Below are 144,179 nucleotides of genomic sequence, written 5' to 3'. Positions count from 1 at the left end.
TAGGTTTAGGTATGTTTGAGTCTATTTCTTTTCCCCAAGTGAAAAGTCTCTCCATCAGATTTTCATCTTCCTCCTTCTCCCGCATTACATAACCGGGTGGGTTTCCCCTTGTTGTCATGAGTTTTGTGGGTAAACTAAGATTCTTTTCAATGGAGATTCTTAGTTTGTATCACGGTCTGCATAAAATCATTTCCAAGAATAAACCTTCTCGCGACTTATTATAGTTTGCACATAAAGAAAATGAAGTCGGCGGAAAACCTAGCATCAGCTTCTCCTTAGCAGAATTTGGAACTGTGAGAGTGATTTTTCGCAGAGGTCAACAAAAGAGGAATACAAGCTAGAACAAGGAGGAAATGAGTTGTTTTATGGATGGATTGTTCCTACGTTGCAATATTCTACCTTGAGAATGACTCAGAAGTCATCATAATGATCAAAATAGCATCTGGCGGAAAAATCTAAAGCAACTTCTCCACTGCGGGTTTTCGACCCAGGAAGTCAGTTTTCTGACAAAGGCGTTTGTAAAAGAGAGAAACAAGTAAGGGGTTTCCTCTTTTCTTCATTTTCATAGCTCTTTTGAGACTTTCCAAAGTCTAGAGACATATTAACTTAAAAGGTTAAGTGAAAATAAAAACAAGGGCAGAAAAACAAAAATTGCCTTCTCTGCAGTGGGTTTTCAACCCTTTGAAACGATTTTCCGCATCCATTGAAAAATCCTTCTGCAAGCATATTGAGCTCATAGATCAATTGCAGGATGCTTAAAAAGGATAATGGAAGCTAGTTGATCACATTCAGGAAGGAATCTTGAGTAAAATCTGGCTGGGCGGATTGTTCCCCATGGAGTACTCCGTTCTTAATTCTTCGCAACTTGGTGAAAAATGGGAAAGTAAGTCTGTAATAAAGGAAAGTAACCGTTGGGTCAACGGGAACAGTGAAATGACATGTAAAAATCTGTTAGAAACACCCGCATTTACTGATCTAATGGATTTATCCTTTAATTCACTCGTGTGGAGCGGATAAGATTAACAGGTGGATTGAGATTTCTATATAGAGATGAACATAACTAATTTTTAAACTACCACTTTCTTATTTGAACTGTTATGCTGTTGAATCGGAAAGTGATTTCAAAATTCTCACAGTTACAAGGCCCTACTCTCTGTACTATTTTCAATTTTAAGATTTACAGTTCATCTCTATCTCAATTAAGATGGCAACAAGATTCGTTGGTTTCGATGGACTGAGTGGGATTAAGTCGACATTGCAAAATGTTACAGATACTTCACTCTGCTTCTTCGACATGCAAGATTTCCAAAGAAGGTTGAAGAAAGAGCCAATCCACCCAATAATACAAAAACTCCAAGGAAGCGGGCTCGTGGAAGCAGTCGGGTTTCCAATAGCAATTCAAGCCTCCGAGCTGATTGTTGAATTCATTAACCATTACAATCCAGATACTAAACAAATTCTGTTGTCGGATCATATAATTTTAATCTCAATTGACCGGCAAACTGTAGTCAATTGCCTCTAGATCCCAGAACAGGAAGAGTTTTCCAAATTGACCATGGGAGGAGCCATGTTTGAGTTCTCCTTGAAGAAGATGGTGTGGCAGAAGGAAATCATGAGGTCTTGGTTCCAAAAACCACGAGGACCTAAGAGTAAGGTTCCTAAAACTCTTTCCAGCACTGATCTTAAGCCCAAAATTGTGGACATCCTGGTTCTTTTACATCGGTTGAACGGTGAAGTAGAAGCACTCAATTTCGTAGAACAATATTTCTTTTTAGTGCAAATCATCTGTTTAGACACACATTATGTTGATTGGGCGTATGAGGTGAGTGAACATCTGTCTAGAGCTTTGAGTGTTGCAAAGTTCTAAAATACCTTCTACATGTCATCTTTCCTAATTTATATGTTGGCTTCTTTACAATTGTGGCCAGGCCTTCCCAAAATAGAGGATTTTTCAGATGATGTAAAAAGTTATGAATTTTATCCGTGTTTGCAGTTACAGAATAGTTATGCAGAGTACGTCAAGGTTAATGACTCTTTTACAATGAGGATTTGCAGGGAGCTGCAGGGATGCCCGGAGAGGAGGTTTAGCCCAGAAGTGATGGCAGCCATCAGCCAGTTTGGTAGCTATTTCATTCAATTCTCATCCTTCTCATATTTGCGTATTGCAGCTTTCAACAGATTTCTTCTGAAGCTGCCTAGATACCCAAGCAACATGATCGTGCTCATAGAGATCATAAGACAAGCTATCCAACTGAACGTGCTAAGCGCCAGTCTACTGAAGAAGGGATATGAGTTCCCCATGAAAGTTGGGGCCTACAGTAGTGATTCTCGATCTGATGCTAAAAACATGCTCAAGGCATTCGAGAGTAAGTACAAATTGGAGGAATATGAAGTTATGAGGCCCATGTTCGACCCAAATGGATATGCAAGGGAGGTGCTTCAAATTGGGAGTGTGATCAAACATGTCACCACTCTGGAGGATTATTGGGCAGATTGCAGAGATGAGTTGGAGAGCCGTGATCGTGCATTTGCCAGACTCACGGTGGAATAAATAAAGACATATGGCATTCATCTCAACTTAGAGGGATTAGAGGATGATAGTCAAAATATGTATAGCAATACATATCTTACTAAATTAAGAGTAATTCCTATCAATTCTGAGCCGTATGTGGATGTAGAGGAGAGTCTCAATATTATGATGGCAAGGATAATCAAAAGAACTGGGAAGTGGGTTGAGTGGACAGCCAGAAAGAGCCGGAGTAAGGGTGCAACCACTTAAGCCTCTCCAGCAACTACAACACCTACTTCATCTCAGAGTGTTACAACAAGAGCGAAGGGAGAGAATGGATAACATTTGGTCGTGCTACTGGTGTGACCATAGCTTCCACCCAAGGACCAGCTCAACTTGTGGGCAGAGATGATCAAACTCTAGACAAGAATGTTCCTATAGCCCCAACATGTCATGATGGATCCTTGCCAGTTATAGGAACCCAAACTGGCACTGAAGAGAAGAAAGCAAAAGAACCAAAGGGTAGTGCTCCTTCCCCAATACCTTCCCCACATACTACTCTCATTCCATCTCCTCAGACTACCCCTGTTCCTTCTCTACGTACCACTCCAATCTCATCCCCTCATCATAGCCCCATGCCATCAACAAGTGCTTCCCTGTTGAGACCAGGTGGCTCTCCCATACAGATAGTAGACTTAAGGGATGGAAAAAGTAGCACCAGTGAGTCAACTGAATCAGATGAAGAAACAAGGAAGACTTTGGAGATGGAGAAGGGCTAGGCTTCTTCCAGACTCATCTCCAAGGACTCAAAGAATCCTTTCTCTTCAACCATTGTAGCTATGACTCCAGTGAAAAAGAAGATGTTCAGCATCGAATCACTCGAAACAACTTCCAAGGTGATAGGAATTGAACAACTTCCAAGGCGATAGGAACTAATTCTTGGCTAGAAGATACTTTGGAAAGGAAAAGAAAGAGAAAAGATGAGGGTGTTTCTACAAAAGACATTGTATCCCTCGCAATTCGTTCTGGGACTGCATTGACAAAGGTCAAGAAGCAGAAGACTCTGTCCATACTTGGACACGATCCAGAAACAGGGCACCTGAAAATGGAGATAGCAAAGCCGAACAAAGGACAGAGAATTGAGGATATGACTCCTGATGATTTTACTTTGCATTCAATTGACCTTGGGGAAGCCAGGCATGACACAAAGGTTGGCTTGTGGAGATTGAGCAATGAAGTGATAGGATAATTAGAGAGTCTCAAATTGTCCAAGATCAAGATGAAGGCAGAAATAGAAGAGTTGAATAAGTTTATTAGATAGCTAGTCACTCCACTAGCAACTATTTTTGGTATGTCTGTGACTCAAACTCCTAGTGCAGCCGAAGTGCAAGCTCTCATTTCCCAGCTCCAGGAAGATAGGCACTATGGCCAGATCAGTAGAGAGTGGATTGAGAGGCTCAAATCAAAAGGATTTTCTCTCATAGATCAAATTGGAAATGTTATCCTCAGATTGGAAACAGAAAAGGATAACATATTATCTAGCAGTAACACTCTAGCCAGAGAAAGAATTAGGTGTGATGAATGCCTCTCCCTTTTAAAGATCATCATGTAGATGAAAGCCAAAGAAGCAGTCGAAGCTAAGATTCTAAAGAAAGGGAATGTACCTTTGTTTCAATGGTTCCAAAGTATGGAGTTCAAACTAGAGATGATCCAAGAAGTTGAGAAAGGGCTCGAGGAGACAGAGGGAAAAATAAAGAAGACTACAGATAGAGGATTTGAGCTGATGAGAGGGTTACACACTGACTCTCAAACTAGTGGCCAAGGAAAAGACCTCATTAGAATAGAAGTGATGAAAAGTAATTTCTCTACTTTTTTAGATAATTTGTCTGCAATAGCTTCCAGTAGCCAGAACAGAACTGAAGAACTCCAAGCGCTCAGTGGATGGATACATGTGGCCGAAGAAGAGTTGTCAGATCAGTTGAATATCGTAAAAGAGTTGGCAAGGGAACACACAGAATGGCTTTTGAGATTCACCAATATACACGTGCCCAATCATGAAGAGCTGATCCCAACAATGGTTGTTGCCAAGTCGCATAGAGCGAAAATAGAAAAGGGGAAGAAATCTAAATGATTCTTATTATACCCTCTTTTTGTTTTCTTTTGTAATTTTGTAATATGACAAACTGGCACCTTGCCATTTGTCACTCTCAGAAGATGAACCGATTAAACTTCCTTTGTAACGGTCATCTCAAAACTCTATATGTATGAATTGAAAAGATTAATAAAAGGTTGGCAAAAAATTTTGGTGTGAAGTATTGTTTGTTGCAGAGACAATTGAATGGTATTTTATGTCAATCATTTTCTGTTCCAATTACTATTATATTTAGTTTACGTTTTCTCTTTCATCTTGAATTGGAATAAGGGAACAATAGAGTTTTACCTCCCCTGTTTCGAGACAACAGATGAATGTGATAAGTATTGTTATAGTTCATTCGACGAAGAGATTCCGTTAGTATTTCCAATTTATTAGTTATAGTTTAGGTTTGAATTTGCTTATTTCAGCATCAGTTAATTATGTGGATGAGATTTATGGATTCAAAAGATGTGTGGGTACATGAATCTATTCCAGTGTTGAGAAGTTTTTTTCCGCCTGAGTTGGATTTTATTTAGGTCTAGCTTGGTTATCCCTCTACTATTCTCGGGTTAAGAACATACCCCAAAGTAGTTTAGGAAGAAAACAAAATTCATTACAAATTTATTTCAGGGAGCTGTATCTATTAATTTAGAGGGAAGCTAATACATCTACAAAGAGCTTTCCAATTGTTTATGACCAGATATTGTTCTGAATTGGGCATTAAAGAGTAATAATCTGAAAGAACAAATCTGTTTACCAACACAAAGCAATTAAGGATGGGCCATACCTAAAAACGTGACAGAAGTTAGAAGTTTTATGGGATTGGCAGGGTTTTATAGAAAATATGTCAATAATTTCTCCAGAATAGCTTACCCGATTACATCACTTCAGAGAAAGGGAAAGAAATTTGTGTGGACAGAAAAATGTCAATTAGCTTTTGAATACTTGAAGGAAAAGTTAACCACACACCCATATTAATAGTACCTGACCCATAAAAGGAATTCGTAGTTATAACAGATGCATTAGGAGAAGTAGGAGGTGTGCTAATGTAGGATGAACAAGTAATTGCATATGAATCTAGAAATTGAAAAATTATAAGCAGAATTACGCAACTCATGATCTGGAATTAGCAGCTATTGTACATGCTCTTCAAATGTGGAGACATTATTTGATTGGAAAACCTTTTGAACTACGATCTGACCATCATGGCCTATAATATATATTCACTCAACCAAATCTAAAAGCTAGACAAAGAAGATGGCTAGAATTTTAAGCCGACTATGAATTCGACATAAGTTATATTAAAGGCAAGAAAAACAAAGTGGCAAATGCCCTAAGTGGGAGAAAACGCATTTCTGCAATGGCTACTATAAACTTCGGATTAAAAGACAAGATCTTACAACATCCAGAGCATGATGAATTTTATGCAGAGATCAGCCTAGCTCTTATTAGGGACCCATAGGATTCTCAGTATTCAGAATTTAGTCTAGAAGAGGATGGACTGTTAAGATATCATAACAGGATTTATGTACCCAAAAAATCTAAACTCCAAAGAATGATTCTAGAAGAATCTCATTCAGCTCCATATTAAGGACACCCTGGGGTAAAAAAAATGTTGTTTGATATAAAACCTCTATATTTTTGGAAAGGAATGAAAAGGGAGATAAAAAAATTTGTGGCAGGATGTTTAGAATGCCAAAGAGTAAAGGCAAAACATCAATACCCAACAACCCTTTTGCACCCTAATGAAGTACCAGAATGGAAATGGTAAATAAATAATTTTCATGGATTTTGCACACGGATTACCTATGACACGAAACCAACACAATACCATTCTGGTAGTAGTTGATAGATTGACAAAAGTTGCTCATTTTATACCAAGAAATCTAATTGATGGAGCACCAAAAATTGCTCATAAATTCATGAAAGAAATTTTTAGATTGCATTGAATCCCAGAGAAAATTATTTCAAACAAAGATGCTAGGATAACTTCCAGATTTTGACAAACATTAGTTTCAACACTAGGTACTAAACTAAACACCAATTCAGCCTATCATCCTAAGACAAATGGTCAAACAGAAAGAGTAAAACAGGTATTAGAAGATCTTTTGAGAGTTTACTGTATGGATCAAAAATACTAGTGGGAAACATATTTACCTTTGGTGGAATTTGCGTATAACAATTCCTATCAATCCACCATTAAAATGGCCCCCTTTGAAGCTCTATATGGCCACAAATGTAGAACTCCTATGACTTGGAATCACTTGGAAGACAGAGTTATTATTGGACCTGAAATGCTTAAGGACATGGAAGAACAGATAATCTAGATTCATCAAAGATTGAAGGAAGCTAATGACAGACAAAAGTTATGTAGACACAAAAAGAACACCTACAGAGTTTTCAGTGGGAGAAAAATTACTATTAAGGGTAAAGCCTCAGAAGAGTACTATGAAGTTTGGTAAGAATTCCAATTTAGCCCCAAGGTATGTGGTCCCTTTGAAATATTGGAAATTGTAAACCCAGTAGCTTATAGAATTGCTTTACCACCAGCCCTTGCCAGAATGCATGACGTCTTCCATATGTCATACTTTAAGAAATACATTACTCATCATGATCATATAATTGATTGGAACCTATTACAAGTGTGAGAACCAAGGGTGGTAGAAATATAACCACTCAGAATACTCGAGGTGCGTAAGCTATGCTTACGAAATCGGGAGGTGACATAATGCAAGGTCCAGTGGGATCAGTATGTAGAGGATAATGCCACTTGGGAGGATTATCACAAAAAATTTCAAAGATACCCTCATCTTTTCTCCAAGGCAGGAACCTGAACATTTCCTTTCTTTTCTTAAATTAAACTGATTAGGTATTGTTTAAAGTTTTGTTGTGATATTCATCAAAGATGATGAAAAATTTAAGGGGGAGGGTATGTTACATCCCAAAATTTGAGCTAATTTTAAATCTTGTTCATAACTGTTGGATTTAACAGATTATTCTTTCATGATCATATGAAATAGATAGTTATTTATATACGTTGAATTAACTGTTAATGAAGATGGTCGTTAATCATTAACTATTATTTAATGTTAGCCGCTGCTAGATTTTGAAATTATGATTAATAATTTAAAGTCTTTTAAATGTTTATATGAAATTATTATGAATTGTTATTATGGCGCAAGTGTTTTCATGAGTGATTGCAAGAGAAGATGAAGGGGGGGAAGCATTGCTAAATGGTATCATCAAAATTGGATGCTCGCTTAGTTCAGTCATCAGGATTGGCAGGTATTACCTTAAACTTCTTTGGTAAAGACCCGACGACTTGAACACAGGATACATTTGTGGGACCCACATGAGCTATTAAGAAAATAATCTAAGAAAACATAAAATAATCTAATTAAAATATAAAATGTACCTCAAGGGATTTTAATTGATCTTTCATCATATTATTATAATATATATACCTACATATAAATATAAAAATGAAATGGCACCATTATATTATAATAACTTACTAAAATGATGTCACCCCATTGATATATTCACACGTACGTACGTACGTACATATTATAAAAACAAATCGAATTATAATTTTTTCAACTCTTTCTTCCAACCTTTTTATTTTTCCTTTATTTTCCAATTGATTTAACACTTGGCAAATTTGAAATGACAAATAATCTTTTAAACCGGCGGAAGCCAAGAAGTCTCAATCACTCTCCATATATGGAAGCCGAGAGAGAGAGATGGATATCATATATTACATACACCTGATTAGAGAGAGAGAGAGAGAGAGATGGATATCATATATTACATACACCCAATTATCAATCCACAACTACATTTTCAGAAAATCTCTTTGCCTCCATAACACTGATTTTATTCTCTGCAGTAATTTACATATTACCAATAATTACTTTTGCCTTCAATCCACCGATTTCTTAACTTCTAGTTGTAATCGATTACCTGCAATATCAATTGTTTAGCCCTAATCAAGCAGTACGTTTTCTACTCCTTGTCGTGCAAGTATCCTACCCAAGAATTAGATATTTTATGCACTGAAGTGACGTCTCAAACAACTGGAGAAAGCTGATCTATTTTGCAAGTTCTTCAAAACAATACCGAATTCTTATCAAGTCATGAATCATCATCCCAATGTTTTAAATACAATTTCTACAGCAGTCAGCTAGGCATAGGAACTTCTTTTTATTATCTATGATCACATTATTTAGCTTGCTAAATAATCCCTGTCTTTTATAATGAAATTTCTTCTTACTTTCATAACTTCCAAAATCATCATGAAGAGAGTTGAATAGTATCTCTTGAAGAAGAATTTCTAAGTGTAATAAGAACCTAGATGAATGGTACTGATCTTAAGAACATGCTTTATTTTGCCACAATTTATGATAAAAGATATAAACTATGATCAAGAGTAGAATGTTCATAACTCTCCAAACACCTGGGATTCACCGGTAGTATAGCCATGAAATGGTGAAGAGATGTAAAGGGTAGAATGCTCATAAACTTCCAAAACACTTGGGAATCACCGGCTGCATAGCCATAAATGGTGAAGAGATGGAACAAATCTGCAAGAAAGCAAAAGAGAAATTAGACATGAATAACTTAAATGAAATATACTTAATAGCTCATGCTCATCCCTACAATGAAACCTATTGTCAAGTCGAGCGGTGGTGATCGGGCCATTGAGCCCATCAGAAATCCTTGGCCAAAGTAGTTTACAAGCATGTTTGTCATCTAATGATCACTTGATGTCAGTGGCGCCAATTATGCAAGCATGACCGTTTCATAACTAGCAGACATTTTAAACACCAGGATGCTCAAGTGGTTGGACTGAGAACATCCCAAGCCTGATTTCGAGGTAGCGAGGGCGTTTCTAAATTAATATATTGTGTGGGGATAAGTATGGTCCGAGGTTGGGAGGTTAAGCCTATGTCAATGCTTCTCCTCTCACCAAAGCCGAGGCTTGCGCAACCAACTAAGATCCCTCAGAATGATACTTGTATGTTTCTTCCCTTCTTCCTTGTTAATCATTTACTTACTTGTACGAAGAAATGGATAGTTGATCGTTAAATTAGTTGTTTCAGTTGATCATGAATATAGTTATATCATAAATACAATTATCTTCAATTAATCGTTAAACTAGTTATTTTCAGATGAACATTCATAAGGTTATGGTTATTTCAGTTAATAATTAAAAGTAGTTAATGTCGTGTGAAGAGGATTTCAGTTGTGTATTTATGAATGTTGGAAGTTCTTTATTTAAACGATCTTTGCAGTCAATATGAAAAATCGTTTGTTACAAATTGGGTCCTCTACCAACCATGGGGGTGGCTCTCTAATGGGGGAACTAGAGCATAAAGGGGCTCATTGAAGAGTGTTAACCAAGTGATAACATTAACCATAATAAATAAAAGGGTTTACTAACTAAAAAAGATGGATATAAACTTTGTTAGCCTAGAGGATGTCGGCCTAGAGAGCATCAACCTTAGATACCTCCTACCTACCTTGTATGGCTTCGGTGTGTCGGCGACAGGAGTAGAAGAGAAGTGCCAAGATGTTCTGACACATCAAGGACCTCATCCCCACAAGAGGGTTGCTTAGCTCCACATGGACCAAATGGACATGCAATGACACTCTCATGTTTGGACTTATTATCCACTTAGATTTTTATGTGAGCCAATTGTCATGTGATGTTGTACCTATGTTAATTTGAATGATGTAACTTATTTGTTGGGATTGTGCCTTACCTAGATGTGTGAACCTATTAGGTTTGGATATCAATGTGATTATGGCTTGTGAAGCACATTGTGTTTTGTATCACATGTGAAAGCATGCTTGTGTGTAAACCATGTATATGTGTGCGAGCTTCATGGTCATCTTTGTGAGCACGATGGGAGTGAGCCTAAAAGTTCCTTATGGTCAAGAGGCATGACCAACCATCGTTAGGGACTAATCTACAAGTATCAAGTGGTTTGAGTTGATAGTGAAAACCACTTTTGGATTCGAGACATATGGCATTGTATTCTTAAATGTTCTTGTGTTGTATCATTAGTTTCATTTATGAACTCGTCGGTCTCATTTCTTCTTCTTTGTATAAGATGTTATTGTGTAAGAGGTTTTAATAAGAAAGTAGTGTTTATGATTCTACTCATGTTAATCAATTCCTTATCACATAGCAATAACGTTATTGTTCATAATTACTTCATTTATATATTTCATTTATAATGATAACTTGGTAAATTGAATATGTAGACATGTTTTTGAATGGTAAATGCAATGACTCTAGATGGATGTTAGTGTAATTATGCTTTTGTATCCTTAATTGAAGTGAATTAGCTCGTGTGTAAGCCTTTGAATCCTTCCATATGTTAATATTTTTCCCAAAGGGAAAGATAAACAACAATAAACAAAATAAAGAACAGTAAGACACAGAAAGACACAACAATTTATCCTACGAAAACCCTCCAACTTGAAGAGGAAAACCCGAATACACCAAAAATATATCTCTTTTATTAAATAATAGAGGTTTGAGTACAATGCTTCTAACTAAAAACAATACTCATCACACAAAGAAATCATATATATCTTGAATTGAGAGGCTCTTCATATCAAAACCAAAAGTCTCTTCATTTTCCAAATGCGAGTCTTTTCATATTTCCAAATGCATGCATCCTTGCATGTTGCATGTCTTTTCATATTTCCAAACATGTGGATCTTTGCATGTTGCATGTTTCTTCATATAAAGAACAATAGATGAATCTCAAGAAACCATGACATATCTCAGGTAGATATTTTCTCTCATACCTTTAAAACTTCAACACTTCCTCCTAACAAGATAGAGAATATTCATGTCTTGTCATCTCTAACATGACAAACATAAGAAGCTGCAAAAAAAAATCAGTAACAAAATCTCTTAATAGATTTTCTCTACATAAAATTGTCATCTCTACATGACATTCACATGACTTCTCCCAAAGGGTGAAATACATAAGAGCTAAGTCATGGAGTCACACATCAATTCCACTATGACTACTCCCTGAGGGTAAAACAAGAGATTTGACCTCGGACTTCTTTCGCAAAGAAAAACTCCTTAACAAGGTATTGCACCTCGAACTTCGCCAATAGAGAAGAACTCATTAACAAGGGATTTCAACTCGAACTTCGCTCGTAGAGAAGAACTCATTAACAAGAGACTTCGCCTCAAACTTCTCTCACAAAGAACTCATTAATACGGGATTGCACATCAAATTTCTCTCTCACGGAGAACTCATTAAAAAAAACATGATGATAAGGCTCACTATGATACAAATATCAACATTTTGGCTTCCCAAATCAAACTCCCTCTAAATCTGATATCAACCTTCTGATCTCCTCATCCAAGGTTGCCTATGACGAATAGATGGACTCCTAAATGGAGACTCCCTCTCAATCAGGGCAGCATACTGCTTTGATTATCATAACATATAGATTTGATTCCAATGTTGACCAAACAAGAAGCTTTAGTAGTCATACACATCTACACGAGCTTGTTGATCCTACGCAAAAGGATTTGACAATCCTCTATTGCCACAGTAGCTCCCTATGAATCGCATTTCTTCCTCTTCAAAGAAAGAAATCAAAATGACAAACTGAATAGGATCCTCCTCTATAATGAAGTTATGTGACACAAATTCAGCCTTACTGCTTCAAGCAACATCTCCATGTAAATTTTTATAGCCTACATGACTTTGTGTGTAATCTCTCATCATCCCATTGCTTTTTATCTATCTTGGAAGCATTTTGGGAGAGATTAGTAGTAGTTCAAAGAATCAAACTAATATGAAGAGAAATATGTAGATCAATGCTAAAGATATACATGATTCACTATTCTCGATATTATAGCATGAATTAACTACATAAATTTCATAGACAATATTCAAAGGTAAAATAATAACTCCTCATCTTTTAATTGCAATTAAAGAATATCACCTCCAAGCAATACTTGAACCCCTTGAGCAACGAAGTCTTCAGTTGAGTGACCTAAGTCTCTAGTTCCATAGTGAATGCCACAAAAAAGAGCCACAGTAACGATGAAGAAGCCAATACAAAACCTTCACTTTAATAAATGTCTACCCACACACTGTATAACTAACATGATCACTATTACAATAATAAAAGCATCCATAGAATGCCACTAGTTGATCATGATTCTCCATATGCGCTCACGATAGCAGCAAAGAAACTTCATCCAAGAAGGCCAAACAAATAAAGAAACAACACAAACCATTATTGACAATGAACGAAAGGCAGATACGGAGATGTCACCATGCAGCCATAGCGCTCAAGACACAAATAGTCTAAGCATAACAAAATACGACAAGACCATAATGAAGGTTAACAACAAAAGATCTCTGATGGACAATGAACAGTTGCAACTCAAATAAAATACAACTCCAAACTGAAACTCCAACCAAACACAAGAGATAAATGCAGAGACTCAAATAGAACGGTGTAGAGAATATCTAGATTGTTGAAGAAGTAGCACATAAATAGGATGAATAAACAAGAACAAAAAATATTAACCCACCTTGATTATTACAGTCTAGCATAGTAGATGAATCTCAAAGAACTCTTGGTAATCATGTCAAGTAAATATGATCTCTATTGAAGCTACCATTTGAACACATTTAGATTGCCTACAAAATACTCATTGCAATCTACAACAGATACACAAACTAATGAACAAAAAAGGCTCCCTTAATTGCTTGTTATCTAACCTTCTCTGATTCCATGTTAATGTTTTTCCCAGATATAAAGATAAATAGCAGTAAACAAAATAAGAACACTAAGACACAACAATTTATCATCCAAAGACCTCCAACTTGGGGGAAAAAATATCCAACCACACCAAAAATATGTCTCTTTTATTAAATAACAAAGGTCTGAGTACAATGCTTCTAACTAAATACCACACTTGTCACCTAAACACATCCCATATATCTTGAATTGAGAAACTTTTCACATCATAACTGAAAGTTTCTTCATTTTCCAAATGTGTCTTTTCATATTTCCAAATGCATGTCTCTTCGCATGTTGCATGTCTTCTCATATTTCCAAACACGTGTCTCTTTGCATGCCACATGTCTCTTCATATAAAGCACAACAAATGACTCTCAAGAAACCATGACATATCATCTTAGGTAGATATTTTCTCTCATAGTTATAAAAATTCAACATTGGAGAGTTAAATGGCCCTTAATTGATCTTATTTAGGAGTTAGTACCTCAAAAACACCCTTTTTAGTGAGTTTCTATAAACAGAAGCAGTTTAACGCATATGAAGCTTCTTTTAGCGCATATGCAATGTAGAATAGTTCATATGCAATGTCTTTTAGTGCATATGCAATGCAAAATAGTGTGTATGCAATTAATTTTAGCGCATATACAATTTAGATTGATGCATTTGTTAAATTTTGTAGTGCATCCATGGCTTAATCAGAATAGCACATACGTTCAAGCAAATTTTAAACAAAAAGATGTTTCCATATGTCTAGGTGATAAATAATTATAGATTTGGATACCCTTTATCCTTCCAAGCATTTTGATGATGTTACAGTCTTACAAGAGTACCTTATGATCTGCTCTGTAGTTACTTACGGTAGCATTCATGTTAGTAATGCAGTTAATTGTGCTTGTAACATAAATAAAATTTGTTGTGTTTCTATTGTACATTGTTTTATCATAAGAATTTATTAATTTTGTTCATATTTTCCATATAACAAACTTAACACAAGTGTTCCCATGTTTTGGAAGGAAGTGAAGGAGGAGGGTGTTCAAAGAACAACATCATGTGCAAGGAAGATGTTCAAGGTTAGGAGGGAGTCATCGCAATGTGGAGAAAAGAAGGTTCTTACCACTTCAAGATGAAAGCAAAGGAAGAGTTGACATTACAAAGTTCAAGTCACAACTACAAGAGGATTCCAAGATCAACACAAAGGAGATCCCATGTCAAAATGAAAGATGATTGCAAGATCAAGAACCAACATGAAATCTCAAGACCAAGGGCAATTTCAAGTGAGATGCCAAACAAAAGGAAAAGGTCCAAAGTTGGAAACAAAAATGAAGAAAGAAATACAAGTGCAAGAACTTATGTCAACTATGCTTAAGGAACAAGCCATGACAACATCAAGGATACTTTGATGAGGAACATCGAGATGCAAATCAAGTTCAAAGTCATGAAGAAAGATGAAAAAAGATCAAGGCAAAGATACCAAAGCAAGAACATGTTAACAAGAAGATTTCCAAGGTAAGGAAGGTGGAAAAGTGGAGTTGAAACAAAGATTGTAAGATAAGTGTGTCGTGTTGGCACCCACTCACATTTACCAAACAGATGATTCTAATCTCACGTGTCCAAGATCATTCAATCAAGTTATTCCTGTACATGTGGATTGCATCTAATGCTTTACCACAATGAATTTTCTCATTGGTCCATAGATAAGATGGAAATGCATTCAAAAGAAATGTCATTTTCTTACTGGATCACAGATTGGTGCCTTGTAGTCATCATATAGCATTTAATGCATGTAGTTGGTAGTTACATTAGAGTTGTATTGGAACAATATGAGTTGTTGATCTTGCATCAATCAAAGCCATTCATTGTACATGGAGCCTCTATATAAGGGATGCTCAAATCATTTGTAAGGGAGAATTAGTGAACAAATTTGTCCTTAGAATATAAAAATGAAAAATGACTCCAAATGCCCAACATGAAGAACAATCAGCACTAACAGTTGAGACACTTGCAATGGTTAGGTGCAAGCACTCTCTAAATTTTGATCTGAAGGTATGGCTCCCTCCTTTGGATCTACAAGGAATCAAATAAAGATTATGCCTCTAACCAGAAGCCGTAAAAGGCACACCAACATTTATCCATAAACTTGACATAAATGTGATTATTAGATTAGAAGATAGAGATGAAAACAAACAGTTAACCAGCAGATCACCTATTCAATCTTCTCAATACAGAGAAACAAGAAAGAAATTTAATATCTCAATTTGCACATATATATGCACAACAGATCTGGAAATATCTCAATTTAATACAGAGAAACAAGAAAGAAATGAGACGAGGACCTATCTGGAAATGTAAATGAGGTCACCAAAAGATTAACTTCATTCAGAAGACTACATCTTCAGACCAACAGATCTGAAGAATGCATCTCTTTATTTTCAAATATGCTGCAAAAATAACCAACAGATTACTTTATCTCCTTTCTAAAAACAAGTTACAAAATCAAAACAGTATTCCTTTCCTTTTCCTCCCTGTTACAATCACAGAAAATAACCTCTTTCCTATAGCCCCACAACTGTTGGAGAAAGCCAAACCCCTTCTCTTTGAAAAGATCTCCAATAAATAATCTTCTGTAGCTCCATTCTTGGCATAACTGATTCTTGAAAGCATATCTATTTCTTTTATTCTTGATAAGTCCAGAGCTTGTATAATAAGCCAAAGATTTATATAAAGAGATCCCCTTTCCTCTTTATAACATTATAATTAATACTTTAGAATGATAAGTTTGGAGACAACTGTCGTTCAAAACTATAACACGTGTCATCAAGATCCTTCCAGCATATCTCCAAGTGAGTCCCAAAATTCATACTACAATGATCTTTGGTTTAATTGAATGGATATGATGTGTACTTTCTGCAAGTGTGTGCTTAAGAATGAATTGTCCCTGGGTGTGCTGTTTATGACAGCAAGATTATGAATTTTGACCTCTTTATTGCATTGATTTGAAATCTTGTCCATTTCGTGTCTGCAACTCTGATCCATTTCCTGAAAGTTACCTATGGGTTTCAAAATGTTCCACATGCTTTCATCCCTACATAAGGATCCTCCTTTGATCGTGTATGAAAGCTGCAGCAATGAATGCTTTCATATTAGCATTTTCATGAGGCTCCCAACTCATGCTCTGGGTTTGTTTCTCCCACTTGTAGCTCGAACTACTACCACACAAGAGGATGATGGACACCATATAGCATTGGCAAATTAAAGGTCTTTCAAACAATTGAATCATAATATCCAGGCCCGCAAACAGTCATGGAGCTTTTCGAGCTTTATGATAACTGCCACGAACAAAAAATGAGATTCCGGTCTTTCTCCATCTCGTGGTGTAGCAAGAGCTTCATTTCCATTTGATTGGTGAGCTAGCAATGCATATGCCAAGGATTATATGGACCCGATTCTCCTAGCAAATTGACTTCAAGGCCCCACTTGTTGAGTTCGAACCTCATCAGGTTCTTAAAACACTTGTGACACCCACCATTATATGTCTTCGGTTGCTAGATTTTTGAAGAGAGATAATGTGCATGGGGCATTCTATCAAACACTTTGTTGCTGTCCCCTGAAATTATGTCCATATCTGCTCGTTCTGGAGTCGCAAATTTCAAAACCTTGAACTTAAGGCCTGGCATCCCAGCTCTAAGAAACTTCAAAACTTGTCAAAGTTCCTCGTCTTCCAGTTTTGTATCATCATCCGTCAGACAGTTTGTTTGCTTCTTCCACACGTCCATGATTTGTGCACATTTCTAAATGCAATGTGTGAGACCCTTAATTAATTAAGAGTTGTATATGATGGTGGATTTTGTAATATGTTTGGCGGCCTTCATTTTTGTCAATTTATTTGAATAACCCAACTGGAACTATGAACTTTGGCGCCATCCCTGAGATGTCCCAATTCAGTTATTTCGCTAGATTATAATCAACAACATGTTCAATCACCATTACATTAATAGCTAGTACTTTCACATGTTTGCCCGACATTGAATTCTTTTCCATAGTGCGGGTGAATGAATGGATGTTCACATAGCCACACGGGCATGGAGGCTTCACCATCAAGCAGAACTGCCTCATCTCATTTTCTCTAGTTATCCTGATGTGGTTCCATTTAAACTCTGTCAAAGACTATAGACTCGTACAAATTTGTCAACATCTTGGACAATTTCAAAGCTTCATAAAAGTGTTGTCATCGTGTTTATACACTGATTCAAACACTTCGGAGATATTTGGAAGTCTTTATGAGACCCGATCTGTCATATAGAGTTTTTTAATCTTATACTCCACTTATGAAGAACATGGAAATTCCCATTAAATCACTAAGTAGGAACCACCTCTCCTCTTTCTATCTGATCATATCTAAACCCGAATGCTATGGTCTACATGTTCATGGCTCTTTACTGTATTCTAATCAAATTAGGACTATATTCTTTAGATATGATCCCGTGCTTGGAACTATACTTTTTAGGGTGAAGGTCTTCTTCATTTTAATAATGAGGACACATTACGCAATCCTTATATCTTTTTTTATTTGATTATAATAGCCCTAAGCCATTATCACAATGAATTTGGGGCTTTCGAACCTTTAAATTTGTACTCTCTGAATCACTAAACCTGTGCTTCTGAATCTTGAAATTGAACCGTTTCTACCTACATATTGAAATTTGAACCTTCAAACTGTAAATTTCCAGAATTCTATTGGTGGAGACAAGTATGTAATTTGATGTTAATATTTGATGATCCTTGAGTGAAGATTTTTATATAAATCTGAATTACTGAAGTAGAACTCTGAGACTTTATTCCCGTTTTTATTGATATTGTCTGCAGAGACTCTACATCTATAAATAAGGACAGGTTATCCCTTCAACCGTTGTCTCTAAAAGGCGTGTCTCATAGATGAGACTATCCAATGATAAATCGCATTCAAAAGAAATTAATCACCTATCGATGATTACTACAAACGGTGTAGTTTAACATTAATATTCAAACAGCGATTTAATTTGCTTGTAATATTATGTATCGCTGATGTCCTGATAGTGTATTATGAAGGAAGACTAACATATATAACCCGCAATCAATATAATTGCCCAACAAGGATATAACTTGTTTCAACATTTAAAATATGAAACCAAGATATGTCATCGGTGAGTAAAGCATTCACAAATGCTTTAAAACATAATTAAAAATGCCGATACATATAAACGGGTAATCAAGCTGATTAAGATTAATAAACCCGATTACTATATATATATATATATATATATATATATATATATATATATATATATATATATATATATATATATACAAATGATTTCAATGTTATATATAAATGAAAATTAGATTAAAGCATGTAAATGTAAGTCTTGTGTCAGCAATGATTTCACATACATTATTGCTAACATTCTTAACACGAACTTGTAAATCATCTTTGAACCATTGTGGACTGGTCTGAACCAGTTTGAACTAAAATGTCCCTGCCTGAACTGGTTTGAACCAATCTGAACCTATATAAACTGGTTCAAAAGGGTTCAAATGATGTACTCTTTATTATCAATAACATGCATATTTAGAGACAAAAGATTCATTAACTAGGTATGTATGCATGGGAGAATTTGGCATTTATGCATGGGAGAATTTGGCTCAGAAAAGTTTTGAAATCGGGGTGTGTGTGTGGGCTAACAGGGAGACTTGAATCAATAGTTATCAAAATTATTCCTAATTCATTGTTGTTTTCGTGGCAAAGTTTGCTTATTTCTCACTTAAGTTTAATGTTGTCCAATTGAGTTGAAATTAAAAGTAGTTTAAGTTATTTATGTTAAAAAGGTAACAAAAGAGATTGTTGTCGAATCATGGTGACACTTCTCTTCATACATTTTGGTAGTCGTTGGTTGCAAGTGATCTAGATTATACAGAAGATCAAATGTTTGAAACTATTTTTTTCATATTTTTTAAAAGATTTTCTAAGTCTTTTTAATTGGCCTTTTCGGAGGTCTTCTGCTCAAAATTACAAGTTGAAAATTTCATTGGTCCCTAAAACTAGGTAGCCAAAGGCTCGAGTTTTAGGGACAAAAATTAGATTTTTAGTTCTTCTTTCCAACGGTGTAAGCAATTTCGAATTTCGAGCTCTAGGTCAAAAGTTATGACCCCGACAAACTAAGGTAATTAAACACCTAATTTTAAATAGTTTTAGTTAAATATTGTTATTTTTACTATAGCCACATAAATTTTGAATTCATGGCTATGGTGACTTTTGATGTTCCATCATTGTATATATGCTTACACTTTCGATTATTATGATGGCTTTTGGTTTGCATATAACTCTTTCGTGTTTTTGCAAGTTTTTCCAAAAATTGAACATTGATATAGTAGGTATTTGATTTCACCAGATATTGTGTTTTCAGCCCATTTCTTAAAATCAGATCAGTGCTATCAGAACGGGAAAGCTCATATATGCCAACTAACACAAGAACTTCCTATCAAAGATTAGGATTGGCCACGCAAGATTTGTCTGAATACCTTCCTTTTCGAGACACAAAACCAAAGATGTTGGATAATTCAGCAAACTCTATGAAGAACATGGTGGAAGAGGCTTTGGCAAGGCAACGAGAAGAGATGATGAATCAATTTTCACAAATTTTGAAGACCCAACAACTGCCCAGTTCAGTAGCACCGTTCAATGGGAATAGCCCTTTTAAAGTACAGGTGAATTTTGATATCCTAAACTTTGAAGGAAAAGTTGATGCCGATGTTGTTAATAATTGGTTATCAAAGTTAGATCGATACTTTTTTGTGAATCATTTCTTTGATGCGGAAAAAATAACATTTTCCTTTTTGAAAGTTGAAACTCATGTGAAACTAGCATGGAAAAGTAAAATATTGAACAAAGAAAGTGAAGCTGGAGAAGGGTTGGGAATACTCTCTGATAACAAGCCCAATTGGGGAGAAATTGTGGAAACTTAAAAGAAGCATACTTTCCTGAAGATATATATGAACAGATATATATAGAGTGACAGTTGCTTCGACAAAAGAGGGACCAATTTGTACAAGATTACACCAACACATTCCATGCACTCTCTGCAAAACTTGGTATAGAAGATTCGGAGAAGCATTGAATTTTGAACTATCATAGTGGGCTTCATAGATATATTCAAAATGAAATAGAATTCTTGAATATTGAAACATTGGCAATTGCCTTCAAATATGCTACAAAAATTGAAGAAAAATTCAAACAAAAAGGAAGAAGAGAATACTTTTCAAATATTAAGCCAAGGGGTGAAGGCAGTAATGAATTTGGAGAAAAACCAGTGGGAAAGGACCCTCTCTCAAATCCACCAGAGAATACGTGGCGGGCTACTAAAAAGACACAAACAGATACAAGCATGTGGTGTGAGATACATAAGAGCCCAACCCATAACACAAAAGAGTGTCGAAGCATTAAGAACTTGATGATAGAAATACGAGGAGATGAAGTTGGGCTTGAATCCACACCAACAACAAATTCTAACAAACAAGAGAATGATTCGATGATAGAAGCAGACCCGTATGCCATAGTTGCAATAGTGAAAATAATTCTACATGAAGATGAAGAGAGATTGTTCCATTCACAAATGTGGGTTGATGGAAAGCCTCTACATTTTATTGTTGATAGTGGTAGCCAAAAGAACTTAATTTCTATGGAGATGACCAAGAGATTCAGTTTTAAAATGACAAGACACCCACAACCATACTCTATGGGATGGGCTAATAAAGGGAAAGACATTCAGATAAATCAGCAGTATCGCCTATCATACTCAATCAAACCATTCAAGGATGAAGTAATTTGTGATGTAACACCTTTTGATGTATGTGATTTTTGTTGGGGCAGCCATACATCTATCAAAGGTATGGGGTGTATGAATCCAGACCACCCAACGTCACAATCAAGCTTGGTGAAAAGAGATATTGAATACCAAAAGTATGCCCAACTCAAGCTGCTTCTTTAATTGGTGCTAAACAATGTAAACGTTTAATTGCTAAAACTAGAACTTTTGTCCTCCTCATGATTCGTTCTAAGAAAAGAAAGTCAGTTGTCCCTAACACACACGCCAAGGTGGCCACAACACTAGACCAGCAAAAGGATATGGATAAAATCTTGAAAGAATACTATAGTGTGTTTAAATCACCAGCAGGGGTCCCAACACACTGTCAAGTCAAGCATTCTATTGATTTAGTCCCAGGAACACCATTACCACACGAGCCAATATATAGGTCAGTTTTGGAAAATGATGAAATTAAGAGACAGATTCAAGAACTGATTGAAAAGGGACACATCCAGCCAAGTGCTTCACCTTGTGGCAGCCCTATTGTTTTGGCAAGAAAGAAAGATGGGACATGGAGACTTTGTATTGATTACAAAGAACTTAACAAAATTACTGTAAAAAATAGATATCCAATTCCTCGAATTGATGATCTTTTGGATCAACTTAAGGGGGGCTAAGTTCTTTACAAAAATTGACTTGAAATTTGGATATCTCCAAGTAACAATTGATCCAGTGGATGTATGGAAGGCTACATTCAAGTCCAAGGAAGGTTTGTTTGAATGGTTGGTTATGTCTTTTAGCCTTACAAATGCTCCTGCTACATTTATGAGGTTGATGAATGATGTGCTTAGACCATTCATTGATTCTTTTGTAGTTATTTATTTGGATGATATCCTCATTTTTAGCAAAACTTGGTCTAAACACTTGCAACATGTTGAACAAGTACTTTTGAGTGTGCAGAAACATAAACTCTATCCCAACATAGAAAAGTGCTCCTTTTGTATACAAAGCATCTAGTACTTAGGGTACATCATTCATTGTGAGGGTGTTCATGTAGATCCTACAAAGATACGGATAATCAAAGATTGGCCACCTCCTTAAAACTTAATAGAACTTAGTAGTTTCTTGGGTCTAGCTAGCTTCTATCACAGATTTATATTTGGTTTTTCACATTTATCATGACCTCTTAATCAGTCACTCAAAGGTGGAGCACAAGCAAAATTTCGGTGGACAGAGGAAAAACAAAAAGCATTTGAGGAATCAAAACTAAGATTATGTTCAGCTCCAGTATTGGTCCTTCCAGATTTGCAACAGTCATTCGAAATAGAAATAGATGCATTAGATTATGCTCTTGGCATTGTACTCATGCAACATGGGCACCCCTTTGCATATCATAGTGAGACATTTTCTGATACAGTTCGAAGGTACCCCACCTATGACAAGGAGTTGTATGCCATTGTTCAAGCCTATAAACAGTGGAAGCACTATATTTTGGGAAAGGAAACTGTGATACATACAGATCATAAACCTCTTCAATTCTTGCAAACACAAGGGAAGCTATTGAATGATAGGCATCAGAGGTGGTCAGCTTATTTGCAACAATTTCACCTCAACATTCGTCATAGAAAGGGCAGTAGTAATAAAGTAGCACACTATTTGAGTAGGCCTCGAATCATAGACTTGACAATGGTGTTGGATTCCTGTGGTCATCAAAAAGAAACTTGGGCTCAACTATATGGTAATAATCCTGATTTTTGTGACATTTACATAATTGGTCACATATGTGTCCCCAGTGAAGAAAGAAAGAAACTAATATGGGAAGCACACTATAGTCAGGTGGCAAGACATTTTGGTATTGGTAAGACTACTGCAATTCTCCAAAAGTATTTCTATTAGCCAAAAATGAAACATGATAACATTTTATATATAAGATCTTGTGTTGCTTGTGCAATTGCAAGGCCTTCAAACCGTAAATTGGGGCTCTATCTACCATTACCTATCCCTGATAAACCATGGCATTTTGTTTCAATGGATTTTATGTCTAGGCTTCCAAGTAGAAGGGGAAATGATTGTATATATGTGATGGTAGATAGATTTTCTAAAATGGCTATCACGGTGACCCATAAAAAAATGATTCCAGCAAAGAAGACCACCAAGCTATTTTTTTGAACATGTTTGGGTTCACTTTGGGTTGCCAAAAAGCATTATTTCTGACAGGGATAGTAGGTTCCCCGATAATTTTTGGTCTTCGCTATGGGCTAGAATGGACACAAAGTTGACAAAGTCTACAGCATTCCATCCTCAAACAGATGGCCAAACACAGGTAGTCAATAAAATGATTATCCATATCCTTTGAATGTACCACTCCAAACACCCACATACATGGGATGAGAGCTTGTCTTATGTGCAACATAGCTACAACCATGCACTCCACACTACTATAGGACACAATCCATTTGAGGTTTGCCTTGGGTATCAACCATTGGCACCTATAGATGTAGCGCTACCCATCTTGCAATCTAGTCAACCACTAAATATTGAAAAGGAAGCAGATAAAGGAGAAAAATTTATTGAAAAGATCAAACAGTTATAGCAATAAATTCATGATATTTTAGAGCAGAGCAATAAGAAATATAAGGAAAGACATGATCAGCATAGAACTCCCCATCATTTCCAGATTGGTGACAAGGTATGGCTACATCTTCAGAAGAAGCACCTCTAAGGGCCTAATAGAAAGCTTCGTCCTATTTGGTATGGCCCATATACCATTAAGAAACAAGTTGGTGAGAATGCTTTTGAACTTGATTTGCCACAATTTTTGGGATTACATCCAATTTTTAATATGGAATTGTTGCGACCCTATTTTCCTCCATTATTGGACATCTCTCAAGCTATTGAACATATTCATGCTACAGAATTGAATCCATCCACTACTACTCCATTATAGTGTGATCATGTCACTGAAGTCATGCTGAAATCTTTGAGAAATCAGAAAATTCCTCTATCTAGGGTGGTTCAAGCTGGTCAATTCTCTCATAAGGGCAAATGGTTAACCAAGGAACAGACTGGAGCACAATTCCCTCGTCTATTGCGGAAGATTGATGCAATGGAGCCCATTGCCTCTTAAGGGGGAAAGAATGATCCAAATTATATAGAAGATCAAATCTTTGAAACTATTTTTTTCATATTTTTTAAAAGTTTTTCTAGGTCTTTTTAATTGGCCTTTTCAGAGATCTTATGCTCAAAAGTTCAAGTCGAAACATCCATCAATCCTTAAAACTGGGTAGCCGAATGCTCCCTGTTTTTGAGACTGAAATTAGATTTTGAGCTCTTCTTTCCAATGGTGTAAGTGGTTTTGAATTCTGAGCTCTAGGTCAAAAGTTATGACCCCGACAAGCTAGGGTAAAAAACACCTAGTTTTGAATAGTTTTAGTTAAATATTGTTGTTTTTATTATAGCCACATATACATTTTGAATTCATGGCTATGATGACTTTTAATGTTCCATCATTGTATATATTCTTATACTTTTGATTAATATGATGGCTTTTGGTTTGCATACAACTCTTTTGAGTTTTTGCAAGTTTTTCCAGAAATTGAACATTGATATCACAGGTATTTGATTTCACCAGATATTGTGTTTTCGGCCCATTTCTTAAAATCAGATCAGCAAGTGACAGTGCAAGGTTAGTCTAAACCCCATTACAAGCACTGCACTTTAATTACTTAATGTTTATTGATTTGAATATCTATGGTTTTAATCAGCATAAGTATTATATAAATCATACCTGCACCCTTAGAAAATTGCATCCTCCTCAGCATAGTTGCTTTGGCAAAGCTAGGACTGGTTTAGTCTCACCACACTTTCAATAGTGTCATTGAATACTAGAGTTAGAAGCAGATGTAATTTAGATCTTTAAATCTTCATCCCATTTGCACTTTATTTCAAATCATCATTAGAAGCAATTGATGCACTCTAATTGCTATACCGTTCACATTTAGAAAGTTAATATATCCTCCACAAAAGGCTAAGACAAATCTGTAAATGACTTAAACATTGTGCGTGTGTGTGTGTGTGTGTGAGGATCTGATAAGTACCTTTTCTCTTGCAGGTATAGATTCAATAATGACCTGAATGCAATTATAATCTGCAATGCAAATACTCATCTTCTGATATAAATGGTCGATCTCTTTTTATAGAGATTTCAATCTGATGATAGATCATCTATATATTGATTTTCACTGGCAATGTCTTGTTTGATATGAGTTGCCTTTCTGCAATAATGGAGAACGATCTGGTATGCAAGTAATATATCTCAGTGACTATGTAAGCAATATATCTGCTGTCGCAAATGATAACAAACTGTAAGTAAATTCAATCTACAAGAGAAGTAAACACATTTATTGATTTCAATGATTTACTTTCCTTCATCGAGCTTGCATATATAATATATTCAAGGGTTGCAATGTGATCAGTTATGATCTTTCAACTCTAAGAGGCACGATTTGTAATAGTTAGTATTCACTACCTAATCCAATCCTTATGAACTTGATTAGTTAGTGAATACTAACTATCTTTGCCATCAGCGATTAGGATGAATATGATGCCTGATCCGAATATGTATACGGATGCAAGAAATTCATCTTAGTTAAATGATCGTAAAAGTTCAAGATCAGTGAAATGCTTTTCAATTTTTCTATGATATGTATATGTATGTGAATATAAGTGAAACATGCATTCACATAAATGTGCAGGTGCAGTTCTCAGAGATCTGATCGACACTACTCATCAACACTCCCTCTTAACTATGGAAGATAACTAAGAATTAATGAGTTTAGATATCACCTTACTCCTGACATCAAGGTATATATGAACATCAAGTCACATAACATTCTTATATCCTGAATATGGCATGTGTACTGACATCACGTCGCATGATGTCTAAGATAACATATCATGGCGTCTCACTATGATTATCTCATAAAGAACATAATGATTTGAAAGACATCACGTCTCATGATGTCCATCAAAATACTCAAGAGATACTAATATCACGACCTATATTAGAATATCACATCGCATGATATCCATCATGATAGCAAACATTCTAAAGTCCTCACCTCACAATGTTTTAGTACAAGTGTATATTATTAGAAAGATTGTCACCTTATTGTAATGTACACAAGAAGAGGGCTCATAAAGTTAGTCACACATATGAAAATAAGAGTTTACACATAAAACATCATAATATATAATTCTATAAATGAAATAATTTAGAGATTTGGGTCTCGATTACATTTCAACCATACCAAGTTTCTTTCTAAAGTGCTCCACTTATACTCTAGAAAGAGGCTTGGTGAGAATATTTGTAGTTTGATCACCAGTGTTAATATACTCTAACTAGATGGCTTCCCTCTTTACCATATCTCTCACATAGTGAAAAGGGATGCTTGGATCGAACATGGAACACTGGATTTTCTAATAACTTGATACAGCTTTGATTATCACAAAGAATAGTAGTGGACTTTAGAGGTTTTCCAAGCAGTCCCACAACCAACTTCCTAAACCATATAATAGCTTGTCTGGCTCCCATAGCAACTGCAATACATTATACTTTTGTAGAGCTTTGTGCTACTGAGGATTGTTTTCTGTTGGTCCAGGAGATCATAGCGGATCTTAGACTGAAACAATACCCGGATGTGCTCTTCCAATTTGTCACACTGCCAACCCAATTTGAATCTGTGAATCCGTGTAGATCAAGATCAATCTTATATTTTAGGCCATGTAAAATAGCACACTGAAGGTATCTCAAAACATGTTTAACAGCAACAAGATGAATTTCACGAGGCTCACACATGAATTGGATTAAGGCATTCACTGCATACCATATGTCAGGTCTAGTGTTAACCAAGTACATAAGTGACTCAATAATTTGTCTGTAGAGTGGAGGATCTACAAATTTGGATTTTGATGTAGCTTCTTTTAACTTGTGCAAGTTTCTCTTCATGGGAGTGGACATAGGTCTACAGTTTAACATTCCAAATCTCTTAAGTATATCAACGGTGTGTTCTCCCTAGTTTAGAAAGATACCATCAGGTTTATGCCATACTTCCAATATTAGAAAATGGTGTAGGATACCCAAATCTTTCATTTCAAATTCTGAAGTTAAATCTCTTTTGCATTGAGCAATAAGATGATCTTCTCCTATGAGTAATAGGTTATCAACATGAAGAATTAGAATTAACATGTCACCATTAATCATTTTAAAATTGAGATTTGGATAAGCAACATTCTTTGAGAATCCTTATTTCATGAGGTATCTGCCAATTCTTTCATGGAGCCTATTTTTGTCCGTATAGAGCCTTCTTTAGCTTGCATACATGAGTTGTTGCATTATGAACTATAAATCCTTCAAGTTGTTCCAGGTAGACTTCTCCTTCTATAGATCCTTTTAGGAATGCAATCTTAACATCCATTTGGTTATCTTCCAACCTTTAGCTGCTGCAACGGCTAACACAGCTCGAACAGAGGTATATCGAGCTACAGGTGCAAAAGCTTCCTCGTAGTCAATGCCTTCCTTCAAAGAGAATCCTCTAGAAACAAAATGTGCCTTGTGTTTTTCTATGCTACCATCTGCAACATGATTAATTTTGAACAACCACTTGGAGGAAACAACTAATTTTCCATTTGGTCTAGGAACTATGTCCCAAACATCATTCTTTAAGATGGAATGGTACCCTTCTGCCATAGCATCCTTCCAGGTTGGTTGATTGAGGGCTTCATTAACATTGGCAGGTTCAAAGTCAAGGATTTCACTCATCATTGCATCATATATTAGTTTATGGGGCCTTTTTCTTTCTCTGAATGTACCATCAGGTGCCGCAAATTTTTCAGCTTCCTTCACAATTTTCCTAGCCCAAAGTGGTTGTTTTCTTTTGTTGACATTCTGATTTTCATCAAGATACTCCCTATGGGTCTCAAAGTTAGGTGAATTTTCATATAAGGTAACTTGAGGATGTTCTAATTGGATCTCAGGAGTAGAACACATATCCTTGTTTAAGGAGGAATTTTGATTTTCTAGCTCATAATTTGTTGCCCTTTTGAAGGCAATATCTACCACAAATATTACATCTCGACTAAGCTCTATTTGCTTTTGTATAGGAATGAATATTCTATATGCCTTTGAAGTTTCACTATATCCTACAAAGATTCCTTTTCTTCCAGAGAGTTCTAGTTTCGTTGTCTTTTCTTTAAGTACATGAATATACACTAGACAGTCAAAGAACCTTAGATGGCTTATATCTAATTTCTGCCTGTTAAACATCTCTTTAGGAGTTTTGCTATCAAGATGAGAATGTGGACATTTGTCTTGAATATAAACAGTTGCTTTAGAAACTTCTACCCAAAAGGAGGAATCTAGATTTTGATCAAGCACCATGGATTTTGTTGCCTCTACAATCGTTTTGTTTTTCCTTTGAGCTACTCTATTTTGTTGAGGACTGTAGGGTACAGTGAACTCCCTCTTAATACCTGAACTAACACAATATTCTTTGAATAATTCTGAAGTGTACTCTGTCCCATTGTCAGTTCTCAAGGTCTTAATTTTCTTCCCAGAGAAATTTTCAATTAAAGCTTTGAATTCTTTGAATCTATTTAGGATTTCCTCACATCTACATTTTAGGAAATACAACCATGTTTTCCTTGAGAAATCATCTCTAAAGATTACATAGTATAGGGCCCCTCCCTTGGAGGGTGTTGACATAGGTCCACATAGGTCAGAGTGGACTAGTTCCAATATATTTTTTATTTTGCTCGAACTGTTTGGGAATGATCATTTGGTGTTTTTCCCTAAAGCACATCCTTTGCATATTCCATAATGTGAGAAGTTTAGTTTGGGTAGTCCAGTTGCCAATTTATTCATGGAATTTAAGGCTCGAAAATGTAAGTGCCCTAATCTTTTGTGTCAAATTTCATTGATGTTGGGAGTTTAATAAATGAAAGCTTGTTTAGGTTCGGTACGTAGTTTATATAGACAGCCTTGCCTCATTCCTATAGGTTTGGCTTTCTTAAATGCGGTGGATTTATGCCATGCTAAGACTCTCCCATCCATGAATGTGATCATGTATCCATTATCTTCAAGAGCGGATATAGATACTAAGATAGTAGATTATTTAGGTGAAATTATGATGCCTGATTCTAGCTTGATAGTATAGGTCCCTACATCTTTTACAAGATGTGTGGAATCATCTCTAATGGTCACTTCTTCTTCAGTTTCTTCTACCTTTCTTCTTGGAACAATTCAAATCATTTTGGTAATAAGAAATTTGATCTGTTCTACTGAGAAGGTCTACGGTTTGAGCCCGTATAGCCCTATACAATTAGAAAACTCTTCTATGTTTTCTCGCTCATATTGTCCCTACGATCCGATGCTAGTTTTAAATGAAAGAAAAAAGCATCCAATTTATTTGCTATTTAAAGGAACTGACGACTTACACAAAAGATCATTAAAGAAAAAATAAAGAGGAAATACGAAAAATAAAAAAATTGGGAATTATTCATAATAGAATAAATAGTCTTTCGACTGCGATCCAGAGCAAACTCTTATACTTCAATATCTCTGTTATAAAAAAGAACAGATCGGACATTGCGTCGAACTAAATATGGGCACATACATAATCCTTTTATTTTGTTTATGATAGATTTTATATATTCCACAAGTGTATATTAGAATCAATATTCTAATTGAACTCGATTATTTTTTTTTATTTTTTAGCACATCTCACATCATTAGAAACAACGACCCTCAAAGCTCCCTTATTTCAATAGATAAAATTTTCTTACATTAAACCATATTAACACACTACAACACGAACCAACGTGAAGTTTGCCAAATTGCATGGGTTCGAACCATTTCCTAATTTTTTTGTATTAAATACAAAATATTCTTTTATTCATTTCCATGTTAAGTCACAAACAAAACATTGAATTAATATACAAAAATGACAATGAATCATTCAGGAGGGGAGAGAAGCAATTAATAAATGGACAATACAATAAATAAAGGAATTTGATTTATTTAAACAAAACAAGCATCATCTATTTATGTTTCTATTTTCTGCATATGATACTTTTTGGATATATTTATCCATATCGAGTCTTATTCCGATTCTGGCATTCTCAATTTCAAGAAGTTTAGCTCTCCAATAAATAAAGGGCCGGTGAAAGCCACTAGTTACAAATTAGGTATAGAACCAATGGGAGATACGTGGATCCAATTTAGAATTCGCTATTATATGTTTGCTTTAGTTTTCATTGTTTTTGATGTGGAAACAGTCTTTCTCTATCTGTGGGCTATGAGTTTGGATATTTTGGGTCTATTTACATTTATAGAAGCTTTTATTTTCATGATCATCTTAATTGTTGGTTTAGTTTATGCATGGAGAAAAGGAGCATTGGAATGGTCTTAACCCCCAAATTTTGGAATGATAAAAGACGAGTAGAAAATTATCTTAATCTAAAGCTAGTGATAAATCCTATAGAATCATCTTTACTTATCAAGCAACTCCAAATTCAGTGATTTCCACTACTCTAAACGATCTGTCCAAATGGGCGAGACTTTCTAGTCTGTGGCCACTCGTTTATGGTACTAGTTGTTTTATCGAATTTGCTTCATTAATAGGTTCGCAATTCGACTCTAATTGTTACAGTTTGGTGCCAAGATCCAATCCTAGGCAAGCCGACCTACTTATAACAATCGGAACTGTTACCAGGAAAATGGCTCCTTCTTTAGTGAGATTATATGACCAAATGCTAGAATCAAAATATGTAATTACTATGGGAGCCTATACTATTACAGGAGGCATGTTTAGTACAGATTCTTATAGTACCGTTCGCGGAGTAGATAAGTTAATTCCTGTGGGTATCCATTTGCTGGGTTGTCCTCTTAAACCAAAAGCTATTATAGATGCTATAATAAAACTTTGTCAAAAAATAGCTCAAGAAATATCTGAAGATAGATATGAGTTTCAACAAAGAAAGAGGTATTTCAATAGAAAGCATAGGTTTCATATTGGATCTAGTATTATTATTAAAAATAAGGAGGATAAGTTTTTTCATCAATCTTATGAATCTCGTAAATCAACTTTACAGATCACTTCTAAAACATCAGAATCGAGTTCAAAGATATCATACCCTTTGAAACAATTGAAAATACAAGAGTTTGTTGGCGAATGAATAATCGTTACTAAAAAGTAACGAGCAAGAAATAAATTTTGAAAATTCCATGAAAAATGTCAAATCCTTATGCAGATACTTTCACAATAAATAGTAATCAAATGCAAGGTCGGTTATCTGCTTGGCTAGCCAAGCATAAGTTAGCTCATAGACCTTTGCGTTTTCATTACCAAGGTACAGAAACATTACAAATCAAATATGAAGATTGGGTCTCTGTAGCCGTTGCTTTATATGTTTATGGTTTTAATTATCTTTGTTCTCAATGCGCTTATGATGTAGCACCAAGAGGTTCCTTAGCTAGTGTATATCATCTTACGAGAATAAACAATAATGCAGATGAACCCGAAGAGGTGTGTATAAAAGTATTTGTCCCAAGGGAAGATCCCAGAATCCCATTTGTTCTATGTACTTGGAAAGGTGCTAATTTCTAGGAATGGGAATCTTATGATATGTTGGGAATATTTTATGAAAGTCATCCATGTCTAAAATGTATATTGATCCCAGAAAGTTGGATTAGGTGGCCTTTGCGCAAAGACTATATTGCACCTGATTTTTATGAAATACAAGATTCTCATTGAGTGCAAAAGAAAAAGAAAAAAAGAATGAAACATACTTTTTTTTAAAGAGTTTATCCACGTAAACATAGATCTATATGTATTGATCTATGTATATCCCATCTAAATAGATTAAAACATTAAATAAATAGCAGTATTCTATATATTATATTTATATATTCTAAATTATATTTATATATTCTAAAACAATAAAAATTATCAATTTCAATTCCATTTTATTAATAAATGTATAGAAAAATAGAGTTTTGATATCAATTTTTCTAATATCGTGCTTTATACGTACCTCTACACTACATTTGTATAAGTTTATCTCAAAAAATAAAATAAAGAATGTTAGAGAAATGACTTTAATACAAAAGTCATATAATTACAAAAGTCATTCAAATCTCCCATTATTATAATAATAAGAATTAAAATCAAATTAGATGGATTTAATTATCTTAAATTTAAACTTATTCTTTTCTGACCAAAGTGGTTCGACCCAAGTGCTCTAAATTTTTCTGACAACGTAGAGATCGGGTAACCAATTCAAGTACATCTCTTGCATTGGCAAACCCATGAATCTAGGCAAAAGTAAATTCACTGACCATTTAGTACTAATTACTCTTGCTTCTAGCGAGTTAGCATGAGTCATTCCCGTGATAGCTAAATCAGGTTGTAATTCGCATATACGTCGTATTTGATTCAAATTATCCGGTTTCTCCATAATTTGTGGTATCAGTACACACATCTTTATACATGTATCTTGTAAAAGTGATAATTCAGCAATTTGATATCGTTTATCCATATATGGAACGCCAATTTCATGAATAATCATTCCACATCTGATTAAGAATCTTGCTAGAGATACTTCTAGCAGATTATCTCCCATGAAAAAGATAGACTTACCATCTAGCAAATCAAGATAATCTTTTAAACTTTCTCATATTCGTTCCTCCCTTTTTGGAGATTCCTAATGAGATTATTGTCTGTCCTAGCTACCTTTTACGGCAGTGGTCTCATGCCCTACACATCTCTTTAGGTTCTTTCAGAGTTGGTTCTCACCTTCTTCTGGCTCAGATTGATCATCATATTGATATTGGGGAATGGATCTACAAACTATATACTTTAGGGGAGGTGGAGACTAAGATTCATGTTCTTTTTTGATACCCTATATATTACAAGATCAGAGGCAGATATTTCTGTTTGTTCCAGGAGTGCTTCTCTCTCTATTACTATGATCAGCGATGTCTTGCACTTTATCTTCGTGAGGCCACTATGCTCGATGACAGCACAATCTTGTCACTGCTTCCACACCGACACTTGTCTACTCAGCTCATTTCTACATTCTTTACACAATTGTCTCCATCGCATGGGGTGAAAAGGCCTTCTAGCTCCACTAGATCTACCGGGTCTTCTAGATGTGTCAAACCCGATTACGATTATTTACACTAACGACACTCCTCTGCGAGTGGCCAGAGACAGTATAGTGCCTCTACACATTGGCAAGCGTATCATTTTGTGATTGATTATTTTTCGCCTAAGAAAGATTCCTAGTCTCTCTTGGCATTCTTTCTGTCTCTTTCTTTCTTTGTTGTTGTTTTGTTTTTGTCATTTATTTTCAGACACCTTTGTGTGTTCCTACTAGTGTTAGCCTTACTTTTGTAATCTCTCAGTCCCATAGACCTCATTTTTGATCTTTTGTTGGACATTAATATCATTATCTTATCTTATCTTATCTACCATAATTTCTATATTTTCTCGGAATCCAATAATATGTTTGGATAATCCACTATCAATTACCCAGGTGTTTGATTTGTTTGATACTTGATTCGATAGTGCTGAATAAAATACAAACTTCTCAGATTCTTCTTGTGAGTTTATTTTTCCAACGTGGGCATAAGATGCTTGTTTCTTTTATCTATCAAGGCAATTTACAGCATAGTGCCCATATTGATCACATCTAAAGCATTGGACTTGTGAAGCATCTTTTCTCTTTTTTCCTTTCCGATGAAAAATTTTCTTTCTTTTGAAGTTCTTCTTTCCTTTCTTCTTAGTATTATTATTAAGAGCTTGTATGTCTTCATCTAAGGATTTTTGTTTGATTCCTTTTGGTAACAACCTAGCTTCTTCTTGTAGACAATCAAATCTTAGTCAGTCTAGCTTTGGGAGTTTTGATCTTGCATTAATGCCTTGTTTGAATGGTTCCCATGAGCTTGAAAGGCCACTTAAGGCTGTTAGGGATAATTCCTTGTTGTATATTTCATACCCAACGTTAGACAATTGATCCCTAAATTCTATAATTCTCATAAAGTAGGCATTTACAGATTCACCTTTGTTCGTGCTTATGTGGTTCAGTTGTGGTTTTAGTTCAAGACTTCTTCTAGTATTATTTATCTCAAATGTGTTTTCTAAGGACTTGAGCATGAGGTATGCAATTGTTTGTTTTGCTAGAATAGGTACAATGTGATTCCTTATGGAGTCCACTATTAATTTCATAGCTTTCTTATTGTTTTCAATCCATTGTGATTTTTCTGGTTCATTCTCAGGCTCAGTTCTTTTATCTTAACAAATGAATCAACTATGTTTTCATCTAATATCATCATTATTCGTAGTTTCCATGCTGTGAAGTTATTGGCTCCCTCAAGGCGATCCTCTAAGGTTATTGCCCTTGACATTTTGAAGGACGGATTATGAATAATGGATTATGAATATGCAATCTGATTTCTCAAGTTTAATACTAGGTCTTTTATAACTGTGGCCCTGATACCATGTAAATGATTTGAACTTCTATCAGTGTGCGTGTTTGTGTATTTATCTATGTGTGTGTGTGTGTGTGTGTGGATCTGATATGTATCTTTTCTCCTGCAGGTATAGATTCAATAATGATTTGAATGCAATTATAATATGCAATTCAAATACTCGACCTCCTGATATAAATGTTTGATCTCTTCTTATAGAGATTCTGATCTGATGATAGATCTATATATTGATTTTCACTATCAATGTCTTGTTTGATATGACTCACCTTCCTACAATAATGGAGAACAATCTGGTATGTAAGTAATATATCTCAGTGACTATGTAAGCAATATATCTGCTGTGTCAGATGATAACAACTGTAAGTAAATTCGATCTGCAGGAGAAGTAAATACATTTATCGATTTTGATCATTTACTTTCCTTCATCGATCCTGCATACATAATATATTCAAGGGTTGCAATGTGATCGGTTATGATCTTTCAACTCTAAGAGGCACGATTTGTAATAGTTAGTATTCAATAACTAATCCAATCATTATGAACTTGATTAGTTAGTGAATAGTAACAATCTTTGCCATCAGCAATTAGGATAAATATGATACCCGACGTGAATATGTATAAGGACGCAAGAAATTCTTCTTAGTTAAATGATCATACTGGTTCAAAATCAGTGAAATACTTTTCAATTTTGCTATGATATACATATGTATGTGAATATAAGTGAAACATACATTCAAATACATGTGCACTTGCAGTTCTCAGAGATCTGACCGACACTACTCATCAACAAAATCCCAAAGCGGTTATTAGCAAACCACACTATAAAAATTGAGTTGTGCCCAACTGAGAGTTGCACGTGTGCAATGTAAACCTTGGGGCTGCTTTACTTGATCATATAATCATTCACAGTGTTTAGCATTTAGAGCTTCCTTGTTCAAGAGAGGATTGGATATTTGGTGTTTCATCTTGGAATACTTATTGTTTTATCCCGCACATTGAGGTGGTCACAAAACTCACATCAACAGACCCCAATGTTGCCACTGCAAAAAAATTGATTATAGATGTCAAGAAAAACCAGTGCATTGTATGGATTGAGAAACTCAAAAGGAAACAAACAGTTGTACAAAAAAACATTGGAGAACAAGGAAAATTGTTAAAGGAGGCTAATCAGGTGGTAGGATATATGGTGCTAGAGTTTATGGACCTCAGTTGTCAAATCAAGAGGAGGGACAACTTCAGGGATACCACAGTGGAGGAGTCAAAGGCTGAATTTGAGAATGTTTTTGATATCTTGTCTGATCCTAAAACATTCAACAAAGAAGCACAGAACAAATTAGCTCAGATTGATTCTTCTTCAACTTGATGTGCCAACCATGCCAAGACTTTCACTGCAATAAGTGATTATATTATATCCGGGAGAGTCCTATGGGGGTTAACGTCCAGCTGAGTCACTATCATGTGCAGACAGGAAATATAAACCATCATAAAGGCCCTGCAAGATTACAAGGAGAACTAAATGTAACAGCCTCCGACTCAGCAAGTGGACAAATTCGCTCAATCAAAGTGTTATCTCATTTTTATTTCATCTGCCGCATGGACATTTAAATATTTTAAAAGACTCTTAATTTTCAGTGTTTTAATTTTTATGTTTTATACAATTCTTGAAAAGAAACGGCTTCAAAGACTTCGATAGTTACATACTGAAACGTTTAAATAAGTAATTGATGGACTGTAGAAAGCTTGGCATTTCTTATCCCTCCTTATGCTTTGATATGCGAGTGAGGCTCAATCAAATCTGAAGAGCAAATAGATTTTTGTTTGGTTTTCTGAATTTTTTGTCTGTGAACAATTGGAAATGAATCTCACTTATGTATTGTTGTGAATTTATGAGTTCATGCAATCTGGATTTTATACTCTTTGACACACTGGCATCTGCATGAGTGATTTTTCATCTTGTCAAAAAATTAGTACCTTAAGTTCATCAATTTTTGTGTCCACGCATCAGTGATCAATCTTTGAAGCTTATGTTGGAATTATTATTATGCATTCATAAGAAACTGTGAGTTATAAATTGCAATCCTAAAAGTTATTATTGCTTTTAAGTTCCTCATTTCACATTTGTTGGTGACAAGTTAATGTTAGTGCCTTTACTACTTTCTAGTCAAATGTATACCTGCATTAATGATAACCTATTAGTCATAAATTGCAATCCTAGAAGTAATTATTTCCTATTAAGTTCCTCATTTTCACATTCATTGTATGGTGACAAGCAAATGTTAGCACCTTTACTTCTTTCTAGGTAAAAGTATACCCTCATATATATATGAAAAAGATTTTGATTATACAAAGGGAGCTGTACCTTTATAAAATTCAAAGGATAAACTACTTCATAGCTTATCTAACTATTGATTGATAGGTTAGTCTTGCTTTTGGGCAAAAGAGTCTTATTATGTTGACTGTTAGAGAAAGACCAATATGTTAACCAACACCAAGGAACTCAAAAGTCATCTTTTACACCTGTGCATGTGCTTGTGGTTCATCTCCAGCCATCAGGGGATATCAAAATCATGTTAAGATGTCAATACTCAAACTATGTAGGTTAAGCAACCTTATCTCTCGTGAAATGATATCCTAGGCATTGTTTTGCTTCAATTAGATGTCTATAGCTCCACCAAAGCTACCTCTAATTCCTCCTGAGCATAGTTTTATTGTTGCTTGGGCATCAATAGCCCTAGTAGAGACTACTTGAATCATCCCCCAGGATTGATTCACTTTTAATTTATCTTTCATTATTTTCGCATATTTGGATCTTTCCTATTTCAAGTTTTCCAAAATACCATCTCCATTTCAATCTTTTTAAGTAGTAAAATTTTGTTGGTGGATTAGAAACCACAACCAATGATCTTAAGAGGTGTATGGTTTTGGATTTTTCACTTGAGCATAAGAAATAAGATCGTAAGTTCTAACAACAAGACCTACTATTGGTAGTCTTAGTCTTTAAATTTTGCTAGGTTTTCAAAGATTACTTTAAATCCTTAGATAACCATATTGCATCCATTGCCTCTTTAAATTCAACTCTAGATGAAAGTGGGTCAAACTATGAAAGACCACAAATTACTCAGGGTTTGGACCTAATGCAATAGGGACTCCATGAAGCGTCACCAAAGAAATCAAGCACATCAAGGGAAATGAAAATAGAAAGGACAAAAAGAAAACAACATTAAGGGAAATAAAGCAACTAGACCACACTAATATAGAGAGTGGATTAAACATTCACGAGCTAAAGTAATGTTTGAGAAACTAACCATGATTAAGAAAATGGAATAGGTTATCATGTTAGTGAGCTAAGCCAAAATATGTTTTAACCAAAAAAATCTCAACAATCAAGTACGGTCAAAGCCATAATCTATCTTTTTTTGTGATCACCTTTCTTCTCTTTAACTTTGTTCGACAAAAGGACCAGGTATGATATCCTAAAGGCTTTGATCTTGGCTCTATCGTCCAACCAGTGTTTGACAACTGCTTGTTATTCAGCAAAATGTTGCAAAAGTTGTCTCTCTATTCATAAAATTTTAAGGTTCAACAAAAGGACTTTATATTTTTTTCTTGAATCTCAAATTCCTTCATGAACTAAAGGATGGGAATTTGCAAGTTAATAGGGAAGACAAGGTCCTAAACATATACAAGGTAATGCAGGTATGTTCCTACAGCAGCTTTTAACTTGATTTTTATCCGCCCATAAGCCATACTTATGTTTATTATACCAATCCGCATGATTCCTCTCTGGCAAAATTTTAATAACCTCTAACAAATACTTATTGGTCGCTTTAGCAACCCTATTCTGTTGAGGGTGGTAATTTGATGAAAATTTTAAATTAATCCTACAGTCACAAGAACATTGCATTAGTTGCAAACAAGTAAAACCACAACCAATATCCCAAACCTCGTTGTTGTTTGTTCCTGGAGGAGTTTAATCACTAACTCCATCGTGCGGTTTTTGAAAGCTTAAGTCTTTGTCCATCATGTAGATAAGATAAGATTATTAATGTCCAATAAAAGACCACAAAGAGTCTATGGGACTGAGAGTTACAACCATAAAGCTAACAACAGCAAGAGCACCAAACGGTGTCTGAGAAAGGCTAAACAGAAACAAGAAAAGAGAGAGGCCAAGGTAAAGACTAGGAGTCCTTCCTTGGTAAGAAGAAATCAGTCACAGAAGGATTAGACTGTGAATAGATAGGAGCCCTGGACTGTCGCAATGAACTCGTGGAAGAATGTCGCTAACATAAATAACCGCTGCGGGGCCTAACGGATCTAAAATGGCCACTAGAACTAGTAGAACTAGATGGCCTTTTCACACCCCATAGAGGAGATAAGGGTGTGAAAAATGCAGTAATAAGCTGATCAGAGGTATACCTATGAGGAAGTAGTGACTGTAAAGTACTAGCACGGAGCAAAGTTGCCTCCTGAAGATAAAGAGCAAGACATCGCTGATCACAATAATGGAAGAAGGCTGAGAGAGAACAACAGTCACGAAAAAAACAATAAAATCTCCCTCTAATCTCATAAAAGATAGGACACTGGAAGATAAAGTGAGTCTCTATCTCAATCTCCTTAAGAGTACACAACTTACAGACACATTCCCCTCTGTCAATATGATGATCAATCTAAGCACAAAGAAGGTGAGAACCAACTCTGAATGACCCCAGAGAGATACGCAAGGCATGGCTCCACCATCAAGAAAGATAATTAGGACGAATAATAATCCCATCACTAACCTCCAGAAAATGCTTTGCATAGAAGGCCATCCTTGGATGTAAACCACCATGAGGGTTAGTCCAGGTAGTGGTAATATACTGTCTGTAAATATTGAGTCTAACTTGCTCGTTCAACTCTTGTCGAGATGGGAGGAGATGAGCAGGAGCATTCAATGAGAACTGATAAGAAGGAAGGTGATCAATATCAATTCCAATCGAGCTCAACAAAGAAGATGCCTAAGCATACCAGCAACGAGCCCGAGAGCTAGTATCAAAACTCATGGTAGCAAACTTATGGAGAGGAGATTGTCAAATTCAGCACAAACTTATGGCTAGAAAAGTTGTTCGGGTTGACAACACCAAAAAAATCTAGTGCCGATCATGTGAATGTTCTAATCTCATATACAAGTCGTAAGGGCATTGTGTGATTACGCTCTCAAAGAGTTGTCTAACAGACATGACAATGCTTGATGTGTCAGTGTACATCTTTAAATGCTTATGTCAAAAGAGTTTTCAAATATTTACATGAAACTTCGAACAATTGCATTTACTATCACGGCTCCTATGAATGATTTGCAGGGCTCTGTTGATTCAGATTTTATTGGTGATCCATATTGTAGAAGGACCACGAATGGCAACCTTTACTTTGTTAGGAGGAGCAATTAGTTGGATGAGCAAAATACAACCTGCAATTGCATTATCCCCTACAGAGGTAGAGTACATGGTTGTGTCACATGCTTTTAAGGAGGCAGTGTGGTTAGAGAAATTGTGTTCAAGTATTGCCTTTCAATGTGAACAAATAAGAATTAGATGTGATAGTCAAGGTGCCATTTGTTTGGCTAAAAACCCAATGAATCATGCCCTCATAGAAGCACATAGATTTTCATTGCCATTTTGTTTGGAAAATGGTTAAGGGTGGTAGAGTTATTTTACAGAAAGTAGACACTTCAAAGAATGCTGCAGATTCTCTATCTTAACCAATAAGCACATAAAAGTTTAGTTGGTGTAGAGAGGTCACGGACATTCCTTCTTCTCATGATTGATTTATTTAATTTCTCTTTTCTTTTTGTGATGCATTCGACAATTGGGAGAACGTTGAGACTATATATGAACCTTGATTTGACCATATCTGTATTTAACTATTAAGTGACAGTTTGTAAAAATCTTTTAGTTATCATGGAAATTGTTGAATGCAACTCTGACAATTTTAAAGGTGTTTTATAGTTGTCAAAATAGAAAAAGTGTAAAAAGGTATAGTTAAATATTAGCTTTGAGAAGATAAAGAATATTTTTAGCTTGCATGAGCACATTACGGAAAGGCAGATAAGATCACAGGTTGGAAGAGGGTTTTTTTAATAATTGGATTTTGGCATAATTGGTTTTAGAAACCATTTGTGATTTGTGCTATCTCTCATGCCTATATATTTAGTGCTTGAGTTGAAGAAAAATCAAGTTAATTAACAGGTATTTGAAGCAATGAAGTATTGCAGTACTTACGAGAGATAACTATATTTGATGTAACTTATTTGATGGAATAATACAGGTAATAGTTGTAACCTATTTTCCTCTATGATAAATTGTTATCTATCTATTTGGATCAAAGTAACGTGAATCGGAATCGTATCGGAATTGGCACAGCCGAATCGAATCGTGAATCGGGAGTGAATCGCCGATGAATCGGCGATGAATCGGCAAATTTGAAAAAACCTTTTAAATGTAAAGATTTTAACAATTTAAGACTTATTTCATGCACCCTTTATTGAATATAACTTAAAAACACTATAACATCATCAAATAGAATCTAACATACATAAAAATGAAACATAAAATCTATCACATACATAACTATGTTATCATGATGTACTAAAATGTAAATTGTATGCTAGCTTAAGTAAATAAAAATCAAATGATCATAATGATTCAAATCATAGAATCAGTAAGATGAAATCATGAAGATCTATAAGACATCAAATCATAAATGTATGTATAAATCTAAGATGAAGATCCATGAAAGTTTGAAACATATGTCTATCAGTATCGGTGATTCAATATCACTATCAATATCTATACAGTGTAAACAAAATATAAAAACAAGGCTCCAGCTCAAGCCTCGTCATCCTCTAGCTCTGCTGCAGCCTCAACCTCAGCCTCTGATTATCCAGTTTGCCTATGAGAAAGGTGTGTAAGGTAGGTCCTAGAGGACCACCGAGCCATGTCCCCTGCATGGGCAATGGGCTCATGAATAACGTCGCTAGGGCCTGCGTCTGTGCGTGCACGTGTAAATCTACCAATGCCTGAACATGCTCTAGCTGCCTCCTCTACCCTAGCCACAGCCTCAGCCTCTACATCCACCTGGTCAACCCACGCGTGGTCTTCCTCAATGAAGACTGGGTCCACGGTCTCTGTGATCCACTCTGATTCTGGATCAATCTCCTCCAGAATGATCGAAGAAGAGTCAGCGCCCAAAATCTATCTGATCCTAAGACGAAGGTTGTAATGAACAAAGACAAGATCATTCAACCTCTGCACTGTCAACCTGTTTCTCCTCTTCGAGTGGATGTGCTCGAGCATGGACCAACTGCGCTCACATCCAGAAGCGCTGCTCGGCTGACTCAGAATGCGGATGGCAATTTTTTGAAGGTTTGGGGTTGTGGCCCCAAACATTTGCCACCATCTATCTGAAATAAGGAAAAAACAAAAACAATTAGTCTCATTTACAAATTATAACTCTAAAATTAATGCATTATATAATCAACTTTAAGTTTAGAATCTAGATTCATGAACATTGAATATATTATTTTATTTTTACCTGGCTGTAGTGTTGTCTGAGCATTTATGGCCATCCTGCCAAAGAAAAGTGGCCCCTCCTTATTGTTGAACTGGTCTAGCTCAACAATCGCAGCTGCACTATTTTCATCGCTACTCAATCTCTGAATCACTGTGTATAAGCCAGTGAGAACCTCCGCATCTGCCTTGAACTCAGGACGGAAACGAAATGCCGAATTCAGATAGGCTGCTGCGTGGATGGGTCGATAGAGCTGATTCTGCCATCTCCTATCGATGATGTCCCAAATAGGGCCATACCTCTCCTGCACTCCTACATATTGGGCTCTGATGGCCTCCTTGGCCCTATCCATGCCCTCATAAATGTAGCCCATAGAGGGCTTCTCCCCATCAGCAATTCGTAGCAAAGCTACAAGGGGCTCAGTGACCTACATATAAAGTAAAACAAAAAAATTGAGTCAAAACTTAAATATAAAATAATATAACTTAAAGTAAAAGCAAACTACTAAATGTTAAATTGCAATAAATTTACCTTAAGGATTTCTCTAGCGGGTTTCCAAAAACCATCCTCATCAAATATGCAATCCGCCACATCTAACCCTACAGTGGTCATAGCATAGGAAGAGCAAATCCACTCCTGCCCAACAAACATGCTCCTCATCCATCCCTTGATGTCGACAAGGACTGCAAGGTGATGAAATTCGAGGCAAACCTCGTGATCCCTGGGTGAGCTAACTCCTTCCCTTTTGTGTACTTCCTCATTGTGCTAAGGACAAATGCATGATTATAAATGAATTTGCATATTTTTTTGCCCTTTCCACACATGACTTGACAAACTCAAGTTTGCCAATTTCCTCCAACATGAGGTCAATGTAGTGTGCCGCACAAGGGGACCAAAATATGGTGGGGTGCCTCTCCATCAAAAGTTTACCTACAACAATTTTAAGTCAATTAGAAACTCAAATTTCAAAATTCAAATAAATTTATTTTCAAAACTTGCAAAGTTAAAAGTTTACCTGCTACAACATAATTTGCTACATTATCCGTCACCACCTGGATCACATTTTGTTCCCCCACCTCTGCTATAACTTCCTCAATAGCCTCACATAAATATGTGGCATTTTCCACATGTGTGGAAGCATCAATGGATTTTATGAACATGGTATATCCTACAAGTAACAAAACAACGAATTATAATATTAAATGAATCATTAATGAATTAGCATTCAACAAATCAAAATTTACAATGTATGTAGGAAAGTAGAATGATCAATCACCTCCGCAAGATACAAGAAAATTGAGGAGTGTTCTATTCCTCCTATCGGTCCAACCATCAGTCATGATGGTGCAACCCTTTGCAATCCATTCCTTTCGGTTCTCCTCGAGGTCAACCCTCATGTCCTCTACCATCTCATCCAGGAGGTATCCGCTCAACTCAGCCTTAGTTGGGGCTTTAAACCTCGGACCACAAATAGCAACCGCATCTATCATATTCTGCCAATAAGAAGCCTTGTCAGAAATAAAAGTTTAGATGTCAAAGACTCAAATTATAAAACAAGTAGATATAATTAAAGTTTTACTTTTACTTTTAATTTTAACTTTAAAGAAAACAAAGAAAAAACAATCAATTACCTGGCTGCAATAAATGGAATGTTGCAAAAGTACCAAAATTTGCATATCTCCTTTCTGGCAGCATCGTGAATCTCCTTGTTCAAACCCATGCCCTCAAGCGTGGGTTGGGAACCAAGAGTAGTGCGGGGCACAAAGTAACTATCCATTCTGTTTTTCCGCACTCTAGGCTGCAATAGGTTGGTGTGGGACTGTGTCTCAGTATGTGATCGACTAGCACTAGCACTAGCACGAGCAGAAGAACTAGGATAAAAAGGAGGCCTAGAAGAACCCTCTCTAACACAACCTACGGATGCGGAAGCTGATGCAGATGCAGATGTGGAGCGGCTGCGGATGCGGGAACATGGGAGCCAATACCCCTTAACCCTTCAACTTACATTTTCCTATTTGCTTTGTCTTTTTCAATTTTTTCTAATGCCATTAAGCAAGTGCGTTTTGCCTCAGGAGTTTGGTGAGTGCAAACTGTAACATCGTGTCCAGGTATAGCAGCAATGTGGAATTTCAATCTATAAATACCCCCGGAAGTTATTTTTTCTTTACAAAATATGCATTTTGTTTATAATTTGGTTCTTCCAGGAAACTCTTCATTATATTTCCAACATTCATCTTTTTTACCCATTGGAATTTGCGAAAAATGAGAGCAAAGGCTGCTGCAATAAAAAAATTTATGTAAAATATCAAAGTTTGAAGCTAATAAAAATTAGAAAACAACAAACCCTAGCTTGCAACTTAGTAAAAATAAATAACATTCAAGATTTACACTAAAATTCTTGAAAACTATAGAAATTTAACAAAAAACGCATAATACACTAAAAATTTAACAAAAATGCATAATACACTAACATGCAAGAAAAAAATAAGCACTTACCTCTTGCAAATGAGTTGAGGAGTGTTGATATTGGCTCCTTAATGCTCCCAAAGCAATTGATGGGCTCCCCAAATGGCCTGCTGATCTCTTTGGTGCTCCTCCTTCTTGCCGGTTGGAAACCTATGGCTTTTCTTTTCTCTTCTTCTCTCTCACTTTTCCTCTCTTCTACTCATGCTTAACAAATAGAAGGCCCTTTAGGGTTATAACAAAGAGAATAGGTCAAAAACAAAGTGAAAAAAAAAGTGATTCTTTTAAAAATTTCAAGTTCCCTTTTTACATGCCACGGGCGATTCATGGCTGATTTTTCAAGGCGATTTTGGCGATTTTTACATGAATCGGCGATTCAGGCGATTCATGGCCCAGAAATCGGCGATACCGATTCATGATGCAAAAAAAATCGCCCTGCATGAATCTGGTTGCGGATTCGCCGATTCAGGCGATTTTTGGGCGATTCTCGTTACTATGATTTGGATGCATAAAATTATCTACATATTTTCACTATGAAGTTCTGTCCTATTTTTTTATAGCCATTAGCAGGACTTCAGAAAGTGGATATTCCTACTATGGATATTATAAGGGATTACAGCCCAGAAAATACAGACAGGTTTTCAAGGTATATCATAGCACAACTCAATAAATATGACAGGTGAATATTTGCTTGTCAACAATGTCATATTAGAAGGTAAGCCAAATCTAGGAAGTACATCAAGCATGTGGAACTAATGAAAAACATTACTCCTTGTAAAGAATTTTCTAAACTTCAGACAAAAATATTAATGAAGAGTGCAGAATTTTTTTGATATCATGTGCTAGTGGAATTTTCAAGTTCACGAAAGATGGGTTCGTGTGAACTAGTACTCACAAAATATAGATCAATGAGTTTGACTCAAAAGATATGCAATTGACTCCCAATAAAATATCACAATTTGACACACTGAAAATCCCACCTAGTTGTTTATTTCTATACAGTTTAGTTCAGCAGGGCTACAAGTCTGCAAATTTAAGAGGAATTTATGGAACTGCATTTCCATACCTCAATTTTCATTTCGACATCTGCAGACTATAGCAGCTAGCCTATGTATGGAAGTTTTACACATTGAACTTCAGTCATATCAAGTAATTGTACTGACATTTTAACAAGCAAATAGACTTTACAGACAATTTTGAATACATCTATGATCTACGTAATATACATTACAGCTGATTTGAAAAGATTGAAAGCTAGAGGCTTATCATTTATACAGATGAAATGGTGCTCAGTTATGAGCAGTTGACAATGAAATATTGAATTTCTGAGACCATTAATAAATCACATGATTAACAATGCTCATCTGGGCACACAATCCCCTGGACAGCATGCCTGCAATGGAACCTGCCAAATAAAACAAATACAATCTGTTTTTGCATGAGCAGAACCTTGTAAAATACTCCAGATAGTGAAAACTTTAGCTCTGGAATATAGAACCTTAAATCTGCCTACCAAAATTCAGTTCCACAATCCATATACATATGTTTCTTCTGTCAGCTTTTACTTTTTAGTTTAGTAATGGAAAGGAACACAGTCAACTAGATAAGTTGATCTTATGTTCAAAGCTTGGGAATAAAGGAAAAGTATCAAGGCAAACCCTACCATATAAAATCATTTGAATGGGGATTAACATTTTGTGGATCCACATTGATTGGCATGTCAACCTGACAAAACGAATTTGATCCCTCATAATTTTCATTTCCATAGCAAGATGTGATATGCACTCTGAAAGGTTTCACCTATTTAAACAGCACATCATTTGCAAATACATAAATAAGCAAACTCCATATATATGAGGACTCAAAAGGCTTTGAAAATTTTACTGGATGAGAGAAGAGATACAGAGCAACAGATTTATAAAAAAAAACTTGCAATGCATTCATGCACCTTTTTACTGTAGGCATAATCACGCTTTGGGAGGAAAGCTTCTGGTAGATTGATGCTTGCTGGAGCCTTAATCAGTAGAAACAATTTTGTAGGTCCTGCATACCAGTTGCATGTTCAGTTGATATTAACAGAGGGTACCTGATGATGCGAGTTGTATTTATCTACAAAAGAAATGTAGAATAAGAAGTCAAGGCATTTGATTTTTCTGCATAATTCACCTGAATAACCCCCTCCCCCTGCACACCCTGCACCATTTGATATCAATTCCCGAATTATCTACAGAGTAAAAAGTGCTGTGATTAGCATCTCCAAACCCAATTACATAAAATTTTCTGAAACAAAATAAAGTTGACTGTTTACATTGAAAAAGAGAACGTAGGCTCTATTTCTGATAGAAAGGATTTCTGCAAGCAGATGTTATGAGATGTTCTTCAAAATTGACAACTATTTTAATTTTTAAATTTCTCTATTAGTTAGTGCACAGAAACCCACAAAATGTAAACCTTTCTGGACAGAATATCTGCTCTAGCTTCCTTTCCTCCTGAAGGCTTTTGGACACCCATCAGAACTGATTCCTTATTAGTAAAATGTATTTCATACACATGCCGAGGGTGTGTTGGGCTTGCTCCAAGAGCCAAAAGCACAACCTGAATCTCTGGAACTTCACAAACCATAGTTTTCACTGCCATAAGTAGATTAGAAATGGTGGTAATCAGCTTTTCAAGCTTTCTGATTCCCCTATTTGTCTCCCTTAACTTTCCTATCAATTTCATTTGAGAAGCCATTTTACATTGTGTCTCTGTTTCAGTTGATCCACAAACCTGCATAAGATGGTTCAGTAGGTGAAAATATATAAATAAATGCTAGATTCCCTGAAGAAACAAAACAATTAACTTACACTTTTTTCTTTCTCTAGCTTCAAATTTGTAAATTCCATTTCCAATTGCTCTAGTGTACTGGGCAGTGGAAACAAGTAATATGATAGTGAGCGCTCAAAAACTATGTAGACATTTAAAACATCAACATCACTATGAACCATGCAGTAAATAAATTTTCAATAATAAAATTAATAGAGACCCACATCGAGAAAAATTGTATAGGTCACTAGATAGTAGATACTATGACAATTGTAGACAATTAATTGTAGATGGCCATCTAGGTATTTTCCAACAATATTTCAATTTATTTGTAACATTATTTTCTTGCTTATTGTTAGTGTTTAATTTGCACCTTCCAGTGTGACCCAAAGTGAAACAGCGTTTTCAAATTAAAGTGGGAAGTTCGCTATAACCAAAATAAAACAAATACTTTAGAACCTAAGAACACAATCTCTAGCTGTATACAAGATATTCAATTTAACTCTTTGGAATCTAAATATGCATTGCAAACAAATTAAGAGGATACTGTCCTTTTAATCTACGGTTAGGACAGCATTTCTATAAAAAATAAGAGATTTTGTCTATTCCTGAAAGCAAACAACTTATCTGGTTATCAGATATTTGCTCTTTCTAAGAGACAAAAACTGTTAGATCAACGTAAAAGGAAACTGGGAAGAAATAGACAATTAGGTAGATTGCATTTCAGGGAGTATTTATAAAACACTATCACCAACTTTAGTGAGATCTACAATACAAAGCCCTCAAATTCAACAAATATAAACAAGATCCCTCATAGGATTTTTGAACAGCAATTTGAGTAGCAAAATATGCATACCAAGTTCTAATAAAAATTTAAGTGCAAATATCACTTATTTATATTACGTTACCATATTCGCACCTCTTGACTGTACATCCAGAATCAGATTTCTTCAAGGCCCAGATGCAAAAGGGGGATGTGCTTGGATGTGCCCAAGAAGCACATACATGCCCCATGGATTCATCTGGATGTGTTGTCAAGTGCATCTAGACACATTCACAAGGGGTGGAGACAATTTACTATCTGATCTGAGTGTCGTATCAATTTGATTGATGAAGAGAATTTGAGAAGTTGTTCATAACAAAAGTTTTTAGAGGAAAGGTTGAGTTATGAAGAGGACACTATAAATGGACACCTGATTAGTTGGACTTTGACAAGATAAACTGATTGTTTAAATCATGTTCCAAGTGGGGAAGATAGTAATGCTAAAGCCTTGAAGAAGTGTGGATGTGCTTGTTGGGCGCATCCGGATGCCAGCACCTAAAAAACATGAAAAATGTGATTTTTCACTTAAAACATGTGTATTTCAAAACACTTATTTCCCACAAAACCCTAAACGGCCCTTTTTGAGGCCATTCATTGTTAGAACATATCATTTTGTTTGCTAGTTTGCTCTCTTCTAATTTGGTCTTCCACAAAGGAGATCTAAGCATCTACGGCAAGCATTCGATCCTATTTTCAAGTCTTTTAATAAATTGTTTCTAGATTTTGATGAACGTTTTCAAGTTCGGGATGAGATTTTTCAAGTTTTTTCCTGATGCAGGAGCATCTTGCATGGGGAAAAAAAAAAAAAAAAATTCTGGAGGAGAGAGAAAAGTGACGAAAATTAGAGGAGAAATAATAAAAAAATAAAATAAATGGAAAAAAAGGAGAAAAGGAGAAATTTCTATTTTCGAGGTGCATAGGTGGTATAATAGAAAAAATAAAATTAAAATGGTTGTCATTCCATTTATTGAGGTGTGTGGGTAGAATTCTAGAAAGTTATGAATATTGTAGAAAGTTGTGGATATTTTAGAAGGTTATGGAAGTTGTAGAAGGTTGTGGAGGAATTCTAGAAGGTTGTGTATAAGTCATGCATTGGGTGGTAAGTGCCTATTTAAGCAAGGCATATGAGCATTTCTAATCAAGCTCGAGGAGTAGAAGCTTGAGGAGTAGAAGCTCAAGGAGAAGCTTGAGGAGTGGAAGCTCAAGGAGAAGCTTGAGAAGTAGAAGCTCGAGAAGTAGAAGCTTTGGAAGGAAAAGCTTGAATGTGTGAAAGTTGGAAGGTGTGAAAGAGAGAGAAGGATCTAGTGAAGAGTGAGTTTTTCCTGAGTCTGTGAACAGAGCACCAAATGTGAGGCAGTTTACAGCAGGATTGTGATGGACTTGTGAGTGTGTAGACAGAGCGTCGAATGTGAGGCAGTTTACACTTGGATCTTGGATAAGTTGGAGAAGAGCTAGTGACTGCGGTTTAGAAACAAGGAGGTTTCTTGGTGGCTTGCGAGCACAAGTTGAGATCTCAGAGGCCTCTACTAGAGTGTGGATCTGGTCTAGCTTGGGTTTGAATTGGATCTTGAGAGATCTTGTTGCATTCTTTGTCAAGGTGGTGTGGCCCTTTGTCAGTGGTATCAGAGCGTACCTTCGTTAGTGGTATCAGAGCGTACCTTCATCAAGTGGTATCAGAGCAGTACTTCATCAGTAGAATCAGAGCATACTTCATCAAGGGGTATTAGAGCTGTACTGTCATCATTTCCCATTTTTTTATGAAATATAGAAACAAGTTTAGCTCTTTGTTTAATGTTTTTAGATCTTTATTTTGCACTTGTAAGCTTGTCTTTCTTAATTTCTTTCTAATTTAAATTTATTTAATTTCTTATAATAGTACAAAAATGTCCAGTAGTGAAAGGTCAATGTATGGGGAAGAAAATGATAAATTCAAAAATTGATATAGGATCTCTTTTATGGAGACATACCACAACAATTTCATAGGTTCCAAGATATGGGGCATACAATTTGGAAGTGTAATTATTGTAATAAACCAAAAAATAGCTCATATTCTCAAGTGAAACTTCACTTTATGGGCCTTGCTAGCAAAGAGTGGGAATGTGTCTAAGCCTAGATAAGAAGAGGTTGTCTCTTGCACAAATAGCAGGATTTGTAAAGGAACAAGAAGATGCTGATAAATTGGTTCTAAAATAAAAACAAAGTACCTATATTGGTGGAGCCGAAAAGAAAAAGTAATGAATTTGCCCAGATTGGCAGCTTCCAAACATTTGTTCTTGCAAATATCGCCAAATGAAGATGAAGAACAAATTACCACCTACAAAAGAGGTGCATTGGACAAGGCATTTAAAATCAAAGCAAGAGACATTGTTCAACCAAAAACTGCATGTTGCTCTATGCCAATAGTGCACCATATCGGTGGGAAATGATGTCGGTGGTCAATAATGCAACGGCTGGTCACAAGTAATGGGTTTTAAAAGGTGTGTATTACCTTGTTACAGAGAGAGAGAGAGAGAGAGAGAGAGAAGAATGCTATACAAACCTCCTCTCAACCAATTAGAGATTTTTGGATTGATTCAAGTGTTTCTACTATTTTAGATGGATGGAAAGATACCAAAAACAATTCACAATGTCCCCCAAAGGGGCAATGTTTTGGAGGGTAGTTGATTGGGAAGGGAAAGTGAAAGATGCACAGTTCATTTATAGAATTCTCATTGAGTCCATAGAGATGGTGGATTGTGAGAATGTGATGTAGGTAATCTCGAACAATGAAAAAAATTGTAGGGGTTTAGGTGCTTTGATTGAGGTAAGATATAAGCACATATTTTGGACACAATGCACTTTACACACTCTCAACTTGGTGATGCAACAAATTGGCACTCAAATTGTAACATCCGATTTTCTCAGGTCTAAATTAGCATCTATCATACTCAAAGAAATATAGTTTTTACTTCATTTCATAGGAAGACAGTTATATCATTCATGTTCATGTGCATACGATTTACCGTTAAATTCAGTTAGACAAAATTTTCTTTACTAAAAACTTGAAATACCATCGAATGAAATTACTACAGAAATTGAAAACCTCATACTTCGGAAAACTAAGATCGAAAACAAACTAGAGATGCTTCTGCAATCACCGAGGTTAGTCCACTATAACAATTTCATATGACGACTATCATTTGCAAACCGCTATCTTAAAAAAAAAAAATGATAATACCACTATATTTTAAATTAGGGCATCTCGTACCACTGAATCAATTAGGGCATCATTTACCTTTGGCTCATTTAGGACTTTTGATACCGCTATCTCATTTAGGGCTTCCGATATCACGGATTCAATTAGGGCTTCTGATACCACTAATTCAAACAGGGCTTCCAATACCACGGATTCAATTAGGGTTCTGGTACCGCTGTATCATTAGGGTTCCAGTCATCTCTCAAATCAATTAGGGCTTCAGATTCCTTTTCCTCTAATTACTTAACTGTGACAAAATCTCAAGATTAGAAAATATATACTTATATTCATTATTCATTTATATGAAAGTAAAATGATGATAACAATGAAATAATTCAATTAAATCTTACCTCCTCATAAATAAGAATGATAATACCTATTTTCAATACACATTTGAATGCATGGCTTATCTCTGTCTGACGCATATCCGACATTTTGAGAGAGGTGAAACATAGTCAAGGGCTTAACCACCCAACCTTGGACCACAACATATCCCCAGACGATCTCTATCGAGAAAGGCCCTCCCTACCCGGAATTGACAAGGATCGTCTTACCATCCACTGGGCATCATTATATATAACACGCCATACGACTTGGCAGCAGGAGATCACCATAACAGGAATATGCATGAGTTATTAATTAATTCATATTAAATGATAAATATTGAAATGTCATAACTAATACTAATTCATATTATTGATAATTCCTTTCTCACACCTCATCACCCATCTTCTCGACTACACAATCGGGTGAGTCCCAAGTATCCGGAATTCTCAGAGCAGACAGCTCTAACAATTATTCAAGAAGATTATATACAATCATTATTTCACATTCTATGATTATATTCTTTAAAGATCTCAAAATTGACAACATTCTTTGTGAGTGGAACATACGTGAGCTAATGCATTGTTTATTTGTTATTTATTTGATTCTGATATCATTCTTGTTTTTACAGGTTCATCTACACCTCATCACCATAATCAAGCCATCAAGCCGGTGATTCCTTGGTGCTCTAGTTATTTATCTCATCTCAGTTATCAAACTTATATCTAAATTTCATGATAAATGTTTTTCAGAGAAGATAGATTCTTATGATGAAATTTAGAAAGTTTCATAATATATCAACAACAAACTTGAGTAGAATCATTGTTACGGGAATCAACTGATCTCTAGCAGATTATAATGTTTTGATAAATGTTATAGACGGCTTCATTCATATCTCTATGAAGAATAGGCAAACTAAAAATAAAAATCGCTTGGCTCTATCTCAGATCGATGTCTCAAAAGGAAACTAAATAATTGTCAAATATGTTGAGAAGTCATACACATCTGCTACAGGGATGATAGTATTTTCATGATGAAATCAGAAGGTTACATTAACAATCTTGAATAAAAACCATTCTTATATGGCAGTCGACTGTACTTAATAAATTACATTGAATTTGAAAAGGGTTCTAGCCGGCTTTTATCCTAGTTTTACCTTACTGTAAAAAGGAAACCGACTGTAATAAGAGATATGGTTGGAAACATACTGTAATAAGAAATACGTTTGGCTTAAAACATGACTCGTAGCCTCAAGTAAAAGAAGAACGAAATTCATGAACATATGACTTCGATTTTATAATAGACTTAGCATTTCAAATCATCAAAGGGTAAGTAATATAGTTTTAAAAAGATCTTATGTGACCCTCTGTCACCATGGTCTGAGACGGCCTCTCTGCTCGGCTAATCCCGCCTTCAAAGCTTGAAGTTCCATGGTGGATAGCTTTGGTACAGATCAATGCAAAATAAAAATAAAATAAGGACAAGACAGAGTTCAAACGGCTCAAAATACTGATCAAGGAATTTGGAAATCTAGTTAGAAGTGCCTGAAAGATTATCGAATAGCAAGCAAGGATGGATGTTGATACGTTAATGGTTCAAAATACAAACTAGAGCCCGACCTTACGGCTACCATCAGTTATAAAGAAGCTATTCGAATTCCCAAGGTAACCATTTAAATAGATCAAAAATACAAATTAAAAGATAAAATAAAAAAGGTTGGAGAAAGATTGTAAAACAATTTGGATTACCAAAACTATTAATCGATTAGCTATGCTAAGTGTTATTATTTAAGAGCAAAGAATATTAAATCAAAAAGGAATAAGTTGGAAAGTTGTAATTCAAAAATTATAATGATTCTAAAGTTATTATAATTTGAATACTATTAAAATCTTAAATGTACTTATAAACATCACTTTATTAAATTATTTAATTTTAATGGTGCCAAATCATTTAATATTATATGCATGTTTATTAAAATAATATGATGAAAGATAAATTAAAATCCGTTGAGTTATGTTTTACATTTTAACCCAATCATTTTAATTAAATTATTTATTTAAATAACTCGTGCAGTTCCACAAATGTATCCTGTTTCAAATCGCTAGGTCTTCTACCTATCTGCCCAGTGATGGTGATACCCTACCTAGTTGTTTTTTGACAATGCTTCCACCCCTTCAACATGCTCCCTGCAAGGAATTTCTTTGTAATTAAATTATAAATTATTTAATCATAAATAACAATTAACCTTCATTTCAATTTCATGAATTCGCAATTAGCGATCAACTAACATGTCATCTTCACTCGAAATCATAACGACTATCTTACCATTTTGCCAGATTATATCAAATTAAACTGCCAACTGACTTCATGTGAACCTTAACAACTATATTTCAAGCTAGGTCAAAAATTGGGATGTAACACAAATAGAGTGGGTGAAACAAATATACAAAGAGGGTGAGAAGATCCAGATGTTTTAGACGAACCACCAAATGTCAATTAATATTCAAATCTATCTTGAGATTGGAGTTGTTAAAGGTAAATACTAAATTTATTTTATTTATGTCAAGTTAATTTATCCATTTGTATATAAATTTGTTGAGTATTTATTATTTTTGAATGTTTTAAATACATATTAAAATTCTTATTAACTTACTTCGATTGCCAAATACCTGATTCACATCTCATACTATTGTTATGAGACTAGTTTTGAAGATACAACAGGCATTTGGTTGAATGGTTATTTGCAACCAATGGGGTCGATGGAAGGCTTCACAGTCAAAGAGGGCCCAAAAGGTCAACCCATTGGTCTCGGATGACAATTGATGGGGGCATGTGAAATATGTATTGGAATTCACTGAACCTATCATAACAATGCTCCAATTTGTTGATACAGATGCACCTTGTTTGAGGGATCTCTATGATGGCCTAGACACAATGGTAGAGAAAGTAAAATTGACATTACAAAAACATGAGAATGACCCTTTAGAATGTGAAACTTTAAGGAATAAGGTGGAATCAATTATTCATCATCAATTCGAAAAGATGACCACCCCATTGCACCTTCTTACATATGCCCTATCTCCAAGGTACTAATGCAAGAAGGTACTTTCTATGCTAGGGAGATAAGCACCATGTAGAGATGAAGAAGTTGCTAAGGAGAACATGCGGGCATTACTAGACTCTTAAAAGATGAAGTGGAGAAAGCTGATAGGAAAGAATTTGGCATGTTTACCTCAGGAAGAAGTCATACTCCAATAGCTATTAATGACAAATATGGCATGGAGGCTATCACATGGTGGTACGTCCATGGTCAAACATTTGGGTACCTCCAACCTCTTGCAATCAAGACCCCCTCATAAGCAAGGTTTTTTGAATTTTCTTTTACCACTTGTATTCTACAATTTAGTACTCCAATTTTTTTTATGTTGCATTTTTTTTTTTTTTTTTTGTGGAAACTATACAGTTTGCAAGGTCTTTTGTTACTGAAGAAATATGGAGTGCATACTCCTTTATCCACTCGAAGAAGCATAACTGGTTGGGTTATAAAAAGATGAAGACTTGCTATATATTCATTCCAACTTGATATGGGCTCAGCTCCTAGTACTAAAGCTATGGTAAAATGAAATATCCTAGAAGGGGATAAGCCAGGTAATTCCTCTAGAAACAGAACATGATAATTCCTAAGGTAGGGGCATCTTTTTGCAAAGGATTCTTTCCTTCTTTGCCTAATCTCCCCATTCTCTAGAATGTAATCATCTTGATACACTTTTTCTTGAATTTCCCTTAGATCTTCTAATTTTACTACAGAGATTTCACACTCTTTCCTTTTGCTTCTCTTGAGTTGCATGGCTGATATTTGATGTGTTTTTACTTCATGTAATATTCCTAGAATGTTCACAGGATTCCCTTGGCCATCTAGCCATTCTATTGTCTTTGCAAGACAATCCACTTTCACCTTGTGTTCGCTAAGCCAATTTATCCCCATAATAATATCATAGGACCCCAGACGTGCTACATAAATGTTAACCTCAGTAGAGAAGTTTGGAAAGTCTACCTAAGCCTTGAACAGACATTGATCTACCTCAGCCTTTGACTGGTTTGCATATTCAACGGTCCAAGGATTTTCCATTAATCTAATTCTTTTTGGAAATCTACTTAACAATTCTAGAGATACAAAACACTCAGTGTCTCTAGTATCAATTAGTTTTCGTATATTTTACCCGGTGTTTCTATGGGGCCCAATTGCTGCTTTGTTTGGCGATTGTCCAATGCTGCATGAATTCTCTATTGGAAGATGGTTTGTTGGGAGGTAAGGGAGGTCACATTTGTTGATTGGATGCGCCCTTAATAGGACATTGGTTAGCATAGTGATCTCCGCCACAAATGAAACAGCCTTTAGCTAGTCCCTTCTTTTCATTCCCCTTGTTGTCATTGTTACTCTTGATGTTGCTTCTGAAACCCATACTATTATTCCCCTTGAAATCTGGTTTGCTTGCCTTAAGGTTCTTGAAATTCTTTTTATGAGCCCCTAGTTCAGAACTAGATGAACTCCAATTGGCCTTTCTCTTATTATCATGGATGAAATCATCATTCTTTACCTTTTGTTCTTGTTGGATGGCCTTCTGAAGGGCCTCCTCCATGGTTCTAGGTGCAAGCACATATATGGCTCCAACAATCCTATTATTCAACCCCATGAAAAACAATTGTTCTTGAAATTCGCATCTTGCTGACAAGCAAGAACACACTTCAATAGTCGAGTGAATCTCTCCCAATATCTCAGGTCCCCCTATTTAAGGTTTTGAAAATCTAACACCTTTTGGTCATGGAAGAATTGAGGTAACCAGAGTTTAAAAAATCGGCAATATATCGCCAAACCCGCAGTATTTTGCATAGCAAACAACAAGCCGAAATAAACGCGATAAAAATAAGAGGAAAAATAAAGCCAAAAACCGCAGTGTTTTCTACCGTTAATATTGTGCAAAAAGCCAAAAAACACTGCTAAAAAACGTTCACGTTTATGATGTGGGCTACGGTTTTAGATTCTAGGCTTGTCTCTGAATGGTGCCTTTGTCTCTAACGGCGCTGACAACGTTCACAATTTCTCTAGACTTTGCAGTCGATGACATTTACCATTGTATCCATTCATTCATCTAGTTGTCAAGCCTGCAAGCATTCGACGAGGCAAATTCATTCATGTTTGTTAAACCTGCAAGCATTCAACGCTTCCAAAGTTGCAGGTATGTTTAAATTTTTATTTTATAAATATTTTTTATAAATTTTAATATATTTGGTTTAAAAAATTGTTTAAAACTTACTCTATTTTGTAAAATACTGAAAACTATAATGTATTAAAAAATTGTTGTTTTTGTAACATACAGTTTTTCCTAATCAAGTTTTAATCTAATTTCCTATTTCGTTTCACAAGACTATGATTTCCATCAACGGTATAAACTGAATACAAACACTTTTTAATATATAATACATATTCTACCAAGTTTCCGAGAACACAAAATGAGATTTAGCATTTAACTTTATAATCAGCTGAAAGTAAATAACAGAAGTTCTTTAAGTAAAATTACAATTTGAGATATTATGTATTGTAATCATTTATCTACTTCTAATTATTCAACTGAAAATAAGTAACAGATATTCTTGAAAAGAAATATCTATCAAATTACAAATTGAGATATTTGCGAACATTTAACTCCTTTATGTAATTAAAGTAATAACTAGATGAAAAGTAAATAATTTTCATCTTAAAATAACTAAACATTCAAAGGTTTAAGGAACATATAGTGAAATTTGTGAAACTTCTTTTACTTGTTGTCAATAGTTGATTAAGGAATCCATAATATAGATTGAGCCTGTCTCTACGGCTTCCTACAGTTACAAGACTCAATTCGAAAGCCATTCAAATCGACTTAAAAGAAAAAGAAAGAAAGGAGGTAAAAGCAAGAAAGAAAGAAGATGAAAGGTTTTTAAAATTATAATTATTTTATTTTCTCATCTAGGCTTATGTGTACGTAATGATAGGGTGGCATCATTGGATTATTATTATTAATGTAATGGTGTCATTTTATTATTATTTACATATAATTAAATAATAGTAATATTTGATAATTCTTTAAAGGTAAGAATTTATGTTTATTTTACATTATTTATTATAATGTTCCACTTATAGCTCATGCGGTTCCACCAGGAAATATGTTGCCATAAGTCCTAGTAACCTTGCCAAGATAGTTTTAGGTCAAACCTATCGATTTTGATGACTGAACTATTCCACCATCCCCTTCCTATGACCCCATTTAGCAATGATTCCCCTCTCTCTTTAGTCTTCTTCCTGTAATTATTCCAAAACAACATTCTCGCCATGACATCAATTCAAGATTTATAAATTGCTAATTAAAAATCATCAAGTGACCGTTAGGGATTTCATCAATATCAGAGTAACTAACTTTACATGCTCATCATATATGTACAACGGCTATAATTAACTTACTTTCACATGATCATGAATAGATTGATACAACGGTTATAATTAACTAACTCACTTTCATATGATAATGAAATCGATACAACGGCTATAAGTAACTAACTCCATTTCACATGATCATGAAGGAATAAACAACTATAATTAACTAACTCATTTTCACATGTTATGAAGAAATAAACAATGGCTATAATTAACTAACTGAATTTCACACGATCATGAAGAAATAATTTGATTCAATGGCTATAATCAATTTAAAATTTTAGGGCACAATTTGGGATGTAACATACCCACCCCCTTCAATTTTTCCTCGTCCTCGATCAAGATAATAACAAATTTTAAATAGTACCTAATCAGTTAAAAATAAAAGAAATAAAGTATTCAGCTTTCAACTTGAGAGAAAAGGTAAGGATATCTTTGAAAAATATCATGATAATCTTCCCAGGTGGCATTATCTTCTATGTACTGGTCCCACCAGACCTTGCACTATGTTACTTCTTGATTTCATAAGCATAGCTTATGTACCTCAAGTATTCTAAGCGGTTTTACCTCTACCACTCCTGGCTCTATCACCTGCAGTAATTTACAATCAATCATATGCTCACGGTGACTAATAAACTTTTTAAGGTAAGACACATGGAAGACGTCATGCATCCTAGCAAGGGCTGGTGGTAAAGCAATCCTGTAAGCCACTGGGTTGACAACCTCCAAAACCTCTAAAGGTCCTACATATCTAGGTAACACCTACATATTTCGCATTCTTGCCAAACTTGATTGTGCTCTTCTGAGGTTTAACTCTTGGTAACACCTTGTCTCCTACTGAGAATTCTCTGGGTGTTCTTTTAGCATCAACATAACTCTTTTGTCTATCATTTGCTTCCTTCAATCTCTGACGAATTTGAAGTAACTACTCTTCCATCTCCTAAAGCATTTCAAGCCCGACTATGACCCTGTCTTCCAATCGATTCCAACTTACTGGAGTTCTGCACTTACGGTCATACAAAGCCTCAAAAGGAGCCATTTTAATTGAAGACTGATAAGAGTTATTATATGCAAATTCAACCAAAGGTAAATATGTTTCCCATTGATATCGTTGATCCATACAATATACCCTTAGGAGGTCCTCTAATACTTGATTTACTCGCTCAATCTGACCATTTGTCTTAGGATGATAGGCTGAACTTATATTCAATTTGGTGCCCAAGGCTGTAAATAATGTTTGCCAAAATCTAGAAGTTATCCTAGCATCCCTATCTGAAATAATTTTCTCTGGAACCCCGTGTAACTTGAAAATTTCTTTTATGAACTTATGAGCAATTTCAGGTGCTGCATCAGATAAGTTCCCTAGTATGAAATGTGCAACCTTAGTCAATCTGTCAACTACTACCAAGATAGTGTTGTGTTGATTCCGAGTCATAGGTAGCCCTTGTACAAAATCCATGGATATTACCTGCCACTTCCACTCAGGTACCTCATTTGGATGCAACAAACCTAATGGGTACTGATGTTCTACCTTTACTCTTTGACATTCTAAACAATCCACTACAAACTCAATTATTTCTCTTTTCATTCCCTTCCAAAAATATAAAGGTTTTATATCAAATAACATTTTCGTTACTCCTGGATGTCCTGAGTATGGAGCTAAGTGATATTCACATAAAATTAATCTTCGTAGTTCAGGGTTATTTGGCACATAGATTCTGTGGCGATATCTCAACAAACCATCTTCTTCTAAGCTAAACTCTAAATACTTGGGATCCTGCGGATCTCTAATAAGTGTCATGCTGATTTCTGTATAAAACTCATCATGTTCTAAATGCTGTAAAATTCGGTCTCTCAATCTAAAATTTACCATAGTCATTGCCAAGATGTGTCTTCTCCGGACTTAGGGCATCAGCCACCTTGTTTTCCTTTCCTTTAATGTAGCTTATGTCGAACTCATAATCTGCTAAAAATTCCAACCATCTTCTTTGTCTAGCATTAAGATTTTGTTGGGTGAAAACATATTTAAAAGTTTAGTGATCAGATCTAAGCTCAAAAGTTTTTCCAATTAAATAATGTCTCCACATTTGCAAGGCATGCACTATTGTTGCTAATTCAAGGTCATGGGGTGCATAATTTTGTTCGTAATTTTTCAATTTCCTAGACTCATAAGCAATGACTTGTTCTTCCTGCATTAATACACCCCCTAAACCTTCACCTAATGCATCCGTGATAACCACAAACTGTTTCTATGGATCAGGTACCCTCAAGATAGGTGCAGTAGTCAGTTTTTCTTTCAAAAACTCAAAAGCTAATTGACACTTTTTCGTCCAAACAAATTTCTTTCCCTTCCTCTGGAGTGAAGTGATTGTATAGGCTATCCTTGAGAAATTTCTGACAAATTTTCTGTAGAATCCGACTAATCCCATGAAGTTCCTGACTTCATATACGTTTCTAGTTATGGGCCACTCTTTAATTGCTTTAATCTTAGATGGATCTACTATTATACCTTGTGCTGAAATAATATGCCCTAGGTATTGAATTTCCTTCTGGTAAAAAGCACACTTTAATTTCCCATATAACTTGTGTTCTCTAAGTCTTTGCAGAACTATCTCTAAGTGTCTCTGATGTTCCTCTTCATTCTTGGAGTATATTAAAATGTCATCTATAAAGACCAATACAAATTTGTCCAAACAATACTAAAATATATTGTTCATTAAATTCATGAAAGTTACGAGGGCATTAGTTAATCCAAATGGCAATACTGTAAACTCATAATGTCCATACCTAGTTTTAAAAGCAGTTTTATGTATGTCCTCATCCTTAATTCGCAATTGATGGTATCCTGATCTTAGATCAATTTTTTAAAATACAGTCGCCCCCTTCATTTGGTCAAAGAGATCGTCTATCCTTAGCAATGGGTAACAATTTTTGATGGTGACTTTATTAAGCATCCTATAATCTACGCATAGCCTCATGGTTCCATCCTTCTTTCTTACAAATAACACTAGGGCTCCCCATGGTGAGATGCTAGGTTGAATCATTTTCTTATCTAACATATCCTGTAGTTGAATTTGTAACTCCATTAACTCCGTGGTGGTCATTCTATATGGAGCCTTGGATATGGGTTCCACTCCTAGTATCAAGTCTATGGTAAAATCAAATGTCCGTAAAGGGGGTAATCCAAGAAGTTCCTCAGGAAACACATCTGGATAATTCTTCAAATAGGGGTATTTTTCTTCGAAGGATTCTTTTAATTTTTGCCTGATTTCTCCATCTTCATAAATATAATCATCCCCATATGTGGATTCTCTTGTATCTTCAATCCTAACTACGAATACTTCACAGCCTTTCCTACCATATCTATTAAGTTGCATCGCAAAAATCTATTGTGATCTAATTTCATGTTTGATCCCTGAAATACTTGTGGGTCTACCTTGATCATCCACATAGTTTACAGTTTTGGCAAGACAATCTACCTTAGCCTTATGTTCACTAAGCCAATTAATTCCAATGATAATGTCATATGACCCTAGCGGAGCTACATATAAGTTCAATTCTGTAGAGAAATTCAGGAAATCAACTTGAACTTCAAACAGGCATTGCTCTACCTTGGCCCTTGACTGGTTTGCATACTCGACTGTCCATGGTTTTGCCATAAAACCAGATCTTTTCGGAAATCTACTTAACAGCCTAGGTGATATAAAACATTCAGTTGCTCCAGTATCAATTAATATGGACACAGGGTTTCCATAGATCTTACCCGAAGTTTCAATGGGGCCTATCTGTTGCTCTTCTTGCCTATTATCCAAGACTGCGTGAATCCTCTACTGAAAGACTTGTTGCTGCGGCAAAGGTGGACGTTGTGACCGGTTGAGGTTAGGGCACTGCTTCTTATAATGATTTCCTCCGCAGATAAAACATCCTCCCTGTGGTCCTTTCTTCTCATTATTTCTGTCATTTTTGTTCACATAAAAATTACCTTTTATATCTCTTGTTCCACCGCTTTTATTTTTAGGTTTGTTATTCTTATAATCCTTAAATTGTTTTTTCGGTGATCCAAAATCAGCGCCTTCCAAATTTCAGGTAGTCTTTCTTTTGTTGTCCCAGATGGAATCATCCTTTCTAATCTTATGCTCTTGTCAGACACCCTTTTCCAAAGCCTCTTCCATGGTTCGAGGTGCAAGAACATCTACAACTCCTCCTATCCTGTTATTCAATCCCATGATAAACTTTCTCACCTTCAAGTTGGTGTCTTGCTGATAAGGTGGCATGTATTTAAGCAATCGAGTAAACTTCTCCCAATACTTATGCACTGACAAATCTCCTTGTTTTAAGTTCTAGAAATCTAAGAGTTTCTGATCATAAAAAGTATAAGGCAGCCAACATCTCTTAAATATGCCTACAAACTTTTCCCAGGTGATATCAGTAGTTCTAATGTTTTGCTCAACCTTAGTGTTTCCCCACCAAGTTGCAGCTTCTCCAATGAAATGATATATTCCCCATACTGCCTCTGAGATCTCAGAGAAGTTCCTAATCTCGAAATATGGCTCCATTTCAGTCAACCATGCTTCTGCTTCTTCTCCGGATTTGGAACCAGAAAACTTAGGTGGTTTAATTTTCTTTATATCAGCTGATAAATCAGCCACTATTTCCTCCTTTTTCTTTTCATATCGTTTAGGAGAGCGGTTTCGTTATCTTTAGAGACTTCTGTCTCTGCCTTAAAAGTGGGTGTGGTTTGCACTTCTTCACGATTTTGCCCCATCTGGGCTGCCATTTCACTCATCCTCCTTTCTATGGTTTCTAGTTTCAATTGCGTTTCTTGCAAAATTTGGAGTAATAGTTCATTGGAGGATTGAGGGTTCTCGCGAACTATATCTTGGTTTTCTGCATTTCCGTTGTTATTCATTTTTATGTTTCAGGTCTCTCACCTGTTAGTTTACAACTGTGTTAATGTGTGAAAAGAAAAATTTTACAAGCGAAAAGTCATTACAGCACATAATTTCAAATAACTCAACTAAGTAACTTGATTTACATAATTTTAATTTCATTGCTCAACCAAGCAAAATTTCATTTCCATTGCTCAAAATTTCATTTTCATTGCTCAACTAAGCAATCTTATTTACAAAATTCATTTCCATTGCTCGACTAAGCAATCTTATTTACAAAATTCATTTCCATTGCTCGACTAAGCAATCTTATTTACAAAATTCACTTCCATTGCTCGACTAAGCAATCTTATTTACAAAATTCATTTTTATTGCTCAACTAAGCAATCTTTATTTACAAAATTTTCCTCTATTGAGGAAGTCTACATGCACACAGCATCTTTATTCTTGCTTTGCAGCGTTACATTTTCGTTCAGACTGGTACATGTCTCGTACCATCCAAGATCTATGAAAATGGAAAAGGGGGCTGCTCTCCTAAGCATTCCAATTCTGTATTAGTTTGTTTCTATATGTCGCCTTCTTGGCAGGAGTCCATCTGACACTTTCCTTCTTCATCCCCTAAATTGCCTAACTCAGGGTTTCATTATCTCAAAGTTCAAAACAGCAAGAGTAGTTATACTTAGTCATGTTTCTAATAAGATAGGGAAAGATTGGATGCCAAGTTTTCTTGCGGGGTGTTTTACGTACTAACATCCTATAGTCATTTCAGATCTCCAATAAGTTTTTAACAAGGTGATGTGCCCTAGGTTCAGTGTCGAAACTAGGCTCTGATACCATATGTAGCATACCGTTTTTCCTAATCAAGTTTTCATCTAATTTCCTATTTCATTTCACAAGACTATGATTTCCATCAACGGTATAAACTAAATACAAACACTTTTCAATATATAATACATATTCTACCGAATTTCCGAGAATACAAAATGAGATATTAGCATTTAACTTTATAATCAGCTGAAAGTAAATAACAGAAGTTCTTGAAGTAAAATTACAATTAGAGATATTACATATTGTAATCATTTATCTACTTCTAATTATTCAACTGAAAATAAGTAATAGATGTTCTTGAAAAGAAATATCTATCAAATTACAAATTGAGATATTTGCGAACATTTAACTCCTTTATCTAATTAAAGTAATAACTATATGAAAAGTAAATAACTTTCATCTTAAAATAACTAAACATTCAAAGGTTTAAGGAACATACAGTGAAGTTTGTGAAACTTCTTTTACTTGTTGTCCAAGCCCTGCCATTACTTATCCCCACTTATTCTAATTTAATAGAACAGCCCTTCCTACCCCGAAGTCGAGCTTGGGATGTTCATAAGTCCAGCCATCAGAGAATTCAGGTGGGTTGAAGTCCCGACAGTTATTCAACAAAATAACTTAAGCGTCTGGACAATCAACAAGATCACTTGTTCGGTAAATCTGCCTAATTCCACCCTGGCCAAAGATTTTAGAAAATGTGGGTCAACAAACCCGATCTCCACCACTCGACTTGACAAAATCCTTCATGAGTGGAACATGCATGATCTAATGCATTATTTATTATATTATTTATTTAATTCTGATGTCATTCTTGTTTTGCAGATTTCTCTACACCTCACCATTCTCAGGCCATCAAGCCGATGATTCCTTGGTGCTTTCAAATTAAAAATCGCAATGATACTTTACACCTTCTTCACCACATACTAGCATCTTCGCCTGGTGAATTCCTTGGTGTTCTGATTTTAATATCTCACTCTCAATTAAATATATATCAAGATGAAATTGATTCTAACTGGAATGATAACTTTCTTGCCTTGAGCCATAAATGAATTTAGAGAATTTCTAATTTATCATCTCACATATTCGGATATATATGGATAAAGAAAAACGGCAGGCTTTTATGCATAAATCAGTGTCATATTATCACAAGGAAAACAATAGACTGTATAAGCAGTGCCATATTATCTCAAAATAAAAACGACAGACTTTGCAAAAGTGAAACGACAAGCTTTATGATTAAGTCAGTGTTATATCATCATACACTATTACTAAGGGAGTCGATGATCAGAAACGACGGCTTAAGTTATAAACTCTATGATCAAACTTAACAGGAAAAAGAGTGAAAAGGGGGTTCACGGTTGTAACAAATGCCTTACGTGACTCTGCCCCGAATGTCTACAAAGAGCCTTGCATTTGGGATGAATCTGCCAACCTGCTCTGAGACCCGCGATAAGATGAAATTCAGTTGATTAGCACAGTAAGTTATTGGGTTGACTCTGCAAATTACAAGGATACCTAGCAAGGAGTTCGAATGCTCAAAAGAATATGAAAGCCGAAGGAGGAAAAATGTCGATAGTCGATTAAGGAATCCATAATATAGATTGAGCCTGTCTCTACGGCTTCCTACAGTTACAAGACTCAATTCGAAAGCCATTCAAATCGACTTAAAAGAAAAAGAAAGAATGGAGGGAAAAGTAAGAAAGAAAGAAAGAAGATGAAAGGTTTTTAAAATTATTATTATTTTATTTTCTCATATATGCTTGTGTACATTATGATAGGGTGGCATCATTGGATTATTATTATTAATGTAATGGTGTCATTTTATTATTATTTACATATGATCATATTTGAGAATGTAAAATAATAATTAAATAATAGTAATATTTGATAATTCTTTAAAGGTCAGAATTTATGTTTATTTTACATTATTTATTATAATGTTCCACTTATAGCTCATGCGGTTCCACCATGAAATATGTTGCCAAGTCCCAATAACCTTGCCAAGATAGTTTTAGGTCAAACATGCCGATTCTGATGACTGAACTATTCCACCATCCCCTTCCGATGACCCCGTTCAGCAATGCTTCCCCTCTCTCTCCGGTCTTCTTCCTATAATTATTCCAAAACAACATTCTCGCCATGACATCAATTCAAGATTTATAAATTGCTAATTCAAAATCATCAAGTGACCATTAGGGATTTCATCAATATCAAAGTAACTAACTTTACATGCTCATCATATATGTACAACAACTATAATTAACTTATTTTCACATGATCATGAATAGATTGATACAACGGCTATAATTAACTAACTCACTTTCATATGATAATTAAATAGATACAACGGCTATAGTTAACTAACTCCATTTCACAATTACGAAAGGGGCATTTTTTCTTTAACCATAAGGGAGGGATGGTGAGTGGCAGCGGTGGCAAGGGATCGGGTGAGAAAAGAATTTTGAAATCTGCGAGATCTGCACCAGGTCTGGGAGCAGTGTCAGCAGTAGCAGGTGATTCCGTAGGCTCAAGGGATGCTGAGGATGGAGATACATTGGAGGACCCAGGAGAAGGCGGGATTTTGGAGGACTCAGGTGGAGGGCCCAAACCAATTTTAAAATGGTCGAGCCTATTCGAAGTACGACCTACAGGAAAATCTTGCTTTCCACCACTTAAAGATACGTCAGCAAAAGACAAAGGTAAGTTTTCTATTGAAATCCCTGATCAGATCATTGATAAAAACATTTTGAGCATGGATACTACTCTAGTTGGGAGGTTTATTGGGGCTAAACCTAACATTGATGATGTAAGGAGTTTTGTGCATAAGAAATGGAGTCTAAAAGGTCAGGTTGATGTCTCTGCGATGGCTAAAGGGTGTCTCTCTTTTTTCTTTTCCTATGATGAGGACAAATGAGACATTCTTTGTAGCAGCCCTTGGGTGATGGGGAGGCATACCTTGGTTCTGCAGAAATGGTCTCCTAATCTTTATGCTATGGATGATTCTGCTATTCAAGCCCCTGTATGGGTTTGTTTACCTGGCCTCCCCCTCGAGTTTTGGATGGAAAATGTTTTCTAGAGTATAGCCAACACCTTTGGTGAGCTTCTTTCATTAGATCCAATGACGGTATCTCGGAAAAGGATGAACTATGCCAGATTCTGTGTTGGGGTTACTCAAGGAGTGGATATGCCTAAATCTATCTCGTTAAAATCTAAGCTAGGCATATGGGATCAACGCATTGAGTTTGAGTCATTCCCTTTTGTTTGCTTTCATTGTAAAAAAGCAGGGCATTGGTTTAAAAAATGCCCTTCTCTAAGAGAGAAGTCCAAAAGGGTAAAAAAGTATAGCAGCAGAAGGTTGTGGATAGGGATGTTGGATCTTCGTTGAGAGGAGGGGTTATTCTAGATGGGAACACTACCTCTAAGGATCAGATCAAGGATGCCAGAACTGCTAAGACTATTGATGAATCAGCTAAGACTAATGGAGTGGTTACTGGTGTCTTGGAGGCTGGTCATTCTGAGAAGGATTCTTCTGTGGTAATGAAGAAAGGTGTTGAGATTCATGCTCAGATCGGGACACTGAGTCCTAATTTAGATGTTTTGAAGATTACTCCTGCTGATAAGAATGCTAGTCTTAAGGATGGGGAGGATAGCCCTACTAGGCAGGCTCCTGTGGAAGCCATGGAGAATGACCTAGAGTGTATTGCTTAGGAACGACTAGATGACCTTAATAGAGACAGTCTGAAGATGACCCTAGTTGGTCAAGATGTTATCCCTAAGGATGGTAAGGATCATGCTAAAGAGGGTGCCCAGCTGGTTTCGGCTCTTACTTTAGATCCCCCTATGATGGATTTGTCTAAGAAAGGAAATTTTGTCAGTGGAGAAGCTGAGGACTTGCTCTCTGTGTCACATGAGGAGGAAGATCAGTGGGAGTAGGATGCCTCTATTGCTGAATGGTCCACAGTTGGGAAAAAAAAAAAAACAAAGGCAAAAACAAGAATAGGAAGAATGAAGGGGAGAAGGCTAAGCAGGTACCTCTTAAGAACATGAAGAGAGGCCCCAAACCAAAAGGGGATGTCTTACAGAATAGACTAGAAGGTAAGCCTCTTGGGGTATCTCGTAAGAATGGGGATGTTGGATCTTCCCTTTCTCCGGTTGGTAGACCTTCTAACCAGCAGAAGAGAACAGCTAAGACCATCAGAAGCATCGCAGATGGTAGTCAGAGAACTATCCTGGAAGCAAAAAAAATTCATAAATTATGAAGATTATCTCATGGAATATTCGAGGGTTAAATAACCCTCACAAACAAGATATTTTGAAGAATATGATCAGAGATAATAGGCCGGATATTTTGGTTATTCAAGAAACTAAGATGCTAAAAGACAAGGTGGAAAGTCTCCCAATGTTTAAGAGTGGAAAGATTATTGGGAATGATTCGGTGGGAGCTTCAAGAGGTTTGGCTGTTTTTTGGTCTAATAGATGGATTCAAGGGGAGATCATTTTTCAAAACTCTAATATTATGAATGTTAGATTTGATAATTTCAAAGATAATTTTTGTTGGATCCTCACCAATGTTCATGCTCCCAATACTAAATGGGGAAGGAAGGCGTTATGGACTGAAATTTCTAATCAGAGGAAGTCTTTTGAGGATGACAATTGGATTGTTATTGGGGATTTCAATACTCCGCTTAAAGAAAATGAAAAATGGGGAGGAAGCCAAACCCAGCTGGATAACAGGATTGATTTAATGGAGTTTATCGATCAGCACATTCTTCATGATATTGATTTACATGGTATTGAGTATACCTGGACGAACAGAAGGGCTGGTAATGATCTTATTCAGGTCAGGTTGGATCGTGCTCTCAATAGTAATGATTGGCTCCTTATGTATAAATGTAACCTTAGTGCTCAAGTAAGGGTGGGTTTTGATCATTACCCTATTTTTTTGGTTGCTGATAAGATTAATTACCATAAGAACTTCCCTTTCAGGTTCGAAAAAATGTGGACTCATCATCCGGGTTTGGAGAACCTTATCAAGGAGTGGTGGGACATTCAAGTTGAAGGTACAGCAATGTTTAAAGTTGCTGCAAAATTGAAGAATGTTAAGAAAAAGATTAAAATTTGGAATAAAAATACTTTTGGTAATATCTTTGAAAACAAAAATAAGATTATGGAGGAACTTAAAGATATTCAAGATAAGATTCAAATGGAGGGTTATGAGACCTTTTCTAGGGAAGAGGAAAGTGGTAAATTGGTTGAATTGCATGATATTATAGCTAAAGAGGAAACGTTTTGGAGGCAGCACTCTAGAAAGGTCTTCCTTAAGGAATGTGATCGTAATACTAAGTTCTTCCATGTGACTACTCTCAAGCACAGGATGGCAAACAAAATTTGCAGACTTAAAACGGATGAGGGATCAACGGACAATGAAAAGATCATTAAAAGGGAGGCAGTGGGCTTCTTCAAATCCCTGTTACAAGAAGCCAATTTGGATCTTGATAAACAGGAGTCTTTTCTTGAGTGCATCCCTTCCTATGTCTTTGAGGACCAAAATCTGTTTCTCACTTCTATTCCCTCGAATGTTGAGATTTCTCAGGCTGTTTTTTCTTTTGAAAGAGACAAAGTCCTTGGTCTTGATGGATTCCTGCTCTTTTTCTTTCATAAGTACTGGCATATTATTGGAATGGACATCTGCAATGGGGTGAAGGAATTTTTTGGGTCCAGGAATATCCTTAAAGAGTTGAATGGTACATTCCTTGCTCTTATTACTAAAAAGCCAGGAGCTGATAGTATGGTCTTGTTCAGACCCATTAGTCCGTGTAACTCTTTTTATAAGATTATTTCCAAGGTTCTTACGCTGAGGATTATGACTCTTTTGCCTCAAATTATTTCTAGTCAGCAGAATGGGTTTGTTCCTGGCAGGTAGATAGTGGACTCCATTATTACAGTGCACGAAAATATCCATTCCCTTTCAGTGTCTAAGAAGGAAGGTTTTTTGCTCAAGCTAGATCTTTCTAAAGCCAATGACAGAGTGGATTGGCACTTTCTCCTCCGGGTTTTGGAACCTTTTGGCTTCAGTAAGAGATTTCGAGATCTCATTTTTATATTGGTGTCATCAGCTTCTTTCTCGATGCTCGTGAATGGTTTTCCTTCCTCTTTCTTCGAGGCTTCTAGGGGTCTAAGACAAGGTGACCCTATTTCCCCTATTCTTTTTATCACTTTAGCTGAATGTTTGGGAAGATTTGTTGATGGTTTGGTTCTTAAAGGAGACTTTGTGGGCCTTAATCCTTCTTCTTCGGCTTTAGTCTGCTCCCATCAACAATTCGTTGATGATTCTATTGTTATGGGAGAAGCCTCGGTGAAGAATACTAGGATTTTAAAGAAGGCTTTGGTGGATTTTGGTTTTGTTACTGGTCAACTTATTAACTGGAATAAGAGTCTGATTTACTTCATGAATGTTAATATGGAAAGGCAATTGAAGATCAAAAAGATTATTGGCTATGAGATTGGTTCCTTACCCAGCTCTTATTTGGGTTTACCTATGGGTTTATCTCCTCCTAACAGTTTCTGGAACTCTTTGATTGACAAAATTCACTCCAAACTTGAGGGCTGGAAGAGATCTTTACTCAGCCAGGCAGGTAAGGTTGTTGTTCTCAAATCTATTTTGCAAGGTGTCCCGCTGTATGCTTTGAGTCTTTTTAAAATTCCTAGAAAATATTCCCTCGCTATTGAAAAGATCCAAAAAACTTTCTTATGGACGGGCACAAAGAATAAAAAAAGACTCCCTATCATTGCTTGGGAAAATGTTTATATACCTTATAAGAAGGGAGGTCTTGGGCTACGAAGGGTTTCTTCCATGAATGATTTCTTAATGGCAAAACTATTATGGCGATGGCATAAAGAGAATGGGGAATGGAAGAATATCTAGAATGATAAATACAACTTTGAGAACCTTGAACTTTACCATTTCCTTAATAGTAATGTGGAACAAGGGGGGTCAATGATTTGGAAGAATTCTCAAAAGCTTAAAAGTATTATCAGAAAAGGGATAAAATGGAAGGTTGGCAATGGAAGAAGAGTTCTTTTTTGTGAAGATGTTTGGATTTTGGACCAGCCCCTATGTGATGACCCAAGATGGAACAGGTATATGGAGTTGTGTAAGACCCAGTTTGGTTCTCTTGTGGCGGACTATTGGATAGGGTGGATCTTTTTAGACTGGATCCCAATTTGGTTGAACTAAGAAAGAACCTAAATGCTTTTTTCTTAAACCAAACGGAGGATGAGCTCATATGGGGAAATGAACCTAATGGTGTTTTTTCTGTCGCCTCTACCTATGCTGATTCTTTTGATAACCATGATCAACTGTGTTGGGCAAAGGCGTGGATGAAGGGTATGACACCCAAGGTCAACATTTTCTTTTGGATCCTGTTGCAAAATAAAGTTCTTACTCTGGATAACCTTAAAAAGCGTGGGATTATTATTATCAATAGATATGTACTTTGCAAGCATGATGGGGAATCAATTGACCATATTACCTTACACTGCCCTTTTTCTTTGAAGATTTGGGATTATATATTTAACTTATTGAAGGTTGAATGGGTTTTCCCTTCCAATCTTCAGCTGTTCTTTATTAGTTGAAAGGCTCCTTCAAAGAATTCTTTGATTGGCAAATTGTGGGATTTTATTCTGCCATATGTTGGATGGGGTATTTGGAAGGAGCGTAATGACAGAATCTTCAGAGATGTTGAATCCAGCCCGATGCAAGTTTTCCATAAAATAAAGACTCTTTTGATTGAAAACATCAAAAATATAGCACCAGAACAGCAATCCTATAATGATTGGGATACTAATGTTCTCCTCAATTGGAATTAAAGAGTGAGACTATGGTTGATCAGAGACTCAATCCTAGGGAACACGCTAGATGGGATTGCCCTCCTGACAACTGGTACAAGATTAACTTTGACGGAGCTTTGAAAGGTAACCCCGAAAAAGCAGGGTGTGGTATTGTGATTAGGAATTCCAATAGGGATAATGTGGGAAGCTTGGCTATTCCAATTGGTTTTCAAACTAATCACATTGCTGAAGCTTCGGCTGCTCTCCATGGTCTTCTATATGCAAAAAAGTTAAAACTTGAATAAGATCTGGTTAGAAGGGGATTCGCTCAATATTATTAATTGTTTTAATAAAAAAACTACACCTTCATGGACAATTAGTAATATAATTTGAGTCTATTCAAATTATTAATTCTTTTGAAATATGTGTTATTTCCCATAACTTCAGAGAGGCCAATGGGACGGCTGACTGGGCAACGAATCTGGCATGCAGAAATGATCAAACTATCATTTGGGATACTCATGACCCCTTACCACTGGAGGCTTGACTTCTTTTCCATAATGATAAATGGAGGTTATCTCAAAAGGCTTTTTAATTATGACTATGTCAGTACGCGGATATGATGTAGAGTTATGTGACCGCGGGTTTTGTGTTTTAATTCCCAATGATTATGTAAAAGCTTGCACGGATTCTGGGTCTATATTGCTATTGTGCTCGCTATCATTTGTGAGACCACCTTTATTTGGGAGTTGCAGACGAAGAATTCTGTGATTTTAGGTGCTTTGCAAATGGGTGGAAAGAGGAAATGAGTTGAACCAAGGAGCTGCATTGAGTGGATGAAGAAGGAAGAGGTGTGGGAAATTTTGAGAAGGGGTAATTTCACTGGGCTTATGGGGAGGCTAAATGGCAACAATCCCACCATCACACAACAATTTCTCAAAACTTGGAAAGAGGGCTCGATCATGGTGAGCAACCAACGCATGGAGATAACAGAGGAGGTGATTGCTGAGGCTACAGACTTGGAGATTGAGGGTCTCAATTTCTACAGGGAGCGGAAATTGTCTGACAAAGCCGTTGAAGAGTTTGTTGACTAAGAGCTTGAGAAGAGTCGTCTGGTTAAAATTGGTAAGTCTTACATCAATTCGGTTTCTATCTCTCGTCCATGGCGTTTCGTCCTGTTTGTTATCATGGAGTATTTAACTTTGGACGGGAGATTTACCAAATGTTATGGCTACCACTTCATGCTAGCCAACCACTTTAGGCACAATGTTAAAATTAATTTCCCTTACTATCTGAAGCAATCACTTACTATCTCTGTTCAAGCTTTACAAAAAGACCCAAATGGCGAACATGTCTGCCATGAGGGTCTCATGGTGCTCATTTTGAATGTTTTAAAGGCCAAAAGAATTGTGAGGAGCAGGGGTCGTATTAAAGATGCAGATTATGAAATGAAAGGGAGTGCCCAGGAAAAGGGTTATGACACCGAAACCCAGGATGAGGCTGAAGGGGGTGAGCTTAATGTGGTTAAGGGATCTGGGAATAGGTCTAAGAAGAAAATAAGAGTTGCAAGTCACTCTGATTTTGAGGAGAGTGATTTTGTGGAGGATTTGGTTAGGGATTATAAGAAGAAATCTGAGATTAAAGGAAAGAGGGTTAAGGAAAGTCCGGGGATGAGGGCTTCTTCCCCTTCAAATGATGATGAGACCCTAGCTCGACGACTGGAGAAGAAACGATACCCGTCCAGACGCCTTGATAAGGATTTAGGAGATAAAGGGGAGTCGGGAGATGAGGACTCCCAGGAACAAGGGATACGTGTGAATTGGGAGGACAGGTATGAAGGCACCCCTAGGTCTGTGAAAGGGATGCATGGTAACCCGGGAACTATACTGAAAGATATTGGGGTAATGAAGAGCCATATGCAGACACTTGGCAGAGACATGCAAGACCTCAGGAAGGAAGTCGTGCATGCTAGTAAAATTGCACGTGGTGAGCGCACCCTCGGCCAACATATTGACAGGCTTATGGTGGTGGTTGGGAGCGCTGAGGATGTTAAAAATCTTATGCAGAAGATTCCGCAATTGGAGGCCAAGAACAAGGCTATTGACAGAGACTTCAATGCGAACCAAAGTAAGGTCACTATGATGGAAGCCAAGATGTGTAACCTTGAGAAGCTGATAAAACAAATGGCTGATAATGTGTCTACTCTGCTAAAGAAATTGGATACGGACAAAGGCCAAGATTCTCCTCAAGCGGTTGATAGCCAAGGTCCCAGCAAACGCACTAGGGCCCATTCTAAGAAGATTGATGACACGGGCAAGAAGGATGAGGTGAAGGCTATGGCGGAAAACATGCAGATTCTAGCTGATCAGGCCCTGGACCTAATTAAGGCCACATAGTTGGTTCTTTACTGTCTTTTGTGCTGTCTTAGTGCTATCTCTTTGCTGTTCTTTTTTCAGCAGTTTTTTCTGTGACCTCTTTTGTATTCTTTTTGGAGGTTTGTTTCGTTTATGCTTCTACATGCTCTATCTATTTCTAGATTGTCCTTTTGTAAAAAGGTTTCAAGTCCTTAAAACCTACTTTTACTCAATCAAAACCAACTCCATTTCACATGATCATGAAGGAATAAACAACGGCTATAATTAACTAACTCATTTTCACATGTTATGAAGAAATAAACAACAGCTATAATTAACTAACTCAATTTCACACAATCATGAAGAAATAATTTGATTCGACGGCTATAATCAATTTAAAATTTTAGGGCAAAATTTGGGGTGTAACAGTTTTGTTTAGATAAAAAATAAAAAAATAAAAAATACAATAATTTGTAAATAGAATTTTTTTTAATTTACTTTACTACTTTTAGTAAATTTAAAATATAATAAATAGATTGTATTTTAAACTTACTGTAATATAATGAAATTAAAATACAGTAAATTAACTATTTTAACTTATATACAATTGCAAGTATACAACGGTATTTAGTAATAATGTTTTCTAATTTTATTTAACTATTATATATAACAAGATTATTTTTTTAAAGATTTATCATTGGTATACTTTAAGAATATTTTAAGAAATTGTATATTTTCAAATGTTCAATAAAAGTGCCAATTTTTTGCCGAGTTTTTGCTGATTCCGAGATTTTCAAAATGTTTGGCCTGGCTGAGATATTGCAGAAACCGAATTTTTAAACTATGGAGGAAACCATTGTTTCTGAAAGATAGTGACAAACTTATCCATGTGATGTCAATGGTCTTAATATTTAATTCTATTTTATTATTTTCCCACCAAGTAGCAACTTCTCCAATAAGTTGATAGATTCCCCAAACAACCTTTGAGGATTCAATGAAGCTTCTTATGTCAAAATATTTCTCCATTTCAGTCAACCATGCCTCAACAACATCCACGAATTCAAATCCTGAAAACTTAGGAGGCCTGATCTTCTTAATGTTAGCAGATAATTCACTAGCTATCGACTTTTTCTTTTAGATCTCCAACTGTGTCACTGTGTTGGAGGGGGCTTGTTTTCTTGTTCACTATGGATTGATGGTTGTGGCCCGCTTCTAGGATAAGATGAAGAGTGAGTGCCTTCCTGCCCTTTCCCAAGTTGGGTTATTAAATCGTTCAACCATTTTTTCAATTTCTCCATTCTAGTTTGCATGTTAAGTAGAACTTGGACCAGCTGGTCCATGGAACCCGAGAGTTAACCTCCTTGGATATTTCATTTTGCACACGGTTGTTGTTTTCACTATTTTCCATATTGTTTGAATAAGGTTTCCTGAAATATGGTTGATTCATTCTTCAATAATACATTTGCATGCATATGTTTATCATTTGAAAGAAAGATAACAATTGTTTGCTTAAGAAAAAACAAGAATGAGTAAGTGCACAATGCCATTAGCTCTCATTGATCTCATTGATTAAGATAAAGAGTTTTTGTTGCAATTGCAACTACATTTATTCACAAAACTTTCCATCTACTATGGGTACAAAATTTTCTAACATAACTTCCTAAGGAAATCGAATACCCTATCCCTAGGTATCCTATCTGTGTCATTCCTTGGGCTTATCCTGCACTTTACAAGGTGCATGACATATCATAAGTGGGTCATTTTGCTTAGCATTCCAAATCTGGACGAGTTTGCTTTTCATGATTGTCTTCCTAGCAGGAGTCCATCTGACTCTTTCCCTCCCGATTATAATTAAAGCATGGGCTAATGGCTCATTATCTCTAGGTATGGAACAATATGGGTAGCCATACTTGGGCATGTTCTTATTTAGAAAGAAATGAACGAGGCAGTAGGATTTCTTCCGAGGTGTCATACGGGTTCTCATCCTATTTCATTCAATATTACATTTCAGTCTTGAAGACAATGTCGAGCCCATGGTTCAGTGTCAAACCTAGACGTCTGATACCATATGTAACAACCAATCTTCCTAGCCTTAACTAACTTCTAGTAAACCATTGAACAATCAGTTATTTTAAATATTCACATGCAAGGAATTAGCAGTTATAACATATTAGCTAAATTGTAGTGAAATGCCTTTACTAATAGAAGGAAAGAAAGATGACTAATTATTTTAAACATTGGATTATTCCTCTATATAACTGAAAGAAATAAATACATCAGCAATCTAAATATGTACATAATCCAACTAAACTTGAAGAACATGATAGGATGTACCTGCTAACCGAAATAAGATAAGAATGCAAATTCGTTTTGTCATGAGCAAGTCTAGGCATTTGATGGGGAGGAGCACAATTAGAGGCTTAACCTCCCAACCACGGACCTAACATATCCCCCTCTCACTCTCAACTGAGAATGGCCCTACCCTGCACAAGATAAGGCACGAGAACACCATCTTGTCCTACCATTGAGCATCTTGGTGTTAGTGTCAACTATATAGCTAGTTAAGTTGTGGTTCCTTCCATCAACCTATCCGACTGCAAGCTATCCTGACCTCTAGTGATCACAACAGCATCATTTGCCACTAATCCTACCCTGGCCAAGGATTTACATGGATAGTATGTGCCCAAACACCCACCGCTCAATTTGACAACAAGACTATACCCTTTACCCACCATGAGCTAACTTGGTTATAGATTAAATTCTTGTTTTCAACACTTATTATATTGTTGATTCATCATTCTACTTGCAGGAGATATTCCAAAATCCATGGTATTCAATCTACAACTCTCATCTTGACTATGCTTGGTCATCGTGGATGATCCTAGGTGTGGCTGTCCATTGTTCATGAATAGTTCAGACTATCTTTACAACATTATGTTAGTGAACAGATTAGTCTTCCAAGAAAACACTTACAAAATTTACCCTAAAACACCCAAATAAGAAGACTCAATCTGCACTAATAATTGGATCGCTTGGCTATTTGGAAAGCGCAAGTGCCCTCTGAATTATTCGAGTACAGCTCCCCGTGCAAGATTTGCAATGAATTTACATAACTACAGACATAGATGCTTTTAAACAAAAAACACAGAAGGCACACAAACATCCACTCGCAAACACGACGTAGATGCAAAGAAACTAAATAACTGGAAGGAAATAATAAGTAAATGATACAAAGCTCATTTACCCAATCATTACATTACACAAGAAAACGAATTGTTCTTTCCAAATACACGAATAACTAAGGCCCAAAGTCCAAATGATAATCGTGGCAATAATTTATGTGCACCAAAACTAAATTCAGAGATAACCAAGATAATTCAAAGATTAACATTGATCAGAAAGCTAACACACAAACTCAAAGTTTTGATATACTAAATTTTTCCTCCCCTAAACACAACAAAAATAGCATAGATTTGTTGTTTGACACACAAATTACTATTTGGAAAAGTATCTTCCGTCCAGTACCACAAAGTCTACAGAAAAATACAACTCCCCTATCTCTCTGTTATTTTAGGTTCTCTCTCGGCAGCCCAAAGTCTGCCCCAAGAAGCTAAAAAATGGAACCTCTTTCTTATGTCCTTCTTTGGCGTATTTAACTATGTTCCTCCTGACAACTTACATTTAGTTTTAAAATAATTGATTCTTGGGAATTGACTATTTCTCAAGGTCTATGTGAATCCACAAAACACTCGATTGCGATTTTTATTTACATGACATGTATGTGTATTTAGACACATGTCTATATATAGATTAGGCATCGACATGTAATTCAATTTGTCATAACATATCATAAGAACACAACCTTGTAATAGTGACCTCCATTGATTGGGGTCAACTCATGGATAAAGGATCTGTTGGATCGTTATATCATGAATCAACGAACTGATGTGACTATTTTTGATGAAACAAGAATTGCCAAAGGAAAATCACCATCCTGCCAAGTATATCACAACCGCTCTCAGCTTCTTGGTCGAACACCGACACATGATATAGAAGAAGACATCATCCAAAACTGGATCAACATTGAGGCCAAGTGGAAACTTGAACCTCTAATTATAGTCAATAGGGTGTAGAATTTGTATTGACATTATGTCAAGTTCTACTAGAACCCAAAGCTCAGGCCACTATGGGCATTTTGTTAGCTCCTTCCATATTACTGTCTACACAATTGAAGATCGTCTCTTGCATACCAGGTCCATATAAGGTGGCTTCCTGCAAAAGAGTCCATCAAGAATGTTTAACATAGTGACCACAATGAAGGTGACACTTCATGCGATTTGAGCATCAGTGATATCCCTCCATTGTCGGCTTGGTTCAGTTTATGATATATGTCGTCACACATTGGCATTTCTCCTTTATCTTGAAAGGCAAACCAAATTGAAACTCTCGATCTAACCCTTCGATGACTATGGCATTCGTAAAGCATATTGTAGCCAATTTTTGCATTTCACCGTAGTTGACCATGCAACCTTGTGCCTTGAGCCAATATTCTGTCAAGCTTGGTGATTCTTATTGTTGACGGTTTGTTAAGTGGAATTTTTTTACAACACATTGCATAAGCTTCTTTCAAAACCAAGTAGCCTTCTCTAAGACCCATGTCAGATATGATAAATTGAGCTTTGGAACCTACTTGAGCAAATTGAACCACTTCAAACTTAGTTCAAAGAGGTTCAAGGCCCTAAATTGGAAATTTTGTTATCGAGGTCTATATGGGTACCAATATGGGCTCCAACTGTGGGATTGTTTTTGGCACAAAAACAGAGAAGTCTAGTAGTCTCTGATAAAAGATAAGTGCCTTATCTATTGGGTTACAAAATCACAAAGAAGGAGAAAATGGAGTCGCTTGCAGAGAGGGTGGAGAGGAGCAGGGCAAAACCAACAAGCCAACAACGCCAAAGCTAACACCAAGCCAACAATGGAAAAAGAGCAGACTAAACTACCCACAACCAAAACTTGTTTACACTATGTACAAAAGTAGGGAGAACCCTACCAGGAGAACCAAAATTATGAAATAACTTACGCGAATCCATCAACTAGCTAGGAGAAACAGTAGGTTGTGCCTTAGTGAAATAGCTCCAAACCACCATCTGCTGGCAACTTTTACAATTCTGAACTTTAAGTTAATGTCACGCAAAAATCTAGCAACCCAGCATTCCTTCCCAAACAACCAAACTTTGTCATAACATTCCTTATCCTCAAATGGTTTGTCCATAACATTCTTCAAACCAAGAATCATCTCAAATTGAAAAGAACAATATTCAGGAACTTCTCCATTGGCCTTCAGGCTACTGTCCACAATGGCACACTCCTTTCCATAATCATGAGAATCATGTTTCACATTGTCAAAAAGAGAGAATTCATCCAACATGAGATCAAGTCTACCATAAAAATTTGCTTCAACTCTATCAAAAATCGGGGCATTACCAAATATGTAAAACATTTGATCTTTAGTTGCCCCCAATGCATCATTAGATTTCACATCATTATTCTCAATAGCCTCGAACCCAAAAGAATGGAATAATGAATCACCAAACAACCTCTTACAGTCTATTTGTTTTAAATTTATACCTGAACTGTTCAAAGAGGGATCTCCTTGTCCAAGAGATCATAAAAATCTGCATATGATCTCTTCTTCTTTGTTGAGAAGAGTATCATTCAACATCTCAACTGAATCACCCACACGCTGGGAGCTAATGTCAACATTTGCTCCTTCAACCAGAGTTTCAAAATGAGAAACCTTTTCAACCTGTAGTTTTGCCTTATCATCACCACAAATTTAATCTTTAAATTGACAAGATTCTCCAATGGGTTGCTCACATATTTCAAAGCATAAGGAATCACTTTCAGCCATTTCATCAAAAGAAAATGATTCAAATTCCAGTTGCATGTCTTTTTGAAATCTTTCACAAACAGGGTGTGCTAAAACAAGATTGCTGTTAGCAATTTCAAGCTGAAAAGACTCTTCTACCATGTGGTTATACATTGTTGGGCATGAATCACCTTTATTCACCTCTCCATTAAAAGTGAAAGTCTCTAGTTCTAGTGTTGTATCATCTTGAAATTCTTCACAAATACAACTTTTGGCAGCAAGAAAACTATCATTGCTTTCAAATCCGAAACTTTCTAGGCTAGGAGAGAAGAGAAGTTCCGATGCACCTTTATCACCTTTATTCACGATTTCTTGAGCTCCATCGTGATCACCAAAGATTGCATAGTTACAAGAAATGAAATGAATTGATATTACCGGAGGTTCTTCGTCGTCAACTACCAACTCTTCTTCAAGCTGTCGTGCCCTTTTTCTATGTTTGTAACAAATGAATTTTCTTAACAGAAAAGCAAAGAACTAAAATCTGTTTTTAAGTAGAAATGAAAATAATACTTAACTAACTTCTAAAACATAACATCTTATAATCTATTTCATGAGATATCAACTAAATAATGATTAACTGAAAATGGCAATTAACTGAAATAACGATTAACTGAAATAACCATTTCCTAATCATTCTTTGTATACAAGTAGATTACTGTCATTTTACTATAATGTAAGAGGAAACAAATGCATAGCACAGATATAGAAAGAATATACTAAAAGTAACTGGTGAGTCTATAACTAGGTTGTGCAGGACTCGGCTTTTGGGTAAGAGGAGAAGCATTGACTTAGGCTTAACTTCCCAACCACGGACTATATCCATCCCCACACAATCTTTTGAAAAGAAAGGCCCTCCCTACCCCAGGACTAGGCTTGGGGTACTACTAGTCCAGCCATCCGAGCAATACCAATGTTTCATGTTATTGCAGATTTCTCTCTTTCACCTCTTCACTCTCTTCCTTGGCCATACACTCGGGTGAGTCCCAGGTGTTTAAATCTTAAAGGTTTCCAACTCTTTCTGTTGAACCTCAGCAGGTGTAAGAATATTACATATTTCAGTATGGTTTATCACAGTCTCTATAACTTGAAAAATGATCTTAAGGGGCTTGCAAGAAAATATAATTTGATTCTGATATACTTTAGTAAAACAAAAATGTATGAACATGTCATGTACATTTGGTCTTCACTCAACATAGAGAGATTAGACTCATCAAATATCCATTTGATTTTGCAATTCAAAAGCAATGTATGGAATTTTCACGGACACATTCCTTTCTGCTATAAATTCGAAAATAAATTTAAAACATATAGCAATCTGAAAATGGAAGTCTGACCACATAACCTGGTCTGAAAATAGAAGACGTGAGCCTTGGCTTGATTCTACACAGCCGGTTCCTTAAACGTGAGCAATCAGAATGCAAAACTCAAAGTAGATATGAATTACAACTGGTCTAAATCACTTGCAACAAAGGGTAAAAATAAGGAAATAACGTAGGAAAGCAGAGGTAAAATCGTGGGAAAAGAATATGTTTTCGGCCTCTCCCGACTTCCATAAATAAGGAGGCATTTGAAAATATCAAAGGCTTCCAAGAAGTTGTAACTCTTGAGCAATTTTTAAAAAGAAGAAGAATTGTCTTCTTGCATCATCGAGAACATATGCCAAGTGTATATTTCTGCCTCTTATAAAGAAAATAAATACATATGGAAGAGAAGGTTACTAAAAAGGATAATTTATAAACACATATATGTTTACTTGCACTTATATATTTTATTAAGATGGCATCATATTTAATGTTTATTCAAGGTTGTACCTATTAAGTATGGATATCTAGATACATGTTTCACCTGGAAGATTATTTTATCTTCTTATCCACTCATGGTGCTCATGCATTTAAATGTACGTATTCTAATAGATATAATCTTGTATAAATAATACTATGGTGTCACCTTATTTTTATATCTATGTGCACATACGTAAATATGTATTATGTTGAAGGGATGAAATGTCAACCAAAAGCCATTAGAGGTATGTATTTAATTAAGTTAAAATGATTATTGTTTTTAATGTTTATCTAATAGCTCATGCGTGTCCAATGATTGTATCATGTTATTCAAGTCATTAGGTCCTTACCAAGATAGTTAGAGGTCATACCTGTCGACCAGACAAATAGACTAAGGTAGTACCCCATTCTTTAGATCTCATTAAGCAATGTTTCTCCCCTTTATCTGCTCCTCCAATCACCCATGCAACAATTTTCCACAATATTAACCAGTTCCATGATAAATCCATAATAACATTTAACATTGATATTAACAAGGAATTTAGTTAATAACCATAATTCCGAAGCCAAGCAACTGCTAACTACTATCAATATCATATGACAAATATGGATAACGACCATCATCATTAAAAGTTAGACAAGATAATTGACAACAAACAATTTCATAGGATACAACGATTATATTTAACTACCCTTTTCACAAAAATAGGAAAAAAAACCCATTCAACTCAACGGCTATAATAATTTAAATTAGGTCAAAATTTGGGATGTAACAGTGTTCGTGGAGGTCTTTCAACTTGTGAAACCTGATGCACAAGCTTCTCCACATCAAAATAGAGTTGTAGTCATCTTCAAGACTGATAATTTCTCTCACAACCAGCGAGACACTTTCTTAAAACAATCCATGAACTTATGCAGCACTTTATCATTTGTCTGGTAGATTTCCATGAATGATGGATTCAGCGTGGTCTTCTTCACAACCTTTCCTTTTAATGTGATGAATTAAATCAGAGTTGTCAATCCTACAAATACAAAGTTATTTTACAGAATAACTAAGGAAATCAATGTGACACTGATCTTTGATTCCGATTCCCCAGTAGAGTCGCCCAAAAATCTATTAGTGAACAGATTTATCTTCCAAGAAAACACTTACAAAACTTACCCTAAAATGCCCAAATAAGAAGACTCGGTCTGCACTAACAATGGAGTCGCTTCACTATTTGGAATGCACAAGCGCCCTCTAAATTTTTTGGGTACAGCTCCCTGTGCAAGATTTGCAATGAATTTACATAACTACAAACCTAGATGCTTTTAACCAGAAAGCATAAAGGCACACAAACATTCACTCGTAAACACGACGTAAATGCAAAGAAACTAAATAACTGGAAGGAAAAAACAAGTAAATGATACAAAGCTCATTTACCCAATCATTACATTACAGAAGAAATGCAGAAAGAAAAACGAATTGTTCTTTCCAAATACACGAATAACTAAGGCCCAAAGTCCAAATGATAATCGTGGCAATAATTTATGTGCACCAAAACTACATTCAGAGATAACCAAGATAATTCAAAGATTAACATTGATCAGAAAGCTAGCATGCAAACTCAGAGTTTTGATATACTAAAGTTTTCCTCCCCTAAACACAGCAAAAACAGTATAGATTTGTTGTCTGACACACACAAATTACTATTTGGAAAAGTATCTTCCTTCCCGTAGTGCAAAGTCTACAAAAAAAGCATATCGTAGCCAACCTTTGCATTTTACCGTAGTTGACCATATAACCTTGTGCCTCGAGGTAGTATTCTATCAAGCTTGGGGATTCTTATTGTTGACAGTTTGTTAAGGGGAATTGTTTTAGAACCCATGGCATAAGCTTCTTTCAAAACCAAGTAGCCTTCTCTAAGACCCATGTTGGGTATGATAGATTGAGTTTTGGAACCTGCTCAAGCAAATTGAACCACTCTGAACTTAGTTCAAAGAGGTTCAAGGCCCTAAACTGAAAATTTAATTATCGAGGTCTATATGGGTACCAACACATTATAATCTCTGCCCAAATAGGGTATTGTATGGATGCTAAGATAATATTCATAGCTTCAAGAAATTTATCTTCACACTGTAATGGTACTTCTCTTGTCTCAAAGGCATATAGTGTTATACCTCTGCACAAGAGCATACAGATTCAAGCTATTTTTAGACTTCTGGAAATAAGTATTTACAATAATATCAAGAAAACATATATAAACTATTGATTTTGGTATAAGCCAAGAATCCTATTGGTCGAATTAGACAAAATAACATATACAATCAGGTTGACAATGCTTAAGGATCAGACATTAATAACATATACGATCTGGCCTTATTATCATCAAGCTGAAAACACTTCAGAATCAGACATCAATAATATATACAATCTGGCCTTATTATCATTAGGCCAAAAATGCTTAAGAAAAGATGTAATGAAGATGTTAAAGAAAGAAATACAACGTACAACCCGGCGATTTGAAATGCAAACTATGAGTGATCAGCTTCAAAATTCTTATACCGTTCCCAGGACCTCCAATGTGTCTCTTCGAAATATAATACCAGTATTTTGTTGTTGCGGCTATACCAAGAACCAAGAGATTGAATGCAAGCTTATGCAATAGTGATGAAGGTAATGAATGATGTTGTGGGATCTACAATGAGCATATATGATATGAAAAGAATATATCTTATGCAGCTAAGAAAATGTGTATCCTACTATGGCTATGATGTCGAGAGGTTATGGAGAAGAAGAATGCTATCTTGAGCAGTGAGAGAATATATAGTTAATGCTTGATTCCTAGCCATATTATTGTCCAAATAAGAGTTACATTATCAATGACATGAAAAGGTGGCAGCAATTACAATCTTGAATTAAGTTGCAAGTGTTGATAAATAATAGTGAAAGAGATGTAGCCAATAGACCCCATTATGAATTTAATTTGTCACAAGACAAAAATAATAATAAAGTCCTTCCCATGCTTTATAATAATAATACCCATATAAGGCAAAAGCCTACAAGGCGACGGTAATTTGCAAGCCTCTCATGTGGGAGGTCTTGGGTTCGAATCTATCTTCACTTAACATATAATAATAATTAATTCCAACAAATAATAATAATTAATCTAGGCTTCGATCGTTTACCGATCCAAAAAAATAAAAAAATAATAATAATACCCATATTAATGTATGTTTACACGTGTATATATATATATACATATATATACATACATATATGTATGTATATATATAAAAACACAAGTTATATTTCAAATATATGTATTATGACATATACATCATATTTCAAATATATGTATGCATACATATAAATGTATGTAACACATAAAAATGTACGTAAATACCATGGTATTATTATAGTAAATCATGTTTGTCATTACAAGAAGCATTGCATATCATCCAAAATGTCGATTCAAACGTAACAATTATTTTTACTTCATTTATTGTTGAAGTGAATATTATGTATCTTATTAATCTTACAATCTAGTCAGCTTATGGTGGACACTTGGAGTACCCTTGTTGCCTAGCCCACTCTCCCATGACCATGGTGGTTTAGACTCATACCTGATGGCTCAGTGATAGGTTGGTGCCCTCGTACCCTATTCCCTCTCTGGCAATGCTTTTCCCCTTTTGCCAAACTGCTGCAAAAATTGTTAACATGGTGAAAGCATGCATCTTTCTAGGGAAGTCTAGTTAACATAACTAATAACTAACTTGATTAACCATCATGTAATATCATAACAACTAAACACATTTTCTATTTCACAAGAATATAATAGAAAAACCAACATTCTCATTCACATGAAATCAAATGAGTAACTAATTTAACCAACCATTTCGAATTATCTCAAATCTATCAATAATTATCAAAAACGGGGATGCAATAGGAACACTACAATGATGGGACAATGAAGCTTTGAGATGTAGCCCCTGAATGTGCCAATGTGCCAACTTGGGTGCAATTGTTGACGATCTTACTAGACCTCACTATAGCTTATGATGATCATGATTACATCCCTACACATGATGCGATTGTGCGAGTGGAACCACTTTGGGTCCAAATGATCTTGAATTTGCGCCAACTGAAAATGTAAATTCAATAGATGAATTATTTATTTTTTATTCTTTTGATGATTTGTTGTCTAAAAATTTTGTAAGTCACTAACAACAACTTACAAAATTGTGACTTTAGGCAACATTTCATGAGATTCCTCTCTCCTCTCAGCAATAGGAGAGGCTCATTTCTTACCATAGCTGGCTTCAATAGGAACTTAACTGATAGTTTTAAAAGGGTGGTTCTTTTAATCAATTCCTCTTTTTTTCATGAATGATTTGCATACAACTACTATTTTCTAACTTAACAAGAAGTGTCTTACTGCTACTACAAAATATTGATGACCCTGGCATTGATGTAAGAACAACACCAAGGGTAGCAGTTTACTTTTTTATATTTTGGGAAACAAAAACAAGAACCCAAAGTCTCTTGCACTTGTCTTATGAAGATTCAAGCTGAAAAACCAACAAAGCACAAAGTCTCTTATTGGATACTCTCAATTTTCACGAAAAACACTTACAACTAAAGCACAAAGTCTTCATCTCTAAGTAATTGCAGCCACTACTATCTATCACAATTTGTCCTTTTGCAACAAAAAGTCTTCATCTCTAAGTAATTGCAACCACTACTATCTATTACAATTCGTCTTTTTGCAACACAAAGTCTTCAAAAGTTCAAATTGGGTCTAAATGCAACAGGCAGCTTAAAGTTTGCACAATTGAATCCATGTCCCTCTTGAATCAAAGCATTAAAACTCACAATCAACTCAAGAAAATGTCGTCACATAACAATTTAAACTGGCACAAAATCTCAAAACAACCAGCATCTTTAATTCAAAGCAATCTAATTTACATCCAAGCACAAAATCTTAGAGTGCATTATACAAACTGACAAATTTTTCTTGCCTTGTCAAAAGATTATTATTTACAATGAGTTACCTCCTTTATATAGAAAAAGAGTGGCGAAAGGTGGAAAAAGAAGGGGAAAACCCATAACCACCTTGACTTATTCTCTAAAAAACTAACTTTGACTTATTGAAAGTTGCATGCTTCATTGTAACATACGAATTTTCTTAACCAATTTAAAACAGTATTTAACTATCAACTAATCCCATTCACATGACAATGATTTCAATTAACTAATTATAACTAGAAAGAAGTAGCTGCTACCTAATCAAATTGCATTTTAAATTCAACGAATGTAAAGGAAATAAATAAATGATTACTTTGATATCATTTAAATCAATCTAACATGTTCAACTGAAAAATAAAGTAGCAACTACCATTTTAAACATCTAATATATTCACGCATATATTCTACATTATCTATTTATGCTTCCATGATTCCAAAGGTAAAAGTGCAAAAGAACACAGATATGATGGAGAATTCCGTTTGTCTTGTTTTTCAAGCCTCGGCATTGGTGACAGGGGAAGCATTGACATAGGCTTAACCTCCCAATCGCGAACCATACTTATCCCCACACATCCTAACTTAATAGAACAACCCTCCCTACTTCGGGATCAGGCTTGGGATAATCTTAAATCCAGCCATTTGAGTAATCTGGTGGTTTGAGTGTCCCATCAGTTATTCCTAAATAATTGAAACTTTTGGACAAACAAAAAAGATCTCATGATCGGCACATCTACCTATATCTACCCTGGCCAAGGATTTCAAAGTTGGGTTCATAAACCCAATCTCCACCACTCAACTTGACAACTAGTTTCATCATTAGGACATGCATGAGCTATTATATATGTTTGTTTCTTAGTTATCTGATTTCAATCTTGACTCTTGCAAGTTATCTTCACCTCGTCACCATTAATGGCATCCTTGCCGGTGATTTCCTCGGTGTTTGGTCTTCTTGATATTATTTACATCTCTACATGATGTATAAATTCGGACAGGATCATTAGTTCATGGTTATCATTATAATTTCCATCTTCCATATCTATCGCTAAGACAATCTCATGGTTAATAATCAGCAAGTGATATGATATCAGATCCTATGAATTCCGACTAGGAAGCTATGATTACATAAAATATGCATACCCCATTCAGACTGTATATAATTTCGGCAATAGTATTTACTTAAACATGGAATGATGAACATACAAGACACTGACTAGCATGGCATTAAGAATAAAAAATAATAATGGATTCAATACGTTTCAACTGGACATAGCATATCTTACTTGACTTGTATCAAACTGTTCCTACTCCCGCGGCTGGAAATAAAGGACTTGACACTTCCCTTGCGCTGTCCTCGCAAATAGGTAATGACGTGAAGATGAAAGGAAACGGGAGGGCAAGTTTATGAGGCCGATATTAATCTCAGAATCTCTTCTCTTTGTCTTAATGTATAAGCATATGACTAGAAGAGTCACGGAAATGCAGAGGAAAAATTTATAACAAAAACGATCAATGAGACTCTATTAAATGGTTGGCTTGGCTCTTCGGCTACCTTCAGTTATAAACAAGGCCATTCGAATGCCTCACAAATCAAATTTTTAAAAGAAATAAAGAGGGAAAGAATAAGAAGTTGAGTTTTAATTTTTATTTTATTATTATTATGCATTCTTATAAACGTTCATGTGTACGTATTGGTGAAGTGACATCATTAGATTATAAACTTATAATTTATTGGTGTCACCTCATTTTTATTTACATGTGTTCATATTTTAAAGGTGTATAATAATGATTAAATAAGAAATTCCAATAATAAATCTTCAAAGGTATGAATTTTATATTTTTAATTTAGATTATTTAAGTTTTTAATATATTGTTTTTCTAATAGCTCATGCAATCCTATAATACAACAGGTTGTCAAGTCTTTGTATCCTTTCCAAGGTAGTCATAGGTCATACCTGTCGATCCTGATGACTGGACCAATTGACCATCCCCTTCCAATGATCTTGTTTAGCAATGCTTCCCCTCTCTTCAGTCTTCTTCTTGCAATCACCCAAGCAAAGCATTCTCGCCAAGACATCATTTCAAATATATATTAATCGTTAATTCCAATCAAACAATTGTCGATCATCTAATGACAATTATAGATTTCATCAACGTCTATAATAACTAACTCATTTCACATAACTCATTATCAGTTGGTACAATGTATATAATTAACTAAAATCAGTTGTACAATGTATATAATTAACTAACTCACTTCACATGATCAGGAAAGAATAAATTGATACAACGTCTATAATTGACTAACTTGTTTCACATGATCAGGAAGGAAATAAATTGATATGTCTATAATTAACTAACTTGTTTCACATGATCAGGAAAGAAATAATTCATTAAACCAACAGTTATGATCAATTTAAAACTTAGGGCAAAATTTGGGATGTAACATACCCACCCCTTAGATTTTTCATCGTCCTCGATGAACATAACAACAAAATTTAAGCAATACTTAGTCAGTTTATACTGAAAGAATAGAAAATATTCAGTTCTCAGTTTTCAGAGAAAATATAGGGATATCTTTGAAAAATGTCATGATAATCCTCCCAAGTGGCATTATCCTCAACATATTGTCCCATTGAGTCACTTCCCGATTTCGTAAGCGTAGCGTACGTAGCTCGAGTATTCTAAGTGGTTTTACCTCTACCACCCCTGGTTCTTGCACCTGCAATAATTTCCAATCAATCATATGTTCATGGTGGGTAATATACTTTTTAAGATATGACACATGGAAGACGTCATGCATCCTGGCAAGGGTTGGTGGTAAAGCAATCCTATAAGCTACTAGGTTCACAACTTCCAGATCTTCAAAGGGTCCCACATATCTTGGGGCTATCTTAGCATTTTTGCCAAACTTGATAGTACTTTTCTGAGGCTTAACCCTTAGTACCACCTTGTCCCCTACTGAGAATTCTCTAAGTGTTCTTTTGGCATCAGCATAACTCTTCTGTTTGTCGTTTGCTTTCTTTAACCTTTGACGAATCTGGATTACCTATTCCTCCATCTCCTGAAGCATTTTAGGCCCAGAATAATTCTATCTTCCAACCGATTCCAACTCACTAGAGTTATGCATTTACGACCATACAAGGCCTCAAAGGGAGCCATTCTAATAGTGGACTAATAGGAGTTATTATATGCGAATTCTACCAAGGTAAGTATGTTTCCTATTGGTACTGTCAATCCATACAATATACTCTTAAGAGATCTTCTAATACTTGATTTACCCGTTCTGTCTGACCATCTGTCTCAGGATGATAGGCTGAACTAATGTTTAACTTGGTACCCAAAGTTGTAAATAATGTTTGCCAGAATCTGGAAGTTATTCTAGCATCCCTATCTGAAATAATTTTCTCCAGAATTTCGTGCAACCTAAAAATCTCTTTTATGAACTTATGGGCAATCTCGAGTGCTCCATTAGTTAAATTCCCTGGTATAAAATGAGCAACCTTTGTCAATCTGTCAACCATGACCAAAATAGTGTTGTGTCGATTCCGTGTCATAGGTAACCCTTGTATGAAATCCATGGATATTACCTGCCATTTCTACTCGGGTACTTCATTTGGGTGTAACAAGCCTACAAGGTACCAATGTTCTGCTCTTACTCTCTGGCATTCCAAACATCCTGCAACAAACTCAATTATCTCCCTTTTCATCCCCTTCCAAAAATATAGAGGTTTTATATCAGATAACATTTTTGTTACTCTCGGATGTCCTAAATATGGGGCTGAATGAAATTCACCTAAGATTAGTCTTCAAAGTTCAGGGTCGTTGGGTACATAGATTCTGTGGTGATAACTTAATAATCCTTCCTCTTCTAAGCTAAACTTTGAATACTTAGGATCTTGCAGGTCTCTGATAATAGCTAAGCTGATTTTTGTATAAAACTCATCACGCTCCAAGTGTCAAAAAATTTGGTCCCTTATCCTGAAGTTTACAATAGTTATCGCCAAGATGTGTCTTCTCCGGCTTAGGGCATCTGCCACCTTGTTTTCCTTACCTTTAATATAACTTATGTCGAACTCATAATCTGCTAAGAATTCTAGCCACCTCCTCTGTCTAGCCTTAAGATTCGATTGGGTGAAAATATACTTCAAACTATGATGATCATATCTAAGCTCAAAAGGTTTTCCGATTAAGTAATGTCTCCACATTTGCAAGGCAGGCACAATTGTTGCTAATTCAAGATCATGGGGTGCATAATTTTGTTCATAGTTTTTCAATTTCCTAGATTCATAAGCAATAACTTGTTCATGCTACATTAATACACCCCCTAATCCTTCTCCGGATGCATCTGTTATAACTACGAACTGCTTTTGTGATCAGGTACCCTTAGAATAGGTGTTGTGGTCAATTTTTCTTTCAAAAACTCGAAGGCTGATTGACACTTCTCTGTCCAGATAAATTTCTTTCACTTCCTCTGAAGTGAAGTGATCGGATAGGCTATCCTTGAGAAATTTATAAAAAATTTCTATAGAACCCTACTAACCCCATAAAGCTCCTAACTTCGGATACATTCCTAGGTATGGGCCATTCCTTAATTGCTTTTATTTTTGACGGATCTACTGCTATACCCTGAGCTGATATAATGTGCCCTAGATACCGAATTTCCTTTTGGTAGAAAGCGCACTTAGATAATTTCCCATATAGTTTGTGTTCTCTTAATCTTTGCAGAACTATTTTTGAGTGCCTCTGATGTTCTTCCTCGTTCTTAGAATATATTAAGATGTCATCTGTAAAGACCAATACAAACTTGTCTAGACAATCCTAAAATATGTTGTTCATTAGGTTCATGAAAGCTGCTGGGGCATTGGTTAACCAGAAAGGCAGCACTATAAACTCGTAATGTCCATACTTGGTTCTGAATGTGGTTTTATATATATCCTCCTTTATTCGAAGTTGATGGTATCCAGACCTTAAGTCAATTTTTGAAAATACTACCGCACCCTTCATTTGATCAAAAAGATCATCTATCCTCGACAATGGGTATCGGTTTTTGATGGTGACTTTATTAAGCATCCTGTAATCTATGCATAATCTCATGGTTCCATACGTCTTCCTTACAAACAGCACTGGGGCTCGCCATGGTGAGACACTAGGCCGGATCAACTTCTTATCTAGCATATCCTGAAGTTGGATCTGTAATTCCATTAACTCTGTAGTTGTCATTCTATATGGTGCCCGGGATATGGGTTCCGCTCCTGGTATCAAGTCTATGGTGAAATCAAATGCTCGGGAAGGGGGTAGTCTAGGAAGCTCTTCAGGAAACACATTTTGATAATTCTTCAAATAAGAGTATTTTTCTTTGAAGGACTCTTTTAACTTTTGCTTAATTTCCCCATCTTCATAAATGTAGTCATCTCCATAAGTGGTGGTTTTAGGTTCCCTTGTATCCTCAATTCTAACTGCAAAAATCTCACAACCCTTTCTCCCATATCTTTTAAGTTGCATTGCAGAAATCTAATTTTGATCTAATTTCATACTTAATCCCTAAAATGCTTGTTGGTCTACCTTGATCAGCCACACAGTTTACAGTTTTGGCAAGACAATCTACTTCGGCCTTATGTTCACTGAGCCAATTAATTCCTATGATAATGTCGTATAACCCAAGGGGTGCTACATATAAGTTGAACTTCCGTTGAAAAATTTGGGAAGTCGACCTGAGCTTCAAATAGGCATTGTTCTACCTTAGCCCTTGACTGGTTCACATACTCGACTGTACATGGTTTTGCCATAAAACTAGATCTTTTCGGAAACCTACTTTACAGTCTAGGTGATATAAAACATTCAGATGCTCCAATATCAATTAATATGGACACACGGTTTCCGTAGATCTTACCTGGAGTTTCAATGGGGCCTATTTTTTTTTTTGTCTGTCTATTATCCAGAGCTGCATGAATCCTCTGTTGAAAGACTTGTTGTTGTAGTAAAGGTGGTCATTGTGGCTGGCTGACGTTGGGTTTACTGGGACATTGGTTTACATAATGATCTCCTCCACAGTTAAAACATCCTCCTGGTGGTCCTTTCTTTTCATTATTCTTCTTGTTTTTATTCGTATCATAATTGCTTTTGGCATCCTTAGCCCCATTGCCCTTTAACTTTGGTTTTTTATTTTTGTAGTCCTTAAATTGCTTTTTCTGAGGCCTGAAATCAGCACCATCTGAATTTCAAGTTGTCTTCCTTTTGTTGTCTCAGATGGAATCATCCTTTCTGATCTTGTGTTCTTGCCGAACAGCTTTCTCTAGGGCCTCTTCCATGGTTCAAGGAGGGAGAACATCAATAGCTCCTCCTATCCTATTGTCCAATCCCATGATGAATTTCCTCACCTTTAAATTGGTGTCTTGCTGATAAGGTGGCATGTATTTTAGCAATCAGGTGAACCTCTCCCAGTACTTATGTACTGACATGTCTCCTTGTTTTAAGTTTTGGAAGTCTAAGAGCTTCTAATCATAAAAGGTTTGTGGCAGTCAACGTTTCTGGAATATGTTTACAAATTTTTCCCAGGTGATCTCAGTGGTTCTAATGTTCTGTTCAACCTTGGTATTTCTCCACCAGGTTGCAGCTTCTCTGGTAAAATGATATATTCCCCAAACTGCCTTTGAGGTTTCAGAGAAATTCCTAATCTCAAAATATTGTTCCATCTCAGTTAACCATGCTTTTGCTTCCTCCCCGAACTCAGAACCAGAAAACTTAGGTGGTTTCATTTTCTTAATGTCTGTTGATAAATCAGCCACTATCTCTTTCTTCTTTTGCTTCTCTGATTGCTTGGGAGAGGGAGTTTTGTTATGCTCAGAGACTTCTGTCTTGGCTCTAAGTGGTGGTGAGATTTGAGTTTCCTCGTGGTTCTGCCCTATCTGGGTTGTCATTTCACTCATTCTTTTTTCCATGGTTTCTAGCTTTAGTTGTATTTCTTGCAAGATCTAGAGTAGCAATTCATTAGAAGATTGAATGTTCTCACAAATTATGTCTTGATTTACAATGTTCTCGTTGCTGTTCATTTTTATGTTTATGGTTCCCACCTATTAATTTTACAATTGTGTCAATTATGTGAACAGAAGAGATCTTTTACAAAAAAGAAATGTCTGACAAATAGATGATTTCAAATAACTTAATTTAATTTATTATTTCGTTGCTTTACTTAAAGCAACCTTATTTACGAAATTTCCTGTATTGAGGAAGTTTACATCAACATAACATTTAATCTTGCTTTGCAGCACTTAATTTTGGTTCAGCTTGGTACATATCCTACACCATCCAAGATCTATGAAATTTTAAGTGAGGATTGCTCTACTGAGCATTCCAGCTTTGAATCGGCTTGTTTCTTTATGCTGCTTTGCTAGCAGAAGTCCACTTGACTCTTTCTTTCTTCATCCGCTGAATTGCCTAATTCAAAGTTTCATTATCTCGAGGTATAGAACAACATGTGTAGTCATATTTAGTCATATTTTTAATGAGATAGGGAAAGATGGGGTGTCAAGTCTTCTTGCGGGGTGTTTTATGTACTTGCATCCTGTAGTCAGTTCAAAATCTTTCAAGTTTCAAGAAGGTAGGGTGCCCTAGGTTCAGTGTCGAACCCAACGCTCTCATACCATATGTAACATACGAATTTTCCTAACCAATTTTAAACAATATTTAAGTATCAACTAATCCCATTCACATGACAATGATTTTCATTAACTAATTATAACTAGAAAGAAGTAACCGCTACCTAATCAAATTGCATTTTAAATTCAACGAATGTAAAGGAAATAAATAAATGATTACTTTGATATCATTTAAATCAATCTAACATGTTCAACTGAAAAATAAAATAGCAACTACTATTTTAAACATCTGATATATTCACGCATATATTCTACATTATCTATTTATGCTTTCATGATTCCAAAGGTAAGAGTGCAAAAGAACATACAGATATGATGGAGAATTCCCTTTGTCTTGTTGTTCAAGCCTCAACATTGGTGAGAGAAGAAACATTGACTTAGGCTTAACGTCCCAACCGCGGACCATACTTATCCCCACACATCCTAACTTAATAGAACGGCCCTCCCTACCTCGAGATTGGGCTTGGGATGTTCTCAAGTCCAGCCATCTAAGTAATCTGGTGGTTTGAGTGTCCCATCAGTTATTGCTAAATAACTGAAGCTTCTGGACAAACAAAAAAGATCTCATGATCGGCACATCTACCCATATCTACCCTGGCTAAGGATTTCAAAGTTGGGTTCGTAAACCCGATCTCCACCACTCGACTTGACAACTAGTTTCATCATTAGGACATGCACGAGCTATTATATATGTTTGTTTCTTAGTTATCTGATTTCAATCTTGATTCTTGCAGGTTATCTTCACCTCATCACCATTAATGGCATCCTTGCCAGTGATTTCCTCGATGTTTGGTCTTCTTGATATTATTTACATCTTTGCATGATGTATAAATTCAAACAGGATCATTAGTTCATGGTTATCATTACAATTTCCATCTTCCATATCTATGGCTGAGACAATCTCATGGTTAATGAACAGCAGGTGACATGATATCAGACCCTATGAATTCCAACTAGGAAGCAATTATTATATAAATATGCATACCCCATTCAGACTGTATATAATTTTGGCAACAGTATTTACTTAAACATGGAAAGATGACCATACAAGACACCGACTAGCATGGCATTAAGAATAAAAAGAAATAATGGATTCAATACGTTTCAACTGGACATAGCATATCTTACGTGACTTGTATTAGACTATTCCTACTCCCACGGCTAGAAATAATGGACCCCGCACTTCCCTTGCTCTGTCCTCACGAATAGGTAATGACGTGAAGATGAAAGGAAACGGGAGGGCAAGTTTATGAGGCCGATATTAATCTCAGCATCTCTTCTCTTTGCCTTATCGTATAAGCAGATGAGTAGAAGAGTCAAAGAAATGCAGAAAGGAAAAAGTTATAACAAAAACGATCAATGAGACTCTATTAAATGGTCGGCTTGGCTCTTTGGCTACCTTCAGTTATAAAGAAGGTCATTCGAAAGCCTCACAAATCGAATTTTTAAAAGAAATAAAGAGGGAGAGAATAATAAGTTGAAGAGTTTTAATTTTTATTTTATTATTATTATGCATTCTTATAAACGCGTATTGGTGAAGTGACATCATTAGATTATAAACTTATAATTTATTAGTGTCACCTCATTTTTATCTACTTGTGTTCGTATTTTAAGGGTGTATAACAATGATTAAATAAGAAATTCCAATAATAAATCTTCAAAGGTATGAATTTTATATTTTTAATTTAGATTATTTAAGTTTTTATTATATTGTTTTTCTAATAGCTCATGCGGTCCTATAATACAACAAGTTGTCAAGTCTTTGTATCCTTTCCAAGGTAGGCTTAGGTCATACCTGTCGATCCTGATGACTGGACCAATCGACCATCCCCTTCTGATGATCCCGTTTAGCAATGCTTCCCCTCTCTTCAGTCTTCTTCTTGCGATCACCCAAGCAAAGCATTCTCGCCAAGAAATCAATTCAAAGATATATTAACCGTTAATTCCAATCAAACAATTGTCGATCATCTAATGACTGTTATAGATTTCATCAACGTCTATAATCACTAACTCATTTCACATAACTTGTTATCAATTGGTACAACGTATATAATTAACTAACTCACTTCACATGATCAAGAAAGAATAAATTGATACATCTATAATTAACTAACTTGTTTCACATGATCAAGAAGGAAATAAATTGACACAATGTCTATTATTAACTAACTTGTTTCACATGATCAGGAAAGAAATAATTTGTTAAACCAACAGCTATGATCAATTTAAAACTTAGGGCAAAATTTGGGATGTAACATTCATGCAATTGCAACTTGATTACATGTTACAACTTTGCACGTGATACTATCACATGCAATTACATTTTGTTTTTCCATTAAAAGTAATATGTCAACTACAAATTACAAATACATGATAAAAATATTCTATGTGTCTAACAAGACACGACTTCTATTACATCATGTTTTATTGGTCTTCATGCTGCTACAAGATGCTCGATGTTTTACGATTATTGTGCTTAGGTTTGGAGGAAGCATCTCGAATCGGAATATGAATATCCATCCTTGATTGTTCCATTGAGTGTTCGTTGACCATTTTTATCTTGAAAGCACTCTATGCTTGTAATCATTCTTTCACATCCTTGTAGGCTCCATTGTGCAATCATATACTTGTTTCGTGTCCTTTCTTCTTTGCATGCATAAAACCAGCTCTCTTAATAGGGGTAAAACTTAAAAACAGGGTTTTTTGGGAGCATTTCATATCAAGTATGGTTGGAAACTTTGGGGCAGCGAATGGATAGATGTGTTAAAGCTCAAAATATGTGCTTATATGGCAGAAAACTCCAAAAACAGGTTTTTGGAGGTCAAAAGCATGTACAAACAACAAGCTTTATGCGTGGAAAATGCATAGAAAATGTCCAACATAATATGTACTTATAATGGGTTGTTTATGTTTTCATCATAAGCAAACATGCAAGTAACCACCATCATAAATTTGAAGTCATATGGCAGCGATATAAGAAGCGTGGATGAAGTGCGTACAAGCATGAAAGTGGATTTTTTGGATGCAAAAGCATGTTGCAAAATGAGCTTGCTTTCCTTGGTAGTTTCTTTCAAGAACGGGGTTTTTAATCCCGACTACATATGCAAGCAAGATGAAGCACTTCCATATGAAACTTGGAGAATTAAGATGGAAGATAGGAGCACATACTATACAAAACAAATGCAAATCTGAAAATGAAATGAAGAGATTTGTAAACAAAAACAAAAGAACACACGTATACAACTTTGCCCTATGAAATTCACAAGAAATTTACCTTTTATCTCAAGAAGCAAGGGAATAGGTTTTTAATCTCTTCTGCAAAAATTTGAAAATGAATCCAAAGAGATTTATTGGATTTAGAATGATTGCATGATTAAGAGTTAAATAGATTTTGAATCCTGACTCAATCTTTGCAAAATTTGAGTCAGTATTCGTAGCTTGCGAAGTGTAGGAAGTTAAAGATTTCAAATACATCATTTTAGCCAAGCAATATGCAATATGCAATGCATAATAAAAATGGCATCCAAAGCATTTTATGCAACTTGAAAAGGATTATATGCAAGGTGAAAATGATAAACAACGCTTTAGATCCTACCTTGAGCCAAAGAGTTGAAGATTTGATGAAGAAAAATGATCAAACACAAATCGTTTTTGGGCAAAGACGTGTCCTAAATGGGCTGTAATATGAGAAAAAAATTCTTTAATATGCATTTTTTAATAGCTAAGAATAATCCTTGGGTGATTTCATGCAATAACGACCCTATGGAGAGAAAATCCATCCAGTATTTTCCAAGATACGAGTGATTCTTTGCTACAAAATCCCATTTTTCTCAAAAACTCCCAAATAAAGTGGGTTTTTACCAGTTAAAAATATTTGTTGTTGCTCTAAAAATCACCACTTATGCTTAGGCAAATCAAAATGCCTAGTTATATGAATAAGCACACTTTTTAGTGCTCAAAACACGTGCTTTTTCACTCCAAATCCCCACTTTATGAGTTTTTAGTGCAAATAAAAGTAAAGATGTGTTTTTAGAATGCAAGAGCATATGATTTTGTCTTTAAAAACCACACCATTATGATTTTCTAGTGTTAATGAAAGTAATGACATTATTTTAGAATAGAAAAGCCTATTCTTTTCACTTCGAAAACCCTACCATATGCTTTAACATGTTCAAATACCTCTATTGAAGAAGTATAGACGCATTTTTGAGATGCAAAAGCACATGTAATTTAATATACATATGCTTTTGAGTTCAAACTCCCCACCTCTATGCATTCTAAACATTACTTTGTTAATGCTTTCCCAGAAAATAATGATAAACAACAATAAGGGAAGGAAAAAAAGAACCACAAAAAACAAAAGATACTATCTTAGAAAAACCCTTCCATGTGAAGGGTAAAACCCAACCACACCAGAAAAATATCTCTTTTATTGAAAATAAAGAATGTTCAAGTACAATGCTTTCACTTCATATGTTGTGTAATAACACACAAAGCAATCACATATATATAGAGTTGAGAGACCTTTTATAATACACTCAAAGGCCTCTTTAATTTCAAAATACAAGACTCTTCGTATTGCACATGTCTCTGCAAATAATACTATCTAAAATATTATCACAAATATATTCTCCAATTGTTGACATAATCTTATTTTTATTTCAACATATGGCAAAATCAGAAATAAAGATCTCTATCACAAATAAAATCTTCAACACTCCCTCTTAGCAAGAAAGAGATCTTTAGTATGGCAATCGCACATAGTTGCAACCAAAGATGTCAATGATAAGTTCTCATCATATAGATTCTCATAAAGAACATGTTAGCTCAACATAACATAATTCATCATAGTAGCATAAAATTAGTGCCATGGAGTCGCACACATGACTTCCATCATGCCTCATCCCAAGGGTGGAACGAAGGCTCTCACCTCAACCTTCTCCCTAAAAAGAATGCATTTCCACCATGCCTCATCGTAAAGGATGGATCCACCATGCCTACTCGCAAAGGATGGAACAAGAGATTTCACCTAGAATTTCTCTCATAGAGAAGAACTCGTTAACATGTACAGAATTGACTGAGATTCTCTCTTGACAAAGACTCCCTCTCAATAGGGACAGCTTTGATCACTGCAATAAGATAGCTGATGTGACCTCCCTCTAAATATGTATCATCAAAACAACATCCTCGTCTCACACTTCTTGTTGCATCCCACAACCATGAGAGATATTAATAACTCATAAAATCAACTATATGGGGATCAATGTTAAAAGCATACACTATTCACGGTGATATAACAAGAATTCAAGATACTTATCACCTTCCATGCGACAATCATAAAAATGAGAACCAACAACTGAAACAAACATCTTCCAAAATATTTAATACCATAATAACGCGTCAATTCAATCATAGGCTCTCGCATGATACCAAGTTAGCATACATACGATAAGAAAATATAATGTATGGCGCCGAAAAATCAATACAATAGACCTTTTACACTCAAAGGTTATATAATACTAAAAAATACAATCTCATATGTAGATCGCTATTCACTCTTCTGTCAAAATTCGACCATAAAGATCGTTATGCACGCGAAGTACAATATTACACACTTATCGTTCTTCATAACACAATCTAAATTTAATCTTGAATATTGTTGTGAAAACAAATCTTCCACCTAATCCAACTTGCTTTTATGTCGATTATCAATCCTTGTCAGCTTTAGCAAAAGGCAAACCATATGAAGTCAAATATACTAGCCAAATGAATGGAAACGAGGACTCTTATTATGCAATTACAAAATATAACATTCTTCAAATATCTCATAGATATTGAATTCAATAAGAATAGCTCACATACAAAACTTTTGATCACAGATCATATACAAAAAGAATACCATAAAGATGATGCACTTATTATAGTAGAAAACTTATTCTCCAAACACGAGTATAATAAAACCCACATACACAACAAGCTCTACATCATGCACCACTAAAGAAAATGAAGCACTTGTACAATTGAGCCAAATGATCTTCTTTCATGGAATACAAAAACACAAGTTAAAGAACCGTTGAACATGAGACTAACTCCAAATATAGAATTACCAATATTCAACTCGGAGTTTTTTTTTACTTTATCAGAGATATAACGAAGATATATAAAATATCAAAATACTATAGAAAACTACACTTCATACAACACGAACACAATTAATGGACTACCACAATATTGAGCAACAAAAAAATTGTGCTATACAAATCTCCACATATGATAAGACCAGAAGAGAATATCTACCGACAAGATGAGGCAACACCTGTCAATAGTGTCTGATAACAAGAAAACGGTTTAAGATTGAATAAAATGGCACATAATAAATAAATGAGCATCGAGAAACCATAAGAAAGTTTGAAGAATTGTTGAAAAAGACGAGATGGACTACATAAACAATAGGTCATCAAAAACAAGATTTCTCCACTTAGATTTGGTTAAATACACAACAACAACAAAAAGCCATGGAGAAGATAGAAAGAATGTTAAACGAAAAATAGTCAAATATGAATACAAAAACATAAGGCATGCATACATGATAAATAAAAAGGCACTAACACTTATAATGAAAGTCGTCTTCAAATGAAATAGCTCAAACACGAAAAATGGAGGCCACAAGTGTTGATACATAATAGCTTTGGTTAGATATTAGGGCAATAAATTGTACTGATTACACACGTGTGCATACATGCATGTATTTCAATTCAACATGTGAACTGACATACACACATATATACACAATTGCTATGCTCAATAAGAATAATCATTACAAACCCTTTAAGATAAAATTATCGTCTTTATATCCAAATCAAAACTCTATGGAGATCAAGTAAGCTGCAATCTGTATTAGCAGATTCTAAACATAATTATTTTCTCTTGACAAAGATTGAGAAATGATCTTATAAGTTTATCAAACACTGATCGAACATATTAATGTTGAGCCTATTTGAAAATTGAGTAAAGATCTAACAAAGCACGTGCAGATCGGTGACTTGGCATAAATAATATTTGGTTGAGTCTTAACAAATCTGTTTAAGAAAATATTAATATATGTTTATGTAGAAAGCCATGTCATGAGCGGACATGAGACATGTCCCCTCATGACATGTCTTTTGGGTTACATGCCTTTTGGAAGCAATATTACCCGACCGATCAACCAAGAGAAGCATCGAAATTAATAAATGTTGTCTCAATTGGTGTTCAGTTACTTGTGGATCCGAAGATTAATCAAGTACTCAGACTTATAGTCATATTCAATTGCCATTCAAACACTTATTCCTTCAAGAAATAACCTCTGATCATAGCCTGCAAACATTTAGAAGGAATTAGTAAATTAACATCTGCAAATGCATGACACATATATTTTAGTCTGCTCGTAAGTTTGATTTACAGTTACATGGTATCAGAACCTTTCTAAGGAAGATCCAAATTAAATTTGATATATCAGATAACTTACCTTGATATTGCATATCAATTCTTATTGGAAGATCGATACACATGTTGCAGATTAATTCAAATTGGGAAATAAATATATAGCAGATTGATTGTACATGCAAATACATATACATAGAGAGAGAGAGAGAGAGAGGTAGATTGCTGGATATATTGTATTAGCAGATTGAGACATATTGTATCTATCTGATCAATGCGTACCTGTGCAAGAAGATGATGCCTAAATCTGATTGGATGGGATGATCGTAGTACAGGCCTCACCTCGTGAGTCAATCATAGTTCAGCCTACGTGGAGGCAGCATTATCAGAACATGATTGGGCACCAATTACGTGGACGAGCGAACAAAAAGGGTTTGCGGACAGTTCACGAACATCCACACAGCACAAGGGATACCCTTGCATAGACAACACCTTGGAAGACATGGAAAGGACGATGTCAATAATACACCTCCCACCCTTGGTGAAGATGAGCAATTTCCTCTGAAAACGAAAAGCACCGACGATTACATTGATTGGGGTGGCGTGGATTAAGTGACCGGACCCCACATAATATAAGTTAAGACACAAAGCACTGTAAAGGATATTACTCTGCTATCACTTATTTATTAGAAGGAACATGACATCAAGCCTTTGGTGTATATTGTTGTTATCACTTCCAAATCAAAAGGGGTCATTATAGCTTAGTTGAAGATTCCTTATCTAAGACAAACATTGGCAATAGTTCTTAATATACGTCTGTAGTGGCACTTGTCTACCTAGTCAAAGTGATAGCAGGATTGATGACAGAGTCTCTGTGCATAACAACAACTAAAAGAATTGTGTTGTAGCTAGAGCAGGCCACTGTGGATATTTCTTGATGTCAAGCTAGTCAAAAACTCTATATGGTATTGACTGTATACAGAGGATTTTATAGTAGCTCTTATCAAATCACCATGATGCAGAATCCACTGTGACCAATCCTTTTAGATATGAAGATGGTGCTTTTAGAAGAAAAGAGGAACAAAAATGGAGCACTAATAAGCTTTACAACGTCAATCACCCACTACATTGAGGGAAGATATGTTTTCAGATCTAAATGCTGAACCCCCTTTGAGTGGTGGCAAGGATGAACATCCACATAGTGGTTGAGATAAAAGTATTACAATTGCAGGCTTGCGTATCCTTATGTGCTCAACAGACTATCACTAGTTTTGTTATGAACAGCAAAGGAGTATCATACATACAAAAAGATAAGTATTTCATACTGTTCATATGTAGTCATTTATTCATACAATATTGATTAGAAAATCATGTATGCTTCTAGCATTGGTATTTCACTCCAAGATAAGGTGTGGAAACTATTTGTAATCCCTTCAATATGCTTTCAAGATGGAACTCGTTTACGGGAAAAGAACACAATGCTTGTAGTCATGGGTCTGAGCTAATGACTAAAGGCATTTCTTCGAAGAGGAGGAAATAACTTTTAGAGGGAGTCTGACACATTTGTCAGAGATAAACTTGGAAGTCAAGAAGTTGATGCATGTACTTGGAGCTTCAAAAGGGAACCACATTAGCATGAATGTCTAGTGTAGCCAAACATGGGGATAAATCCGCTGTTTATTACAATCACTCATGTTACTATGGAATCGGACAAGTACATTTATGTACGAGAAGTTGCCCTTGTGAACAATGTTGTGATTATTAAACTAATAAATCATGTGCACATGATGATGAGTCCCTTGCAACAAGATATTTTCCATGATTGGAGCATATGAATAGGACATGCTTTCGTGACAGAGGGAGCAACTTAAGGATCTACATCTATTGACATCTAATGATATTGATTCGAAGGGAGTAGACCATGTTGAGATGGTTTTCTAACTTTCAGTTGAGGTACATTATTACTAAAGAATAGACGACCAATATTCTCGCCAAGTCTCATGCTAGAGAAAAGTTATGTGTACTTCTGGGGCAAGTTTGATACGTTAGAGAATGAAGCCTTAGCTGAAAAGGAACTTCAATATCAATGATCCATTATTTGTATCCTTGCATATTCTTTGCTTTTAGAGAGAAGTTTGAGGTGAAACCTATTTTTCACCCTATGGATTGCGCCATAGTAGATCTACCCTCTAATATGGTTCATGGTGGATGTCATGTGTGTGATGCCATGACAAGACCACGTGAAAGAATCTTTGGTGACTTCATGTTAAAACCTTCTTTTTTCATATGTGTGACTCTATGACTTTATAAGCCTCCCTGTGTACTTTACTGAAAGGTAACGACCTTTGTGATAATATACACTTGTATCCAACATTGTAAGGTGACGACTTTACAATGTTCACTGTCATGATGAATATCATGTGACTTGATATTTGTAGACATGAAATGATAGTTGCTATCTCTTGAACATTTTGATAGATATCATGTGACCTGATATCAGTTGTAAATCATTATGTTCTTTATGAGATAATCATGGTAGATATTACGTGATGTAATATCCATGGACATGTCATGACTTGTTATGGTAGACATCATGAGACTTGATGTCAATGCACATAACATTACTTGGATATAAGAAGAATGTCATGTGACTTGATGTTCTTTATATCCTTTGATATCACAAGTTAGGTGATATCTCTATTGATACATACTTGATTATCTTCCCTAGCAAAGAGGGAGTGTTGATACACAATTGCTATGCCAATAAGAATAATCATTACAAACCTTTTAAGATAAAACTATCACCTTTATATCCAAATCGAAACTCTATGGAAATCAAGTATGCTGCAATCTGTATTAGCAGATTCTAAACATAATTATTTTCTCTTGGCAAAGATAAAGAAATGATCTTATGAGTTTATCAAACAAATCAAGCAATGGTCGAACATATTAATGTTGAGCCTATTTGAGGATTGAGCAAAGATCTAACAAAGCACATGCAGATCGGTGACTTGGCCTAAATAATATTTGGTTAAGTCTTAGCAAATCTGTTTAAGAAAATATTAATATTTGTTTATGTAGAAAGTCATGTCATGTGCGGACATGAGTGTCATGAGCAGTAATTATCTACCATTTTGTTATTAATATTTAATTAACACCATCATTGAAAATAATATTAATTAGTCCACTAATAATCAAACTATGTGGAATAACTGATTCACCCACCCCGCCCCCCCAGTTATTCATCCTATTCAACACAATTGGCATTTGGCACTCATCAATGATAAAGTATCATACTATCAAATGATTTAATTTTGTACATTTTTTTTTTTAAAATTTTGTGTGTATGTGTGTGTATACATACCCAAACGCAACCAAAACCCCCATTAAACAATTCACATATCTACGTACCAAGTTCTCGTACATGCATCCCATTCAGGTTTGAACTGGTAACTTAGTATTTATAAGTTTAGGAAACTTTGCATAACAAATAAAGAAAAGGCTAACACACACTTCTACAATTTGCTTGCACAGTAAACAAGGTTAAAATACAATTCTATCAATACCTACTAAACCCTAAATCAAGAAATCTTCAAAATGATTTCTAATAAGGATAACTATTAACTAAGAAGAGAACTTCTAAATACAATTGATCTATTAAGTAGCTTAAAAATAGCCAAAATCTATAACTAGCTACTAAAATTGGACTTCACAGTATATGACTGTATTTTCAAAAATGGCCACAGCTAGAAATAGCCAATCATAATAGTTGGCCTAATGATGATTCTGATGAGATTTTTTTGGGTGACCATGGCGATTCCTCTAAATAAGTCCTAAATGTTGCAAATGTTGTCATTGATGTCAAAGTTATATAGAAAACTTAATGTTTTCATTGATGTCAAGACTTCATAGTGCAAAAGTTGATAGAGGAATAGTTCCCACCATAAAAATTGATGTCAAATTAAGTCAATGTCAAGATGGACAACAAGGAAATCATTGTCTCGAAGTAGCAGCAGATGATCGACTCAGTTGCATAGGTAATTCACATATGGATATCAAAGAGCGGATTGCAATCATGCTATTACAAGGATAAGAAGTTGATCAAACCGATAGCAATGTCTATGTTGATTAAGAATACAAGGCAGTGATCACTATTAAAGAAACAAAAGCAGCAACGTTTCAAGCACCCAATAGTAGAGATTTATTGAAAGGATCAGTGAATAATGCAGCAACAGAGTTTATATCAGACAAGAAGGTAGACTACTACAACTGATTCTGGTATCCATGTCTAAAAACATTTCATTATTATAAAAAATGATTGTGGACAGTATTTTGAAGATATGTATGTTAGCAAAGCCTAGCAATTCAGAATATGGACATTGATTTAATGGAAATAAAGTAGCAATTTGTTTGATGACAATAAGCAGCAAGTACAATGGTGGGAAGTTCATAAATGATAGAAATTATGGCATCGATTTTATTAAGAAATCAATGCACATGGTCTAGCAGTTTCCTCGAGCTAGAATAAAGACTCGTATGTTTAAAGACAGTGACTATATTAAGATGTTTGTTGTTTAGAATTAACAATCACTGAGGGCCAAACAACAATTCATATAACCAAGATGGCAGATTAATAAATTAAGCAAGTTGATTCTATAACAAATAGTTTAATCAAAATCAAAGCACGAAAGGGTGTCACACAATGATAAGGAAGTGACTTTACAAATAGCAAGAAAAAGTTGTTAACAAAAAGAAGCACTTAAAAAAAATGATGAATATAAAACATTTGTCAATAAGAGTAAAATGAAGATGGTATAATTCAGATGCATCCTTTAGAATAAGAATGACTCTTTGGAAAGAGTTCACAACACCTATGAAGGGGTATTTAAAAGATATAAAATCATAAGACCGGAGTATTTGAAAAGTGTGTCATAAGACAATAAGTATATCAGTTTTGAGGAGATTTGGAGAAATTGTTGCTATAATGTTGCCAAAGTAATTTCAAATCTATTGATGTTATCATAATGGATTACTTGTGTTATTTTGGAGTGTTGAGTGGTTTCTACATTTTCTCACTTAGAATAGGATTTGTTAATGTTGAATAGGAGTAGAAGTTGTTAGGTAGATAAGTAGATGAATGAAAGATATTGTTGATTGGCGAGTTATGGTACCATTTGATACTTTTTTATTGCAAGTGACAATGTAAGATTGGTTTGAACTCATTAAAAACACTTAACTTCAATTGGCAATGTTCATTTAGATTGTGCCAAATTTGGGTATTTGAATGAATGTTAGCAATGTGAAACCATTCACCCACCGTTAGAAAATTGTGCCCTCCTTTGCATAGTTGACTTGACAAAGTAAGGACTAATTGAGTTTCATCTCACCATCGATAGTTTCTTGCATTGTTAGAGTTAGTTTAGGTTCTTTAACCAAATCCATTTTTGCACTTTGTTTAATTAGAAGTAGTTGAAGAGCTAAAATTGCCAAGTCAGTCGCATTTAGAAAGTTGGGGTCCATGAATGGATAACTTAAGTCCCCAAGTGATTATCAGCAAGTTACATCATACAAATTAAGTTGTGTCCAACAAAAAGTTGCAAGAACGCAATGTAAACCTCAAGGTTACTTTACTTGATCACACTATCATTCACATTGTTTAGCATTTAGAGCTTCCTTGTTCAAGAGAGGATAGAATACTTGGTATCTTATTATGCATGTTGAGTGGTTAGAAAACTCACATTAACAAAGACTTCACAAAACCACAGGATTCTTGATCAAGATCTACAATAGAAAAGTTGACAATGAAAAGAACTTGAAAATCGTTAACAATGTCTCTCTTCGTCCCATAGAATGATGATCTCATGGATGTCAATAAAACTCATCCATTCATTCATACACTCAAGAAGATAACTCTTGTCAAACATTGTTGTTGATAAAATTGTAGTTCAGTCGAATTGATATTCATAAGTTTCATTAAATGGTAAATCATCATTAGATAAATATTCTTCGTATATATTACATATTATTATATATAATATATATATTACACATTATATTATATATATAATAATTTATATATATATATATATAATACATATGGTTAGTTATATTAAAATATACTAACCAATGATGATTAGCTATAGAGACATGTCTCATCATGTCTCCTCATTCTCATATTTATATGAGATCCAAATCTGCATTTAAAAATTATCAATTACAATGGCAATGAAAATTACATTTGCAGAATTCGATCCATGTTACTTAACGTGGTATCAGAGCCTAGTTGCAAATGTATCACAGCAAGATGAATCTCTGTGGATTTAATCTATTTGAAGTATTTAAAAACAACAGGCTGATAAAGGAGAGAATGAACATTTTCTTGAATCATTGTATAAAATGATCTGCCAAATAACAAAGATGTGTAATGCCCAAACTCGTGCACATTACATTTCATTATCCTACTCTTTTTTTGTAAAAGCTGTAATGGAAGAAGTTCAGGAAGTCAATACAGTGTCTGAAGATGTTTGTGAAGGGAGTGATGCCTTAATTCTATCGACATTATGATTCATATTTCAAAAGCAATGACTATTGTACCTAGAAGAACATTACAGAACTAGATTCTTTTCATTTACATATTTTGTCGAATGGAGGGTATCGATCGCTAAATAACAATTGTGTGGGACCAATCAAAATTGTTTCTGAGGAATAATACTCTGTGAACCTTTCATAGCGACACTTATATTGAATTTATTCAGGACAGTTGATTACATTTGTTTCATTGCAACTATACTATCATGGCTGGAGAATTTTTTATCAGGGGACATAAAAATATTATTGCTAGGCGACTAATGTTTTTGGAATAATAATATTTGCTCAGTAAATATGGGCCTTAAAGATTTCATTCTTCCTGCAACATACTGAATGCTGCGATTGCATAGAGTTGGAATATTGAGCTTAGAATGCACCTGGCATTATTCATGAAATGCTTAACACTCGAAAAATAATTTGCAGGGAGTGACAAGATATATCTATACTGCCAAAGACATCTGGTTACTTATTGAAGGTTTTATGAGTTTACAGTCACACTGTAATAGGCATTAATAGGGTTATTGATTGTTCTTTGAAAATGAGTCTGAGCAATCCTGGCATTCATTTAAATGAAGCCAGTTCCATAATACCGGGAATGAAAATTGTGACATTTTTTCTCATGTTCACTTCTAAGAAGATTTAATGTCCGAAGATCTGAGATTTCCCAGATCTCTGAGCTTAGGATTTAACCTGTTTGCTAGTTAGCAGGGCTAGGGATGAATGTTGTGGTCATTAGATGCAGTAACTGCAGTTTGTGATTTGACTGCTACAAACAAAGAATCCAAATTTGCAGAGATCACTGTAGTCTTAATATGGAATCAATGATCACCGGTCAGAAGATTCTACTCCTTGTTCTATTACCATAAGGATTTTACCACAGTCGTTATAAATATACGAGGAAAAGTTTCAACTTTGGACAAAGATTCTTTAAACATTCATTAATGTTGCAACTCACCGCTGGGAAGAAGAACATTAGTTTCAAGTCATGCTGAAAGGGAAAATTGGATGAAGCCTGCAAAGTTCTCTATATGAAATTACATAGGAAGGAGCTCAGGATGCTGAAAGTATTTATGAATTTATTACATATCTTGGACGATCACTGCCTGACAATGGCAAGATGAGGATACTAGACCAAGTACGACTCCTACAGTCGTATGTATATGGAAAAACAGAGGCATTTAAATTAATTGATCAACAAAGATAATAAACATAAACCAACAATAAGCATGGAGTAGATCGTCCATGTATGGTTAAGAAAGTGGTTATCTACTGTTATTTAATCATATAATTTTTGAGTCAAACTCATTGACCTATATTTCATGAGTTGTGGTTCATAAGAACCCATTTTTAATGAGAATGAATAGAACACTTAGCACTCATTGCATCTAAGTAACGCTCATATAAGAGGAGCATCAAGGCTTCTCAAGGGGTCACCCATCCCACTAGTGCTCTAGTTCAAGTGCACTTAACCAATGAATTTCCTCCAAGGTTAAACCCACTTGGAGTGGTTAAGTGCACTTAAGTTGGAGTAATATTGGGATGGGTGAACTCCCGAGAAGTCTCAGTAAGCATCACCTAGATACAATGAGTGCTAAATATTCTATTCAATCTCATGAAAGATCGATTCTAGTTAACTTCTACTCACGAAACATGGGTCAATGAATTTGACTCAAAAACTATTAGATCATGATAGCAGTATCACAATTTGATTACCTGTAAAAAATATTTTCTTCTTATCACATGAATCATATGATTTTCCTAAGTAAATCTCACATCAAATTGTCACTTAAAAAAGAATATCTCTTTGATGGCTGTTGGGGTTTGTAAGTCGACCAGAAGCTAAGCATAAAAACAATGCAGACTGTGAAAGCGTCTTATTATCTGTTAATAATCGATTGAAATCATCAATTCAATACGGTCGAGATACTAATGTCATTCTAACGCAACAAATATTTTATTTGTCTTCTATAGTGTTCAAATCATTTCCTCCAAACATTTGGGCTTAAAACAATGGAGTATACACCGTTACAAAAGGATAAGAAATATCTCACAGTGACATTCATAACATAAGTAGATATCTAAATCTGAAATATTTAAATCGTTCCTGAGAAGGAATAAGGGCGTACCGAGGGATTTGCTGGTGCATGTAAAGTACAAATCCAAGAAGTTCTTTGATGATGTGGAAGACGCCAGATTTGTCCAGCATTTTTCCTCCCGTTTGGATTTCTACATTGACCTGTGCCATTTCCCTGCTCAACAACTCTGAAAGAAGAAAGGTAAATTCAAATGTTTGGGCTTTGTAAGAGAGTGACTCTACACAATTGTTCGGTTATTAATACTTACGTTAAAGAATACCAATTCAATTAGAGGATCAATTAGTTATTAGTTCCTCCCATAGGGAATACTTATGCATTCATGTCACTCTAATATGACATTAACACTAGCCAATCAAATCAAAGAATTTAAAATATTATAAGAAATTTCAAATGTTTATATCATTTTCTAATTTTTCATTATTTTATAAATCACATTTTCCATCCATTCTATTGATCCATACTATTTTTAGTGGGGGAGAAAATTAATTTTCTTCCACAAAAATACAAATATTTTCTAACTTCATCTTGCATTAATGAATGCATTAATTACAACTTTATCTTCACATTTGTTGATAAGATTTTTTTCCAATCATTTTATCTTCCACCTCACACAACATGTCTAATCAATATTAATTTTCACTAACAATATAATTTCAATATGTTATATCTTTGTATTTGAATTTCTAATTTTTTTAAAACTTTGATTTTTTAATAAATGTAGTTAAATTATTACTATTATTTTACTTTTTAAAAATAAATTAAGCAATATTATTTTTTAATTATATTTTATAATAGTGTTTGTAATATGTATAATTGATAAGCGTTACAATTTGTAAATTATATCATTTATTATTATTAATATTTTATATTTAAACAATTTATCATTTAGTTTAAATATATTTAAAAATTAAATATATATATTTTAATATTAAATTAATAATTATATTTTACATCAAAAAAACATACTAAAGGAAATAATTACAAAAACGAAATAATTCAATTCTAAAAGATATGTAAATTATTATTAAGTTTTTATAAACAATGCATTAAAATTAAATAGTTATATTCTATTTCTTATTTATTACATCATATTTATTCATCAACATCAAATTTATATGTATTAATCATTGAGGGAGTTTTTCCAACTACTTATGGTTCTCTAGTAGCATGCATAACATGTTTAAACATATAATGTGATACTCCAAATGCTTCATCACTTCTTCAAGTTCTATAATTCAGATATTGGTATGAATAACTTTCCTCATTGCACATATTTTAAGTTGTCAATGTAGAAGGTGCAAATTTGTCTAAAGCATATGTATTGATCGTAGTATGATATTAGGTAGTTAGTGCCATATTGGCTACTTTAGCCTCTTATTCTTGGGCTTAAATACCCAAATATATAATAATATACTTAATAACAAAATATGAGTCATTCTATCATATCACAAGTGCATTTCTAGGCAAAAATTAATGCATTCACAATGTTAATTTAGAACTATTAATTATCACAATCTTTAATTTCTTATTTTAAATATATTTATTATTAGTTTTATATTTATGTTTATTTTTGACTATTTGATATAACTTTTTCCTAAAACTTCATGTAATGAATAAGTTCAAATTATACTTTTATATATATAACTGATAAATATGTCTTTTTAGTATAATTTCAATATGTTATATCTTTGTATTTAAATTTCTAATTTTTTTAAAACTTTGCTTTTCTAATAGAAGTAGTTAAATTATTACTATTATAATACTTTTATAAAAATAAATTAAACAATATTATTTTTTAATCATACTTTATAATAGTATTTGTAATATGTATAATTGATAAGTGTTACAATTTATAAATTATATCATTTATTATTATTAATATTTTTTATTTAAATAATTTATCATTTAGTTTAAATACATTTAAACCTTGAATATATATTTTAATATTAAATTAATAATTATCTTTTATATAAAAAATATATATTAAAGAAATAACCACAAAAAAGAAATAATTCAATTCTAAAATATATATAAATTATTATTAAGTTTTTATAAACTATGTATTAAAATTAAATAGTTATATTTTATTTCTTATTCATGACATCATATTTATTCATCAACATCAAATTTATATGTATTACATCTATTTATTATTTACAAATGTACATATTAAATTATATAGATATTATTTCATAATTAAAAATTACTTAATTTTATGAAAAAAATGAAAATACAAAAACATTAAATAGTAAACTTTCTCTAATTGTGTAAAATTAAACAATTAGTTTTACTTATTAAATATTTTTTTATTTCAATACATTTCATTTTTTCTTATAGAAATGTGAGTTTTAATATCAAAATTAAATTCTTAGTTTCATTAATTAAAATATAATATCTTTTTTTTTAATTATAACCATGATTTTATTTTGACTATTTGTTTTATTAAGAAAAATAATTATATTTTATCTCTCTCTCTCTCTCTCTCTCTCTCTCTCTCTCTCTCTCTCTCTCTCACACACACACACACACACAAAACTTATGTCGGTATCATTCCATCTTACTATTTTATCTCTCTTCCTCTTCCTCATTTATATTATCTATCTTTTTTTTCCTCTGCATATATGTTTATGTTGTTATTATTGTATATTGTTATTTATCTCTATCTATATCTATATCCTAGTTTTTGTCCAATGCTAATGATTAAAAATAGTGTGAGTTCCATTTGATAATCAAGATGAGAATAATACATAGTTGGGGGAGTTATTCCAACTACTTATGGTTCTCTAGTAGCATGCATGGTATGCTTAAACATATAATGTGATAGTCCAAATGCTTCATCACTTCTTCAAGTTCTATAATTCAAATATTGGTATGAAAATCTTTCCTCATTGCACATAATTTAAGTTGTCAATGTAGAAGGTGCAAATTTGTCTAAAACATAAGTATTGATCATAATATGATATTAAGTACTTAATTTCATATTGGAGACTTTGGCCTCTTATTTTTGGGCTTAAACACCCAAAGATATAATAATATAGCACGAGAACTTAACAAAAAAAATGAGTCATCCTATCAAATCACAAGCACATTTCTAAGACGAAAATTTAACAACAAAATATGAGCAATCCTATTAGATCACAAGTGCATTTGTAGGCAAAAATTAATGCATTCACAATGTTAATTTAGATTCTCACTCATCTACACCTCTACAATCATTATGTGTTAGGCAGGAACTATGACGCATTGCGTCTCTTGTTTGTAATCGTATTGTCTTCAAAATTAGAGGTTAGTATTTTTTCCCCTCTTTAATTAATATTTATTTTCCCTAGAGTAAATATGTAATTTTCCCTCTATAAAATTTTATAATTCACATTATTTTGAAAATTAATAGTTTAAAATTTGATTGGTTATTATGAATTATCACTTATTTTGATTGGTTGTAAACTTTTATTTGGAAAATTAGCAATAATTATGGAAGGGTTGGAAGGTATTATTTAGGTAATGGTTATGTACCTTTCAATTAAGGTGATGTTATTTTTTGAGAGTTCATATTATAAATTCAAATTTTTGATATATGTTAAGTTTAGGAAATTAAAGTTTTATTCTATGTTCAAATTTGTTTTTTTTTCAATCAAAATTTCTTTCAAGATTTTGTTTATGATGTTTATATAAATTTATAGGATTTAGATTGTTTTATTGATTCACATTTATTTTCTCATTCTAATTTACATTTATTTTCTATTTTCAACAAAAATATATATATCTAATAGAATATTTGTGCTCTACGCATCTATAATGTTTGTTTTTGTCTTGAAACCTTTACATTTTTGTCTTTTAATATCCTAATCTCTAGCTAATTCCATCTTTTTCTCTTGTTTTACAAGGTTTAATAGCTTAAACCTCCTAAAGTTGACACTTGTAGTCATAGTTTTTCAGCATGTAAATCTTTTTAGTTAAATATGGCTTTCATTTTTGTAATTAGGTTTTTATTTTATTTTATTTTATTGTTTAGGTTTTCAAAGAATCAAGTCTCGAGTTGTGGATTTTATACACCTTGTTGGTGTGTTGAGGTGCTTTTATGACATTAGGTTTTTGTAGAGTGGGTTCTTCTTGTTATCTTGTTCTCTAAATGGTGTACTAATATATAAGTTCCTTGTGAAAGGATGTGGATGTGTTAGGAGTCAAATATAGAGTCCCTATTCAAGGACAGATCTTTGTTAGGAGACCTTGAACCCTTGTTAGAAGGTTCAAACCCTATTAAGAGTTTTTGAGAATAAAAGGCACACTGCCTGAGCTCATTGTTCAAAGGATAAAAGGTTAAACCATCTTTACAAAAGAATAACGAATCCAACAATGTGAACTAACTAATCTACAACGTACTTGCCAAAATAGTTCCTTTCAATTTCATTGGGAATGATAGATTTCACTCATACATCTTCTCAAAGCATCTAAAAACTTATTATTTCTACTATATCAATCCAGCATCAAGGCTCAAATCTATATCTATCATTCCATACATCTCATACCTTAGAAATAAGGAAAATAATTATCCTTTGTACCAATTATAATAATTAATTAGGTCATTCTATGAGGGCTTATGCAATGCATAATTAATTACATAGGATCGTGTTAAGGCATACATGCCTTCTTAAGAAATTATACAAACATTCCACACACTACAATGTGAAATTAACATTTGCCAATAACATTCAATGTGCTACAATGATCCAGTTGGTTGCTAGTAAAATGCATCGCATGTTACATATTATTAACCTTTCCAGAATAATCTAAATGACTCACAAATTTAAGCATACATACACCAAACATTATTCTAATAGATTTCATGCTCATTAGAATTCATTCCTACTCACCTTCAAGCTACAACAAAAATAATGCAATTGCCTCTGGTATAATTTCATGTTCACTAGTCTGCTACAAATCTTCACCAAACAATTTGTAAGTCATCTAGAATATCAAATAAAGTACAAAAACATAGACATGATGTCTACACAAATTTAATCTCGCATATTCAAATATTCAATCACTTCCTATACTAAACTAATCAATGACCAAAGATATACAAAATTTGAGTTTTTCTCCAACCAAAGAATATATGTTGACATCAACGGCACAACGTGTCAGCTACCACTTCAAGTACCAAGAATATCTCATATTTCCATCAATATCCCCCTTTGGAATTGATGAGAACATATAATTAAAAAACATCAATCCAAAGGTATCTAAATACAACATTTTGAATATATTCAACATATATAGTCTTTCAGCTTCTCATACACATACCTTCCCTGATGAGAGGTTTTTCACATAATTATCTCCCCCTTTGACATCAATGGAAAATGGTTCCAAATTAATGTCAAACAACAAGCTTAACAACAATCTATCCCCCTAAGGAAGATCTCTCTCTACCACATAGATTTATATCCTTAAGAAATATGTGCAAATACAATCAAAATGCATGTACTGAATCAAGGCAATATGTATGCAAAAGGCAATGTAGTAGCAACATACGCTCATATTTTTTTTTATCTTTGATTAGCTCTACACCATGCAACCACTTCCCTTAAGGAGCAGTGCCAAGCATCATGTCCAGATGAATGAAATGTGATCTAAATATATTAGATTGATGCATCCCTACATCAGTTACTCTTCATAAGGAGGCTGCAAAAACACCTCAGATATATTCAAAGGTGTCCAGTTATCATACAGTCCCTTAAACAATTCCAATACCAACAAAACTTCATAAACATTAACAACAATCACTCTGTGTAACCATTCAACTTATCATTTAACTCTTTCAATCATTTTATTCAAATCTATTAATTCAATGTTCTTTGCATTACTGAGTATCAATAAAATTACTTAATTACTACCGACCATAAACTTAGTTATTATCGAGTTGCAATAAACTATAAAATATATAAAATAATTTGCAACATAAATAGCATTCACAAATTTGACACCACGATTTTAATGTGGAAACCCTGTGAAGGGAAAAACCACCTAGGACTGACAACCCAAAAATATTCACTCTTCTGAAGTGAGCTCACCAACCTTGTTAAAGGTTACATACACATTGTTAATGTGAACTTGTTAGAAAATTTCACCAAAAGATCATCTAGACCTTATCATTCCTTGTTCCTGACTAAAGAGTGGTCTAATTTAAAGGACTTACAAACACCGCTAATCGATGTTACCATATAGGATTTCACGAACTTATTAGGTCCACTCGGTTCTTCTAAGATTCTTTGCAACAATGATTAAAAAGTAATAATATAAGTGTTATGTTAAGATTAGCAACTACCTTTTCTTGTTCATATTAATTAACAAGGATCATTTATGCAAATGAAATTATATAGCCATTTTTATAGATAATTTCCAAATGCAGATTTGAGGACTCATAAATATGAGAGGAGGAGATATGTCTCTAGAGTTAATCATCATTAGTTAGTATATTAATAATATAAATAACCCCATATATATAATGATGATTTACCATCAATAATGAATCTAATGATCATGTCAATCTAACACTAACTACAAACTTAACACTCCCTCTTAGTTAGGAAGGATTGATATAGAACATATTATGTTCTTGAGTATACAAATACATACCATCTCAGTATGATATTGCTAGAATGGCATATTTAAGGATATCAACATAAATCCATCAACACACACACACACACACACACACACACACATATTATATATGGAATGGGCTTCAATTCATAATGAGGCTAAATTTCTCAACACTTCTTCTTTAGCAAAGAGAGAATTTAAGCAATTTCTATAAATTTAATATAATTTTAAACACCACCTTAAGTGTGGTCTATAATAAATTCAAGTTATGGTGTCTGGCAAGATCCGGCCGGGGAACCATAACAACTTTCACAGTGTTTGGTAAAATCCAGCCCAAAGAACCATGATAACACTTGCTCCAACACATTTTGGTGTTAGGAGATAGATCTACTATTGATAAGATTGCCACCTTTCAATAGTTACCTTCTATTCATTATCTTAACTTCCAACACTCTGGGACAATAACTTAATGTAGTATGTTACGATAACAGGTCTAGCTATAAATAAGATCACCACCTTCCAATAACTCCCCTCTAAATATATACATCAATGAAATATCATCACCTTTCACGACATAATCACAATAACATCATGTAGTAACTCACATGATATCCATCATCAACCAAGTCAGAGGGTGGACCCACCATAGCTGCTACTAGAGGGTGGAATAAGGGTTTTCACCTAAAACTTCTCTCTCATAGAGGAGAGCACATTACAAAGAATTTCACTTTGAACTTCTCCTCATAGAGAAGATATCATCCACAAAGAATTGCATCTCAAAATTTCTCCTTTTGAACAATGATCCTAGGAAGTCAAGTCATTTACTTACTCCCTTTGAGACTCTCTTCACCCAAGGATGCCTCTTGGATTCTCTTTGAATCTAATATCAATCATCCGACTTTCTCGTGATAAGCCAATACTTCCTCATGATGCACTCAAAAGTAGACCCATCAAAATCATGCAGGACTCACACATATATATTTATAGACTCCCTCTGATATCAATCTTCTAAGCTCATGTTTTGCCTTCAAAGAAGTGTCATACTCCCTCTTAATGTAGAAGGGTACTCATAATCTCAATCATCAAAGATATTTTCTTTATAAACCTCACTTTATCTTGCCTACATAATGACTTCTCGATCATAGTTTCTTTAGAGCTACTATTATAAGATTGAGTTTGCACAATACTTTTGGTAGCATGCGTAAAGTACCAACCTTCTCGTATTGCATGAATATCCTCAAACATAAAGGAAAATAACTCTTCTAATATGTATAGAACTGCAAGTATGAGAGAGACTACAAAGAGTAGATAAATGTAATACTCAAGGATAAGAACACGTATCTATCCATGAGGGTGAAGTGGAAATGAATCATTGGTTATTATTTCCCCCCACAATGTGAAATTCCCACTTATTCCATTGTCAAGAGAGAATACTTATGTCCTTCTATTTAGGAGAAAAATCTCATAGACTCCGTGTAGATGCAATTTTCTTCTTTCTTCTTTCAAGTTCCAATTTGGTCCTTCTTATAAACTTACCTATAATATTCCTTGAGATTATTGGCTACACTATAAATCTTATCCTCCTTTATTTAGGATTAGTTTAGATGGTACTCATAATCTAATTTCCTTAGTCATTAGTTATTTTCTACTACATGTACTCCTCCTTTAATACTTGGCTACTTTTCAGATTTTATTTATATCTTTATTATTATTATATGCTCCCTCTTCAATACTATACTCCATTTCACCCTTTTATATTGATCCATATCTTTTCACCTTATTCTTTATGTCTGTGTACTTCATTCAATGTTGTCCATGTTCTTTATTATTTTTATAAGTGGTTTTTTTTTTTTGTTTTTTCCACCCGATGTTTATCTATTCAGGTGGAAAGGCTTCTTTGTAACTCTTTGTTTGAGTGTAGGGTCTTACCCCCTCATCGTGAGTTGTCTTGCTAAGACACATGATTCGCTTATCGTCATGTGGCTTTAACCAACACTAACCTTTTCCTTAACTTATAATTGCAGTGAATGATATATAATTGTGAGGTTAATAGTGGCAATTGTAATATCTGATAGGTAGTTGTGATGCATACAATGACAAATATCTCTTATCACTCAATACATGCAAAGTTTGAAAATGATTTTGCTACAGTATGGTTGTCATCCCTAATTTGTAGTTATGTCCTTGCAACAACGATGATGCTTGTGTCTGATATAATCAATAAATTTATGCCAAGTGGAAATGTTGTCTTTGAATAAGGCTTTATGAACTTGCACCAGATATGTCATAAGGCAATGAGTTCTAAGAAGTACAAATCTGTAAAGGATAAGAATATAAAATAAAAGTATTTGGTGCATTATACTTTGTGGGCTTACTGAAGATTTTGCCATATTAGTGCTATGTATTACCCATGTACATCTTCCACATCCTCATCGAGAATTCTTCGCACACATATTAGTATACTCTTGGAGGTAGAAATATGTTTTGACATTTTCACTGTAATATTTTAACACATCATATATAGAGCTGGTGTCATATATATTATGTTCAAATATCAATTGTAGAGAGAAATTTCATAGATTTTCAATACATATGAATCTCTTGTGGCATATATTTTCTATGTTATTATTTTGGCATCCTTTTAATAACAAATCGTATATATATAACAACCTTCAAATTTGGCGTCAACCCTATAAGCATCTTTAATAATTGATTCTCTATACAAGATGAATATTTACTTTTAGAGTCATGTTGCTATAAGCTATTAAATCTAGTCTTTCTCCAATATTCATGTTAACCAGTCTTCCAACACACAGTTTCATTGTGACACTATCCTAGGAATCACACATACTGCAGCTCTGTAACACCCTTTCATAAACCTCTTTAAGATAAAAAATTTCCCTTTAATATTGAGTATACAAGTCTTTAGAATCTACTTGTCTTTTATCTCTTGTCTGCGTCTCAATAATCTTCCAACTTTAGTCCGCTTTCACTTTATTAAAGTTTATGGGTATAGCACACCAATTAAATGACAAGTAATTGAAATGTCGTACAACATCCTACTCTATCCACTCGATGCCTCCAATGAGGAATTAATTTGAGCACTTCATCCACATTGTAGGTCTACTATTGATTTGGAAGGTCAAACACCACACGGGTCATCCTTACTGAGATTGCATTGCACGGATTTGAATGATTTACCTAGTGTACTCACAGACCAAAGAAGGCCATCCTCGATTTGACTTGCATGCCATACTACTCCATCATTTGCGAAGCATCTCGGAGATCCAATGCAATCAGAATCCATTCAGGCTCAACTTGTACTTTGGCATTGACATTGAGTTGATCGCATCCAATCTGATCAACATCAACGAGTTGAGAGCTTACCCATTTTGAATTGTAGAGTGAAGCATGCAATCTAACGTCAATGACTTATTTTTCTTCTTTATCTTGAATGGTGATGCATTAGTGTATTACCGACTTCATGTTGAGTAACCTTCATGCGTAAAGCTTGATACTTCTTCATCAATTTTTCTCTCCTTCCTTTCAAGTTGTAGTCCTAATCAATCCATCATTTTTCATGAGATGTCATTGCACCTCTTTGACTTGCATATCAATTGGTGTTGTTGTCCTTTCAAAAAAATAAAAATTACGAGGACTTCTCTACACTTTCATACCTTCTTGCCAGTCAGCTTGTTTGATTCCCATTGCATTCATCATTCATCCTTCATTCAATAACAATTTCTTTGGATTGCAATAGTACTCTATGTGTGTGCTAAACTTATTTTCTAAGTAAATTAAAGAGCGACACCAAAATTCAATTTAAATAAAATCACCATTTCTATTAACCTCGACAACATTTTAATGTCATTCCTAATCATGTAGAAAGTTTGGCTAGTATTTCCAAGACGATGATTGCCTCCCCTCAAATTCTTGTATACAACATGATTGCACATGGGTGTCTATCTGTAATGCCCTCTCAAACGATATTTATCTTTGATGATAAAATATTTTAGAAGGTCTCTTTTATTATTAATTATAAAATTTGATAAGATCATTATTAAAAAATTTCTCTGATTTAATTTTTCCACCAAATGCATTTTATCTATTCTTATTTTTCAACAACCAAGTATGTGCATTTATACGTTTGCAGTTTGGCTCTAATACCTTGTTAATTAATATGGATCTTTTTTGCAATTGTAATTATATTGCCATAGTTATAGATATTTTCCAAATACAGATTTGAGGACTCATAAATATGAGAGGAGGGGACATGTCTCTATAGTTAATCATCATTAGTTAGTTTATTAATAATATAAATAACCATATGTATAATATATAAGAATAATTATCCAATGGTGATTTACCATCAATAATGAATCTTATGATCATATCAATCTAACAGTAACTACAAACTTAAAAGTTCAAATCTATGTTTTGTCCCTATCTCTATTTGATCTCTCTCTTGGATCTTATTTCACTCTATACTTTTGAATTGGTTTATTAACACCTTCTTGTTCCTTTCATTGTTCAGTTCTCCTTGCTTAACTATCTTCTTTCACCTTCTTCAACTTCACATTCGCAGCAACTTAACACTCCAACAATATGATCAACAACTAGCAACCTAACAAAATCAACAACCTATAATTGTCTTGAATTCCTCCTTAAATAGGGTTCTCAATTCTTTCATATTCTATCATCATTTTTTGCTTAATTACAATCGATGGTCTTATATTCATACAACATTTCCAAATTCAAAAACTTCATAAAATGAATCTAGACACTCAAAAAATATAACTTCATAGAACTTTGTGTCCATCCTTATTCTTCTTCAATCCTCATTTTCAAATTATTATTGAATTTTCCTAGTCCTTGATCTTGTAACAAACTTTGACTTGTGTCTTATACCATCTCGAATTTCCAAATTTCCATCAAAAGTCAACCTTAAATTCCAATTGTTCAAACTTATTCATCTAGGTGTTACTCAGTAAACAGAAAATTTGCTTGAGCAATATAGAACTTGGTTAATACTGACTTGCTCAAGAAATTATGTGTTTCCCTTTTTCTTTTCCAATTGCTCAAGCAATACTGTAGTCACTTGGTAAATACAGTCTCCCTCCATTAACCTTACCACTCGATAAGCTTGCATTCTTCAATACATTGCAATAGTATATGATTGTAAAACAATCAAACCAATATTATATTGTCAGTGTCCAACTCATTCAAGTACCCATTAAATACCTTACTTATCAATATTATCTTCATCATACTTTCTCCAAATCCTCTTCATCAATCTAATGATATGGTACTCTATTGAGTTAGCATCATGTCTAGTGAGCTAAGACTTTGACATTAGTAACAATATAACAAGTGATATGAATCTCTTATATACATCCATAACATTACCTATTACATTATCAGTTGGGACTAATAGTCTCCCCCTTTGGCATTGATGACAACACATAACATAAGATTTTACATTACAAAATATTACCTAAGATAATCAAATGTATGCATTGTCAACAATACAACTTTTCAACTCTTTTCCTGCAATTGCAGAAACTCTGTAACTCGATGTGTATCTTCAGTAGCGACAACAGTAGTCTTCTTCGACATATCTCCCCCTTAGGTTATGATCTCCATTCTTCTTCTCTTCCTTTAGTATACTCTCCCTTTTTAAATTCTCTCCCTCTTGGGTATACTTCACCTTTTAATAATCTCTCATACTTATACTTATGCTTCTTTTGTACACTTCTCCTATTCAACTACTCTCACCCTCTTTTTCACTATTTCTCTCCCCCTTTCATAGGAATGTCAAAGATCATTATAAATTTCATCATGAAACTTGTAAAATCTTTTAGTTATCCTTGTACCTTGCATGTAGTGATTATATGAGTTTCATCACAATCAACTTCACAATTTTAGAAATGCTTCCTAAAGTGTGAACAGTTACACGTCAACTCCATAAAGGTATTAAAATTCATCTATGAATTAATGCAGCATGCCTCTTTACCTAGTGAATTTTGGATAGGGGTAGGACCCTCAATTTACATATTAGATGCTCAAAAGAATCCTCAGGTAATGACTTAGTAAATATATCAACAATTTGTTCCTTAAACTTTACATACTCAAGCCTTGTATGTTTCTCTTGAACTTTTTCCCTCAAATAATAATATTTGATTGATATGCGCTTTGTTTTAGCATGCATCATTGGATTCTTTGATATATTTATGGTACTAGTATTATCATAGTAAATAGTAACAGGTTTGGTTATCTCTTCTTGCATTCCTTCCAATAGTTGCTTAATCCATACAATATTTGAACAATTAATTTTAGCAACAACATATTCAGCTTCAGCAGTAGATTGTGAAATATAACTTAATTTCTTTCTTATCCATCTTATCAATCTTTCACCTAAAAAGAAAGCTCCACTGCTTGTGCTTTTCCTACTATCAATATTACCAGCCCAATCAACATCTATGTATACTTTAAGATTAAAGTCATCCTCTTATTTATACCATAGGCAATAATCTTTAGTTCCTTTGAGACATTTGAATATCCTTTTCACAATAGTCATATGAGCCTCCTTTGGATTAGATGAAAACCTTGCAACAATTCCCACGGGTAGTGTAATATCTAGTTTACCATGTACAACATATTGTAACTTTCCAATAATAGATCTGTACAATGTTTCATTTACCTCACTAGTAGTGTATTCTTTTGATGTTGGAATTTTTAGAATAACTAAGAGGGGGTGAATTAGTCATCCAAGGTCCAAATGTACAAATAAAACTTTGTAGTACTTAACAGATTCATATCCATAAAACCATATCATGCATGCATCCATTAGAACATCAAATAGCTTAACTTAGTAGGTCATTGTCCTAGGTCAAAATAACTTTGCACAAATGTAAGCATGAAATACCACAAACTCATTCACATAATTTGACACAAGGATTTTATATGGAAACCCAATTTGGGAAAAACCATGAGTAACATGTTACCCATTTTCACTCTTCTAAAGTGATGCTCTGTTAAAGGCCAACCCTATTAAAGGTTACAATAGACATTGTTAAATGTGACATGGTTAAAGGATTTCAATCACCCTATTAGGAGTGAGCCTTATTAGAGGACTTTAGAATATTTCATTAGAATGTCACCTAGTTTAAACATTTACAAATAACTTTTAAGTCAACCTTAATCCAAGGTATTTATCCAGACTGATATAGTTGTTAGAAAGTAACAATAGGACTTGATCTAATAATAAACACAACTCACTTATAGATTACAAATCCCTAGTTTAGTCCTTCATTCTGCTTGGCATTCATACTCTTCATCTCTGTCAACTTGTTCAACTTTCAAATGTTCAACCTCTTAAGCCTTCTTTCTTTGCATTCCAATTGCACACTCTTCTATGTGGCTACTGTATGAAGCAACACCCTAGACTTCTTGTCTTCCTTAGGTTCTCGCACATGACAACTTTTGATTCTAGCCTTCTATCTCTATAAATAGAGAATTTAGCTCTTTTGTCACTTAACCAAAATCATCCATTTTAGGGTTAAGTAAGACTCAATGAATCTACCCACTTTTCTATTTTAGCCCCTTCTTGAAACTTCTTCTACAATCCTCTTTGAATTCACTTGAAAATGGTTTATCTTGAATTTTGTGCCACCAACTCATCATAGAAATCTTCCACACACTTCACACAATTGAAGAAATCAACTTTGTTAGCTTAGATTCGTCAAATCTTTGATTAAACTCCTTTTACTATTACTTAACATCAACGTTGTTCACTTGGCAATAATAGTCTTCTCATGCTCGACCACCACAGGTTGCCCAACATCAACTAAGTCTTCCTTGCTCGATCACTACTATTATTTACTTGGCGTTCGATACTTACTATATTTTTATGATGCTCGACACATACTGAATTCTGCTCAACCTGAACTAAGTTTGTTCAGGCTTATACTCTTTGCTCAGCCAGGCTTGGCAAACACTTTTTATGAAAACTCTTCTTTTAGGCTTAACTTAAGTAACCATTTACTTTATCCTTAAGTAGATCAACAATACATAATATCATCAATGTCTTACTTGGTCTTAGTGCTCCTCTTATACACCAAATAATTCAACCTTTCTCTAAGTACTCTTGTTATCCTATCTTTTCAAATCTTCTTCATCAATCAAACAAATGATATCATTCAGAGCAACAAGTAGTTGTCTCACCAAAAAGTAGAAAGTTTGACATCATTGACAAAATAATGATTGTTCCATGATAGGTTTTGCACTTCAAACAATCTCTTTTCAACAATCTCCCTCTTTGGCATTGATGACAAACCAATACCAGCAACAACACCAAAAAAAAAATTAATACCTTTGAAATCTCTCTCTCTCTCTCTCTCTCTCTCTCTCTCTCTCACACACACACACACACACACACACACACAATGTATGTGCCTCTTTCTTTTTCCTTTTATGATATGATCTCTTTGATATCTCCTTTTAACTTATATCTCCTTCTTTGAACTATCTCTACTATATTTGTCTTTCTTATATCTCCCTCTTTGACAACAATGCCAAAAACTTGTCATCTATATATGCAGATATAATCAGTTCAGGTTCTCCCATTGTCACCTTGCATGTGACTATAAATCTTTTGATTCAACTCCTTCATTACTTTAGGCAACTCTTAAAGTAAGATCCATTGCATCAAATTTTAAAATATGACATTCAACTCAATTGATGTAGGGCACTACTCTTACTTCTTAAGTAGCTTTGGGTAGGGGTATCATTGTTGAAATTACAAGTGGGAAGAGAGTAAACTTCTGGGGGGTGGGGTGAATCGGGAGTTTAAACTTGGACCCATAAAACTTTCACCATTCATACATCACATGCATTAATTAAGGCCTTCTAGGTTAGGATCAAATACAACACCAATTACAATAATAGTTTTGCAAGATCCAACTTACAAATCCAATCTTAACTAGTCTAGAACCATAACTAGATAAGAACACCAAGAAGAATCCACACTTGTACCCTCAGGTCCACCAAGCAATCCTCTAGTTCTCAAGTCATAGCTACTAGTTCTTCAAAGTTTGCATCTAGCCTTCATCCTCTTCTCCAAGCTAGATGATGATGATAAAAGACTCCACAAAACCCTCTATGTATACCCAACTAAGCCAGAAGTCGACCTTGTTCATTACAAATTAAATTAAAACACTAACATTAAATATATCTCGAGCTACAAGTTGACTACAACACAAATTAAATACCCAAAGTTGGTTCATAGACAACTTGGTACCAACAGGAACCAAGACCAAGTTGAGCATCAAAAAGACCAAGCCAAGCATTAGTAACTTCCCAAACATTGTCGAGCTCCTAGTGCATGTCGAGCACCATAGTGTATGCTGAGCTCCCAATGCATGCTCAGCTCCTAGTGAATGTCGAGCACCACAGATTATGTCAAGCTCCCAATATCTATTGAGCTCCCTTCAATGATGGTGTTACACTTCCTTGTTTGATCGAGTCTAAAACTCCAAGCGAAAATACCTCCAATCATGCAAGATTACAAGCAAGCCCAAGATGTTCCTGCATCAAACACCCCAAGTTCGAAAAGATGTTCTCAGTAGCTAGAAGAACATCTTCTAGGATTCAACACATAAATCCCAAACTGATTCTTCACATACAATTCCTCCAAGTCCTCAATTTGTACACTCTTTCCCGTGTTCCACTTCTACTTCTTCATATCCATCCTTGGTGTTCCATAGCTCTGCTTTCCATGTTTATCTCTAACCCTTTCAGAATCTGCCAACTCAACTTGACTACCAATACTCAAGTTCCTTCTACCAACCTCTTCATATTGGAAAGGAATTAGGGAATGACTCATGCCACCTTTCACAATTGTAAACACATCCTTGACACAACCTTGCAATCATACTGCCAAGGTCTATCGAGCAATACATGACAATTGTTCATGTCCACAATATCACACAACACTTGATCCTTATACTACCCAACCTAGAAATCAACAAGGCATTGCTCCCTCACTTCCAAAGCATGCTTACCTTGCAACTAGCCAATCCTATAAGGATAAGGATGTCTCATTCTCTTCAAACCAAGTTTCTGAACCATCTCTTCAGTAACAAGGTTATCAGTACTACCACCATCCACAATCACATTACAAAATTTACCACCAAACTTATAATGAGTCTTGAACAAACTAGTCCTTTAACAATAATCCAATGTCCTCTGATCAACCAGTACTCGTCAAGCTAGATAAATCTCTCTTTGCTTAGGTTGACTATCTTGGATTGCAACCTCATTCGCAACAACTTTTCTACCAAGACATTCAAAAGATCTATGCCCTTCTTCACCGCATCTGAAAAAATTACCACTAAACCCACCTCCACCTATCCTTCTCTTCTAATCAACAGGTTTTGGTTCACCTTCAACACTTACTTTAGCCTTTGCCAAGTTATCTCGCTTCTCCTTCCCTCTAGCATGACCTAGAATTTTCCTCTTCAACTTATCTTCTGCCTTCAGAGCATGCTAATAAGCATCCTTAACTAAAGAAATATTCAACATACCAACTTCATCCTGAATATTGAATGTCAAACCATTAATCTATCGAGATACCTTCTCCTTTGACAATTCTCTATGCCCAGACCGAATAGTCAACTTGTAGAACTCCTCAATATAATCTTTCATAGGCATATCTTTTTGCTTCAAATTCTACAACCTCTTAAACAACTCAAGTTTGTAATCAATAGGAATGAACTTAGCCTTCAGCTTAGTCACCATCAATATCCATCTAGTCATCTTCATTTCACTTCTTCTCTATCTCTTTGTAGTTCTTTCCACCAAAGAGCAACATGTCCTTTCAGCTTAGTTTGTGCCAACCTCACTCTAAGTAGATCTTCAATATCCTCAAGCTCAAAGTAGTCTTCCAATTCACCAATCCAATCAATCAGGTCTTCAAGAGTCAAAGTGCCTAAGAAATTAGAAACCTCCATCTTATGCTTTAGCTTCAACTGAGATCTAGGTCTCACAAACTGACCAACCCTAGTTCTAATAGGTTGCTCCACACTAGCAGTTCTATCTTCACCACTAGATCCAACAACTTCAAAGTCTTCAACAACTTCCTCATAGCCATCATCAGTACTACATGCCTAGTTACACCATGTAAAGTACTCACAATTTTAGTAATCATGTCACTCTTCATCAAAGCAATCTCATATCTAAATTCCTCTCTAATCTTCTTTGAGATCCTTTCCTCCATAGCATCACTAAGATCATTAATTTCCCTAGGGTCCAATCTTCTTGGAGGCATCTTCCAATTTTTTTGCAAACCTAAACAAGAGATGCACCAATCCAAAAGGTCAATCAACTCCATAAGATCAACCTTCTCTTCTAGACTTCATCCAAGTCTTGGTGCAAATTACCTCAGCTTCTATGATTTGTCTACATACTCAAGAACAACTAGGCTCTAATACCACTTGATACAGTGTAAGGCAGGAGGATCCCTAATGGAGATGTCCTAGCCCCAACAAATAACTACACAATAGAAATACAACAACAATGCAAGACAAATGCAAGATCTGATACCAAATCACAATTGTTTATTTATAGATATAACCATTTACATGCAATACGCCTGACTATATGGCCTTCCAAGTTAGGGCCAAATACAATAACAATAATAATAAAAAATTTGCAAGATCCAACAAGATCCAACTTACAAACCCAATCCCAATGAGTCCAGAACCACAACTAGATAAGAATACCAAGAAGAATCCACACTTGTACCCTCAGGTCCACTAAGCAATCCTCTGGTTCTCAAGCTACAACTACTAGCTCTTCAAAGTTTGTATCTAGCCTTCATCCTCTTCTCCAAGTTGGATGATGATGATAAAAGACTCCACAAAACCCATTTCCTATACCCAACTAAGCCAGAAGTCGGCCCAGTTCCTTACAAATTAAATTAAATCCCTTAAATAAATATATGTGGAGCCACAAGTCACTACAACACAAAATAAATACCCAAAGTTAGCTCACAGACAACTCAGCAACAATAGGAGCCAAGATCAAGCCAAGCACCAGAAAGACCAAGCTGAGCATCAATAAATTCCCAAGCATTGTTGAGCTCCCAGTGCATGTTGAGCACCATACTGCATGTCAAGCTCCTAGTGCACACCGAACTCTTAATGAATGTCGAGCACCATAAATTATGTCGAGCTCCTAGTATTTGCCAAGCTCCCTTCAATGACCGAGTTACACTTCCTTATTTGATCGAGTCCAAAACTCCAAGCCAAAATCACTCCAATCATGCAGGATTGCAAGCAAGACCAAGGTGCTCCTACATTAGTATCTTAATTATGTCCCCTTTTGGACTCCTTTTATCCTTATCCTTTTCTTTTGTGAACTTCAATGAAATTTCCTCGGCATGTAGAGGCTCTATTTATATACTCAGTTGAGTAACACCTTTATCCCTTCCTTCTTCATGCTGAGTTGTGCATGATTGATTCATCTCAGTAACTTTTGGTGGCTTAGTTTTCTCAGATCATTTATGTATCACTAGAGTGGTTTGTAGATCTATCAAACTTGGCGGTGTTTCACTCTTTAGAACCATTGCACTGCGAGATGTTACATAATCCACTCTTCTTGACGAGCTTAGAGGGTTGAAGTTTATAGGCTCCTCTTCTAGTTCTTCAACATATACCCAAAATTCTATTACTCTACTAGGACCAACAAATGTAATTTTCTTCTTATTTTCTTTGTCATTTAGATCTCTCCCAATTAGAGCTTTTGTTTGTTTGGTTATTTTATGAGCACATATGATATCCATTTGATCTTCGATTGATTTCCATATTTAGTTTTCTCTTTCAAACACTTCTCTTTCTTTTCTTGTAGTGATTAATGCAACATTTTCTTGTGTCAGGAATTCTACGATATATGCTCCCACATACATTTGCCTTTCTATTGGGGTGTATTCAGGTCAACCTTTGACAATGTATCACCAAGAATTCCTTTGAGCTGGGGGTTACCAGTTTGCCACTTTTTGTTAATGATAATTGCCAACTCTTTTGGTAGAGCCTTCTTCACCATTTTAGGTGTTTTTCTGTAAGTCCTCATACTGACTAATACAACACTTATAACATTGTTTTGACCCTTCTCACTCACGAGGGCATATCTATACCTTATTGTGTTATAATTTCCATTGTGAATAATGCCATTAATTATATCCTCAGTTGAATGTGATTGGGTAGGATTACTACTTTTACTTATAGGTTTTGCTAACCTTGGCATTGATTCACCTATAGATGGATTTAAATTTTGTTGTGAAAGTGTCTGATTCTTCTTTGCTTCACCTTTAGTTTTCTACTTCTTGCTTGCTTCTCCCTCAATTGACTCTAGTTGTAGTGAGGATGACTATCTTCCTAAGTTGATGTTTCTCTCGTAATTTTTTTTTAAATCTATTTAAGACTTTGTGTCCTCTTGTCAGTATCCTTCTTTTTCTTGGACTAGTGTGCAATGTGGTTTCTGCCTTCCCTTTGCTAGCTTTCCTTGAATCTCTTCTTTCATCATCCTTGTCATTTTCAAGTATGGCAACTGCACTTCTTCTCATCATGCTAGTCCCATGCATTGGTAGCTTTCTGTTAATAAGCATTAACAATAGTAGTTTTGTAGATGGTTTAGCCTCTATTTCTGTCATCTCACAGTGAAATACTAAGCTAGTCAATTTTGGGTTTAATAGATTATATCATACAAGTGCCTATCCAAACTAGGAAATATACCTTTTTCTTCTACTCTTCTTCTAGAGTAAAGGGTATTATTTCCATTCTCTGCATTATGTCCCTAAATCTATTAAAATAAATCTAAAGCATATCATTTTTACTTCCTCCTAGATTCATGTGCATTTTACCAATTTATTCAATGATGGGCCTACCCCTTAACTAGTTAACTAAACCATGTTTACGGTATTTGTTAACCAAAAATTATTTCCTACTAAAAAATTGAAATAAAAGGCTCAAGCATACCCTAACGTTCATATATTTGAAAATTCAAATATTAGGGCACACGACAATACTTTGGTTATATGTGTTATATCCTAAGTCCCAAGGTTAAGTTCATGTTTTAATATCTCCGTGAGCTTGCACTTTCCTTGTCGTCGATCTTCCTAGATCAACGAATGTTACTTTGTTGCTTTGCAAAAAAATATAGACTTTATTCCATGCGACAAAGCGATAGTTTGACACACGTCTAGGTGGGACTTTTGTTCTTCTTTGGTCAGCCAAAGTCATCAACGAGTTTTCATCCACCGTTAGATCTTCCTAGATCTATGACCGTCACCTTGTCACCTTATGAAGTTACATGGGTTTTATGGAAGGGGACAAAGTGACATTGTAATGTGTAGACCAGGTGATATCATTTCATTGGTAGGCCAAAAAGTTAGAAACTTTTCAGGTGAGGTGGATTAATGTTAGATAGGTCGGAGCATGGATGAGTTCTAATTGGTTTGAATTCTGGCATGGTCGATAAATTGGTTGCATGTTTCTGGGCCATTAGATGGAAGAATATCAACATCTCTAGTCATGTCGCTATGAGAAAATGATCGATCTTTAGTTATAGTGACATGGCGAGGTCCCAACACATGTCCCCGATGGGTCCATTTCTTTAGTTCCTATTTTGAAATTGCATGGGTGAAAAGTTAGAGCTATAATGATACAACCAATTTTCTGTGCTACGATCTTACGATCTAGCATAAGATCATGAAGTTAATTCTCGGAGCTACCAATGTTACAATATTTAGCTATTGTAACATGTAGAAGTGTATGGTTGCAAAGGATGATAAGGAAGGTTGCGATCTTATGATATGTGGTTGTCGTAAGATCATAGGTTTTCTTGAAGAGTCTTCTGAAGACACGAAGGCAAAGGGTTTATCATAGCATCAAGGCAATCATAAGATCATAAAGAGACTTCAAGGAAGGCCTGATGTTAAGATGAGTTGACGATCGTAGGATCGTAGAACCTTGAGTTGACCATGATAAGGATGTTTCACTTGTCCAGGCTGGAAAAGAAAAAGGGTCTTCGACCAATAGAGTTGCAGGAAAGGTACAGGGTGAATGTTGAATATTATTGACTTGTTGATACATCTGACTTGGCATGTTGATAGCGAGGAAGAAATAACTCTTTAATGGTGGATTAGATCTTTCGATCATCTACAGATTGCTTTCAGCATTTCCCATGCCTAGTAAATGCAAAAGGAGCATACACTCATCACCTAGTTATCCATCTACCCAGCTGTACATTAATGACCACCATTTCTATATTCTCAGGGTCATTTTTTTGGCAAAATATTGGATTTTCTTGCATCTAGGTTTGTTCCAATATCAGATTTTCTTGATCTTTATGGTTATTCTCTATAACCTTAATGATGGTAGTTGTGCTTTGGCTTTTGGTAGAAGTTTCTTAGTTATGCTTCAACTATAAAAGCAAGTTTTCTACCCTTTCAAATGGTTGATCTTTCTTTAATTCTCTAGTATTGCATCCTATGCATATTATTGTAATTTATCGTGCTTTTGAGCCATTATATTTCTCTGTTGCATCTCTTTCAGTCATTAACACACTATGTAGACTACTTTGCCTCTAATTAATGTTCTTGTATATATTCTGTAATTTACATGATTGTATCTATTTTGGCATTTAAATGATATTAAGTGAAGTTTCTTCCTATAGCGTTCTTCTGTTATTTGATCTACATGTGGTTGTTGGATTAAGAAAAGTATGAAACTGTATTCTTTGAGGTTATAACTGGTTAACTATGCATTTATGGGCAGAGATAAGATCAAACACTCTATTTTGGTGCATCACCTCCTTAGAATAGATTAGGTAGTTTGTTTCTATGCATTCCTTCTCCCTTTTCCTCTCCAAGAATAGTTAGATGCATCCTGATAGCAAAGGAAGTTGACCTTCTTTGGAGACTCAATCTCACAGTTCAAGTCCCACAACTTGGATGTTGTTTCCATGTTTCACAAGGTTGTCCTTAGGTAAAAACTTTGGACAAGGGTGCAAACTTTTGTGACAACAGTATTCTCTCGTGAAGGAAAATAAAATACTTACCAATATGGCTCCAAACTTAAACAAATGAACCTGATGGTTTTCTTTAATTTTTTCTTCTACGTTTGTCATCAATTGTTCATGTAACCATCCACTCAAGTCAAGTGGAGAATTATCGTGAATAATTTGATATTCTTTGTGGACTACTCCACAATGTGCACTATTTAGTTTTAGACCAAAATAAAGTCAGTAGGCAGTTACCATAGTAACAAATCTCCTTTCTAGGCCAAGTATATCATCTATAGCCAATGACCTTCCCTCCTTCCTTGCTCTTGTCAATTTGGCAACCTCATCTAATGTTACCTGTCTCATGTTTAACATTTCTCTAGTGTCATTGAGTCCACTTACCCTCTAAATAATTTGGTTGGTGTTTTTGTAGGGATTATCTTGCCACTTGTACTCTTGTTAGTACCAATTTCACTCAATCTTCCTAAAATAAATTAGGGATGCCTACTATATGATGCAATGTACTTTTCAACAGGTGTTCTCATTCCTTTTTCAATCTTCTATTTACCAAGAATATGTTGAATACCTCGTTGATTTTCTAAACTCCTAGCTTCACAAATTTGCATTTTACATATGTACTCACATCTTCAACGAGTAGCACATATATATGCAACAAGGATAATACCATTTATTTGGTTCCCTATGTCTTCTCTTAGTAAGGAAACCACAAACTCAGGTTCGTTGAATTCTTCATTACCGACCATGTCAATCTTGTGAATGTTGTCTGCCATAGTGTAGTTTATGATTCCTTGCAATCTATTTCTTTTCCAGGCTTCTATCTTAGTACTTCTAGGTTAGGCTTTTTCTTCATGAGTAAAATGATATGCAATTGCTATTTTTTTTTCTCAGCTCAAGAGTTTGGGTTTTAAAAGTGAATCATGGTTCCATGTTAACCTATTTAAATCCTTTAGCAAATAAGCATTAAGTTAACATGAATTCTGAATGGTAAACAAAATGCTTACCTACTTTCCATTTTGTAATTAATGCCAATGACCTATACATCAATGGTCATAATCTTAACATTCTCCTACCTCAATATAGGCTCCTTATGCTTAGTTTATATGTTTTCTACCTATTTTGAATAGAGGACTAGTGCATGGTGTCTTCTCTCATACACAACCCCTTCTAGCTTTGGCCAACTTACTTTGTCACTAAAGTCTCACTCACAACCAATGAGCTCTCAACTTCTTTTGACTTGGCTTCTTTGCTCTCGTTAGCTTCTTTTCCAATACCTTGTTCAAGTCCCTTCCAACTTCCTCCTTGTCTACTATCTTGCTCTTCCCTTTGTTATCCATTTTTGGCATTCAGGCTTCTTTTCTTGATCTACAATCTCTTGCAAAATGACCTATCTTGCTACAATAATAATAGGTCATACCCATTCCTTTTCGTGGTCTTGAGTAGTTCCTTCGATCGGTTCCCATTTTGCAGTAATTTGTCATCAACAAAAATAATGATGCAAAAGATATATCAAGATGCAACACACAATACCAATTAAACATAAAGAGAAATAAGAGTAAGTGGTGCACTACATGAGGTCAACAACTTGAAATACACAAAACCCATGAAGTTTATAAGAAAATGAAAACTCTTAGAGTTTTCTTTAAACAAAGAAATGCAAGATTTTCATATAAGAAAAATGCTCAAATTTATAAATCAAAACTCTTGAGAGTGTCAAAGAACATGGAAGATATTTCAAAAGGCTAAAGAGCCATGGACACCAAAACATATTCAAAAAATTTAGGATTTTTGGCTTCTGTCTACTAAATTTAGACTTTGTGTAGGTTTCAAAAATTTCAAAGGAAATAAAAGTCCTCAAACATAGAAGGGTGCAAAAAATTAAACACATTTTGCAGAGATAACAACTTAAAGGTTTGATAATGGCAGAAGAACCTGACACCTGAAAAAGAAAATCTTTAGGTAAACATTTGAATCACCATGTTTCTTCTTTATAACTGAGAATAGATGGTGATGCTTCAAATCAGAGACTATAAGAAGGGTTGGTGACACTTCAAATAGAAAAACAAAGATAACATACAACTTAAACATCACACACTAAGGCTAGAAGTGTTAAATAGTCAAAGTTGACTTACTGTTTCCAAGCTTTATTATTTTACGAGTGTGTGATGTTAAGGGTGGCCAAAAGATAGAAAGTGAAAGTTGAAAATGACAAAAGTGAAATGATTTTAGTCTTTTTATGCTAAAGAACTAAATAGCGAAAAGGTGTGGTGCCTTTAAAAAATGAAAAATCGTATTAATGCTCATGGGGGTTAAAAATAAGGTTTGTATGCCACATATAAGATAAATATATAATATTATATTACATTAATATTTATTAAAGTGATTACTTAATAAATATTATTGTTCAGAATGCAAAAATAAATTTAGAACAACTTGGGATTCAAATGAACCAAGAAGGTCTTAAATCTCCTAAGTGTGGCAAAGTGAAAGGTAAAAGAGGAATAAGATCCTTAAAGGAATTCAAGGAAGTAGATAGACACAACAGAGAACAATAAAAGATAGATCAACTATTCAACATTGGGAAGGGGAAGGGCCTTCACGAGGACCCATGAAGATCACAACATGGAATGCTAGGGGTCTTAATGCCCCTAGTAGAAAAAGGTTACTAAAACAGAAACTTAAAACTTTTGAATCTGATATTATTTTAATTCAGGAAACAAAACTAAATAAGATAGAAAGTGATAAATTAGATAAGATGTTAGGTCTCTAGAATTTTTTCTTTCAAGAGTCAGTTGGGACTTCAGGGGGCTTAGGAATTTTTTGGAACCCCAAGAAGGTTTCCATAGACATTTTATATAGCAGCAATAACTGGATTAGTGGTAGTGTATAGAGTTTAAAATTAGATCTCAAGTTTCTTCTCATTAATGTTTATGGTCCAACTAGTAATATAGGCAAAAAAATAGTTTGGGAAGATATCGCCAAATTTATGAATAATTTTAAGGGGAGTTTTTTTAAAAATAGGTGAACACTTTAATACAATTTTAAATATTAATGAAAAAGTAGGAGGTAGTCAACAAATCTCTCAAGCATCTAAAGATTGCAAAGAATGGTGTGATACCCATAACATGATTGATATCCCGATCAACAATGGGATTTTCACATGGAACAATAGGAGGAAAGGTTCTCTTACATTGCCAAAAAACTAGATAGGTTCTTGATTAAAGGTGATTTGGATGTTAATAATCTGAATTTTCATTCTTCTATGTTGCCGATTGCGAGGTCTGATCACTACTCGGTTAGATTCGAATTCTCAGAGCTACTTAAATTTACCAGGAATTCATTTTAATGTGAAAAAATGTGGTTCTTGGACCCTAGTTTCATTAGTAATATAAAAGAATGGTGGGAACAAGACAACTTTGAAGGCTCAAAGATGTTCATTTTTGTCGCCAAATTGAAAATGCTTAAGGAACAGATTCTTAGGTGGAATAAGGAAGACTTTAATAATATTTTTAAAGAGAAATTAGATATAGAAAAGCAACTAAAGGATTTAAACTTAGAAGTAATTAAGAAAGGTATGAACAACAATAGTTATATGTTAGAGAAGGAACTATTGGCGAAGCAGGAGGGTATATTATCCAAAGAAGAAACTTTTTGGAGACAAAAGTCTCGAGAGAGATGGCTAGATGAAGGAGATAGGAATACAAAATACTTTCACAATTCCACTTTATATAGTAGATCAAAGAGTAAAATTTCTTGTATTAAAAATCATTTGGGTATCTTAACTGATAAACCAAGTGAAATTGTGGATACATTCGTAGAATACTTTCAAAATATCTTAAACAATTATGAGGGGTCAAATAGATTAGCACAAGATAAACTTCTCAAAGTAATTCCAAAAATTGTTACAACTGAAGATAATAGGGTTCTAAATAAACCTTTTACTTTGGAAGAGGTCAAGTCAGTAGTCTTCAACATGAATCATGATAAATCACCTGGCCCAGATGGTTTTTAGGTATTCTTTTTCCAAAAATGTTGGGATATCATTGGTATAGATCTTTGGAAAGCAATTGAAGCCTCTAGGAATGGTGGCTCTTTTATCAGAGATCAATCATTCCTTTCTTACTTTGATTCTAAAAAAATTGGAGCCTGAGACTCCATGTGACTTTAGACCGATCACTCTTTGTAACACTGTTTACAAAGTGTATTCCAAGGTCTTAGCAAATAGACTTAAGACTATCCTTCCAAAGATAATTTCGTAAGAACAAACATGATTTGTTCTGGGTAGATCCATTCTTGATGGTATCATCACCATTCAAGAGACTATTCATTTTGCTTGCAAGAATAAAGAAGCTTGCATGTTTATGAAACTAGATATTCAAAAAGCATACGATATGGTCGATTGGCGGTTTCTCTGCAAGGTTCTTGAAGCTTTTGGGTTTTCTCATTAGTGGATCAATCTTATTTTTAGACTCATATCAACCCCCAAAATCTCTGTCCTTATTAATGGTACACCTGAAGGCTTTTTTGATATATTTAGATGTATTAGACAAAGAGATCCATTATCTCCTTTTCTTTACATCATCATGGCAGAGGCCTTTAGGAGAGCGATGGTTGATGCTCATAAGAATCAAAAGATTTTTGCTATCACTGTTACCAGAAATATGCCCAACATCACACATCAAAAATATGTTGACGAAACTATTTTGCCTGACAAAAGTACAGTTGTTGAGGCCCTTGTTCTAAGAAACATCATTAAATCCTACATGGAAGCTTTAGGTCAGAAAGTGAATGAGTCTAAATCTGAGATCTATTTTATTAATACAAGACTTGAAATAAAACTATAGATCTACAAGATCATGGGTTACAAAAAGGGTAGTTTTCCCTGTAAGTACCTAGGTATTGCCTTAAAGAAAGGTTTGAAATCTAGTAAGGTCTGGTACAACACCTTGGATAAAATGGATGCAAGGCTTGGTAGTTGGAAGGACAAATGGCTGACTAAGGCTGGAAAAAGTATAAAGATCAAATCAGTTTTATCCACCATTCCAACCTACCCACTATCTTGTCTTCCTCTATCTAAGTGGCTTCTACTCAAATTTGAATCTAAACTTAGGAATTTTCTATGGAGTGATTGTGAAGAAGATAAAAAATTGACACTCATCAAATGGGAGGATATTTGTAAACATAAGGACATGGGTGGGTTAGGGATTAAGAATTTACAATGACAAAATGAAGCCTTAGGTGCCAAATTAATTTGGTGTCTTTATAAGGAAAGAGATCATAAATGGACTAAGATTATATACAATAAATATATCAATGTGGATTATCCTCTTTCGATTTTAGGATGAAGTCCCTACCCAGAGGTTCTGAGAGTTGGAATTTTATGATAAAATGTTGCCATTTGGTTTGTAAGTATTTGATTTGGGATGTAGATAAGGGAGACAAGGCTTTATTTTGGGAAGATTCTTGGGACGAGCATCCTCCACTTCATCATAGTTCTTTTCTTGAGGATCTCAAAGTTAAATTAATTCACTTGTGGGGAAGCAAAGTCTATGATTATAAGATAGAGGTTATTTCAGAAGATAAATCTAGATGGTTGTGCAAATCTCTAGATGGTTTGGGTTTGGACTCAATTGCAACTAAAGCTTACGAAAAGATACTAGCAGAAAGGAGGATTAAGCAATTAGAGAGGAAAGATGAACTTATATGGGCAACATCAAATGATGGGAAATGATGGGAAGTATAGTGTGAAAAATGGTTATAAAGCTTTGATTCACTCTAAAAAATGGGATAAAGTGGATATTCCACTTAAACTCTGCTAGGATTCTGCATGCCTTCCAAAGGCAGGAATCTTTTTATGGATGGCTTTTTAGAAAAGAATTTTAACTACTGATAGGTTACGTAAACTTGGTTTTCAAGGTCCCCTAAGTTGTGTGTTATGTAAACAAAGTAGTGAAAACTCTGATCATCTTTTATTCAGTTGTCCGTTCTCCCAAAGTTGTTGGGAATGGCTCAAACTTATGTTAGGATGGTCAACGCCTTTACCAAAATCTTTCAATGAACTCCTCAAAGGATGGCCTTCAAATTTGGTTAATGGGATTTATAATAAACTATGGAATATATGCCCTTCCATTATGGCTTGGGAAATTTGGAAGGAAAGGAATTGACACATTTTTCAAAACATAGAAATGCAACTAGAAGAGTTAATATTAAAAATAGAAGCTAGCATAGTTGAAACAGTTAATTCACACCTAAGAAATGCCCAAAAAAAAGAAGCATCCTTTTCTAATTTGGATGGTCAAATGAAAAAAAATTGGTCAAAATTGATCAATCCCCCTCTTCTCTATGTTAAGAAGAGCAAGGAGGCTAGAGAAAATTGTAAATGGATTCTGCCTCCGAAAGGATGTGCGAAACTCAATTTTGATGGTGCGGCCAGAGGCAACCCGAGTACAATAGGTATTGGTTGTATCATAAATGATGACAGAGGTTATTGGATAGCCAAAAAAGCCATGTTGATTTAGCCTACGTCCAATAATCTGGCAGAATTAGAAGCTTCAGATCATGGTTTGCAACTGTGTCATAGGTTAGGACTTTCCAAAGTTATAATAGAAGGTGACTCTCAGATTATTTTAAATGCCATTAGAAAATGTTCAACCCCAAATTGGACCATTAACTCTAAGTTAGAAGAAGTGCTAGTACTTCTTGATCAATTTGAAGATAGCAAGATTTGTCATATTTTTCGAGAAGGCTGATTATCTAGCAAATTTGGGGGTTGATGGAGTGAATTCCTTGGTTTTTAAAGATGATTCTTCTATTCCTAGTTTTTAGTTTTTGTGATTTATTCTATTTCCTTCATTATTCATCCTTTTTCTATCTGTTTTCTATTTATATTCTTATTTATTTACATAATTTATATATATTTACATATATAAATAGATTATTTTTCATCAATGTGTATTTGATCTAATATTATATCTATGATGGCCCCTATGTCTATGGTTACTTCTCTTTTTTATACCTGTATTAAGTTATTTTTGGTTCTCAATTCATTATATCTTCATCATTTCAGGGGGTGGCAATTAATTGCCCCTGTTTATACTCTTGTTAGTAATGTTATCCCCCTTTTTTTCATCATTATTTTGCATTTAAATCCTTCTCGTGTCTAGGTTTGCGGTTGTTATCATTAGATGTCATCATGACAAAGTGAGCTTCTAGGATCTTCATTTGCCTTTGTCTTCTTCTAGGGTCACCATCCATCATTTTTAGCTGATCATTTCCTACTCTGCAAATGGATTCTAACATTACCATTTATCATATCACCAAAAATCGCACCATGGCTTTCCATAGCAATGTCAAATCGAAAAGATGAAAAAAAATACTCAATCTGGTGGATGACATGACCAGGATCGTTGTTAGTAGGGCCATCGGGGAAGGGTTTTTTTATTATAAATTTTCTTGGAGGACAAATAGCGACATTATTGGCTCCTTCATTGGGTACATGGCAAGAGTGAAGGTTGAACCTTGGGCCATTATAAGATTATGTTGCAATATCTTTGATTATGCTGCATAGGGTAAATCCTTTGGAGAAAGGTTGACTTAACAGTCATTGGAAAATCCTTTAACAGAATGGCATTCCAAGTGAATGACCCAAAGTCCTCTAACAAGGCTCAATTTTAATAGGGTGATTGAAATCCTGTAATGTCCCCATTTTAGCAGTTGACCAAGTGTGTGTGCGTTAGCCTTGTTCTACATGGTCCCAAGGGCTAACAAAGGGTTTAATGGGATCCTAGAGTGTTTTGGCCTAGTCATTTCCAATTTGGGCCAAAATGAAGTTGATTTACTCAGTTTCAGGCATACTTACTATTTTTAGTAAGTCGGCAGGACACAGTGTAGGTCAATTTTGGTGATTGGATTCAATACTCCTCGGTGAGAGCTTTTCGATGAGCTATCACTCGCATTATTCAGAGTCCGATTGCTAATACATTTTAATGCTTGAAGTTTGATTAAAGTAACGTCTAATTTAATTGTAAAATATTAAAGTGTTACTTTAATATTTATTTTATGGTGATGTGTACCCAAGGGAGACATAAGGGGCATTTTAATATATGTTTTATATATTACACATATTTTATCCCACATTGCCCATATGAGTTGAGCGGACCCTTGGAAATAGAATAAAAGGAAGCATTTGTGGCTTCATTAGACAGGTTGAATATGAGAAGAAATTGGTGTGTGAGTTGTAGCTTCGTTCTTGGCATTTGAGGACGTTTATCCTCTCTTGTAACATTCTAGATGTCATTCCCTTGGGGTTTGGCCTTTGGAATTCTTTGTTATCGGCTTCATTATTAGGCAGTTTAGTTGCATTTCTGGCTACAGGCGGATTTGGTATTTTGCTCATATCTTCTTCACTACTTGTCCGACGCTTATGCTGCTTTGAGAGAATGATATTACGAAGGTAGTGGACTGATTGAAGGACAAAGTATTGTAGTAGCAAGTTCGAAAGCATGTGCTGGAGTATTTTTTTAATAATGCTGGAGTAATTAGTGAGTTGATAAATCTGCCATGTATTTGGTTTTATGAATTCTAAAAATAACATTTATTTGGCTGTAGTTCATTTCCACTTTGCATATTATTGTAGTTTCTTCCTTGTTTATGTTGTATGATATCAATTCCATGCACAAACACAACAAACAAATAAACGTTTGATTTCTGGAGTTATAAGGGGTTTAAAACATTAAATAGAGAAATAAGAGGTTGAATACAAACTGTTTGACATAATTCCTTTCAGCAATTTGGTTTAGTTTTTGGGACATTCAGGGGTGCCCATTACAAATCCCTTAACCAAGTCACATTTAACAGTGTGTGTTGTAACCTTTAACAGGGCATCACTTCAGAAGAGTGAAAAAGGAGTAGCATGTTACTGGGGATTTTTCCCAAATTGGGTTTCCATGTTAAATCATTATGTCAAATGTGCTGATGGATATGTTGTGTTTTATGCTTTACATTTTTGCATGTTGATTTATCAGTAACCTATTAGTTTTGGTTAACACACAATGAATGCATGCATGGTTAAGAATGTTTTATGGGTTCACTGAATTGTGAAAAGTTTAATTTTTACATCTGGACCTTGAATAACTGATTCACCCCCCCCCCCCCCTCTCAGTTATTCTAAAAGAATTCCAACAATTAGTATCAGAGTGCAGTTGCTTAAGAGGAATAGTTTTAAGGTACTAAAAGCACAAAGATCAAGATGTCAAAAAGAGAGGTACCCAAGCCCAATAGAGATAATTTTCCTACATGGCAAAGTTTGATAAAGCTACACCTTGGAGGACTTGGAGACTATGCACAATCTTGCATTTCAGTAGAATATGTTAATCAAGTAGGAGCCCTAACTGCTGAAGATTTGAAGAAAAAGAAAGAACACAATCAGGCGATGTTGGAGATTGCTTTTGCTCTAAGCTATGCTGAATTTGATGATATCAAAGGCCTTAAGAATGCAAAGCAGATGTGGGATGCCTTAGACACCATCTATGAAGGAGACAAAAATGTTCAAAGAGCTAAGTCAGAGAGCCTCAGAGGTAAGTTTGATGACATGAGAATGGAAGAAGGTGAGAATATTGCTCAATATGTTTCTAGAATAAAAGAAGTTGTTAGTGCAATAAAAGGTGCTATTGGTAAAATAGATGATGATAATGTGCTAAGTAAAGTTTTGAGAACATTGTTGCTTGTGCATGCCATAAGAGTATTTGCAATTCAAGATTTAAGATGTATACTAGGAAATGATCTAACCCTTGAAAGTCTGGTAGGAAGACTCATTGCTTTTGAGTTATCTAATTTTGACAACTACAGACTAGAAAGTATTGAATCAACTTTCAAAGCAAAATTGTTATTGAAGGATTCTAAGGAGGTGAAACAAAAGAAGAAAAAAAGAAAGATAAAGTATGCATTTAGTAACAGTAACACAGATGAGGAGGACATTCAACAATTGGAAGCATTGTTGGCAAGAAGATTTTATAGGGGAAAAAGCGAGTTCAAAGGTAAGCTACCTATCATTTGTTTTAATTGCAATGAAGTTGGTCATATTGCAGCAAGATGTACACAGAAGAAGAACTTCAGAGAAGGGTACACGCACAAAAATATAAGAGAATATGATGGGAGAGACTACAAAGATAAAGGCAAGAAGTCATGCTACATTGCTAATGAACATGACTCTGATGAAAATGATGATGAAGTGGTATATGTTGCAATGAAGGATGAATAAGATGAGGAGTGAGGCAACTGCACTTATGACTTGGGTGAATAAGAATGACAAATGGATCATTGAAAGTGGATGCTCACATCACATGACTGAAAACAAAAGTAAGTTCATTATCTTAACCTGTTATGATGGAAATAGTGTAAGATTTGGTAATGATGCACCGTGTTTGATAAAAGGAAAAGAGTCCATCAACCTCACAGACAAGATTTCATGTGATAATGCTTATTATGTTGAAGGATTGAATTATAACTTGTCAAGTGTGTCACAATTGAATAATTTGGGGTGCAAAGTTGAGTTTGAAAACAAATCAAGCAAGATATATGGAAAAATGGAAACTTAATTGGAAAAGGTGATCAAACTAGAAGTAATCTATTTTA

The 144,179-nt window shown here is 34.9% G+C and overlaps 3 protein-coding genes across 5 annotated transcripts; all 3 read right to left on the bottom strand.

Moving 5' to 3' along the window:
• Window positions 1–41,541: 41,541 nt before the first annotated feature.
• Window positions 41,542–43,033, bottom strand: LOC149574722 (uncharacterized). The gene is made up of 3 exons (XM_089814541.1): window positions 42,900–43,033; window positions 42,393–42,795; window positions 41,542–42,261 (listed from the first exon to the last, which is right to left on the bottom strand). Exons 1-3 carry the CDS (start codon window positions 43,026–43,028, stop codon window positions 42,053–42,055), a joined length of 741 nt encoding a protein of 246 aa, XP_089670667.1. The 5' UTR covers window positions 43,029–43,033; the 3' UTR covers window positions 41,542–42,052.
• A 92-nt stretch (window positions 43,034–43,125) lies between these two features.
• Window positions 43,126–45,636, bottom strand: LOC149574721 (uncharacterized). The gene is made up of 5 exons (XM_089814542.1): window positions 44,865–45,636; window positions 44,000–44,646; window positions 43,645–43,851; window positions 43,384–43,536; window positions 43,126–43,298 (listed from the first exon to the last, which is right to left on the bottom strand). The coding sequence occupies exons 2-5, from the start codon at window positions 44,061–44,063 to the stop codon at window positions 43,126–43,128; spliced, it is 597 nt and encodes a 198-aa protein (XP_089670668.1). The 5' UTR covers window positions 44,064–44,646; window positions 44,865–45,636.
• A 108-nt stretch (window positions 45,637–45,744) lies between these two features.
• On the bottom strand, window positions 45,745–111,105 carry LOC149574720 (non-structural protein). Of its 3 annotated transcripts, none has more exons than XM_089814539.1 (7): window positions 110,901–111,105; window positions 47,678–47,735; window positions 47,283–47,600; window positions 46,998–47,055; window positions 46,780–46,874; window positions 46,495–46,556; window positions 45,745–46,236 (listed from the first exon to the last, which is right to left on the bottom strand). In XM_089814539.1, exons 1-7 carry the CDS (start codon window positions 111,017–111,019, stop codon window positions 46,182–46,184), a joined length of 765 nt encoding a protein of 254 aa, XP_089670665.1. In that variant the 5' UTR covers window positions 111,020–111,105; the 3' UTR covers window positions 45,745–46,181. The 3 variants fall into 3 exon arrangements, with proteins under 3 accessions (XP_089670665.1, XP_089670664.1, XP_089670666.1); XM_089814538.1 differs by having other exon boundaries at window positions 46,495–46,631; window positions 110,901–111,102; XM_089814540.1 differs by lacking the exon at window positions 47,678–47,735 and having other exon boundaries at window positions 46,495–46,631; window positions 110,901–111,024.
• Window positions 111,106–144,179: the final 33,074 nt, after the last annotated feature.

The sequence above is a fragment of the Cupressus sempervirens genome, chromosome 2 (assembly GCF_028749045.1).
Source record: "Cupressus sempervirens isolate cs-2001-9-10 chromosome 2, ASM2874904v1, whole genome shotgun sequence".
Classification (NCBI taxonomy): domain Eukaryota; kingdom Viridiplantae; phylum Streptophyta; class Pinopsida; order Cupressales; family Cupressaceae; genus Cupressus; species Cupressus sempervirens.
This window is presented reverse-complemented; position numbering and strand designations above follow the sequence as displayed.

Coding starts and splice junctions, on each gene's coding strand:
- LOC149574722 (XM_089814541.1), bottom strand. CDS start 43,028: ATGAGGAGCATGTTTGTTGGGCAGGAGTGGATTTGCTCTTCCTATGCT. Junction 42,796..42,899: donor CCGCTAGAGAAATCCTTAAG/GTAAATTTATTG, acceptor CTTTATATGTAG/GTCACTGAGCCCCTTGTAGC. Junction 42,262..42,392: donor TCAGACAACACTACAGCCAG/GTAAAAATAAAA, acceptor TCCTTATTTCAG/ATAGATGGTGGCAAATGTTT.
- LOC149574721 (XM_089814542.1), bottom strand. CDS start 44,063: ATGCTGCCAGAAAGGAGATATGCAAATTTTGGTACTTTTGCAACATTC. Junction 43,852..43,999: donor ATTCCATTTATTGCAGCCAG/GTAATTGATTGT, acceptor AGAATATGATAG/ATGCGGTTGCTATTTGTGGT. Junction 43,299..43,383: donor AGCAAATTATGTTGTAGCAG/GTAAACTTTTAA, acceptor AAATTGTTGTAG/GTAAACTTTTGATGGAGAGG.
- LOC149574720 (XM_089814538.1), bottom strand. CDS start 111,019: ATGGCACAGGTCAATGTAGAAATCCAAACGGGAGGAAAAATGCTGGAC. Junction 47,736..110,900: donor ATGCACCAGCAAATCCCTCG/GTACGCCCTTAT, acceptor TCCACTGCCCAG/TACACTAGAGCAATTGGAAA. Junction 46,875..46,997: donor AGGGGGAGGGGGTTATTCAG/GTGAATTATGCA, acceptor ACTGGTATGCAG/GACCTACAAAATTGTTTCTA.